Below are 144,179 nucleotides of genomic sequence, written 5' to 3'. Positions count from 1 at the left end.
CAAGCCAGAATCATTCAAGACCCTATCCATCGTGTTTCAATGTCTACATGACCAAGCGCCTCAGTACCTCTCTGAACTCATCTCTGTGTACACACCACCACCACAATTACGGTCACACCAAAGAACAAAGAACACAAACTGTACATCTCAAGAACTATGGCCGCAGAGCATTCAGCTTCCCAGCTCCTTCACTTTGGAACAGTCTTCCCACAGCCATAAAACAGCAACCTCCCTTCACGATTTCAAATCCCTTTTGAAGACCCATCTTTTCATTAAATACTATGAATGCGTTGTACAGCTACCAGCTACTGCAGTTCTGTCTCGAGCTTATACACTGGGTACCATGAGCATACACTAGTGTATGGACACGGCGCCATACAAATGGACATTGTTGTTATTATGTTTTACAGATTAAGATAGATATGCAACAGAGAGGGTTCGGGTGATCCTGGCACAGTCAGGCCGATAAGGCTTATCATCAGCTCATGGCCCTGGCCCCCTCTACACACACCCCAGACAGCGAATGGGACTCCCAGGAAACTATGCCTAGTCGAACCCACCAAGAACTTTCCGGAGAATATGGAGGCTCCCCAACACTAACACTTAAGCCCCATTAATGCCTTCTGCATTACCCAGATTGTCAGAAGGGCTGTGCTCATTGTGGCAAATCCAGGCACTTCCTGATCTGTACCAAGAGATCAGGAGGTACCAAACCAAGGGCACCGAGAACAATGGGGAGCCTGACGACACTGTACTTGGGATACAAGCGAGACATTTCAAAAGCATATTTATCATGCTTTTCCTGAATCTTGCCAATCACATGACATAAATAATTTCATTGGTTTTATCAAAAAGGACAAGATCAGGTTTGTTGGCTGGAATTCGTCTCAGACTGTATATTGGCCTACTCCAGAGAAGTTTGAAAGCATCATTTTCCAGGACGCCCTGGACATGTTCAGGCTCGTACCATGGATAGACCTCGGGGTCAAAGCCACAGGCATGGCGGAGACGATAATAAAAGCAGCGAGCCATGCCATCATGTCTTTCAAGATATGCTGTTTGTGCCAAGGAAGGGCATCCACTGAGAAGGTGTTGGACAGTCTCTGTGAATTCATTGCACAGTTGACTTTTCATGTTAACATTTTGGTTAAGAATCACATTCTGGCGATTGCGAGTGGGAAGTGGGTGATTCTGAGTCGGTTAGATTGCTGTTCTGTTCCGCATACTGTATGTACACACGATGCAATGGCTTCACAGACAGCTTCTCCGCAAAGGACTGACTCTGTGGACTCTGACTTGGTAAAGGACTTCACCTGGTTTACTCCCACCGCTGTACCGTCCAGCAGTACATTGCCATCAACAAAATCAACTTCAGATTTCAGATTGTGTCCGACACCCTTGGCACGCTTAAAATAGTTGTGAAATTCCTTGCTTTCATCGAGAGTCTTGACGTGCATCACCAGAGGATCATCCGATAAAAATCTGCAAATGTACACAATAAAATTCTATCATGAAGAGCCTCCACATCAATCAAACCCCGACCTCCTGAATTGATTGGCATATATACACGATGAAGAAAGGAAGGAGGGTGGTGGGCTACGTCAGCAGACATGGTCCTTCTGGTCAGGCGGTCAAGACTCTGGTTGTCTTGTTTTATCCAGTCAGCCGCTCCAAAGGATCAGGAAGTATTAGTGGCTTTGACTTTGTTTCGAGCATTTCGCTCTGAACTCCAGATTTTCTTCAAATATGATTCATACTCAGCGCGAAGTTTATCTTGAATTGGGCATTCTGGACCATAGTCTCGAATTTGCATTCAAAGATAAATGTATGGCTGATCTTCCACAAGATGCTCAATAACTCTTCCTCCTTGTAACTTAACTGATCCACCATTGGTTACCTTGGTGGATCAGTTTCCACGTTATCCAATGTAGAGGAGAGATGTTTCGGTTCTGTGTTGAGAAGGTCCGGGATGGTAACCCTCATCCCTGTTGAGCATAAAACTCAAAGGATTTAAAGACAGATGAAAAAAAGCAAAGGACTCAAGGCGTCCCCCTTAAATATTCCCCAGCACTGGAGTGGATAAGCAAATCATATGCCTTTTTGTAGTCAGTCCACTGGAGAGGTTGTGCTGAAACGTTTTAGCCTCTTCCAAAATCATTTGGTGAGATGTATCTAATAATTATGTCATGCATTGCATGGTCGTAGTCACTGATATATGGTGCCTATTGGTTACAGTCGCTTGGTATTGAACCGTTCATTGGTAACCATAGGATGCCGTTTGTCCTGCTCACCATCACCACATGTTTACACAATTGTAAATTTCGTCATCAAGAAGGCTCCTCAATGCCACTTTCGACATAAATCTGCATTTAGATCACTATGGGTATACCACTAGATGTTTGGCGAGCAAGGATCGGGTGTTTCATCTCTCCCCGTGGACACAGAAACATTGACAGAGTTGATTGCTACACAGGTGAGACAAGATGGACACCAGGTATGAGCTTCGCATACCGTATGTTCGCTTTGGCTATTGTATGCAGTCTAATCATGGGCCTGGGAACAATATGTGTGAAATACCACAGGATATTTGCAACCTACCTTGCGGACTTAGCTTTTGATCAGCATATTATTATTATTGACGATTTGAACGAAGTATCTCACACCTTTGGTGACGTCATGTCAATCACACACTGCATGATGTTGACCCATATACGAAATGTATGTGATCCAGGTGAGACGCACGCGTTGCCCAGGGAGGTTATGACCCTTATACTAATGTGTGCAAGCGACGTCGAGACAAACCCCGGGTCTGTAACCTTACAAGATCTCAACAACATTAAAGAAGCAATCCCCGCAGAGCTACGAAATGTCACATCTGCGCTAGGCAATGATATTCACAACCTAAGGACGGAAGTGAAAAACATCGGAACTAAATGTGAAGCCCTATAAAAATCAGTGTCGGAACTGAAATCAGACCTCAACAAAATTGAAGCTGAGAATCATATAATACACTCCGACGTCGATGCGGTTGATGTGAAATTGGATTACATCAATGACAGACTCTCACAAATTGACGCAGAACTCAATAAACTCGAATCGTTTAGCCGACGAGATAATATTATTATCTACGGTATCGATGAAGATGAAGGGAGAAAATCTATTTCTTGTAAAGAAAAAATTATCAATATACTTAATGATAACGCAACATTCAAAACGTGGCAACCGTCTGATGTTGTGCGTGCCCACCGTCTCGGTATGAAGAAGCCTGGTAGTGATAGACCACACCCAATAATTGCTAAACTGGTACTCTCCGACGACAAGGTACGTACACTGATAGTCAGAGAAACATTCAAATCAAATGGACTTGGGATTGGAAGTGATCCAACTACGCGTCAACGCCAACAACTGCAAGCCCTGAAAGGAACGGGAAAATTTGGTTTCTTCCAGAATGGCAAGCTTGTTACGATGCCGCGTAGGTCGGCTGATCAACATGGAACTACACCAAATACAGGAGACCGAGTGCCGGACAGAAATGAAACTAAGTCGCGCCCTGTGAAATAGGACAATGGCCATGGCCCGGATCCTTTCCCACAAGAAACTTCTGATGTGAGCACCGGTGAAAATCACGCCCACAGTGTTATTGACAGAGGCACGGTGTCCTTCTTAAGTTGGAATGTTGGCGGTCTCCTTCGCAAAATAAACGATGTTGACTTTTTATTTTATATTAGTAAATTTGACATTATGTGCCTCGTTGAGACATTTGTCGTAGACATTGCAGGGAACAATTGGCTACATGGAAATGATGTTTTCTACTGTCCTGCAGTTAAGTTATCGAACTACGGACGTTTATCAGGTGGCATTTGTCTGTGTGTACGTCAAACACTGAGTAGTTTCTACGATGTTATACGATCAGATGGAGAAAATATAATTGGTCTCTCCATATGTAAAGACTTATTTAAAACTTGACAAAAATCTAAATTTGTTATGTACCTATATCCCTCCACCGGGTTCACCATACTATAACCATGCAACCACCAAGTGTAATATTGTAAAAGTAGAAGAAGTTTTGGTAGATATTAATGATGTGTTTTCAAACTCATATAATTTAATCTGTGGTGATATGAACGCGAGAACAGATGAGAGAAATAACCCTGATATAACCAATCATGACGATACCCTCATGACGATACTATCCCTTTTCCTGACGAGGAGGATGACCCTGTTGAGGATCGCACATCACAGGATAGAGTTGTTAATACTTTTGGTAAAATTCTGTTGGATTTTTGCTATGCTCTTAAACTTTACATCGTAAATGGACGTGTCTATGGTGACACAAATGGGGAATTTACTTATTGCAGCCAGCATTGCTCCAGTGTGAATGATTATTTTTTAAGCTCACCTGATTTCTTTCAGTTCATCGATATGTTCAGTATCGGCGATCGATCTGATTCTGATCACTTTCCACTAGAATTGATGTGTCAATTTCCAAATATGGGTAATAGGTGTAATAATGAGTCAATCAAGGATCCAACGGCATCAGAGAAAATAATATGGAACCATTCGTACTCTAATATGTTTTTTGAAAATCTGAGATATAGGATTGCGGAAAACAAAGAAATACTCCTAAACGAAATTGATAATGATATTGAAAATGCAATTAGTCACTTTGTGGTCGTCGTATTAGACTCTGCTAGCTGCATGAAAAAGCGAAGCCCACAATGTTTACAAACCGTTAGTCAAAAACCATTAAATCTAGAATGTAGACAAGCAAAACGGGAAACACTTAGGACACTTAGATCACAAAATACTTTGGCAAACAGAAAAGCGTATTGTAAACAAAGAAATCATTATAAACTTTGTTGTAGAAAATATAAATCTATCTCTTGTAGGAAATTAGTAGACAGGTTGCATAGAAGCATTAAGTCATTCTAGTTTTTGGAAACAGATAAGATTTTTACAAAACAAACCCAAACAGAAGAATTTTATCACGAAAACAGAATGGCTTTACCACTTTAAAAATGTTTTTGCAAATAAGAATGTTTTTTTCTCCTCACTTAGATGATGAAAATGAAATCTTTTCAGATCAGTTCACAGATATTGATGGATTTATTCTAAATTCTAAAATAACTGAACATGAAATTACATCATCTATAAACAAGTTAAAAAGCGGAAAATCTGCCGGCCCCGATCAATTGCTGATAGAGATGCTTAAATGTTCCCAATTTGATATAATGCCATTTCTCTATAAATGTTTCAACAAACTCTTTGATAATCAAATATTTCCAAGGAGTTGGTCATGTTCAGAAATAGTCCCTTTACATAAAAAAGGCGATCCGAGAGACCCTGACGACTATAGGGGGATCTCATTAATGAGTGCCCTTGGGAAAGTTTTTACTGCTGTTCTAAATAATAGACTTACTAACTGGGCCAATATGAGAGATAAGATGCCGGAAATTCAAGCAGGTTTTAGAAATAAATATTCAACCGTAGATCACATTTTTACGTTATATGCAGTAGTCCAAAAATGTTTATCACGTCGTAAACACAAATTATATGTTGCTTTTATTGATTTTAAAAAAAAGCCTTTGATACAGTCGATCGTCATAAATTATGGTATTGTTTGAAAAGGGCTGGGCTACAAGGGAAAATGTTTAATGTATTAAAATCAATGTATTCAAATATTAAATCATGTGTACGTTGTGACTTTGGCATTACTGACTTTTTCGATTGCCCGTCCGGCTTACGTCAGGGATGCATATTGAGTCCTCTTCTATTCTCGTTGTTCATTAGTGAATTATATCATGAAATTTCAAGCAACGGTAAGCATGGTGTACAGATGTATCCTGACATCCTAGAAATCCTTATGCTCCTTTTTGTTGATGATGTTATTTTACTTTCTGATACAGTTATTGGCCTACAAAATCAGTTGAATGTTTTGGATAAATACACTAAAGAATGGAATTTATCTGTAAATTTAGATAAGACGGAAATTATTGTTTTCAAAAGGGAGGCCCTTTGACTTTTAAAGAGAGATGGTACTAAAATGGAGAACGAATTAAGGTAGTTAATGGCTATAGATATCTTGGCATAATGTTTACTTCAACACTAAATATGGACAAATGCGTTTCTTACTTGGCACTGCGAGGGAAACGATCTTTACATAATATTTGGTCGATTTCGCATAAACTTGGAGTTGTTACACCTGATATATTTTTCAAATTATTTGACACCCAAATACAGCCAATTTTATTGTATGGATCCGAAGTGTGGGGTTACCAAAGGATTTGAATGCATAGAAAGAATCCACCTACTGGCATGTAAAAAGTTTCTTTGTGTTGGATTAGCAACTCCAAATAACATGATATATGGAGAATGTGGAAGATACCCACTTTATATAAATTCGCAAATAAAATGTCTAAGATACTGTTTTAGTATCATCCATATGCCAGAACATCGGCTTCCGAAAATACCCTATAACATGCTTATTCATCTAGATAGCATCGGTAAGGTTACATGGGTTTTGCATCTAAGGACACTACTATTTTCGCATGGTTATGGGTTTGTTTGGCTTAATCAATCTGTTGGCGATCTATACCTATTTCTAAATGATTTTCGTAAAGTAAAATAAATATGTCCTACCAAGGACGGCAATCTAACTTAGAAAACAGTTCACGTTATGATCTGTACAAAACGTTTAAAACTTTATTAGAGCCAGAAAAAAATTCTATCTGTTTTAACAAATAGTAACCTAAGAAATATATATATCAAATATAGACTTGGCTTGTCAAAACTAATGAGTAATTATGGACGGAACATATCACTTGAAAGAAAACAAAGAATTTGTCCATTATGTAACTCTGCTATAGATGACGAAACACATTTTACTTTTGAATGTCCTTATTATGCTGAATTACGAACTAAATATATACCAGAGCGCTTCCTATCTAAGACGAGTAAAATAGTGTTTGTTTCTATTTTATCCTCAAATGATGTCGGTGTAATATTTAGATTATCTCTCTTTGTAAAACATGGAATGGACCTAAGAAATAACTTGTTAAATGGATTGTCACATTTACCTCACTAAGTTCTCCGGATTACCACCAGTTGTTAAACGAACGTTATATGTTTTTGTGATTTCCACTGAGGCTACAAACTTCGAACATTGTACTTGTGTAAACATGTATATGTGCCGATGGCCTTTGATACAATAAAACTCACTTGACTTGACCCTGTCGTCGAACTGTATCTAATTTCCTCAATTGGTGTGATAATAACTATCTTGACCTGAATACCAAGAAGACAAAGGAAATGGTTATCGACTTTCTGACAAAGAAGCAAGATCTGCTCCAAGTGACTGTTAACAACTGTGATATTGAATTTGTGTCAGATTACAAATATTTGGGAACTGTTAAAGATAGTGACCTGAACTGGGACAAAAATACGGACAGAATCTACGCCAAATGTCAGCAACGCCTGTAGTTCCTGAGAAAACTCCGATCTTGTAATGTTAGCACTTATACACTTGTTCTGTTTTACAAAACTTTTATCCAAACTGTCCTTTGATTTTCAATTGAGGCTTGGTCTGATGCTCTCACTTGAAAAAAGAAAACCAAACTCTCTAAAGTCATAAAGCAAGCAAGCAAAATTTCAGGAACATATTATGATGGCATCACAAGTGTAGGCCAGCGGCAAGTGGAAAACCTCGCTTTTAAAATCTGCACAGATCCTGACTACTTTCTTCACTCAGAGTACAAACTTCAGGTCGCCGCTATCAAATTCCAAGTTTCAGAACTAAGAGACCCGCCACCTCGTTTGTATCCCACAGCACTGTTATTTTAAACAAATAAAAGTAGTCTCAGTGCCCGTTTTGGTATTTTAGTGATTAGTGATTTTAAGTTCTTATTCTCTGTTTAGTGTTTCATCATATACTCTTAACCTGTTGCCACATTGTTACAACTGGTATTCAAAAAAAATATTTTTATCGCCGCCCTTATGATATACATCTATTTAAAATATATCTAAAATTATGTTAATTATTGAAGAATGCTCATTTTGATATGTGAATTAATGTAGTGTTGTGAGAGTGGTGATGTTTTGTATCTGTATGCTTGTATTTGGTGTATTGTTTTAATGTGTGTTATTTGTGACTGTATATTTTACTATGTATATGATGTACAATCTGTATACGCAAAGCAAATTCCCTCCTTGGGCAATAAAGTATTATTATTATACATTATAATTCTTATTTCATCATAAACAGAATGAGACAAATATACACCAAGAGAGGAGGAGTGAGGGTACAAAATTTCGAGGCCAATTGCCTCTTCAGCGGAAGAGTTTGTTTCGGAAAGAGGAAAGAGGTTGACGCGGAGATCCATCAAAAGTTTAGGATCTGCTGCCACTTGAGCACCTTGCTCACACAAAGGTTTCTGACGGGCACCAGTTGTGGGTTGAAGTGTCTCATGGGGCACGAGATTTTTAAACCGCCGAAGATTTTGCTCCGTCAAGTAAGCATACATGGACATGACAGTTTTAGTGACTTGCCCTTTATTCGAGGATTATCATGCCATTCTGTCGCCTAGTAGTGTGGACTTTAGATGTTTTGACCAAGATATTCTCGCTAGGGTTCTGTGCCTTTCCCTAGGGCAAGTCCCATCTCCAGTGTGGTTGGTGTCACTACCGGAGGAAGGCTGACTGGGCTGCGGAGTTGAAAGATGGTTTGCTTCTTGTGTGCCTGTAACCCAGTCACACCCATCTTCGGGGGATCAGCCCTAACTGGGTGATGTACGTTCAGTTCAGGGAATAAAATTTCCCGATCTAGGCCCACCATGGAGAGGCGAAATATTATGCCGTTCTCAGCAGTGTTACACAATATGACGGCGGTGTCTGCAAATAATCAAGTCTGATCAGACAATCCAGTGACTAACACCACAAACATCGTGAGTGATTTGAACGGATTTGGTGCGATGAAGTTCCTGACAGGCAAATATACATGATTAGATCATCAGAAACTACATACAACAGTATTTGAACACTAAATTTCATTACACCATTACGTTCGTCATAAGCCATGAGGGGGTGGAGAAAAGCTCACTGTGAAAAAGTTGCCAAAGTCCCTTTTTAACAGGATTGCGACTTAAAAGCCGCTTTGGTTTTATATATCAGCTCTTGCTTAGATATACGGACTACACATTGAAATTGTGTCAGCAGTGAAATTAGAGTTTGATAAATCTCATTGTCGATCTTCATGGGATCAATAATGACGACGATTGATCAAGACACACAATTTCATGTCAGTGGTCTGAGTGCAAAATAGATAAAAGAAAGAAGATTGATGCCATAATGAATTGGATAAAGATACTGTCATACGATCATGTGTGCCATCCTGAGTGGACAACACTAACAGCACGGGTGTGAAAATCTTGTGTTTCCCGAGCGAGAACTTGAGTTATACTGGATTCGTCAAACGACAGACATGCGAACGTTGGAACATTCAGATTATCCATTTTATGTGATCCTGTCGGTCACTCCTTCAAAACAAAATGTTATTATCGTGACTGCAGCGTTAGAAAACCGCTTATGTCGAATGACAACAGTCTGTACTATGGCATCAATTCTTGTTTGATTTCATTCCTTACGCCACAATAAGATTTTAAGTGACGCCAACAATTATTTCCACACACTTGTAGCAAGAAAAAATGTCCTTGTGCGCATACAGTGCTAGTAACATTAATACACATCATATTATTCTCCTAACCATTTTGATGAAAAGCAATGACTGATTACTATATGTATCCGCATAATTAGAAGTGCGCAGAAGGGAGATGTAATCTTGAAGGTAATGCCAATCAGATGTAGAGAAATAGTTGATTTTGCCCCCAAAGAACCAGTAACATATATATGATATATCTATACATGTATAATATATTCTTTGGGGGCAAAATCAACTATTTCTCCACATCTGATTGACATTACCTTCACGTTTATATCTCTCATCTGCACACTTCTAATTATGATTCAGTATTCTTCACTAGTGTGTCAAAGAAGTGCTGGCACTCCAGACGTGTGAAGAGAGTTTACGTGTATACTTTTACACGGAAACTCGTGTCGATTACACACCAAATAAAGTGGTCATTACCAGCCGGGATGTTTAAAGAAATGTAATGTCAGAACCGTATAAACGACGTAAAATTGTGCTAACATTTGAGATTATTTGGTCATGAGGTACACTCTAACTTAATTGTGATTTATGGATAACTGGACATGTGTCGTTTCGCTGGTTCGCTTTAACAACACAACGTTTATAGAAAGGTTCATGCAAGTCACAACAAAACCGGTGAAACATGTCATATATGTCTCGTAGTTGTCAAATACATTCTTGAACATACGCATCTGGAAGCGTTGATGTATCACACTTATTGTAGACTCAGAAAAGAAAAATATAAGTGAAAATGACGCATTTTTTAATTTCCATATGTATGTATTACAGGAAACCAAAGAACAGTTGCTGTGATGCACAATTTTGAAACGGAAAATTGAAACTGAATGAACGATATTGCCGAGTTCTAGCTTTTTGACATATGAATGTGAGATGACTCATCATGTTTCTTTTACCAACATGTTTATTATCCTGCTACAAATAATCTATTATAAATAAGATGTTTCATAAGAGAAAATGTAAACGTGTCTTCAGATTGCTGAACTGCTCAAATGCCAAGTCATAAAAACGTAGACGAAGGAATACAAATGCTTTAGGGAACACAGGAAAATAGACTTTGGTATCTGAAAACAAAGGATATTATTATAGATTTAAGTCGTTATAGTTCTACGGGATGTGCATATTTTTCTGTAGACATGCTATTTACGCAGGGAATATTGGAACCACATCCACGACACTGAAATGAAACAGAGATGTTGAGACACTCACGACAGAGACACTTGAAGCTTGAGTTTTTACACAAGAATGTATTTGCACAGGACGGTGCCAAAACAAATTGCTGCTGATACAGTCGTTAAAAAAGTCATAAACAAACCTCATAAATACATAACCTGGTTCACTCTATCAGAACCTCAATAGTGTACAACCAATACAGGCATATGCTTTCATATTAGAAAGCATATGACATCGACACAAAAAGTCAGTATGTACAAGTAGTGTAAATATTGATGGAATTAACTTCTGGGGATCAAATGCTAAATACTGTAGAAGCCGTGGGAAGTGATTGGGAGCTTCTGTCAGTAAGGGAAGCCCGGTAGTATAGACATTCACAGCTACAACAATATTTAAAACAGTTTGAGACAGTATGCCTATCATACAGGTGTGTATGTGTGGGTCTGTGTGTGTGTTTTCTATATAGTAATCGACACAGAATACATTCTTTCTTTTTTACAGCTGTTTTTTGTCTTTACACCAAAGGGCTTTGTTACTAAGGATAGCTAAGGCTGGATATTCCTTTGCACTAACTTCCTATATTTGTATATGAAGGTGTGTGCATATACGTGGGTCACACGGAATGTGTGAACTCAGGATGTGAATCACAGCAGTTTGAATTCTTAAACTGGATGTAGCAAAACGGTGCACGTTGTCGCACTCATCACCTTTTTCATTCTCTCATCACAAAGAGGACATAAGATGAAGTACTGTGGTACGTTTCAAAAAAAGATTTGATATTCTGATGTTTCCTGTGCATTATTACAGGTGTTGCTGAATCAGACGTTTTTGTTTTCTGCTAATCCCTAGGACAGAAGGAAATTAATGTAACTTCTTTAAGGGCCATGTAGAAGCTTCATGATGGAGAGGGGTACTTTTTATGGATATACAAATTCTTTATTGAAATGGATGAGGCGCTTCGGTGTAGATGCTTGCTGACGGACGGCGTTAGTATATACTCCTAAAATTGCTACTATTGCAATAAGGAAGTTGTCTGTACATAAAAAGGTTTCTTTTAATCAATTAAACAGCGTTACGAAGTGATTTCTGGTTCTAGAGGGCATTTTTGCCAGGATAATCTTTGTCGCCTCCTACTCCTACTTGTATCCCATAATAAACGCTCACTATACATCACTATTTTGTTAAGGCCTCTATCTGCTGAATTGCCCAACCTTTCTGAGCAGCTAAGAGGACATAAAATGTGTAATTATCTAACAAATTGGAGTCGTCGATTAACAGTCAAACTGATCTGAAGGCAAAAGGTAACAAAACAACACCATTAACAGCTATCGAAAATTGTAAACCTGTTCATTTTGACTGAGGTCACAAATGTGACGGTCTTCATAAGGGACTGATAGCCAAAGTGAAACAAATCGGATTTTTAATTAAAAACATTACTGTATCTCAAAACGCAGGTTATATATCAAACTAACTGATTTTATAATCTAGTGAGTCACATTATCGAAGCGACTGATTAATGTGAATGTACAATCAAATAATTACACTGCCCATTGTGCAACAAGCTATCTTTTAAACAATCAAGGTTTATATCGACAGTAACCCAGTAAAGTAATAAGTTACTCAAAATGAATTCGTGGGAAAACGTTTCTACATTTCTCCCGCTGCGCATATGTATATGTTGACATTACAAGTAGGATCTATTACACACATTAGCAAGTTTAGATTAGGGTCATCAGGGTGTATTGATTTCAAAAAGGCAAACGGGAGAACAACATTAACAGCTCTAAAAGATGTTGGTTCTTGTAAATTGCGACGGTATTTCAAGATTTTATGTTCAACAAAAAAATCTAACCCTTCCCTTAAACCAAGAAGAAGGGTCTCAATACCAATCAGGATATTGTTGTGTTCCATAGTCATCAGGCGTATTAATGACAAATAGATGTAAGTGTAGATGTATGGTTTGGTGGTTAGCAGCAATGTCACTGCACGATCGCGACCCACTTGTATGGGTTTCGAACACAGGCCCTCGGCGTACTGAGCATACGCGTAAAGCACTGGACAACCTCATCACCCTCATAAATTCATATATTTTCAAATTATTTCAAACACGGTTTTCGTGCCATCTCCTCACTGAAAGCAAATATATTGTCAAATCACAAAGGTTATCAAACTGGCATGATTTATGGATCGTTTTGTTCATTGATGATAATTTAACGTGAAGCATTACCAAAATGTTAAGATTAAAGTATTTTAAAGATGTTCTACTTCCATCTACGAAGTAATGAAGATATTACCTGCTAAAACAAGCGAGTTACCCTACTTGACATACGAGTTACGCTGTGTTTATTGGCCCCTAGGGGTTTCCGGTGCGAACTCTTCTTTAGCAGCTCATGTGCCCTGGAAGAGCCGAATATTCAGGGCGTAAGAGGCCACTGTTGGAATGTGATGGTCAGGTTCACTGACTTGGGTGATGCAGACCATCGTATCCCAGTTGGGTTTATCGATGCCATCGGTCACTGGTGGTCTGGTCCCCACAATACATCATCAAACCTGTAAAAATCGCCTGTCAAGAGAAGAATGAAATGGACCTGCCTTTTCCTCTGATAAACCTTCAAACATTGCTGAGCTCGGCAAACAGAAATATACTGAGTAAATATCTTTCTGGATGCAAGCATTCTCTTTTGCATGTAAGAGATTGCAGAGACCGGGACTGCGACAAGTAACTATTTACCTCTTATTAATTTTGGCTAAATATTTCTATCAAATCATCTTGCAACCGTAGAAAGAAAGATTAAACACTTTCAAACGTCAAGAAAATACCCAGCCATGTATTGGGATATCAGAAAATATATTATATATATATAACAATTTGGAGAGACAACGACCTTCCACAAATAATGTTATTATTAAAGTAACGTTTACATTTCGTTGCTTGAAGAAGATTGCAGAGGCCATTATGAGGAAGATTGAACATATTGCTTATGTATCAATATGAGACCAATTGGAGCAGCTGTGATCGACGAAATCATATCATAACAAACGAAAGGATTCAGAAATTGGTAGCTGATGTCGGAATATTTTAGATCCGTTTCTCAACGTAAAATGATAGTATAACTAATTTGTTCTTACAGCAATGGTGGGTGTTTGCGCTGGTTGTTTATAGCAAGATTCCTGTTTATGAGATAACGAAGAGCGCTGATCAGAAATGCTCTCAGAACCTATCCGAAACCATACATTCCTAATAGTTCCACATCCTGAACTTGTGGTACAGTGCTGGGCAAAAACGTTTTAGCAAACAAACGTAAAAGGTAAAGAGAGTCTCCTGATGGGAAGAGGAAACCTGAGACATCTTGCAGCGAGGACAAATTAATGACTCCCACAATCAGACATCACAACGATTCCTCAGATGGACTGTGTAGGAATAGGAAGGTCGGGCTGATACATGGGTGGATCCAGGGGTGTGGGTGTGCGTTCTCGAATAATATTTCCCTTGACCTTTTGACTTCAGGATTTATGTGCACGCACGCTCGCACACTCCAATAATATCATGGATACGCCTATATGATGGTCTCTCTACCTTGATATTGTATCATCTGGAAAATGGCATTTTACGTAAGCAGTTTTTTCAACATGAACATGACATTTAGAAGAACGTCACAATCCTGTGATCGTTAATCCTCCAGCTGACCCGACCATATCTGACAGGAAGGAGCAGTATTTGTTGTGACCCTGATCAAACAACTTCTGAGCAAGGATGACATGACACTTTTGGAAATCGGGATAAAAAGGGTAAGTTCGATTGTACCTCTAAAGTTGTGAAACGTAAACACCAAAGGCTGGGGCTGTTGGACTATTGCTCGACATGAAAGTGAAGTTGACTACTGGAAAGTTGAAATCACCCCTATTGTCATGCAGCCTTGTGGAGTATCATACAGCCTTTTGGAGTGTTTTTGTCACTCTGAATCTTTATGCATAGAGCTAAATATGAAACAGTTGAGGCGGTCTCAAATGCAACTTGATTGTACAAAATGCTACCAGCCTTCGGGGATCTGTTAAACTTTCTTTTTTTTCAAAAAGGAGGCTGCATGAAACAGAGGGTAGGGGTGAATATCATACTACTGATTAAGATAATGCGATCTGCTGTTGTGAGAGTGTGTTTTTTGTCATCGATGTCACCGTGTCTAACCTGTCTACATTTTCGGTAAAAAAAGTCACACGAATTATGACCTAGTAATCACAGACATTTAGTTAATATTTTAGATGTGTGACTCAATATTTGAGGAAATAAAGTTCTCTCTACCCCAATGTGCTTTGTGAAAAAGTATAGTTTTGCCCTGAGCTATTAGAATTAAAGAACGAGGACGGTAGTCCGGACATTCATTTTCATTTTCTGTTTTGACGTACCTTAACTGTAATCTATGGATATCGGAACCCATTTCAGATTAAAAATACAGCTCTGATTTCGAGTTAATGACCATTAGTAGACAGATATGTAAACATGTGACTTATGATTTACTGTATGGACATGTACATTTGCATTTGTAAGCTGTCAGTGCTATTAAGAGGCACACAGAGATTCAGAATTGTTCGACACAGAATATCATGCTTGTCATAAATGTGTACTCGGGTATGTGCATGACAGACAGATGAAACTAATGTACGGCAAAACGTTCTAAATGAAACATATTCTGACTAATGTTTCTGACTAGTGTAGAGAGACAAATTAATGATTCTTATGGTTCTAACATTGATTATACTTTACAAATGGGTTGTTTGATGGCGGAAATATAAATTTGTCTGAATGCAAGTTAGAACGGTCCAGGTGCCAGTGTTGAGATGGTAAAAGAATACAAGTACTTTCGAAAATGTGTTTGTAGGTTTTTGAAATATTAACTATTTCTATGAATAGGTCATTGAAGGCTTGTTAACATTTGCCATTCGGAAGCGAACAACATGTCTATTCCGTTCAAGTGAAAGTGATAGTGTGACAGAGAATGGATTTACGTCGCTTTTAGCAGTTTTCAAAGAACATCTCCGACGGGGAACACCTGAACTTGGCATCACACACTGCAAAAATGTGAGGAATTAAACCCGGAGCTTCGGTGTGATGAAGAACGCTTAAACCTTTAGGGTACTCCAACATCCCTTTGGGAAGCTACACATTTGGTAGTTGACAACAGAGTTTTTGTCAGACCAACAAGAGATGTCGTGAGTCTTTTTAAACAAGAAGTTGTTTATACTGGAAAAAGTGAGAGAATGAGTTTCTTTTACGATGCACTCAGCAATATTCCAGCTATACGGCGGCGGTCTGCAAATAATCGAATCTTGACCAGACAATCCAGTGATCAACAGCATGAGCATCTATCTGCTCAACTGGGAAATATAACATGTGTCAACCAAACCGACAAGCATAGTCGCGTTTCATAGAAATATTCTACCGTGGATCTTCATCGGTCTAAATGGGAATAGACACAAGTTAGAGGATTCAGAAATGCAAAATCAGTCTAATAAATATACTGTAAATTGTGTAAATGAGAATCGAAACATCAGTTTTACTAAACAGATGGAGAATTTCCTGGAAGTGTTATAAATAATGTTGAAATGTCAGAAAATGTAAAATATATTTCAAGATGTTATGTACACCTCGGTCATCATCGTAGGTTCTGAGTGTTAAAAAGGCATGCAATAAGACGTCGGAATACATTTTGTTTTCTGTGATGAAATAAAATATCAATGTCCTTTCAACATTCACTTTAACAAACAAACATTAATAAAATGCAGGAGAAACGTAATTGAAAACGCAAGCAGCGCTTTCCGATGACGGTAATATCGATTCTCATCCATGTCAGCGTTCATGAACTCTCAGCCGTATATGTGTTCTCGAATCTCTGTGACGAGCTCCTTTATTACTAAACATGCAATGCAATGAATTGACGTTTACGTTTTGAGATTGTCTTTCTCTGGGATTCTTTTCGACTTCTGATTCATCACAAATGATCCACAAATCACACTCTCTGAACATCAATATATTTTGAAGTCTCGGCTCATGTTGTACAAATGTGGAGACTCGATCCCGGGTCTTCGGTGTGACGAGCGAACGCTTTAACCACTAGGCTACCCCACCGACCCATAGCGATGTGAGTCGTGTATGAAAGGACGTGGTTTTCTATATATGATCTAAAAAAAAGCTTTTCTCACAAGAAGGTTGACATCAAATTAGAAATTACATTTAAATCCAATACTCATTCTCAAAGAAGATAATTTATGTACACTTCAGTTGTTGGCAATCCATAGCCTGGTTTTATATTGTATTGTCCGAATAGTGATAATAGTTTTAACTTTCCACGCTAGTTTTAATTCTAATTGTGATATTCTAGTTGTTTTACTGTCCTTCGTCGACGGGTCTTACAATATATTAATATATTATAGTCTTTTTCATTGTTAAATGTTCTCGTCACGATATGGTTGAAATATTGCCGATGTGACATTAAATATTTACTCACTCACTCACTAATTTATGTACATGTTATCCTCGTTATAGCTGCGTGTCCACTTTTCAAACATTTCAATTTCATTCCCGCCTACTGCCTCGGATACAGTATGTAACACTGCAATCTCTTCAGCTGCATTGTATGTATCACGTAAGCATGTCCTACCTTGTTACAATCCCTGACAAACACGAATCGTTAATTACTAAACCTCCTCTGATACATGATTGCTGATATTATTAAATTATATCATATATACCCCCATGTCATCATCCAGCTCTGTTTTAGATTATTCGGTTTGACTAAAACATTAAATGGTCATAATTTGATATAAAATGTAACATAGTAAATAGACAGTAGTGACAGGAACAGATGCATCATTATGACTGTACTCAAAAGAGTCTTCCACACAGGTATGTCAATGTGACTCATAAAGGCTAGACGTCTTTCAGCATGTAAATTATGATTGCCACAAAAGGCGACTGTGCTTGTAGGAAGCGACAAAAGGGATGGGATGGTCAGGATCGCTGACTTGGTTGACACATGCCATTGGTTCCCAATTGCGCAGATCGATGATCATACTGTTGATCATTATTTTGCCTGATCCAGATTCCATTACTTACAGACCGCCGCCATATTGCTGGAATATTCCTGAGTATGGCGTCAAACTAAATTCACCAACACGTAAATTATGAGTGGGTTGTGTTTGACGCCGTTTTATCAGTATCGCCAATCCATTTCAGTCTGAGTGAGTTTAATGCAGTTCGTAGCAATATTCCAGCAATATTCCAGCAATATCACCGCGGACACCAGAAATGGATCACACACAATGTACCCACGTAGGGAATCGAACCCGGGCGTTCAGCATGACGAACAAACTCTTTATCCACTAATTCACCGGCTTTGTCAATATCCGTGTATTGATTACGAAAAGTTCTGAAAAAACGCCCAGGGCTCCCTTAAGCTACCTTTTCACTCAAATGCATAACGGCAGTATGGGTGTTCGTCCATGTAACCTTAACCTCCTGTCTGTCAAATATATTTCTTTGAAGATAATTTCCTGTACCGCCTCACTGTCTGGCGAAAACTGCAACATGAAGTCCATTTTGCTTTGAGACAGCAACGTTCAGCAATAAAGGTCTTTTTTCCTGCTGTGTGAAGTTGAGGAGTATTTTGAGAATAATCGTAGGCGCCGTCATGAAAAACAATCGAATACAACGCTCGTCACCGAGTCATGTGTTCAGGTCGAATCAATAGGATGTCAACTTCAAGGGCAAACAGAACACGTCCTTGTATTATATTAACTTGCGAAAAAAGGCACTAAAACAGATTAATGCTCTGTGATGTTTCTCTTAAAAGTCATCAATACTTGCGTTATCAACTGTTGTCTCCCTTGATGTTTAGAATTAAGGGGATATGCCATACAGATACATTTCTACTCAAACAACGTCAGCCCACTAATGATGTGAGGGATTATTGGGGATGGGATTATGTCCATGGATTATGTCCAAACGCCGTGCATCGCTGTTGTACTGTTAAACTACCTCTTGTGCATTTTCATAAATTTGAAACAACTCCGGGAATGTCATTTTCTACCACAGGGGTTCGAATCTCTGTTTGGACAATCATTAAAATAGTCTGGCTGTTCGGTGTTTGATCAGGTGTCTAGGCTCGCGAGTGTCACCCCTTGTGTAATTTATGCAATGAGTATAGCGGTAGAATTTTCTTTAAAAAAAACATGTCTTCACCGATTTCGTTCAAATGTTAAATATGTGCTAATCATAACATATACAAACAATATTCAGTTGTTAAAGTCTAGTCTTTTATTTTGAAAAAATATTGTCTAAACAGAGATACGAACACTTCTATTTTCTACAAGGCTCTCTTCACTAACTAATTTTAGGATAATATCAACATGTGGGTACTACCACTTTGATGAAATTTCCTATAATTGATGTGAATTGCTGATACGTGATATAGAATAAGTATTCTATGGACAAATGGACGGGAGATGAAAAAACATAAACTCCCATACCAAAGGATCATGAAACTGCAACTGAGCTCGGTAAGAATCTTAAAATCTTCCACGCCTAAATACCTAAGATCAATACATCATTGCGAGTGATCAAAACTCACTCAGTTACATATAGTGTGCATTATCGTTGCCTTTAAAAGCAGCACATAGTACTCGTCGTCCAAGGACAAGCGTCACAGATAAGTAAAGTTTAAGAAAGAGAACAGTTCCATATGAGAACGTCCATCACGACCTTTAGACTATTTAAACCTGAAGAAGCCTTTACATTTTTCTGAATCTGTCATCTAATTGTTCTCAGTCGTTAGGTAACGTGACAAAGCGAACGCCGAATCCTTACAATAGCATCTCTACTGCGAGATTAAAGTTGCTAAATTACCTGAGCCATCTTCAACAAATCTATTGACGAGTAAGAGACACGTTATGTATTGCAAAGTTGTTGACCTTCCATTTCCCTCTACGGTTGTAAGGTATGTTGTTCAATACATCAAACAGACAAAAGGAACTCGTGAAGCTGAAAGCTGAAAAAGTAGAAGAATAAAATACCAGCTATTTCATTGCAGTTTGGCAACTACGCGAGTTTCAAAGGAATTAGAATATGATCAAACCAGGTCCGTCTCCGCTTTCCCCTGACGACTCTTGCGTAAAGCATGGGATGCTTAAGAGGAACTTTAATCTGGATCTCCAAGAAGTAAAAAGCTAGTCATTTGTCAATTTGGAAATCTCGTTTGATTTGGCAAATAGTATTTAATGTTTCGAGGGGTGAAAGATTGTGCTTTTGTTGTTTATTAATAGATATCAAAATATGTATGTTTCATATTGACTAATAAATATTGGACATACGTCACCAAAACAGATTGAGTGTGTATGCTTGTCAGTTTGATCGTTCACGTGCGCTGCTGAAGGAAACAACACTATGAAGCAAAAGTGAAATTTGCAAAAATCCATGGATTCCTGGGGTGTGAATGACTGACCAGGGTGTTTGTTCGTTACACCCTGGGCGAGCTCGTTTACCCTTAACGCCCAGTCGTGTTTGTACACAGAAAGATGAAAATGTTATAGATCTTCACAGATGACCTGAATTCATTCCATTTCTAAAACAGTCCGTGTCATTCTTCATTGCTTCAATCAATAACTTCATAGAAACTGGAGTACTATAGAAGGATACGATATATGGATGAACAACTTCAGCATTTACAATGATGAGTAGTGTTGGACGGTATAGTGCAGGGGTGAATATATATAGATTTGAAGTAGTGGAGTTACAGTGGAGCAATTAAGCCTCTCAGGAGTAGACTGCAGAAGATCTAATTTAAAAGAGTCATTGATAATGAAGCTACTCGTGCACAGAAGGATTATGTCTGATTAGAGTTTATGGTACGGTAGGAGTAATGGCCTGGCCAAGGCTGATGGCTATGGGCTTCTAATGTGTATGGTTTCTGGAGCTTTCTGATTTTGAAGTCTTGAGGATGTTGAACAATGCTTAGTATTGTCCCTACTCGAAATTCAAATCATAACATACCCAGACACCAGTCATGGGCTTTACATATTGTACCCATGTGGGGAATCGAACCCCGGGTCCTCATCGTGACAAGCGAATGCTTAAACCACTAAACTACAACACCGCTCCTACAATGTCGTAAGAGAAGGTAGGAGGTACAACACGTTATGACCAATATATAATGATGAACCTCTGCGAAACGACTACATGAATCCGACTTCCAAAATGAATTGTACCGCAATGCACATATGGTGGGGTTTCAACATCGTGGACTTTCAAACTAAACAATCTGTGTCATAATTCCGGTTACATATAATAATGATACAACACGCCTTCACAGCCTCTCGAAACAATAAACCCTTCAAGTGGACAGACACAAACACATCTCCCCAAATGGTGCTACTGCATACACTTATAGTAAAGGGTCCAACAGACTTACACTTTCTATTAGGAGCAATGGAAATGTAAATGGAATACAAATGGGGAAAAAAGTATCTCTTCTCGCCCAAATTGTAGATGATACTACACTAACTTTAGATGGATCAGAAAAAGGCCTCTACGCAACAGTTTATAAGTTATCTTCCTTTATGGGATTTTCTAGACTAAAGGTTAATGCTGAAAAACTAATTTGGATTGCGTCAAAAAAGAGTATATGGTATAGGCTCAGTAAAGAATGGAAACTAGACTGGTCGGAGACTCTGTTTCGATTACCTGGTATAGAATCTGATGTTGACTTAGATAAAATGCCAGAATTGAACTATAGCAAAACTTTGAGAAAAATGAAAAAGAAGTGACCATGTTGACGAAAAGAACCTGAACACCATTGGGAAGAAATGTTATATTGAAACCACTTCTTCTTCCAAAACTTCACCGTTTGTTTAGTAGTATGCTATGCCCAGTCCCTCTCTCGAAACAGTGGACGATTTTCAAAAGAAGTGCGACCACTTTATTTGGAAAGGTAAACTTGATACAAATATAGAAATATTATGCAACTGCATACTAAACATTGTGGTATCAGTGTTTCTGATGTAAAAACTGTTACTGCAGCACAAAACCTTGAGTTAGATTAGGGGATTGATCTATACCACTGCCATCTTGACAAATCTGGTCTCAGAATATTATTTAATTGTACTTTATTACTTTATTGTACAGATTCCATTTATATTACGAAGAACATTAATTATTTCCCACATTCATAATAGGTTCTGGAAGGAGGTACTCTCCTCATGGTCAACATACTTGTATAGCTGTGACAATGTTGAAAACTGAAGTGGTGAAGAGGTAATGTCACAATCCATTTGGTATTACAATGCTTGTAGTATTGGGAGTGAATCTATTTATCTCCAGCAATGACATAAAGGGTGTAAGATATTTTAGAGATATGATTGATGATGGTATGAAAATATATGACTATAAAAACTTTGTAAAAAGATATAATATCACAACAGACTTTCTAACTTCAGGAAAGTCAGGGAGTCGGGAAATCAGTTGCATTCCTCTTATACAACACCAATCCATGTGCTGAACTCAGTTCTAGACCCATTCTGCCTTACAACATGTCAGTAATAACCACTAAACAAGGCTGCTCAGCGTTATATATGAGTTTATTAGCTCCAACATTTACAGAAAGAGTATACTGACATAGAGTGGAAGAATATTTATCTTATGGGAAAACGATGCCCACAATGTAGTGAAATAAGATGGTTTCAGTTTCAAATCTTTGCTTGGCTTGCAAAATACACGGAAGGAAATATCGAATTCAATGAAGAGTACGTATTGTTTGGGTTTGAGGGGATGCATACTATTCCTTTGAATGCAGTTATTCCTATAACAAACTCTATGCTTGGCTGGTGTACAATTAGGAAAACCAAACCAAATTTCAACGTTTTACAACAAGAAATATATAGATATTACCAGGCAACAAAATCTACAGCATTCTCAAACTGTAAACATGCAAGTTTTCACGTCTTTTGGTCGTCTTTTCATATACTTTCCAGAGCCCTGTGCAATGATCAATATGACAAAATGTTCACAATCCTGTAAACAACTATGACCTCCTTGGGCGTCTCTCCATGTATGTTTTTTTTTTCTCTACATACCCTTGTAGTAACCCTGTGTAAAGTCTGTGACATGAATGACAGTCCTGTCTACATCTATGGCGCTGTCCCTACATATGCTTTTTAGTAATGCATATATGATATTTACATCAGTCATAACCTTCTGTACATTTATGATGTCCTTGTATATACCCTTTTCAGTATATCTAAACGAGACACAATGTTCTGTACATCTGTATGCATATATATAATACGTTTATGTATTGCTATAAAATGGATGGAAATGTAACCAAAAAATGGAAAGCAAACAAGAAACAGTTTTCACACAGTTTTCAAGGTAATCTTCACAACTGTATTTAAATGACGTCAGCAAAGGGATTCGGGTGACACCAAGCGATTGTAGTGCACCTAAAACACCAAAGACACTTTTTGTTGATTTAGTTATGTCTTAGACTACTCTAGTGTGTTGTCTTATTTTACAGAGGGTTTGGGTGGTATCTTTTTCTGATGTTTATACTCCGAGCTGTATACATAGGGTGCAAAATACTCGGCACGCAGTCAAACCAGAAAAGGTTTGGACACTGTCATTAAAACTGTTGCTGATGTATAATTCTATAGCCAACCAAGTGGGAAATATGTCTTTGCCTGAAGCCTATGTATACTTCTAGGGTATGTAATATATTAACAACTCTGTAATACATTTAGAAACGTATATGCTGTGACATAGTGTTAACATTATGGTCTATTTGTGGTATGTACACATCTGATAGCTCAGCTGTATAATGTACCATCATATATAAACTTACAACCGGCCACTTTATCTCCATCCAGTGTCCTCAGATATGTGACATGTCTAACAACCTTGTGCTATATCTGTACTAAGTGTTTTCTCCGAAATACTGTTAGTGAAATTTGCCTCTTTCACCCATACTGTATACATATCGGGTAACGCATCTGTACTGTGTACTATTTTGTACTGTAGGTCGAATGGCCTTATATACAAATAAACTATACAAATAAACTATAACTATACACATGTAGATTATATGAATATTTTTCTTTGACAAAGTGCCCCGTGAAGATCCTAGTGAGAATTGATCTTCAGTCGTCAGAGGCGACTAACGGGATCCGGTGGTCAGGCTCATTGGCTTGGCCGGCATTTGTAATCGCTTCAGACTCAATCATGTACAGGCCGACGCTATACAGCTATGATATTGCTGTGTGTGGCGTAGAACTCACTATTCATTGTCATTAGGCTGGTCATATACCGTAGCTTTTTTGCGTATTATGTCATATTTCCTAATTCCTTAAACGTAAAACGAGGGGGCAGAAGAAAAGTCTTTTTTCACATCTGATTTGAAAGTTCATCGTCTTTACCAACTTTTCTCATATCGCTTTGTCATTCTACAATGTGGCAGTGACAGGAATAAAGAATTCATGAAAATCTTTTGATCTGTTGTAGGGAAGTTTAATATCATTAATCGTATGTGTTTGAATTGTATAAGGTCCAAAGTATTTTTAATATGAGGGCGCACGATCGTGTTGTATTTTGTTGAAACGAGAAGGTTTACACTTCCTTGAAGCTCTCTCGGTGATTTACGTCGGGTAAATCTGACAATGCTTGCTGTTTCGAGCTGAAGTTAGTTTTCAACTTGTTCTAATGTATCGACACCTCATAATTCACAGGCAAAAACAATGCTAACATACATTTTTTGCAATAAATTGTTCAACTTCCTCATTGAGCCTACGACTTTAGAACATGCGTTTGATATATTATCTATTGTGGTAAAAACGTTTGCCACTGAAGACGCATTCAAAGCTGAAATGTTTATGAGTGTCCAGTCTTTTAATTTGTTTCTAGATATCGTATAGATTTTGAACTACACAGCGTGGTGACAGGTAGATAGCCCGGTTACATAAATGTAAGTACCGAACCATGTTTTCGATGTATGGAATTATTGTTTTTGTGGCTTACCTTAATTGTAACTTATAGATATCGCAACATGTTACGGTTAATGAGTGTCAGTTCTGATTTCCAGCTAATGACCATTAGTAGATTTCGAGGATATATCAACACATAATACATGATTCACAGTACATGCATGCACATTTGGTCTTGAGCGCTTTCATACTCAGCATCATTAACTGTCCACATCTACGGCATAGAGTGAGACATCTACTGAGACATTCAGCATTGTATGTCACATAGAGCTAAATTTGTTCAGGTGTATGTTGTGGTTTAAAGAGCATACGAGAACACATATTTTGATAGACGACAGAAGCCACAAATTGTTGCTCTTACAAATATTCCTGTTTTACTGATACTAATTGTGCACAATAAATGGTTGTTGGATACGCGAAATTGTTACTTTATCTGAAGGTGGCTGAACTGTGCATAAACCATGCCATAAACACACTAACGAAGGAATACAAAGGGTTTTCTAACAAAACATATTGCTATAGGCCAAAGTCATTGAAAGCCAATGAAAATATAACGACAAGCTTGACGACCACAACGGTAATATCATGGACAAGATGTACAGTATTCACATTCTGGGCAAAACGGAGTTCCAAAATCACAACTGTAAACTTATTTCATTAAAGCCTGAGTCAGATGGCATCATATAAGCTGTTCATAAAGCAAGGTCTGGTGATCAAAAAGAAACTGGACATCACGTGCCGGCTATCCTTGATACAACTTCGTATCTCTTGTCATTCCTCCAGCTAAGCAAACACATTCTCGAAATGAAAATGTCACAAAACAGGCGTCAGCCTTCTGTCAAACAAAGAGATCATCTTTCAACCCACGTCAGCCTCAGGTACATTATATCTTGTGACGGTGTCTTCAACTATATTTTCTATATTAGTGAGGGAGGGAGTTTAGTTTTACGCCGCACTCAGCAATATTACAGCTATATGGTGGCGGTCTGTAAATAATCGAGTCTGAACCAGACAATCCAGTGATCAACAACATGAGCATCGATCTGCACAGTTGGGAACCGATGACATGTGTCAACCAAGTCAGCGAACCTGACCACCCGATCCCGTTAGTCGCCTCTTACGACAAGCATAGTCGCCTTTATGGCAAGCATGGGTTGCTGAAGGCCTATTCTACCCCGGTAGCTTCACAGTTTGTTTCTATATTAAACATACGCATGTTTTAGTTGGTTAGTGTTTATTACAACATCAGTCGATTATTAAGCTGACACGTGACACATACTAGCTTTATGACCAAGATATATACCTGGCCTACCTGGCCTACCTGGCCTACCTGGCCTACCTGGCCTACAATCTGAACAGAACAAGTACAACAGTTACAAGATGGCGTGTCAACCAAGTTCAATGACAGAAACATGTTTCTCTTTTCTATCTGGAGAAGGAATGAATGAGTGAAAATTGTGTTTAAGGCCACTTGGAGCAATGTTCCATTTATGTCATCGTACGTGATGCACGTTTCAAGTCTTTACCGATTTAACGAAAGTGCAAACCAAGTGTATATTTCTGAGAAACTAAGACACCAGGAAGATCAGGGATTCTGACTCAGGAAGACAGAAGACAGGTTTTCGGCATGCCCACAGGACGCAACCTGGGTGGGCGAGTTTCGGCACCTGAGTCATCTGGACCATTGTGCACTTCATTCCGTGTTATCATCCCTTGCCATGCTACTGGACAGTTGTAGATGCTACTTGCAGCTTGGACGGTAAATATTCCAGTAACTGACGCCCACACATATATCGCCTCCTAGTGTATGTCAAATGTGTTGCAAAAACCTGCATAGTATCTGTGAACCAAACTGAACATCAAGAACATTACTTGACTCAATATGTCTCTCAGTATGTTTACAACTCTGTGGCAATGTATCCTTTCTAATTTAATAACATGTTGTCGCCACTGAGAATTTACACTTCGGATCCATTTGATTGCCCTTTTGTAATTAGAAACATGATCTTCAGGATGAAATATTCTGAAAATATTCACGATCAGGTTTCACGATATATATCAAATAGGACATGACCCTATTTGATATCATTCTAACTCATTAGCAAGTAGGCGCCCATCAACGCAACCTCATGTGTGTTTCTATGAGTCCCACAGGGGTGTGATTCTATGAGTCCCCTGACGATACGAGTTAAAATTGAAGCTTGTCATTAATACCATCGCAATACCATCGCAATACCATCGCAATACCATTGTATCCCCATATGTGCACGAATGGTGTCAATTTGTGGAATGTTTTGTCCAGACTCGGTAATTTACAGACCGCTGTCATAAAGCTGAAATATTGTTAACTGCAGCGTTAAACAAGGAAGAAATAGTCTATCAGGCTTAAGGGCAAGCGATCCAACAGCGTTATGTGATTTTATATGTGTGCGTCTTAAACGGTGTTTTCGCTACTCGAGGGCTCCTAGTCGTCTCTTCAGCTTTATTCAGTCTTCTGCAAATTACAGTCTCAGCACAATGCGTGTCATTAAAGCACTTCAATAGTAGAATTCACTCCAATTCTAGGCAGTTGTCGAGAACATGTTTCTTATATGTATTATTTCGCTGCAAAAGTGTGATCACTACTAAGGTTTGATCGTGTGCAACTGCAATTTATGAGGAATCTAAGTAGCTGATATCAAGTATACCACTTAATCGATGACAGCTTCTCGTTTATTGCGTTTGGATTCTTACCCCGATTTCAAGCTAAAAGCAATGGATAACAACTTCTGGTTTATTGCATAGCTGTGTGCTTCATTAGTCAGTGAAGTGAAGTCATTGTGAGTGAGATAATTTTTTGTGGCATTTTTCTCAAGCCTGAGTTTTTCAGAAACTTTCTAAAATCGTATGTTTGTTGGGCTAAACAAACATTTGGCATAAGCAGATTTTCCCCATCGCCTCACGAATTAATGCGTTTTCTTCTGATTGTAATGAACTGAAATGGTTAGAATTGTTCTTCATAGCTGCATACTGGGACAATGTGTCTGTGAGATGACTGTGTTTGTGATAAAAGACGACATGGGGAATGTGCGGGCGATCCAACAGCGCAGTATGTTTTAACCGTCATCAAGTAACTGAAACGTTGCTGAGCTCGAGCAAAGGGCAAGCACAAATATTCGGACTAAAAGGCTTGGTGTAACCATTCTGTTATGTACTGGAGAGAGACCAAGGAAGGACTGCGGCAAGGAATTATTTACGCTATATGTAGATTCTCAGTTTATTAGTTACCGATAGCTGTTTTGATCAAAACATCTTACAACTGTAGAAGGAAATGGAAGGTCAACAACTTTGTAATACATAACATGTCTCTTTTTTGTAAACAGATATGTTGAAGATGGCTCAGGTAATTTAGCAACTTTAATCTCGCAGTAGAGATGCTATCGTAAGGATTCGGAGTTCGCTTTGTCACGTTACCTAACGACTGAAATCAATTAGATGACAGATTCAGAAATATGTAAAGGCTTCTTCAGGTTTAAATAGTCTAGAGGTCGTGATGGACATCCTCACATGGTGTAGTTTGACGTCTTTGTATTTCATTGTATTCAGCTGCGAATTGTGTCCCCAGACGACGAGTATGCTGTCGATGCTGCTTTGAAAGACGACAGTGATATACCTAATATATAGGGAGTGAGAATGGATCACACTGAATACTGTATTGATCTTAGTTGCTTAGGCTTTGTAGATATGTTTGTCCCTGGACATCCAGTATGCTCTTGATGATGCTTTAAAAGACGACAGTGATATTTATAATGTATGGGAATGAGAACGGATCACACTGAATAATGTATTGATTTTAGGAACTTTCGCAGAGTTCACGTTAATGCAAAAATTGATAAAATCATGCAAACAAATATTTTGAGTGCAATTTGGACGCATAGTTTCTTGTGTGCTTAATCTTAAAAATTTCTCTAAAATAGCAACATATAAAAACCAGGTCTCCTTAAATGGTTCGGAATTGTCATGAACATTTCACGCGCAAAAGATTTGAACTACATATTCATAATTTCATTTCTGCGCGCACTCGTACAAAGCCTACTGCAAACAACGTTTTGCAGTTTCAGTGCGTGATGAACAGTGAGCCAGTTTGTTGAGGTTCAATAACATGAAAACGGATGAGCACTTTAAACACACTATCTCTGAACACACTAGCTAGTAACTAGTAACTTTTGATGCAATGGATCTAATCTCAAATCCTCATAAAATCATTTATATCATGAGTGCGCTGAATTTTGTTTGACATCGTGGGACGACCTCAATTGATAACACGACAATTATCACATTTAGGATAACAAGGTAAAAAAGGAATTCAAAAGTGTTTTCAAATGTATACTTAACGTACAGTAGCAACAGATCATGGCCATATTTTTCACGTTTCATTCAAGGCATTGCCATTGACGGAGGTTCATCATGGTAGACACGAAACAATCGAACGTGATGGTGATGGTCGTCTGTTTTTATATGGTCCCCATGAGAGTGCAGTTGTGCCAGGCACCGTCGCCCCATGGAACCATTACGACATGTAGCAAAGTTAACAGTTGGAGGTTCTGTGTCTGTTTCTGACGTTGTTTAATAAAGAGCACCATGTAAATTTTCAATGGGGTTTAGGTCTGAATACTCTGAGCGCCATGGTACTTGTGGTTCCTCAAAAAGGCTGTCGAGTGAGGTCGTGTTGTGGAATTTCACGTGTCTCTTGCATAATGGGAAAGGAGAGTGAGCGAAGGATTTCGGCCGTGTAACATTGTGTCGTTAAATAGCCCCGAATATGTACATACTTTGTGTTATCGTCATGGGAGAAGGCAGCCCACATCATTACACCATCACACCAATAGACTCTATTTTCTGTGTGCAGTTTTGATTACACCACGTTAAACATGGCGTCTTCCGTCTGTACGGAGAAAAGTGACTCGTCACTGAACAAAACAAATCTCCATCGCTTTTGTGGCAATACTCCATGTCCTTGACACCCATATAGCGGCGGTCTGTGAATAATCGAGTCTGGACCTGACAATCCAGGGATCAACAGCATCAGCATCAATCTACACAACTGGTATACGATGACATGTGTCAACAACATGTGCCTCTTACGAAAGGATGGGTTTACTGAAGACCAAATCTAACCCGGATTATAACGGGTAACTTGGGTTTCTTGTTCATGCGAGGTCTACACATTATTAATACGACATAAGCATATGATTCCATAAAGAGCATACCACGTAATTGATTTATGTTATTTGATGTCTGATACTGCTCTCAAACGATAATCTATGTTGTCAATATTGTCTCAATCCCACATAACAAATAGTCGTAATCTTATAGTTATTGATGCACATTAAGACGGCACGTGAAGATATCCTCATAGGAAATGTAGTTCTCTCGAGATGTGGTTCACGTGTACAAGAATGAACGTCATTACTGGTAGGATTTTAACAGCAATGATCGACCATTAAACAAGTCATTTACAGCAAGATTCCTGTTACCTGAGATAATGACGAACATTGATGAGAAACTCTCTCACAACCTTTCCCAAACCATAAAACCCTCAAATGGACATCCTCAAACACATCTTGCTAATGGTTCCACTTCCTACACGTGTAGTAAAGGGTCCGAGTAAGAATTTCAAGTAAACTTACAAAACATGAACATGCGACACTAATGGGAGATCGTTGAAAATAAAAGACGCCTTTAGGCAGAAAGAATCAATCTGAAGATGCGACCAGACTCCAACTTTCCCTGGTGAACTGTGTTGGAAGGTTCAGGTGGAGCTGATGGTATCGCTAATTCTTGTGTCATCAGGTTGGTAAGGGAAAATTGAGTACACGTAATGTGCATACATAGAAACCTGTCTGTTTTATTGTTGTTACTGTTTAATGGCAAGGGTGCCTACTGAGGAGGAAACAACTACTGAGATAGCGATAATCTACTCCAACATACTACTGTGATCACCCATTGAAGTAGTCTTTTTTCTTCTTGGATTGTTTCTTTTGAGGTCATTTCCCAAATGAATGTACGCTTGCATAGTTTATATGAAATAAAACAAGTTCTTTCGGTTTTTCATAGTGGGAGAACAATAACTTAAAACCCAGATCACGTAAACAGTTAAAACAGGAACTCAGTGAAGCTTCAAGTCTGCATCCAAATATCCTGTATTTTGCGCTGTGCATTCTTGAACGCAAGTCAATTATTAAACTATCGATTGTCACAGATACAGATGCATCGATAGTTCTACCATGGATTAATTGCTATCGGAGACACAACAATTGCACTACATTGATAGTTTGGTGTATCGTTACAGCCATATTTGATATATATTGAATCCCTGTACATGGGAAGGCGTGAAGCGTATTCATGGTAAGGTAAGATGACATACGCGACCAAACAACATTACCCTTCACTCATGAAACCAGAGTTATCTTTTTGGAAATAGATGTACATGTACTTGGTATGGCTATTAAATAAATGATGATCCTATGGGAAACACAAAGGTACCTGGTCAAGAATCGATATTATTTAAAGAATTTGGTTGGAATATTCTGAGTGCGCCGCTTAGCAAACAAACACACATAAACACTCGAAGATCAAACTTTACGATAATGCTCAGTTAACAATGTGTGTAGACCCAGTACAATAAGGTTTATCGTTTAAGATGAAGATGAGCACTCTTGTGCAATACATTTCTCAAAGTTGATTTAGTTATTCAATTGAACTGAACTTCTAATGAAGTTAAAGTGATGTGTAATTATGTATGAAGACTGTTCCATGCTAATTACATCACTGGTATTTACAGTCCTCGAAATCCATTTAAATGAATCCGCTTATTGTATGATGTGATTATCTAGAACATCTCTAAAAACACATGGAATAAATGACTGATGGTGATGTATAGCCCACACCACCCACCAGGTTTGGACCATAGAAATGTAATTATGTATATGGTTTCAACACGATGTAAAGACAAACGATGAAGAGTTTTCCAAAGAAAATTCATTAAGCCAAATGCATAGGGAGGGGGAATCAGGTGTCACTGAATGTGTTAGTCATTGTGACACTTCGTGATGTTTTAATAAAGGTGTAAACAGGTACAGAGAGACTACGATGATATTACGATTCCTTATGAAGGAGTTGACTCAATGTCATGACAAACAAACCATAACACACAATCCCACTCCCAACCGGGACGTAGTAGGAATACGATGAAGCTATTGCAATCAATTTGCATTACAAATTTGTAAAGAAGCACTATGTCAACAGAATGAACATGGAACATGGAATGAACATGGAATGAACATTGAAAGCGTATCTCTTGCTGCCATAAAACGCTGTTTTATGACCTGCACATGACGTCGTGGCCATGTACGACGCCATGCGCAATCTGTTACATTTACCTTTAGCTCTTTCAGAAAGCTTGCAGTGATTAAGAATCTAAATGGTCGAAACCCGGTTTTATTTATCGTAGTTAAATATTTGTGGCGATCAATGGACATTTAGGGGAGGGGTGATTCAAACATCAAACCCAGACCACTGAGTGTCAGTTTTATATAATTCCGTACCGCCGACGTTACCTTCCTAGCAAGAATAGTGTACCGGTTGCCAGCACCGTCGGGTTGGCTTTTGGTACGTCCTCCGGGGCTGCTGCTATGTGCTTTGATCTTTGCAGGCTTCCTGTTCGGGAAATAGTCATTACTAAAATAGGAATTCGTGTAACACTTGTTTTACATCGCGAACGCCATCAGAGAGTAGAAATAGGCGGTACCTCTGATGGGAGCTCCTTGTCAAATATAGTCATGTCTCGTGGAAGCTGGAGAAAGGGTAAGCATCATCAGTGTTGCAAAGCAGTTTTCATCAGTGTCATTCGATGCCAATACTACGACGCAAATATGATGTCTGTGTTACATCTGATACTATTTCGACTGCTTGGGAAATGATTTTAATATTTGTTGGGTGTTTAGCGCCGAATGTTGCAAAGTTGCAGCTCTATTGCGGCGGCAATACCTGGGCCATACGATCCAGAGATCAACATTATGACCATCAGTCTACGTAACTGTGTCAACCAAATTGTCTGAGAATGTTTATGACAGGCTATACGTAACTTTATATTTACCCATGTGAGAAAAATGAACTGCTTCTCCACTTTTCAGCATCCACCGACCTGGAAATCGGAATGCCTGTTTACGGTTCAGTGGTCCGTTTTCTCAGTTTATGAAAAGGCTTCAACACTCTATAAGTCAAGAAGAGCAGTCCGCTACCCAAACTTCATTTACCTACGCTATGGCACTTTACTGCCACGGAAAGACTGTCCACAGTAAAATAGGCCTTCAGCAACCCATGCATGCTAGGCCAGGTATATATCTTGGTCATAAAGCTAGTATGTGTCACGTGTCAGCTTAATAATCGATTGATGTTGTAATAAACACTAACCAACTAAAACATGCGTATGTTTAATATAGAAACAAACCCGTGAAGGTCCCGGGGTAGAATAGGCCTTCAGCAACCCATGCTTGCCATAAAAACGACTATGCTTGTCGTAAGAGGCGACTAACGGGATCGGGTGGTCAGGCTCGCTGACTTGGTTGACACTTGTCATGGATTGTCTGGTCCAGACACGATTATTAACAGAACACCGCCATATACCTGGAATACTTCTGAGGGCAGCGTAAAATTAAACTCACTCACTGTCCACAAAGACCCGAACAACCACACCAGAAGGATCTGCTATCACATATTTAGCTGCCGGTTAGGTAGATTGGTTGTTAAAAATTCGCTCTTCACGCCAAAGACCTGGGGCGATTCTCCACATGGGTATAATGTGTAAAGTCCATTTCCACTGTCCACCTCCGTGATATTGCTAGACGTTTGCTGAAAGCGGTTTAGAATTAAACTCACTCACAAACTCAAGAAGTCAGGCGTGTCCCATTGTTTCGAGGCTACAACGTCTCCTACATCCCGGCATTCCTTCACAGATGTATTTGACCTTTTGAATTTGCAGCGCCAGGCAAACTTCATGCCACATTTAGGCATTCTGTATCTCGAATGTCTTTGGGTGCTTCAGTAAAATTGTTTCAACAAGTATAAGGTAAATTACAGCACTGTATCCCTCATTCAAAGGCAGCATCAAAGACGCCATCGATGGTGGAACCAATGTAAATTATTCTACAAAATGATGACTGAAGCAGGAATAAGCAGGGACAGTCCGTGTTTTTCTGTAATAGGTTTTAATATTTATTGCTACTGTCTGACTATTTCCTGATTTATGTCCACGTTTATGGAGTAATACGTAACAGAAATGTACGTCTCCGTCTATCGCAACCGATTCTCATTTTCCTTCCAGGCATGGTCGTCTTCGACTACAAACTACAGGACCTATTTGATGTACAAGGTCTCAAGTGCATTACATAAGCATTGGGACAACTTGCTTGCTTTCGGTGTTTCGAGCTACAAGTGAAAACAGTCACATACATAAGTCGTGAAGAATATATCACTTGGAACAGGGAAATGCAATCTGACTTCTTCGTTAATGTAGGCGTTTCTACAGACATACAGTATTTTCTGCTAAATTCCCACTGGCAATGTTCCACGAAAAGTAGCATTGGTAGTAACTTGATCATTGAAAAACTTTGTCCGTGGCTGCTCATGTTGACAAAGACAGTCAAGGGACAGTCAAGGGAAATCTTTGTGCACTGCTGAAAAAACGTAGTGGATTTTCGCTGCATTCTTATTATTGTTTATCTTTACAGGTTGGTTTACTGGTTGGTTGGCTGTTTAACGCCGGACGCGCAGTGCGGACATGACATGATGTGTTGGGATTAGCAGAGTGGTAGGAATTGTTTGGTTGTTGCTTTTTAACATCAGTCATAATTACCCAACTGAAATTAGTAACTGTCTTTGGAACATTTATTCCTTAGGATTGCAAGAATGCCATCTTACCAACGGAAATGTTTTCCTAAAAGTTACATATATGTGAGAACATTTCTTCACAGAGGAAGACAATGTGTGTCATGATCTGCGTCATTACGTGTTCCCCATACAATTGAAACATTCGTTCATGCGGTGTGGTAGCCTTGTGTTTAAAGCGTTCACTTGTCACACCAAAGATCCTGGTTCGATTCGTCATACGGTCACATTATAGAATCTAATTCATAGAATCTAATTTTTCGACCACCTCTCTAAGTAGTGTGATCTAAACTTAAGACAAACAAAAGGTTAAGCTAAGTAAACTAGTCAGACAACTCCATACGTGATATTTAAGATGGAAAATTTGGGCACTCCAGGTATTGCTGTTGCAAGCATAAACGCAATTGTTCGTCATAAAGCCCAGCTATTCTTCTTTCGGTGTCTTTTTAAAGTTCTTTTGATGAAAAGATTAGAAACTCGGGAAGATCATTTGGTGGATGTATTTAAAGTTTTTTACCCAGACGTGAATTTCCTTTCTGTATCTCTTTATACTGAAAAAGCTGTTCGTGTTTCTCTGTAAGGCAGATATAATGGTTTCCAGTTTTTTAATGTCTTCTTAAGGTTGAGTTTTCTGTAAACAACGGTACAATTTTTTTTACATCAAGAAAATGCCGAATAGTTTTTTAATAGAAGCGACAAAACCTTTTCCACATCCCTTCAAAATATCTGGATATATCTGTTTTCGCAGTATTACAGCTGTACGATGCTGACTGTAAGCAAACTGAGTCTGAGCCAGATAATCCAGTCATTGCCACCAATCGTTAAGATGACAGTGCATGTGTTGATGAATCACAATGAATTAGTGATGATACCAGGAGTTCACGGAAAGGTGACTGTATCCATCCCCGCCGGTTGGCACCCGTCATAAACATATGCAGAGTGCAGTAAGTTATTCAGCTGAAAATATTCTGGAAGATATGATAGACCTCAAAATAGGGAACTACTTCGGACCAAATTTTGGTCTCTGATGCGTCAAATTTTTAAATGTCCTTCACATTTCTACATTAAGCTCTTTGAAAGATTTACAGAGACCTTGAACTTTGTAATCACGACCAAACAACATCTAAATGTTATCCGTTACTGCATTGACTTTTCTAAATCCAGCGTGTTTCGTCGGTGAAGTACGTCGTGAGACGATTAACCTTCCAACTAGTGCGTGACAGGAAGCTTGGATTATCCGGTGTAATAATGATCGGAGTATACACCTTGACCATCACATCTAGCCTGAAAAAGGTGCGTTATAAATATTCCCATTATTATGTTTTACAGACTAAAGATAGTATGCAGCAGAGAGGGTTCGGGTGATCCTGGCACACTCAGCATCAGCCCAGGGCCTTGCCCTGTGCACACAGACCAGACAACGAATGGGACTTATCCGAGGAAACAACGCCTAGTCAAACCCACTAAGACCTTTCCGGGGAATATGAACGCTCCTAATACTGGAGAACCCGGGCACACTCCTGGTCTACGCTAGGAGGTACCAAACAAAAGTCAACGAGAATGATGGGGCGTCTCACGATACTGTACTTGGAATGAATGCGAGACATTTCAAAAGCGAAGTCCGCATACTTAACATGCTTTTCCTGAATCTTGCCAATCACGTTGCAAGCCTTCTGGGGTGTGAGTGGTGACTTGCAGCCACAATTTATTAGAACAATCTGTTGGTTTCGATTTCCACCCAAATATATGGTACACAGGTGATGGTGTGGAGCCTACCGTAAAAGATCCTCACAGCATGTCTCATCTGAAACACAGAGAAGTTGTCGCTAGACAATAATGGGAGAAGAAATTACCCGTCCGCCAAAATAAGAAATGCCATGCAAAGTGCTTCTCATACGGCTGTATATGGTAGACTGGGTAAAATGTGCTGCTGGAAGTAAAATGGAAACATACAACTTTAAACTAACCAATTGGAGATCAAAGAATGGCTTGCCCTATGTGAATGGTGAACAATAGGACACAATAAAGCCATTTTCCAGCTTGGAGCAATCAAGCTACAGACAAATATCATATATACTACTAAAAATATCCGCTCCAATAAAACCACAACCAAACAGTTTAAAGATTGTACCGTATTTACATAAATAAATCAAATATATAAATACCACATAAATTCAATGGCTTTATCAAAAGGACAAGATCAGGTTTGTTGACAGGAATTCTTCTGCTGTACTGATCATAGGCATGTGTACTTTCTAAACGGGTATAGCGTAACAGGTTTCAGGGAAGGATGATATTTTCAATGTATTGGCATACATTGGTGTGATTGTTAGTACTTACCATTTTTCGGATATCAAAGATCGTGTTAGAATTGATCTTCAGTAACCCATGTCTGTTGTAAGAAGCTACTAATGGGACCGGGTGGTCAAGCTCGCTGAGTTGGTTCACACGTTATCGTATCCCAGGTGTGTTGATAGATAATCTTGCTGACGATCACTGGATTGCCTGGTCCAGACTCGGTTGGCTGCTGACCGCAGCCATATAACGGGAATACTGGTGAGTGCGACGATAAACAACCAATCAACCAACCTGTAAACATAAACCATAGTAAGGATGCAGCATTATCACCACATTGTTTCAGCAGTATAAATTGTTAAATTCCCATGATTGTCCCTTGAAGCAGCATTTTGTCAGGTCGAACAGCCATGGACAATGTTTTTCAATTATTTACCGACCGCCGCAGGTTAGCTCAGATATTGCTGAGCGTGGCGTTAAACAACAAAACAACATGGTATCGAACACTTTGTTAAATACGTGAATATTCATTTCCAGCACCTTGTCAGCAGTGTTTTTCATGTATTCATTGACACAAGCTTTTAAAAGGTCGTTTTTACAGCTTGCAGCACTTCAGCAGCTGATTTCGTTTGTCGTTATCTTAGTTTTGCTTTTAAAGTCGCTTAAATCGTTTCGGATTTATTGATTTAATTACCAGTGGCACTATCCACCTTGCTGGCTTCCATGTCGACACCTGGACACCATCCACGAGGATTCCCATTGCCCATTACCAGTCAGTGCCTAATTACCTATCAATATTTTTTGCATGGATATACGTTCGGCTTCTATTTGTCCATTGATATTACAGGTCAGGGACAATAAACCTGTAGCTTCATTTTTAAGTGTCCACCTTTGTTATCTTTTGGGGTTTCACATGGACGTATACACCTTTCTTTTCATTTTCCCCTTTATAACATTGTTTTCATTTTCCCCTTTATAGCATTGTTCTCATTTTCAGTATAAAATTTATCATCATTAAATTATTATAGTTACCAGAGTTAAATCCTGTAATATGGCCTTTCTTCTGATCGCGGGGTAATATAAATGCACCATGGGTGGTGACCTTCTGTCAGTTTGAGCTTTCTAAAAATCTTCTCAGAAGATTGACTTGTTTTGATTTGTGTTTTGTAGGAAGCGGGTGAGTATGTGGGGTATTTTCTTTGGTTGGAGGTGGGGTGGTGGGAGTATTAGGATGGTATTTGCTTTTTCTCTTTTTTTCTTTTGAATATGAAAGTTTACAGATGCCAACCTCAAGTGCACGATTGTTTCTATTTACCGTCAGTAAGCTGAAAATCATTTGCTATTGATCTGTATTTATATGATGCCTAGCATGTATACCCCCTTGAATCCGTGCCAGTTACATATGCCATAGATGTACATAGTACGTCATCTATACTACAAATTGTCGGATTTCCATTTTCTATAAGCTGCTGTGGCTGAATGGGATGGATTGCTGACTTGGGTAGGGATTAGATGCCTTATCTCAAATACAAGATATGTTACATTTAACCACTTCATGAATGATGTGTGTTCAGATAAGGCAATGTCATCAATCATTCTAATATTAAGGTCTTCGATCAACACTGTTATCCACGTTAGGTGCTTCAGAAAAGTAAAAACTCTTAGGGTATTAGTAAGGTGATCAGTTGGAATGTACCATATACGTATAAATTGTGTCTGTCATACAGACCCTGAAACACATATACAACCCAGTGTGGTCAGGAATGTGTGGCATGTCTCGATTCTGGGCTCCGTTAAACTGACGTAATTTGGAAACTGTATAAATTCAGAGACCAAATGTTAGTCCAGAATGGAGTTTCCATAATCATATTCTTAAAACACGCGTTACGTAATTAGCTGGTACGGTGGGGTCGCCTAGTGGTTAAAGATTTGGCTTGTCACGCCGAAAACCCAAGATCGATTCCACGTCGGGAAATTACTGGAATATATCACTTAAATAACGTTTGGGTTCAATCACAACAGATTCCCATACATACATTACAGTGGCTACGAAGACCCGCACTGAACGTTTAAGTGATTTTCAGATTCTTACCTCGAATGAATATTTGATGCCAACAATGTCGATACTGAGTTTTGTCACAACAAGGTAAACCTGATTACACAAATTACGATCTCAGTCTCAAACATCGATGAAACACTTTCAGAAGTTTGACACGCAGCATCACGCAGGGACATACGGGAATTGGGTTCCACGCATTGTCTCTATCTCTACCCATTGTGACGAGAATAAACCAGACACAACTTCCTAGTCCAACATGAAGTTGATCTTTCAACACGAATGAGCCGTAAGACTTACATAAATAGCACGTGACGGTAATCACCATATCCCATACATTTATTTGCCGACGGCAGCAAAATACCCGAACGTCGTATAATCCCATATCACCGGCTTCCGATATTGAAACTGAACCCTGAACCAAAGTAGACCCCTGGTACATACATCACAATTAGGGACGTCACGCCATGCCATTTTCCTCTGCGTAAGTTCATATGTATAGAAGACCATATTTTCTTATTTTCGATTCGATAAGTACATTTTGGACAAGGACATCGATCAAAACTCAGACATTGGGTCTGACATGTCAGAATTCGGGGTCGGGGTGGGTTTCCTGTCGGTCGTGGAGGGGTCTGTGCTAACAAGGTGACTGAACGAGTATTTATTCGACAGATACACGGTAAGGCATCGGCGGTGTGGAGTGAGTGAGTTAATATTTAGCTTCACATCAGCAATACTGCAGCCAAATTATGACGAGAACAATGTATATATTCCTGTATTGTCTATCTGTAATCCAGTTTTGTCTAGTACTAATATCTGGAGCACTCGTCGAGTCTAAAACTAAACAAAACTTATCTTAAGTTATCATTAAAGCTATTTCTTTCTTCCGGTGTTCTTTGGCTGCATGTTTCAGATTTCGGAGTGGATAGGTGATGGTACTGAAGAGTGTTAGATTGGTGCGAGTCTCACATAAAGCCTTGAGACAAAGGTTACTTGGTGCAGTCGTCAGTTTTAGCTTTCACAGTTTCCAAATGACACGTCGTGTTTGTTGAAATGCCGCTGTATTGATATTTAGTATGTGATGTATACTGACTGGTCTGATATTTCATTATGATGTTTAATCGCGTTAAACTATACACGTGCCCGGTGTATTTTCGTCAGCGTAATTTGATCTTCATTACCCTATTTTCAAAATATTCTCCGCTGGCGCATGTTGCTATTTTAGTATCATCATCATGTCGGATGATATCGCGTATCCTGTAGGTGGACAAAGCGTTTCAGTAATGTCACGCAATATGTTCGTGATGTACTAACAAGAATATTCTTGTCCACACTCATTTACTTACAAACTGCCACACAGCTTGAATATTGCTCCGTGCGGCTTTAAACAACAAGCAAACAAACAAACCACTGTTGAGACGTATATTTCTAACTGACCATACTGCAGCTATATAAGAATGTGGTTTTGTAGTTTCGTCAAATCTGAGCGAGGATTATTTGTACAACATCATGTTAGACTGGTTGTTAAACGGACACTTCCTCTTCAGCTGTTTCCTCCACCTTTCCTCAATGGACTCGACACTAATCATATTGCGTTGCCGGGGAGTTTAGTGAAGGTTACACAATCATTGATCTCTTGTTTTTATGAAGATCAAGCAAGCTTAATCCCCTGTGGAAAAGGGTGAAAGGAAATATTTATTCAAGAAATGTCACGAAATAGATTTCTCAGTCCAAGATGTTTCGAATATCAGCAGTGTGGTAATTTTCTGCTTGGAAGCAGATTCTAGCACTGTCGTCATAATTCAAGCTGACATCATACATTCAACATGGCTACAATGTGTGAAGACCATTTTTGGTGTCTCCCATCGAAATATTGCACGAATATTGCTGAAAGCGGTACACTCCCTTCTCGTTGATAATATAGGGAGACGCCATGGTAATACTCCGTTGCTTTTAGACATACGTGGGAAAACAGAATTCGCAATTGTTCCAAAGGCATTTGCCAACAATCAAGGTAAATACTTATGGCTTTTCCCAATCACACACCCAACCACCCGTGGAAAACATAATGACACCGTTCAAACAGACACATTAGTTTATGACGAGTAATATGGCGTAAGTTCCAACGGCAATATGAACGGTGGTCAGTAGCTTAGTGCTTAAACCGTTTGCTCGTAACACCGAAGATCTGAGTTCGATTCCCCACATGGGTAAAATGTGTGAAGTCCATTTCCGGTGTACCCTGTTGCCGTATTGCTGACATATTGCTAAAAACAATACTCTTTCACTCACTAAACACGGCAGTGGTTACCTAAGACAATATATGTTTTAATGATCTTGGCAAGCAATGTACACGAATTCAAACGGTCAAGTCGAAAAATAGACCACGTATCCAGACGTTGTTTATAATATCCAACAATTAACTTTGGTTCTTGAGTGAATATCCCTTCACCTTAATACAGTTAAAAATCTTTATCTAGGAATCAGAACTACAAACATTATAATTTAACAGTTTGGGCAATGTTTTCTCCACAGAAAAGCATGGACCAAGCCTGCTTGGTATGTTTATATCAAGCAATAATCTGGATTAGAGAGTTTTGCAAATATACTGACAGCAAAAGAAACGCAATTTTCGAAAAACTCAAATCCCATAAAAGTAAGAGTTCATGTTTATGTCTTCTATTCAAAAACATGACAATAAAGCCAGTGCCGCGTTTCTTTTGCTGGTCAGTATACGTTAACTCCTGTTTCATGTTGCTGGTTAAATAATTACATCATAGTTACTGAGTTTCCATTTAGAATGTGATCATGTTGTGATCATGTCACAATGATCATGTATGAAGTGGATCAATAATAGATATCGCATCACAGACATATTTTGAGTGGAACTGGATGTTTAGGTGGAACCATTCTGACAATACAATTACGTAAATACATTTAAAAAGATAATGATTGGAATGCAAAGGTGAGTACATGGACTGATGTTAACGTTGTAGAGTTGTTCGAGGTTTAGGGTAGGTAAGAGTAGGGTACGACTGAGAGTCCACCGTCAAATACTCACCATCTATGTAAAGTGGCAGAAAAAGGTACAGTGTGGTCCAGAACAGCCTCGGTAGAGAACTTATTTTTGTTTGTTTTGGTTTGGTTTTTATTTCTATTTTTGTTGTTTGTTTGTTGTTGTTGTTTTGTTTGTTTGTTGTTTTTGTGGTTGTTGTGGTCCCTTTTTTTTGGTTGTTGGATGTTTTTGATTGATCGTGTTTTGGGTTGTTTATGTCTTTTTCGGTGTGTTTGGGGGTTTTGTTGTGTGTAGGTGGAATAAAATATTATTTGCAGCATATTCAAAGCAGATTCACTGTTCCCGTGAAATATTCATTTGTCGGCCCTTATTGCTAGAAGATATGCGTCTTATCGTAAAGATCTTTTACATTCTAATCGATGCTGATCTGATTCTGAAATATTCACTCCAAGGATATTCTTTAAGACTTCATAGATCAGAAAATCGTGGTGATATTGTGTCTTTGACAATTATGGATGTAATTTTACTTTGTAACAATTATAACCGGGTATTTTCTAGAATGTTTTCCTGACTAATGTATCAGGCCATTCACTCAAAATTCTTGCAAACTGTGGGACAACACATAGTGTTGCAGAGTGTTGTCATTTTCTCTGGACTCCCCGACATCTGTCTCCAGGCTAAATGTGCAATACCGCCTCTGGCCATGTTCTCGTTCCTAGACATTTACTTAGATCTAAACAAACACCCGTCTTAACACGATGTTTAATTATGAGATTAGCCTTTTCTCTGGACTCCCCGACATCTGTCTCCAGGCTAAATGTACAATACCGCCTCTGGTCATGTTCTCGTTCCTAGACATTTACTTAGATCTAAACAAACACCCGTCTTAACACGATGTTTAATTATGATATTAGCCTTTTCTCTGGACTCACCGACATCTGTCTCCAGGCTAAATGTGCAATACCGCCTCTGGCCATGTTCTCGTTCCTAGACATTTACTTAGATCTAAACAAACACCCGTCTTAACACGATGTTTAATTATGATATTAGCCTTTTCTCTGGACTCACCGACATCTGTCTCCAGGCTAAATGTACAATACCGCCTCTGGCCATGTTCTCGTTCCTAGACATTTACTTAGATCTAAACAAACACCCGTCTTAACACGATGTTTAATTATGATATTAGCCTTTTCTCTGGACTCACCGACATCTGTCTCCAGGCTAAATGTACAATACCGCCTCTGGCCATGTTCTCGTTCCTAGACATTTACTTAGATCTAAACAAACACCCGTCTTAACACGATGTTTAATTATGATATTAGCCTTTTCTCTGGACTCACCGACATCTGTCTCCAGGCTAAATGTACAATACCGCCTCTGGCCATGTTCTCGTTCCTAGACATTTACTTAGATCTAAACAAACACCCGTCTTAACACGATGTTTAATTATGATATTAGCCTTTTCTCTGGACTCACCGACATCTGTCTCCAGGCTAAATGTACAATACCGCCTCTGGCCATGTTCTCGTTCCTAGACATTTACTTAGGTCTAAACAAACACCCGTCTTAACACGATGTTTAATTATGATATTAGCCTTTTCTCTGGACTCACCGACATCTGTCTCCAGGCTAAATGTGCAATACCGCCTCTGGCCATGTTCTCGTTCCTAGACATTTACTTAGATCTAAACAAACACCCGTCTTAACACGATGTTTAATTATGATATTAGCCTTTTCTCTGGACTCACCGACATCTGTCTCCAGGCTAAATGTACAATACCGCCTCTGGCCATGTTCTCGTTCCTAGACATTTACTTAGATCTAAACAAACACCCGTCTTAACACGATGTTTAACTATGATATTAGCCTTTTCTCTGGACTCACCGACATCTGTCTCCAGGCTAAATGTACAATACCGCCTCTGGCCATGTTCTCGTTCCTAGACATTTACTTAGATCTAAACAAACACCCGTCTTAACACGATGTTTAATTATGATATTAGCCTTTTCTCTGGACTCCCCGACATCTGTCTCCAGGCTAAATGTACAATACCGCCTCTGGCCATGTTCTCGTTCCTAGACATTTACTTAGATCTAAACAAACACCCGTCTTAACACGATGTTTAATTATGATATTAGCCTTTTCTCTGGACTCACCGACATCTGTCTCCAGGCTAAATGTACAATACCGCCTCTGGCCATGTTCTCGTTCCTAGACATTTACTTAGATCTAAACAAACACCCGTCTTAACACGATGTTTAACTATGATATTAGCCTTTTCTCTGGACTCACCGACATCTGTCTCCAGGCTAAATGTACAATACCGCCTCTGGCCATGTTCTCGTTCCTAGACATTTACGTAGATCTAAACAAACACCCGTCTTAACACGATGTTTAATTATGATATTAGCCTTTTCTCTGGACTCCCCGACATCTGTCTCCAGGCTAAATGTACAATACCGCCTCTGGCCATGTTCTCGTTCCTAGACATTTACTTAGATCTAAACAAACACCCGTCTTAACACGATGTTTAATTATGATATTAGCCTTTTCTCTGGACTCACCGACATCTGTCTCCAGGCTAAATGTACAATACCGCCTCTGGCCATGTTCTCGTTCCTAGACATTTACTTAGATCTAAACAAACACCCGTCTTAACACGATGTTTAACTATGATATTAGCCTTTTCTCTGGACTCACCGACATCTGTCTCCAGGCTAAATGTACAATACCGCCTCTGGCCATGTTCTCGTTCCTAGACATTTACGTAGATCTAAACAAACACCCGTCTTAACACGATGTTTAATTATGATATTAGCCCTTTCCGTGGTGTTATTGCTCTCCGCGTGGTACCCGCTACCTGATTTTCAATCAGCGTTGTACACAAAAGGGTAGGCAATCAGATCCAAAAGCGAATGCAGTTAATTGATTTTAGGAGCACGTATCACAATGCTATCAAATTGGAACACATGTCCTGGAACTAGCGTGTTATATGTACCCGTAACTGTAGTCTCAGTTATTTGTTTCTTGCATATATTGCAAAATAAGAATAGAGTTTGCTCAGAGCGTCTAATTTCCTTCGTCCAGCTAATTTGGTTGGATAAGTAATGATACCACACTACCAAGCGAAATGTTAAGCTTTTTAGTAAGACATCCTGTTTGGGAAGACGAGTCATAACTTCCAGAACACATTCGCAGAATAGACTTGTTTATGTATACTACCATCAAAATTTAGACTCAATTAAAACGGTCACTATATAAGTAAACATTATGCTGATGATTTGCACCAGGGTCATGCATCAAAGTGCTAAAAAAGCATGTGCAAATGTCATGCATGTTTTAGTGAAGAAATTTACTTCTAAAGGCATCATAAGAGACAGATGCCGTTTGTTAGCTGACATGTCGGAGCTTTCTACAGTTCTACAGTCTGAAGAAAAAAGATTGTTACAATCTACAGAACAGACTCCTTCTGAAACAAATTCAAAGTCTAAAAGTACTGTCAAACCGAGAACAGATAATGGGAAAAGGACTGGTAGAACACCCAAGGGTTCAGAGAATCTCATAAAATTATTCAGTGAATATAGTTCACTCAAGGACATGGACGTGTCAGAAAACATCCACCACAGGGCACAGAGCTTGTCGCCCTCCAAGAAAGCGAGGGGTAGATCTCCAATCAATCCACCAAAAAGATAATGTCTTCCAAGCATATAGTACAATGGAACTGTAGAGGACTGAAGACTAATTATAATGAGTTACATCTATTAGTCCAAGATCTGGTACCATCATCATTCTGTCTGCAGGAAACTCATCTGAAACAGACAGATAGTTTTAATTTACGTCAGTACGATGCATATCATTATTTCTCACCTTCGGGTGATAGGGTCACTGGTGGATCCTCAATCCTTGCTAAGCAGAATGTTATCCACAGCCATGTACCACTTAGAACTAATCTCCAAGCAGTTGCAGTGAGACTCACACTTGTTGTCCTTACATTATGCTCACTCTCTATTCCGCCTTCTTCAACACTTCACCTGACTGAACTACAAGCTCTCTATGATCAACTTCCGAAACCTTGCATTATAATGGATGATCTTAATGGTCACAATCCACTCTGGGGTGGTACAAATACTAACACTAAAGGTAAAATACTGGAAGATTTCATCTCAAATAATGACCTGTGCATTTTTAATGGTGATTCAAGCACTTATCTACATCCTGCAACCGGCTACTACTCTTCTCTAGATGTGTCTCTTGCAGACTCTAATCTACTTAATGAATTTGATTGGTCCGTTCACAACGACCTCTGTGGAAGTGATCATTTTCCAACGATACTATCTGAATCTCCTCCGACTGATTCTTCATCTTATACAAGATGGAATTTTTCCAAGGCGGATTGGTCCTAATTCAAACTCAATGCACATCAGACCCAAATGTTTCCGTGATATTGCTGATCCTATTCAGGTATTTTCTGACGTTTTAAATGTAATTGCTGATGAGTGCATACCAAGTTCCTCTACAACTCCACATGTACGAAAGCAATGGTTTACGGCAGACTGTAAAAATGCTAGAAAAGCAAGGAAAAAGGCAGATAAATATTTCCTCCATCACCAAACTGTCCATAACTTAAACAGATATAAAATACTGAATGCAAAGGCGCGTCGTACCTTTAAACAAAGCAAGCGACAATCGTGGAGGAACTATATCTCTAAAATTAATTCACGCACGCAAATGTCCAAAGTATGGAACATGGTTCAAAGAATTAAAGGCAAAGGTTCAAAATCTGCCGTTCAGAAACAACAAGAGAAGACAAAACTTAAATTTGAATCAGATAACGGTGAAGACTATAATGAAGTGTTTTCAGTACATGAGCTCAAGCTCATGACACAGCAGCGGGTGATGACAATATTCATTATCAGCTGCTGGAACACTTGCCTGAACCATGTCTGGTTACACTTTTGGATATATTTGACAAAATATGGACATCTGGAAACTTTCCTCCTTCATGGCGTAATGCCATTGTGGTCCCTATACCCAAACCTGGTAAGGATCATAATGATCCTTCCAATTACAGACCGATATCTTTAACCAGCTGTGTCTGTAAAACCATGGAGCGAATGGTAAATAACAGATTAATTTGGTATCTGAAAACCAATAACCTCATTACAAATATTCAATGTGGTTTTCGGAAGAATAGTAGTACTATTGATCATCTGGTACGTTTAGAATCCTTCGTTACAAATGCTATAGTAAATAAACAAGATGCTGTGTCAATTTTCTTTGATCTCGAGAAAGCTTATGACACGACATGGAAGCATGGTATTTTGAAGGATTTTATGACAAACGGGTTGAGAGCCCGTTTCCCTCTATTTATATCACAGTTTTTAAAAGACAGACAAGTTCAACCCTGTCTGACCATTATAATCAGGATCAGGGTGTTCCACAAAGCAGTATTTTGTCTGTCACACTATTTAGCATTAAGATCAACAGTTTGTCCGAGGTATTAAACGATTCCATTGACGGGTCACTTTTTGTGGATGATTTTAATATTTCTTGTCGTGGTAAAAATATGCATACTACTGAACGGCAACTACAGTTGTGTTTAAACAAAATAAATAAAAGGTGTCTTGGAAACGGCTTTAAATTTTCAAAATCCAAAACTAATTGCATACACTTTTGTAGAAAATATAAGCCGCATAAGGACCCTGAACTCTCTTTAAATGGCACTCCCGTCAAAGTTGTAAAGGAGGCCAAGTTCTTGGGTTTAATTTTCGATTCTCATTTAACCTTCTTCCCGCACATCAAATCCCTTAAAACTAAATGCCTGAAGGCACTAGACCACAAAGTGGGGAGGGGATCAAGCGACCCTCTTACACCTATATCGATCATTAGTGAGTTCGAAACTCGTATATGGTGGTGCCTGCAAAAGCAACCTTAAAATCCTTGATTTTGTCCACCACCAAGGCTTAAGACTTTGTTTTGGGTCTTCCAGAACTTCACCTATTGATAGTCTCTACGTTGAGGCCGATGAACCATCTCTTACTCAACGTCGTGTCGTGTTCCGCCTCTAGGGCACAGAATTAAACCATTTATTTCTTCTGCCGGTATTGAGCTGGAAAGTATATCACCTTCCCAGTCTTCTTTCTCCTCCTCCTCTGCAACTGGTTAGGCCTCAAGACCTAACATTAACATCATTTAGAAAATCAGAAACAAATGACTTACAATATAAACAAGAATATCATCAATTAAAAAACAAATATAACAATTACAAATCCCTATTCATAGACGGCTCCAAGGACGGTGGCGCAGTTGCTTGTGCCACGGTCATTTGGTCCAGAACAATATCTTCTAGACTACCGGATAGCAGCTCTATTTTCAGCGGAAGCTAACGCCATATTAACGGCTCTTAAATATATTCAAAGACACCCTAAACATTAACAATACATAATCTATTCAGACTCTCTTTCTTGCCTTCAGGCAATTAAAAATTTATCATGTAAACATCCACTTTTAATAGAAATTATTGAACTGTATAATGATCTTGCTACTGGCCAGTTACCCAGCCACGTAGGCATTTCTGGTAACGTGATGGCCGATCTTGCTGCCAAGGCAGCACTCAACAAATCTGTGACACCACTTCTTATTCCATACTCTGATTCCAAAGCTAGCATTAGAACTTACATCCGTGATCTGATGCAGAAGAAGTGGGACACCCAAGTGGGTGTAAATAATTTACATGAAATAAAACCGTACATTGGTTACACCTACTTGGGTTGTCAGTCTAGATTTGAAGGGGTTATTTTACGACGATGTCGTATTGGCCACACAAGATATACACATAAATATTTGCTTAAAGGTGAGGATCCTCCTTTTTGCATCCCTTGTGATGAAACAATCACAGTCAAGCATGTTTTGCTTGACTGTGTTGAATATTCCATCACAAAGGATAATTATTTTAATTCACAAACTATGAAGGGTCTTTTTAATAACACAAGTTCTCATTTAATCATTGCTTTTTCAAAAGAATTAGATTTCTTAACTGAATTGTAAATAGATAAATATTTTATTATTGGAAGTTTAAATTGTTAGTGGTTGTATCCTCAAAGGGGGTTGAAGTACTGTAAAACTATTGTCCTCTTGAGAGGGTACGTAAGTCCACAAACATTCAAAGTAAATTCAAACTCTCCGCTATTTTAATATTGTATTGTCCTCTATAGATAAACTGTTTTAGGTATAATTACCATTTTTACTTTCTTTTCTGTGATATTCTAGTTGTTTTACTGTCCTTTATCGACAGGTGTTTATAATGCAAATATATTCCATTTCAGTGTTAGGTTCCCGTCACGATATGGCTGAAATATTGCCGATGTGACGTTAAATATTAACTCACTCACTCACTCACCCAAATCAACCTGGTATTATTCTGGTACGGCAATCTTGAGCACAAGAGTGAGTGAGTGAGTGAGTGAGTGAGTGAGACATTGAATTACACATTATAACGTTCATAATAAATATTGCGGCATTTTGTAAAATTATTAAAATACGCATTGACATAGTGCAATAATGGCAAAGCATCACTTTTTACTTTCTTATAAACCACCGACCTTCCAGGCTTCGGGTACACTTTGTAGCTCTATCAAGGCGATCGTACAAACAGATATATGTGCATTTATGTATATCTTGTGTCTCTGGGATATGTGGGTTTGTTTTTTTATTTCAAAAGAAATGTAAAAAGGGAAATCAACTCGCACATTAACTCTAGACAATGCGGACTGAAAGGACTCAAGTCTCGAGGAAGGTGATTAAGTTACCACCCTGATGACGGTAAATACGCTTAAATCATTTCTGTTTGTGTCCTGTATGTTCTCCATGTCTCACTTCCCCCAATAAGTATACACTTCACAACCTTATCCAACGTTTAGTCTATTGTGTTGTGGTGGTAATGGATTCGCCGCCTCTAGGATTCAGGACATAGATCAATAATTTGTCTCGTACAGTAAGTGCGACGAAAAACACTCTCCCTCTCAAGCAAGCATTCCCCTTTTTAGTTTTCTGAAAACAAAAAAAGGGGGAAAAACCCAATCATTTTCGATTTTCAGATTTACCCTCTAGGGACCAAGGATTAAGGTTATTGGTTTAATTTTAGAAGGAAAAGGTTTGAAAAATATGTGAAGATTGTCTTAGATAGAGTGTTACTATATTATTGTTAAAAATTCAGTCTCTATAACATATCAATGGTCATGTTAAAAGAACTTACGAAGAGCACCTTCTTGTCGTCAGAGGCGATTAAAGGCATCGGATAGCAAGGCTCGATAGCGAGTGCAGAATTAACATGGTCAGAAAGATGGAACATTGCTGCGTGCACCATTAACACCGCCACACAGATAGAATACTGCACAGATAGAGTGCAGCATTAAGACCGCAACGCAAATGGAATATTGCTGAGTGCAGCATTAATACCGCCACAGATGGAATATTGTTGAGTGCACCATTAATACCGCCACAGATGGAATATTGCTGAATGCAGCATTAATACCGCCACAGATGGAATATTGCTGAGTGCACCATTAATACCGCCACAGATGGAGTATTGCTGAATGCAGCATTAATACCGCCATAGATGGAATATTGCTGAGTGCACCATTAACACCGCCACACAGATAGAATATTGCTGAGTGCACCATTAATACCGCCACAGGTGGAATATTGCTCAGTGCACTATTAATACCGCCACAGATGGAATATTGCTGAGTGCACCATTAATACCGCCACAGATGGAATATTGTTGAGCATTAAACCCGTCTCACAGATAGAGAATTGCTGTGTGCAGCGTCATACAGATGGAATGATGTTAGTCACGTAAATAGATCATCAGGTTTAAATAGTCTCTAAGATGGAGAAGCCCTCCTTAGCCGGCGATTACTTGACACACCTTTCTTCACCGTGACCGGAACTACGATTACGGAAACATAAATACGTGTTTCCTGACAACAGCTTGGACAAAGAACTGTAACTGTGTGCCCCCGTCCACACAGCTGTGAATTGGACCTCGATAGGATGAGGCAGCTACAAATAACTAGAGGCAGAAAGGATTGTATACTCCCCAAGGAGTTGAGACTGATAATACGATGGCCCGTTGATATTGACATCCAGAGAGGGAAATATATGTCAGCGCCTTGTGCAAGCACTAGCTGCCTGGATATATGCGCTATATAAATATCCTGTAACGTAACTCGCAGCGTACGCTGTTGCATTAACATGATTTGCATCATTTCAGATTTAATCGTTTTTTTAATAAATAATATCAAAATGAACAATATAAATTAATCGGCAATTTGTTCCCATCTCCAATCATTTCATTTTGAAGAAATAAACAATAACACATCCTGCCTCCTGTATACAGTGTTCGTATTGGTTTACAAATGCACCTGCAGCGGATTCTGTAAAATCCGACATCCGAATTATCCGACAATCAATGAATTCAGACATATTTTCGGATCCTGACAGCGTTCCTCTGTATTATCATCATTTCAACATTGAATTATTCGACATTAGTACATTCCGAAATTACACACCATTTTCTGGATATTAGTACATGTATGTATTGTACTGAAGGTGATAAATCCAATGATATACATGTCCATGCAAATACAGACAAAAAATCCTTTCATTTACCAAGAAAATAGCTGTGAGGTATTAATTTCACCATATAGGCTAGTTACAATGTATGATACTCTCGAAATATTTTCAAGCAAAATTATCCGACACAGTATAATCCGTATTTTTGTCCCGGTCCCAGTCAGTGTCGGATTATACAGTTTTGCATTAGCTGCACGGAACCTCTCAGAGTCAGGGACACTGAGTTTAGCGGAATAGACTAAACAAGCTTCAACAACAAAAGGTATTTTTCCAAGGAAAAACATGGTGAAAATAACACGGGAATAGACTCCAAGGGCAAGTTCCGTCGCCTACTTCCTTTCAGCACCGACTAAGGGCAAGTTCCGTCGCCTACTTCCTTTCAGCACCGACTTGGATAACAAGAAGAAGCATCAATGTCACCTGCCGTTGCGGAGAAACAGATTAGTAACTATCGTATGGGATTCACCTATTTTCGAATGCACATCAAAACGTCCTCGTGCCTTCCTATCGTCGTCTTCAAGACTATGGTGAAAACAAGACAACATGGCGCCAACAGTTTTGACAGTATCCGGAGTATTCTGAAAGGCTTTGAATCTGACGAATTGTTAATATTTCAGATCTTTCATTAAGGAGCCATCTGAGATATCTTCATTTAGCCGTGAAGTAATTGTCAGGTGTCTTTGTGGGGTTAGGCATATCTTACCCTTTTGTTTCTCCAGGAAGATTGAATAAGTGTTTGATACTGTTTTATTATTGTGGGTCGATTTAATGTGTAGAAAGGTATATGAGAAAGTTGGTGGTAGTACCTTGACTCTCTGACTTTGTCTTGGGAAAACTCTTGGAATGAGTGAGTGAGTTACGTTTTACGCCGCTTTCAGCAATATTCAAGCAATATTACGACAAGGGACATCAGAAATCGGCTTGACATATTGTACCTATGTGGGGAACCGAACTTTGATCTTCGTTGTGACGAGCGAACGACTATCCCATCGCCCCTTCTTGGAATGAACTTATGTTCTGAGCTACAGAAACCAGCCTTCTCAAGTAGTTTGTGGTCCTGTGCGAAGAGCTCATGTCACAAGTCAGTTAAGTTGAGCAACGTTGACAATCCTAGGATGGTTGACCGTGTTTGACAGCTTGTCGCCTGAAAAATCTCTTTGATTTCAGGCTTACCACACAACGAAAAACATGTGGTAAATGTGATCTCACCTTTAGCAAGTGACTTCAAAATTTCACCCAAGAGAAAATGGGTACCAGGTGGGATAAGTCATGTTATTATAACAGGTAGACATGATTCCGTCATTGCAAAATGGCAAACGCCCAAGTTAACATTGAATTCATTCCGAATTCAAGAGGAGGTAGACACTTAATCTATCTTGGTCACAAGTTTAGGGTTAAGAGCACAAAAGGGGACCGAATTCATTGGAAATGTTGTAAGGCAGGTTGCCCTGCAACTGCCAACAGTGATGTACTCAGCAGTTCCAAGAACATACACAATCATCATCAAGATCAAGTTCAGCTGCACATTGACACTTTCCTTGCTGCGTTGAAGACCGGAGTGATTCGAGACCAGTTCAGGCTATATACTACGAAGAGACTGAAAGTAAGTTTAACATCATGGACATGACCTATCATATCAAATCAAATTGAGATACTGAAATGCGCAATGGATTTTGTAAATGGAATATCAAGTCAATAAGATATCAATGTTATATTCTATTGTATTTCTATTTTTATATATCTTATTACATTTTCTTTTCAGAACTCAGGAGAGATGTTCCCGAAGCAGTGCCTTCAGTGCCTACTTTCTACGGCATTCATTCCAGCTTAGTGTGAGCTTAAGGGCTGTATGTTTCACTACAGACAGGCCCTTGTGAAACATGCAAGAAAATGTGGACTGCAGGGAGCTTACAAGAATGATGACAACGTACGTACATTTGTCAGGCGTGCATTAGCACTTCCTTTGGTTAGGGTGTGTGATGTGGAGAACTTTTGGGTTCGTGCACTAGACAGTGTTGATCTGAATGACCAGGGTGTGCAACGGTTTGCCGACTACGTCACCGAGCAGTGGGTTGAGGGTGGCGAGCTGCTGCTCTGGAACCACTTTGATACAGATGGGCCCAGAACGACTAATCATGTAGAAGGTTGGCACGCTCATTTAAATACCTTGTCAGCCTGTCATCCAAACTTGTTCAAGTTTGTGGACCTTCTTAAACAACAGCAGTCCAGAGTGGAAATAACAATTTCTCAGCTGCAGAACGGGTCCAGACGTCTTGTTTAAACATATTTTATTCAGTGAAGAAAGGGATTAGGAACAAGTTATCCAACTTAGGTAACCCTCTCCCGAGTATTTACAACATGATAGATATAATATACAACAACCAAGGAAGGAAAATGGAAGGAAATATGGTACAGAAGTAGTAGAGGTCTATGTACAAAGATAGTTATTTACTTATATGAAAATATTTACAGCATTCAAGAAAAACGCTTGCTATTTGATATATACTGCTGAACTGCTTTAAATATTGCATGATTTTGATCATATGATAAGTCCCTGCTGCCATTTAGTAATAAATCTACATTTAAATCATCATCATGTACATGTAATTTTACAAGGTTTAACATCTTCGTTCTGTGTACATTATGTAGGAAACACTCAAGGAGGAAGTGATAAACATTTTCACAGAAATAGCCACACATACATTTTGAGTCCATCTTAATGCCAACATGAAATAGATCATAATTCAAGTCACTTACATGATATCTTAAACGAGTATGAATAATATTTTCTTTGCGGATACCTGTAAAAAAATATGATGGTGCCATGTCAATAGGTTTTTTCAAATATGACTTAAAGTTCTCTGTTGATGGTAACATTCGTTTTTCTAATGGAATATTATTCCATAACATTGCAGTTGATGGGATAAAAGACTGACATGAGTGTTTAAGCCTATATGATGGTTTTACAAAATCTTCAGAGTTTCTGAGATCATACGTTGTAGAGTCGCTAACAGTTTGAGGAAGCAAATCTGTCAGATATGAAGGTGCATTACCACATCTCATTTTGTAATATAATGTTAACTTTCTTCTTTCTCTTCGTATCGATAATTTTGCCCACCCAGTTTCAAAATAGAGATCTTTATGCGGTGTATATTTTGGTAGTCCAGTAACAATACGGGCTGCTTCTAGTTGTAGTTGTTCTAGCCTCAGTGACTGTACACCCATCCCAGACCTCGCAGGCATATTCAAAGTGTGGTCTGATAAACATAGTATAAATCTTATTCAAAATTTGCCTACTGAGCAGAAATTTCAATTTACGCATGGAATTTATCATCTTTGAACTTGATTTTACTATTTTATCAATATGTTTATTCCAATTCCCATCTGCCGAGAACATTACACCTAAGTGTTTATGTTCATTTACATTACTAATTTCACAACCGTCAAAGTATAAAGTTATATTGTCACTTTGTTTCTTGAGAGTAAAAATTATAGCCTCTGTTTTATTTGGGTTATATTTAACAAGCCAATGTTTTCCCCAAGTGCTCAGTTTCTGTAGGTTGGAATTTAAAGTAGACTGAAGCAATCTATGATCGGTTGATGAAAACCCAAGTGATGTATCATCAGCAAAGAGTCTTGTCAAACAGTTTAATTCATCAGCTATGTCATTTATGTAAACAATAAAAAGAAATGGACCCAATACTGATCCTTGGGGAACGCCAGCTGTCAAATATACCGGCTTGGAAAGTGTACCATTCACAAAGACAGATTGACTACGATTGGTTACATAACTTGATAACCACTGTAGTATGTTTCCTTTTAAACCATAATTCTCCAATTTACACAAAAGCCCCTTGTGCCAGACACGATCGAAGGCTCTGGAGACATCACAAAACACCATACAAAATGTTTCCTTGTTATCCAAGGATACACAGATTTGATTATACAATTCAAGTAATTGGTGAACTATTACAATGAAAATAATTATACAGATGTTTATAGACTACCCTTTCAAATACTTTTCCCACACAACTTATGAGAGATATCGGTCTATAATTTGAAACAATGGAACGATCACCTTTTTTAAATAGTGGCATAACATGTGCTGCTTTCCAATAAGTGGGATAAGTAGACGTTTGCAATGAGTAATTGAACAAGAGACATAAAACTTTACTTATTGTATTAACTGTTTTCTTAAGTAACTTGTGGCTTATTGTATCTGGTCCACACGCCTTTTTCTCAGGTAGACATATTCATTTAGCCTGGTAGCTATTTCAAAATCAGTGAATAAGGATGGGCCTTCATCATCGTCCTTGTTTTTGAAAGGTGATATATGTGACGTTTCAGAATTTCCAACTACATGACGTAGAATTTTCCAATACGATGATTTGTTAATGATGTATAACTCAGTGAGTAGTTCATCCAAATTACCATAAAAAGTTTACTTGGCATGATACTTCATTTTGTTTACTCGGTTTCTCTGTTTCTTGTATGCTAGGATATCCTTTTCCTTTCCTGTTCTTTTTGTTTGCTTTCTTAATCTATCCCTGCGTCTACATTCACGTCTAAGTTCTGAATTAAACCATGGTTTGTCATTTGGTCTTATGGTAACTACTTTTGTGGGAATGCACTTTCTAATAATCTCATCTAATCGTTCATAGAAAACAGTACACATGTCATTTACATTATCACAACAGGTAAATAATTCATCCCAATCTAAACCATCGATAAGACTGTTCAACTTGGCGAAATCTGCCTGATTGTAACACCATACCTCTCTTTTGTAAGACTGTTTTGTATTTAACCTTTCACTGATTGATATATAGGTTCCCTTGTGGTCAGATATGTTTCTACCAAAGTCAATCACACCACTATCACTGACAATTACATCATCACTTACTATAACTGGGTCCAACAGAGTGCTAGTTGTTGCGGTTACTCTAGTAGGATCTTTAATTACATTTCTTAATTGTTTCCGTTCAAATATATTCTGCAAATGACAACTCTTTCCTGATAATAAGTTTTCATTCAAGTCACCAACTATTATAATTTTGTGGGAAATGTCTAATGCTCTCTCAATACTTACATCTAGTCGATTGCAAAATTGAACAGGGTTGTGTTCTGGTCTATAAACTGTACACAGTATAAGTGTTTTTTGCGGAAGGAATATCTTTAACCAAATCGATTCATCGTATATATTTTCCAGATGAATAATTCTTTTGAAAGTTAATTTCTTGGTCACATAAACCATTACCCCACCTCCAAAACAATTTCTGTCTTCACGAATTGGCAAATGATAGTTGCTCCACTCAAGATTAACATCATTAACTTTGTGATCCAAATGTGTTTCAGTAAAGCATATGATGTCAAAGTCTGACAAATACTCTTTTAAAAACTGCTGCTTACCTCTGACACTTCTACTATTTAAATGAAAAATGGAAATACTGGAGTCACAACTAATATTTTTTTCTTCGTGATTTGGCCCTGGATTTGTTTCAACATCACCCGCAAGTTGAAGTAACAATAAGATAGCAAGCATGGCGCTGTGATTACCTAAGTAAGCTTGAAGAAAACAAAGCAACACGCTTACATTACACGCAGTCAGGTTAACTGACAATATATCAGACATAAGCTTTCCTTCGTTCAGCAGCAAGTCTATTACATAACAAGAAGTAAATGAAAGTGTTGTAGTAGATTTTCTCATGAATCCTTTTATGTAAAATTTACAATGAAAAACCCCAATCGTGACACGATACTGGCTAAGGTCGTTACCCATGTGGAAGTTTTACAATGCGAATAATTAAGCAACGCGCGAAGAGTGTCGGGGTAGATTTAACATGATGTGATTTGTTGGATATTTCGCACAAAATCTGGATAACAGCGAGTGGCTGTAAGTTGCCTGTGTTACATGAACGCTGTGATTGGTGCTGTCTTAACAATACACACAATGTAAAGGATAGTAATTGAGAAGGGATAGTTGTTAAATATACAAGAACATGTACAAACAATATATACATTATGATACAAGCATGAGGATGACACATGTGCACAATCCTATTGTTGTATGTTGTGGTATAGCTGGTATTGTCTACAGATTATACATGTATTTACATTTGTACTTACACATTCCTTGGTTTGTCCTTGTGAAAAACACAAATATGTCAGTATACTAAATAATCACTAGAGTTCGCTTAAGTCACTCTCTATACCTGTCCAGATCAAAGTCATATTTGATGATTCGAGTGAGTCCTTCTGGCTGCTCACAGACATAGATCTTACCATCCTTCGTCCATGTCGAGTGAATCTTCCTGTGGTATCTCAGATTTCTGGCATTCTTGTAGATGAGACTCCTCCTCTGTGTGAGATCCTCGTTGATGTATACGTTTTTAGTCTCCTGGTTGTCGTGCAATGATCGTCTATTCCTGATAACCTTGTTCCTGTCGTAGTAACTGAGGAATTTCACTAAGATGGGTCGACTCTTTCCTGGCTTCTTTTTTCCAACTCTGTGACATCTGTCAATATTATCGTTACAAATAGTCGGATGCACTTTCCTGAGATTGGAAGAGACTGCAATTTCTGGGTCTTCATCTGGAGTTTCCTCGATACCACTGATCCTGAGGGAGTTCCGTCGACTATACTGCTCCAGTTCGTCCGTCTTTTCCTCTAGTTCCTGCCTCAGATCCTGGATCTCCTGGTTGAGCGGGGTCACAACATCAGCTACGATGCCTTTGATAATATCCTTCGTAATGACTGTGAACATTTCCTTGAACTTGTCCTGTAGTGCCGGCATCATCATAACCTTCGCCAACTTGGTGGTGAGTACATCTACTGATACTTCGTTGATGTAGTTGAAGATCGTAGAGGGATAGGAGATGTTATGTCCTGACCCGTCTTGCCTTGTGTCCGCCATCTTGTCCTGTGATGTTGACTTGTTTGTTGATATCGGAGAGCTGCAGTTTCCAAATGTGAATACATGAGCTCCTTGTGGCAGTTGCAACGTCGTCTGAACGAAGTTTTTCGGAGTTTTAGGCGGCATGGCATCAACTGGAGAAGATGATGGCTTTCTCTTCTCGCTGCTACTGCGTTCAGGTCTCTGCTTGCTCGAGTTAGTGCTCCTGTTCTGTCTTCCTCTGTGCAAAGGCATAGTTTCGAATATAATTCTCAAAATCTAGCTGGAAATCATGCACAGGTCTGTTCTGTTCACACAAGGAAGCAAACAAGTTGCAGGGCTGTATTTGCTTTTAAATAAATCACACCACAACACGGAGCTCTCTCACATGCGTCTTACTCCTGCCGCCATGTTCCAGACGTCCCAGGAAGAAGCTGTATCGAGCCCTGGATGATCGCCTTGCAGTGCTGAAGATGCGTCTAGTGAATGGGACCTACACCCTAGAGGCATATGGGGATCTTGTCTCAGACCTGGTTGGTGTCCCCTGTGTTGGAATGATTATGTATATTTCTGTAATATTTGTATAATTGTTTCATGTTTCTGCTTGGTGTCTCTGTGTTGGAGTGATTGTGTATATTTCTGTATATTTGTATATTTTTTTATGTTTCTGCTTGGTGTCCCTGTGTTTGAATGATTATGTATATGTCTGTATATTTTATTTATGAAAGCAAATTAATTTTTGAAATTGTACCAAATTTATATATACCAAACTGAATTGCTGAAATAAAAAAAATCAAAATGTAGTGTGTTAAATCGTTTGTTAGATCGAAACTGACTATAAGTTAATCCCCTATTGTTATAGCGATTATCGCGCATCAGTGATTTTTTATTCCGAACAAAAGCGTCCGGCAAAGTGGGAAACCCCCCCCCCCCCCCCCCCCCCACCCCCCCCCACCCCCCACACCCACCCCACCCCGCAGGATCACTGGACACTACAAATGGGCTTCGAACTTTGTGTTATTTGACGTGAAGAGAGAATACTTTAACAGGTTGGCTACTCTACAAACGTGTGCAGTAGGGCTGGGAAGATTGCAAATTTCCATTTCACCTCAGAAGTTTCTATCATTCAAAAGACAATTAGAACAATATATTTCAGTTTTATTTTTCCTGTTTGTTTCAGTTTCAAACATCATATTGATAATCAAGAAGAGGAAATGACACCTGGTTCGGTTCCAGAAATGTTGTGTCAGTAGAAGATGATGTCAGTTTCTGGTAAAATATGTACAGCGCAGATGGCTATAATTAGCTGGTGCGGGACAAGCAAACGCCAGTTTTCTCCAGGTCAGCTGATCAGAATGACAGTAATTAGATAACAGGTATGACTTTTCCTACTTTTGTTTCAAACCTAATTTTACATTTTCCAAGTTTGGAACATTTTGTAAAAGTAGTTACCTTAAACTGTATGTAAAGTAACACAAACATGTTAGTTAATTAATTATAATTAGTCTATTTATATTGTGCTAAATCACCACCGACAGCATGTTCGTTGCACATACAAGTATTACCCCAGATGAGCCCCCAGCTACCTGTGGTTGCCATACTATTAACGTGAAGACATCAACAATGGATTCCTTGTTAGTGTGTAAATCAAAGACCATCAGGTTTAAAACAATAGATACTGGTTAATGCGTTACGTATGGTTTGGTTTTCTTTGGTTGGGTTATTTGGGTAGGGGTTGGGGGCTATTATTATCATTTTTATGTGTTTGTTTGTTGTTTGTTGTGGGTTTGTTTTGTTTTTTGTTGTTCTTGTTTTGTTTGCGACAATGGTTCTATATTTCTTTCTTCGTGAAGGTGCTGTCCAGTGGCCAGAATGTCCCAGGACAGCAACATCTGTGAGACACTGTTGTGAGAGATTGCTCATCCTGAGTTGTGATCCGTGATCAGCAACAATACAAGACCAATATTTTCTTTCACTGCGACTGCTCTTACACTAAAACTTGTGAGTAGGAATGATTATTAGTCATATTTAAAATATGGCTTTCCCGGCCTGTCACCAAGGATATCATGTTTGTTTCGGAGTTCATCACCCGACGTCCAGCATTAAAAAGATGGATATCATTGTTTTGCAATTCATCAACTAACATCCATCACTAAATGGACGGATATCATGTTTATTTTTGGAATTCATCGTCTGACATTAAACAACGGATATCATGTTTGTTTTGCTATTCATCACCTGAAATGCAATATTAAAGAGACGGATATCATGCTTGCATCCAGCAAAGGGCCGATATTATGAGATGACAGTGTTAATTTCATAACACATACAGGTTATAACTAGTGTTTAAGTTATCACTTCGTACAGAAAGTTAAAGTTATATTATAAAATGAAATGTGGCAAAGCACCTTCTTATCTGACAGATTTACTTCCTCAACGTGTTCGTAACTCTATCACTTATTGTTTGAGTGTTTCCTATAAAATGACCATAGAAAGAACATGTTTAACTACCTAAAAATACAAGTACATGATCACACTTTCAATTAGATTTATTATTAAGTTGCCACAAGAGATCATGCACAAAATCATGCAATATTTAAAGCAGTTCGGCATTACATATCAAAGAGCATGTGTGTTTCTAGAATGCAGTGAATACTTTCATATGTGTAGGTAACTGTCTCTGGACATAGGCCTCAACCATTTCTGTACTAAATTTCTGTCGATATCGAGAAACACGATATTGCCAACGAGCACAGAGCGGAAGTGGAACGGTCCGTTTAGTCCCATGGCTCTGGGCTGAATTTGGACGGCGTATTTACAGAAGCCGCAATGTGCCATTCACAAAGACCATGACGCAAAGGTTTGAACGCCACGCCCGAGGCAACCCAAGAAGACCTCGTGAGGGTGCAGCATCAAGGACTAGATTCACACAAGGAACATGGGTTCCTAATAACGTCCAGGGTGCAACTGACACGTGCATGTTTATTACCTGATGCTACATATCATTTTTCTCAGTCCTACATAATACAAGTGTTCCGTCGTCCGTTGTGTTGAGTGTTTAGTTTTACGCCGCCTTTTAAGAATATTCCAACAATGTCGCGGTGGGGGACACTATTGATGGGCTTCACAGGAAACTCCAACCCGGTTCTTAGGCGTAACGAGCGAACGCTACCCTGGCTACCCAGCCGCGACCTAAAACTCAGAAGAACCATACAATCAAGCTTTGACCATTGGAACAAATCTGCGTATTTTGTAATTATAAATGAAATATATGTTCTATCAATATTCCAGACCTCGATTGAAGTTGACTTCCATTTTTAGGTAGATGCATGATAAGGACACAACGCCACGTCAAAACGCCAAGACAGAACAAATGGGGACCACTGCTCAGATCATTCTATGAACCAGCCAGGAACCGTCGCCACGCTATGTGCCCCATATCTTGATGCAACGTCAACGACAGAACCGTCAAAGGTCAACAGATCTCTCCCTTGTAGAACATGTGAGGGATGAAATGGAGGGCCGTATACCAAATCCGTCAGATTACGTTCGTGTTTTGGCAACACAGTTGAAGAGTGAGTGGGTTTAGTTTTACGCTGCACTCAGCAATATTACAGTTACATGGCGGCGGTCTCTAAATAATCGAGTCTGGACCAGACAATCCAGTGATCACCAACATGAGCATCGATCTGCGCAAATGGGAACCGATGACATATGCCAACCAAGTCAGCACGTCTGACCACCCGATCCCGCAGTTGAAGAGAATATGACATGCCTTTCATCATATATAGATGATTTTTCGTCATCCGATACGCTCAAGAAGCAACAAACACAAATTAAAAGTGCCTCCGTGTACAAATAGAGTTCCTAGTGTCCAAATAGGGTTCCTAAAAGTACACTGAAAACAGATTTGTTGCGAGTCATGACATTGTGTTGCAATACTCTCAGAAACGTGGGAGTATTCCACTAGTTTGGGGCTGCATATGAAAAAATCCACTTTCCAAACGTTTTATGCTTGAAGTTTGGCATATACAGTTGCTCTTGATAAAATGATCGAAGGCGGGCTTTGTTTGACTAAAGAGTTAACAAGTCAGAGATATATGCCTGGCCATGTAGGTCAAGCAAATGATTTTGTACTCACTTGGTGCCATGATGGGGAGCCAGTTCCACCATTCCACCATTGGGAATCGTAACGTCAATTCCACTGACATTAAACTTGCCGTTCAGCCGCCGTCTAATGACGTCAATATTCACCTATTAAAGTTGACATGGAAACTTTTTCGTTGTTATATCCACAAAACTAGAAAGAATTTTATCACTTCACAGTTTTTATGGTTAGCATATTACTTTTCAAAAAACAAACACCGAGATGTCTGCTCGCGTTATTTGAAACGGCGGTATATCAGATGGCGATTAATTGTAATACATAGCACTAGGCTCAATGACATCTAATCAATGGCGTTAAACATCCAATATATCATAAGTTGAGAGACGACTACTGCCGTCTGATACTATTTTGTCATGTCATCAATTTTGTCTGACAGCTGGTCTCGTTAATGTCATTGAAACCACACGCTATGGCAGCTCCATAACATATAACAGCATCACCAACACAATAATGATGTTGGAAGATATGTTTTAGCGTGGACAGGAGATCGATGAGAAACAAACAAAAAACTGGTTACGGCTATTAGAACAGAATATCATCGTACGGGAAATGAGAATGGGAGATCGTTTCCGATTCGTTAATGGCATTAATGTCAGTGTACTCTGACGGGACCTCCGACACATCCCGGGGTGACAAGATCGGAAGATAATTTCATGGAATCATATGTCGACGTTGTTTGAGGCCGAAAATGGAACGAGTATTTACAGCTCTTCTTATACCAAGCCCCCTAACTTTGTTGCATATTTTAACATAAATGTTTTGCACCTTGAAGATGAGACATATGGTTGCCAATATTCATTCAACAATTAGGAATTTACGATTGGAACAAGACTATTATCTGGGCAAAGATTAGTCAATGAATGTCGGAATGTGTTTATATGTTTATATATATGCTATGAATCTAAAGCAACGGGAGGATGGTAGGGTAGACCTATTTCTATATCCACCTCCCACTCAGGTAAGGTCAAAATGCCCCTCTTTAATACTCCAGACACAAGCTTCAGAGGATATCTACAGACAGTGGAAGTTGTCAAAACCGGCATCTGTTCAATCCGGCATGTTGTCAACACTGGCATAAAATTTCAGTCCCGTCTGTGGCTTGTACATTTATCATCATCTCTACAATCTGGCACATTGACCAAACTGTATTATTTCTTCAGTCCCAGTGACTGCCGGTTTAGACAGCTTCCACTGTATATGACTTTTAACCGTGACATTTTAAATTTGATATTCCCTTGGTAAGCATGGTTTAAAATAGGCGTGTTCGAGCTGGGCCAAGGCTGACCCCTGTCTGTGGAAAGTGCGTAAGATTTTACTCGGCTTTTAGCAACATGCCAGCAACATCAGGAAGAACACAAGAAACGAGTTTCACATGCACGGGATGCCAGAACCTCTAGGCTACCAAACCTACCCGGTTGAGGATTGGTGCCAAGTGACGTTGACGTGACGTGTAATTGGGTTAAAAGTTGCATGCGAGCTTCACATTGACCTTCACGTGTGAATGTGAACGCCCTACTCAGACACAGTGTGCAGACTCCTCGCTACATTGTCATTGTTTAATTCCGAAAATCCTTAGCTCCGGGTCAACAGGTAACATGTTTTAGGAGGTTTGTTGTTTTTTTTGTTTTGTTTTGTTTTGTTGTTTTTGTTTTGTTTTGTTTTTTTGTTTTTTGTTTTTGTTTTTGTTTTGTTTTTTGTTTGGTTTTGTTTTTGTTGTTGTTGTTGTTGATGATGACAACAAACATGCTGATTTCAGATACTTGGTACCGAATCCGTATGCAGAAATATACTGGACAAAAACGTTAGGGATATTGGTATTTTTATGGCTGATATTTTATCAGTATGTCAATGAATACATACATCATGATTCATAATTTTCATATATCCCTAACTATTTTTGTCCAGTATACATATGCACTTACGCAAACCTCTCAGCTTCACCTGAGGCTCTCTGTGCATAGGTGCTGTCAAAGATAAAATGCAGGCATCATACGAGGGGATATCAATACGTTTTGAGCCTTGCATATTTATACTTGACAAATAGTAATGGGCAGGGCACCTAACTTATATTAGTGTCCTAGCTACATATTCCCGGTAGGATCACATAGCTGGATGCATTTCTTCAATGGCAGTGCCTCGTAGAAGAGATATACCCTCTAGTGAATGTTAAAAATGGACAAGGTCGAATATAGAGCAGTAATAAAGTTTCTTGTCCTGGAGGGCAACACGGCCAAGCAGGTTGAAGAGCGACTCACTGCTGTTTACAAGGAGTCTACCCCTTCTGCTGCAACCATCAAACGTTGGTTGAAAGAGTTTCAGCGAGGAAGAGAGAGCTTAGATGATGACCCCCGTCCAGGACGACCCTCAACCACTACCACCGAAGCAAACATTGACACTGTGCATCAACTAGTGACGGGAAATCGTCGTATCACACTGCATGGGTTATGAGATGCAACCGGACTCTCATATGGATCCATTCACAGCATACTCCATGACAATCTCCACATGTCCAAGGTGTATGCAAGATGGCTCCCAAGAATGCTTTCTGATGACATGCAGCTTTCTCGGGTCAACATCAGTGGCGCGATGCTGACTCGTTACCATGCCAACCCAGAAGATTTACACTTTAGAATTGTAACCTGTGATGAAACCTGGCTGCATCATTATGACCCTGAGAGCAAGCAGGAGTCAATGGAATGGAAACATGTCACCTCTCCAAGGACAAAGAAGTTCAAATCGACCCGATCCTCAAAGAAGGTTGTGGCAACTATTTTGGGGGACAGTAAAGGTGTTATCCACATCCAATACTTGCCGCATGGTACGACAATGAATGGAGAGTACTATGCTAGCCTGCTGAAGCAGGTACGCCATTCCATTAAAGAGAGGCGGCGAAGAAAGATCCGGTGAGGGATTCTTCTTCACCATGACAATGCGCCCATCCACACCAGTCGAGCTGTGGGTACGATATGTTTTACCTTACGCTCCCTATTCACCATCCTCGATATCTCCAGGGTATACGTTCCGATAAGTCTCCACTATACCCTGGACGCATCTACGGCTCTGCCAGATAAATTTATCACCTCCCTTTGCTGGCTCCGCCTTCTCACAGTAGCCAATCAGCTAGACCGCCGTTATAACTGAGCTTGCCAGTGTCAACAAAGGTAGCGGTCGCAACTGCGAAGGTTTGCTCGCAGTGCGACTCAGATTTTAGGGAAATCATACAAACAAACTGACAGGTCCGAAACTTTAAAACAACATATGCAAGAACGCCTTCTACCTCTGCCAGAGAACCTCTGCATGGTTTCTGTTGCCAAGTATAATCGGTTAGATAATTCAAAAAACGAAAGTCAGTTGTGATTGGTTCGTTCAACTTCCCAGCGTAGACACCTGATTGGATCAAAAGACAGTCAAGGGAGGTAATAAATGAATCTGGCAGAGCCGTAGATGCGTCCAGGGTATAGTGGAGACTTATCGGAACGTATACCCTGGAGATATCGAGGATGCCTATTCACCAGACATAGACCCTAGCGACTTCCACCTCTTTCCTCGACTTAAAAAAACACATCCGGGGCCAAAAATTTCATCACTGCTGTGGAGGGTTTTTTAGGGGGACCGAGAGTTCTTCAGATCATGAATCAGCAATTGGCAAACCAGATGGGAGAAACGTGTGAAGTTGGAAGGGGACTATGTTGAAAAATAAAGCAGTATGAATTCCAAAATCTTGCTTTTTCAGGGCGAGGCTCAAAACTTTTTGATATCCCCTCGTATATCACGTTTTGAGCTGAAGAATAATATGAAAAATTTGTACCATTTAAGCCATACTGTAATTCTTCTGCATATCATAACTGTATTATAGCAAAGACAAACAAACGAAAAACTATGCCACTTTCACAGTCATAGAGAGAGTGAGTATAGTTTTACATTGCTGGAAGATTGTTCAAAGCGGAGTAAAACCATACACACTCACTCGTATCCATATGCAGAATCGAACGAGATCTTCAACACAGGAGTGGAGCAAATATTAGCATGAAGTGTGAGGTGGGGTTAAGTGACAGTATACTACTCAAAGACTGGTTGTTTGGTTTGTTTAACACCACACTCAGCAATATTCCAGATATATGGTGGTCTGTGAATAACAGAGTCTGGACCAGAAGATCAGCATCACGAGCATCAACCTATATTCTGATATGACATGTCAACCAAGTCAGTGAGCCTGACCATCGATCCTGTTAGTCACCTCTCACAACAACTGAAGATCAATTCTAACCCAGATCTTCACAGGTCTGGAGACAACAACAGAACACTTTCATAATATGTACAAAATGTTTAATAAAATGAGCATAAATAAGACAATAATTGAAATAACTTACAATGTTTCATCAACAAGTTGATTTTAGATCTATGACCATAGATCTGACCTTGTCAAACTTTAGTCAAGTAATTTCACAGTTATTTAAAGAACAGTATGTCACATCTATGATGCATGATAATCCCCCCATCCCATCCCTCTAGTTTATGATAAAACTATTAAAACAAAAGATATCTTTAAAGCAGTGGTTGAAAAACTGGTGGCAAATATCATCCAACTTTAGACGGGTACTTCAATGGTTACTACCATTTGTGTAGCAGTGAGACCCAGTGAAATACTGAATTCTTGATTTATTGTACTAACATTCCCCTTCATGTTTCATGAATTATTATTTGAAAGAAAGGCTTAGTCCAGATGGTACTGTTTTCAATCAAATTCATAATGTACTGGCACATCAGTTTAACAATGAACATTTAGGCTAAATTTCTGTTTAACAGATTTAATACAGTGCCTAGACCTAAAGCTTTAATGTCTCCAGACGGTTAAATAGCAGGGTCGATTTAAGAGATGTTCACCTACTTGCATCAGGTGCAACCGGAGATGAAAACTTAGTTATACAGCCCAAATTACAATTGTACTGGTTTTACTGCAATACGTCATGAAAGAAGAATGCTAATGAATTAATATGATTTTTTTCAGAGTACTACTAACTCAAAAACTGACTTACATCTGGTGCTAGTTAGACTAAGAACTATGTTGCACTTTGCAATATTGGGTTGCACCAATGCAAGTAACAAAGCACTAAATTGAGCCCTGAATACTCGCAATTCAAGCTGGAGACTCAAGCACTCTAGCCTGTAAGATTATTCCAAAGAAACATGCTTTTGGATCAGTTCATTTTCTGGGACTTTGCCCTAAAAAAGAGCTGAAGATTTTTTTGTTCATATATAGTCACAAAACAAGAAAGAGGTGACTGATCCACACAAATTATCCCCCACAATGTCTCAAGTAGCAGAATCAATAAACAATAGCAGTTGATTAGTACTACTATCAAAGCATTTCACGCACTGCCTTGATCCATTCATAACTAAATATTTACAAACTAACAGCCACATATCTTCATAAACCAATTATCAGTGATGTTTTGTTTTAGTACTATGCACAGTGTACACATTTTCCATGTATGAGAGATACAGATGTCTCTCCTCCATTGGTACATCTGGTGCAATCTTCTTCAGCTGAAAGTAGTGAATGGGGTTGGGGGTGGGGGGGGTGGGGGAAAGAAGAGAAAGGGGAGTGAAGGGGCATGCACATCAATGACATGCTCCACTGATTACCCAAACAGCGGTATAAAATACCACAGTAAACAGAAATAATTATAATCATTACATGGTCATGTAAAAAACATGGGACCTGTATGGAAATCATCTGACATCCACCATAAGTACTGATGAAAAATAACTCATATTTGTTCATCTTAGAACCTTAAACAAATCTGATTGGGCAAATGCACTTGAGTTGCCTAAGTTTGTACATTTAATGGATACTTGAGCCAAAATCTGTTTTATCATAACTCAGTTTACCTGTTATATACTTCACACAGATAACCGTTTAACATTGCAAATGGTTCTGCAAATGGGCCTTAAGGATTAACAGACTGCAAGTGTAAAGCACCTAGTGACAGAGATCGGTCCTGCCATATGCAATGGCCGAGACACAGCTATGCTGTGTGACATACCTAACCACATTGACAATATTCTGGACAAGTTTGTACAAGCTCACTGTCATATTTACAAAGTGACAATCAGTAACAAGTGTAGTTCGCTGGCTCCTATTTAGCTGACTGGGGAATCTGTGGTAAACCAAACTCATCAACAGGTACGTCTCCCTGAAATTCAGAAAACAACATTGTTCACTCCACATACAAGTTGAAGGGACTTATGTAGATACTTCCAAATCTGCATATCCAAGCCAATGCAGAATCAAAACTAAGGGAAGATTACTCAGATACCAAAGGTTTACTTGAAGACAGACGCATATTCTACACATCCAAGTTTGAGACAACAGTGTTTAATTATATATTCACACAAATCTTTGCTTAGGTAAAGTAATACAAGAGTCATCAGAAGATGACACATATTTGAAAGGACAAATCATCCGACAGTTACTTATTGTGTTTTTAGACCAAGTCTGAATTGTTTCCATGGAATTCATAAAATATATAAATGCCATATATCTGTAATCAGAAAAAGTCACCATTTCAAGATCTGTCTCATATATCTGCCAAGGTCTTTTGAAAGATATGAAATGATTTTCGAGTTGTGCTCCAGAAACGAAGTCAGCAACGTGTTCATGGAACCGAGAAAATAATACATCACAAAAACCTGGAAATAGCAAAAGGCACCACTTTGGGGGCTGCCACACATATCTACAAAGTTTTACCAACAGATATTTAGAAGTTTTTGAGTTCTGCTCCGGAAACAAAACACACCTCTCACTTTTGAAACTAAATCCAAAACGTTTCCCTGGAGACCAAGAAAATAATAAATCACAAAAACCTGTAAGTAGCAAAAGGCAGCCCTTTAGGTTCTAACTGATATATCAACCAAGTTTCACAGAAAAATATTGAACGGTTTTTGAGTTCTGCTCCAGAAACGAAGCACATCCTTTCATTTTGAGACTAAGTCCGAAACATTTTCATGGAAACCCGAGAAAATAATAAATCACAAAAAAACTGTAAATACCAAAAGGCACCACTTTGGGGCCTGCCACACATATCTACCAAGTTTTGGAGAAAAATATTGAACAGTTTAAGAGTTCTGCTCCGGAAACAAAGCCCACCCCATCATTAGACTAACAGCAAAAAGTTCCATGGAAAAACAAAAAAAATAAAAATGCAAAAACTCTGTAAATAGCAAAAGGCACAACTATAGGTTGAGATCATTATTTCTATCAAGTTTGATCTAAAATATTAAACGGTTTCTGAGTTATGCTCCGGAAACAAAATGACTACGGACAGACAGACGAGGCATCGACTAATAAGGGAGGTAACTCTAAAACAGAACTAAGTCCAGTTCAAGAAGGGAAACTGCAGAATGACTGTGCATCTGGCAGGCCTAACAGTGCAATAATGAACTGTAAACTGTGGTGCCTCAAAATTGGTCAATAATACCCACTGTCCTTGATAAACATTATTTGGGCGAATTGGAGATACATGTCACATTCAAGATTAGTTTGTTATAAGCACGCAAATATGGGTACTTGTTTGAATAAGCCAAAGGGTACTGATGGAAATAGAGTGAGTGAGTTGGTTTTATGCCACACACAGCAAATATTCCAGCTATATCGTGGAGGTTTGTAACTAATTGAGTCTGGACATGAGAGTCCAGTCATCAACAGCATGAGCACTGATCAACACATATGGGATATGATGGCATGGGTCAACCACATCAGTGAGCCTGACCACCTGATCTTGTTAGAAGTTTCTTACAAAAAGCATGAACTACTGAAGATCAATTCTAAGCTGGATCTTCACACCAGTCCAAAAGAGAAGGAAGACATACCACACTGCATAACTGAGGATGGTCTGTGGCACAGTACAACAAACACTAAGTTCAGTAACAGTGATACCTACCCTCATACTCTCTGCTCCAGGCTCTCCTGTAGGTGCTGATGGTGCACTGACTGCATCATCCAGATAGGAAGCATCCTCATCCAAGCCAATCTCATCACCAAGGGCATCAAGTTCTGCCTCCAGCTCGTCATCATCCACCTCTGGCATGCCATAACTCCTTCCCATGATTTCCTGAACCTCATTGGACTGTTCCATCAAGTCTTCCATCTCATCTTGCAAGTCCTGAAACAATTTTTTCCCATGGATAAAGGTACATGTCTGCAAAACTACCACCAAGGCTCGGTCACTTACCAAGTGGTTTCAAGTTCAGGCTTACAAAAGTTACATTCAGTGAAAAGTGACAGAACAACCAAGCAATGTAGTCTGTTATTGTTAGTTTGAGGGGAAATGAAGTCTGCTATGACAGAACACTGTTATCTAATCATTCTATCATCTAACTGTCCTTACCAACCATCCTTATAATCCTGTCAGGTAAAGAACTACTCTCCTGACGTTAAACATGTTTCAACCAAGTTCTTAACAATTAATAGACCTTTTTCACTGAGGTTAACCCGACAAGTACACATAACATAAAATACTGGATCTAGTAAAAGTAATCAAAAGCTCAACAATGGTAAAATAAACTTTGCATTCTTCTTTTAATGGAAACATTTTCTTACCTCAATCTTTCCAATATCCATTGTCTTGTATTCTTTTTTAAACTGTTTCACTCCAACTTTCATGGCATCAACCTGTTGAAAAAACATAAGCATTAAACCTACCATTTAACATAACATACTGTCAACATTGTGACAACCATACTGAAGCCATATAACCTGACTGTTCTAACACATAAACAAACAACATTCTTTTATACATCATACAAGGGTAAGGGAGACTGTCAGTTATGTTTTAACTCACAGCAGGTTATCTGAGTTAATGAGTTTATATCAATTCATTCTGCTCCTGTGTGCACTACCATCAACACAACAGAGCTTTACATGCAAATATCCAGACAGAAATTCAGTTGCAACCTTACAAACCACATGATTTCAGTTCTACACTACTGCAAACTCTCTTTATTCTTCCAGATTATTTTATTGCCCATCTCCAGAAGGTGCACAATTCTGTAACCAGGACTATCAGTATCAAATGAACAGATACATTCAAATAACTCCAGTGGTGAGGGCACTGCACTGGCTGACAATGAAAGAGCATATCCATTTCAAGGTTTTCAATCAGAATGGACTGACCCCAGCGTACCTTGTTGACCTCGTGGAAGATAGCAGTGATCACTACAATCAGAATCTTCTACAAACATTCAAAACCTGAACAAAAATATGGAGGTAACACCTTCTGGACAAGTGGGCCACATCGTTGGACTAATTTACCACAAGAACTCTAATTGAGAAATGAACTAAGCACTTATAAATCATTGCTGAAAACATATTTGTTCACTAATCAATGCCTTGACTCATAGAACGTATCAGCAGCAAATTATTGCTGAATACAAATTCTGTTGAAATACAAGCGACCAACCAACTGACCTACCGACTAATATCATATGGCTGATTCAGAAATCATTCAAACGATCAGGGCAATAAAACTAATTGGAGAAGAACACACATATACAGAGGCTTCATCTTAACCGGCTTGTAGTGCAGCAACCAGTATTAAGTGGACAATGACACACGTTTTCAACAATATTCTGGCCCATATCATACACATTGGGACATATGCACTCACTTTAGCTTCCTAAAGATGCAATAGAAAACTTAATATCCATTACGACTTGCCTGAACTCGATAACAGAAACTTTGAGGTGAACAGCTTCCAAACTGTACATCGAAATGGGTCGTACACAGTGTTGTCTGTTTTAGCCAAACTGGTTTCAATCACAAGTTGTTTGTAGACAGTTCATAACGATCAATCCAAGGGACATAACTCTATGGGGGTCGCTTGAAACAATGTTTGCTCAGTAGAAGGAACAAGTGTCAATTGCATACAATGTTGCATTGATTCATTCAAACCTTTTTTATTTAATATTGCTATATGTCATTTGTAATGGAACAATTATATGGTATTTTGTAAAATAATGTGGTATGATATACTGTCTTTATGGATCCAAATTTCACAAACCCCTTTCTGAACCAAGCATACGCGGGACTACAACACCACCCATGCAAAGAAGCAAGGGGTACTGCAGACCTGTACAAGATTACTCCAATAAAACATCCTGCCTGAGATTGAGTTTTGCGCACTGTTGTTTTGAGGTTGTGTTGCTTTGGGACTGGCTACAACTTGCTGTTATTTTGAGACTGACTACAACATACTACTGTTTTGAGTCCATCATCTACTTATTGTTGTATTGCAGTTGTCTTGTTCTGAAACTGACCACAACCTATTGTTGTTTTGAGACAGACTTCAATGTCCTGTTGTTTAGCAGATGTTTCGTTCTGAAACTGACTACAACAGACTTTCTGAGGCTGTCTTCTACTTACTGTTGTTTTGGTATCCTTCATCGTCTGGATAGCAAAGTTCTGTTGTTCCAGGTTGAAGGACTGCTGCATCAGCTGGTCACGCTGACTTTCATACCTAGCAAGAAAACATGGTATCGGTAATAAGTATTCATCCTCATGGTGGAGTCTTTCCATCCTTGGGTTTCATTCATTCAGATATTGAATGTATGTGAGGCATATACACATTTTGGCCATAAATTCTTTAGTATTTGTTATTCAGTAACCCCGTTTTGACACTGAGTTGTGACCCACGAAGATCCAGGTTAGAATTGGTCTTCAGCAATAAATATTTGTCATATGAGGCGACTGATCCAGCAGGGTGGTCATGTTCATTGACTTAGCTGACACACATCATCGTATTCAAGTTGCACAGAATGATGCTCATGATGTTGATCACTGGATTGTCTGGTCCAAGCTTAATTATCTACACACCACCACCATTTAACTGGAATATTGCTGAATGCGGTGTTAAACAGCAACCAAACCAAACCCATGTTAGTACATTCAGCTGATAGTGTTGTCATGATTACTTCCTATTTTTGGATGTTGCCCCAAAATGTGTCTTAAATTAAAGTAGCTCACGCTGCAAATGACAGAGCAGGCCGTTAACTTTGGTCACTGAGTGCATAAGTTAGACCAGAAGTCTCATGAACTAAAATGTGTTATCATCATGAACTAAAATGTGTTATCATCATCTCTAAATAGACTTACATCTTTTTCTGTTTCAACACCCTCATTGCCTTCTGTTTAACCATATTCTGCAAAGAAAAATAACAATCAAACATAAACAACATTAATTTATGAAAAGGTATTTCTGTTCATTGTGTAATGCTATACATTATTTAACCAACTCAGCAAACCTGACAACCCAATCCTATTAGTGGCCACTTTCTCATAAACAGATACAACCACAACTATGCACAATTATACCAATGTTCACCAGCTGTTGTTTTACTTTGTAAAGTACTGGAAAGCAGTTATGCATTTAAGTCAACCATCTTCCACCAAATAAAGATAATATGGATTGTATGCATCAACTTGAAACAATTACAGGAAACAAGATATGAACTTGGAGGTAGGTTTAAACTAACCGAGAGCCATGGTCATGTTTTGATTGCATATGACTGCAGAACTGCTCTCAGCTAGGTTTAACTCAGCTTTGAACAATATTCCTTTAATCATATTTATGGATGTGTTTGCAAGGCAGTTGAATGTGGAAGGAAAGCTGAAAGTGATGAAAGGTCTCAGCTGGTGACCACTCTGGTGAAACCTACAACCTTCAAGTGATGTCAATCCTAGAAATATGACAAACTAACCACTATCATCATGATCATAAACTGAAGGTCTCTAGCATAGTCTAACTGATTCTTCTCAGCACAGTGAATAATGGTGCTTTTGACAACTTGGTCATCCAAGTCCACACAAGTACTGTTTTATGTTGTATTATGTATGTTCTATTTTAAATAATAAGGCATACTCTTATCTGTATCAGGCATGTCAATACTAGCCTACATTCCAATAACGATGTTAGTATTCTTCATATCAGATATTCTTACCTTTGATGGACCATCTCTCATCTTCTTCATCTGATTCCTGTATTTGTTCAATTCTTGGTCTAGCCGTCCTATTTTCTTATCTATCGATTCTCCTCGACTGTCAATCTAATAAAGGAAATTACAAATGTTTGTCAATATCAGGATATAAGGCACGGGATTTCGTAATCGGTGGTATTTTGATGCTATTACAATTAAGTCTTTACCTTGTAAATTCCCCTTGCTTGAACGCCACAATCTGCTTATATAGTGACAATAATCGCGAGAATACGATGACTTTATTGGAATGTCCATTTTTGTTGGCCCATAACGTATTTGATATTTACAACCAAGTCAGTTGTCATAGGTACATAATAATATCTAACACTCTTGTTGTTATACTTACATTTGATATGCAGTCGTTGAGATTCGGCGCAGGTTCCTTCGGTTTTCCCTTTCCAAATAAGCGATTCATGTTGAAATGAATGGGAAGAGAGGATTGACACTGCCTTCTGCGAAGATGTCAACACCAACAATGGCGTCTACAGGTACTTCCTGTTCAGGGAGCAGTTATTATAGTTCTGGTATATTAAACTGATTTTTCATAAACTATTCACAAACTGACCTGTTTTTGACACACGCTACCTTTTAAATACTTTTTAATGTTGTAGCTGTACAACCAGGACTGGTGTTATGTGATTTCACGCATATAATCTATGGCCTGCATAATTTTATTGTTGCAATTGCAAAGATCACTCCATGTCGGTGCTCATGTGATTCTGGGTCATTTTGATCAGGCTTTGTGAGGTCATGACGTGTGTAAACAACATCACCTAAATAGTATCACGTTGCGTCGTAGAAACAGTACAGGTAGTTTCTCATGACCGTGACTCAAACATCAGTATCTATTTGATGTTGGAGATGGTATCACTAGTCATAAGATCAGTTGTTTTTGCAAGTGCAATTTTTTGCTTCTTTTCCCATTCACTGAGTAGGAGGTAGAAGTTATTAGTTCAGTTTAATGCCATGGGAATTGAATATGACATTTTTATGATGACAAATTGAAAGTCCTTCAAGTGACAAAGCACTACACAGTAACCCCTAGGAAACATGTCACATATAGATGCATCACCTTTTTCATACTGTACGTGACATTGGAGGCCTTTCTTTGTATAATGTCACATACTGATAGGTTATAACATTATAATTTGAACTGTTTCTAAGATAAATTTGGATGAAGACACCAGGTAACAGAACACATAAACCTACCACCTTTCTGCTACATGGGTAAAGGCATTGGGCATACCATATACTGGTATATATGTTCTATCATAAAGGTATCTTGATTACTACAGTCAAGAGGGCATATTGTTTAAGTGTTACTGGGAAGGATCTTCACGATTTCCGGAAGAACAATGGAATATAATGGAGAAGAGGTACCAGCTTCATTCCTGAAGAGAGTTCATGTTTCTCATAGTGAGACATCTTCCACTGGAGGTCCTGTACAGAAACAAATAAAGGACTATTTCAAATGTAGAAAAGTAATGGGAAATGATGTACAAGAAGATTCGCCAAAGAATGGTCATCTGTATCAAGTACCTAAATGGAATATGTTACCATGTAATATTGAGCCAGCATATGATGTGACGCCATTGACCCATGTAGGTGTTCATGGACAGTTTATGAATGAACAAAATCAATCTCGTCCCAGTAGTAGTATTCAATCTTTCAAGGACAGACACCATGGTGAACTAAACCAAGGAATGTTGCCACATTTACATCAGAATGTTTCAGTTTCAAATATGCATGTTTGTACTGATTTCAGGAACCAAGACAATTTTATCTTAGACACCTTTCCACATCCAGGTCCAAACATTGCTGACCACACAGCAACAAAAGCTGATATTCATGGGCATTTTGTTCCTTCTGATGTGCTAAATCACAAAAATGAAACAGACTTTTTATGTTTGAGTGAATCAAAACAAGTGTCTTCAAATTCCATGTCCAAATCAAATGTTGTGAAGGCTGGTGATGAAACTTGTAATGATGTGTCAAAGAGATGTGTTGATGTCAATAGAGGAAATTCTGAAAGAGGGATTTACGTGTTTGTTCCAAAAACTCCAGCACCATCAGTGTCAGAGAACTATATCTCTATTGAGAAGACCCAGTGTGAGGAACTAAGGGAGATAACTCTACCTTCAAAGGTGGCATTTGTATACAACCCATTAGAATATGCTTTTGAACCTCATTACAACTTTGTTGAGAAGTTCTGCAACTCAAGGAAGAAGATCCTGTTCCTTGGCATGAATCCTGGACCATGGGGAATGTCACAGAATGGGGTGAGTATTAACAGGATTAGAATAATTTGAAACCCAGTCAATCACGATCCTGTCGTGCCATTATTTTCAGATGTTTTACTACAACTATAATAGTGCAAAGAAGTGATGACTCATGGATTTCAAAATTTGGTAACACTTTGATCTAGGTTAGAACTGGTCTTGAGCAGTCCATGCTTGTAGTACAAGGCAACTAGCAGGATCAAGTGGTCAGACTTGTTGACTTTGTTGACACACGTCATTGTACCCCAATGGCTTAGATCAGTGCTCATGATGTTGATCACTGGATTGTCCAGTCCAGACTCAATTATTCACAGGCCAGTGTCATGTAGGTTAGATATTGCTTAGTGCGGGACTACAACAACACCAAGCAAAGATATTTGTAACTGGCATGCCTTCCTAGATATCTGTAATACTTAATGATGGCTGCTTCAAAATGTTTGATTTTTGTTGTTTTTGATTGGTGTGATGTTATTAGGAATGTGCTTGGCTAAATACATTATCAGACTGTTCTAATGACTGAGCGTATTTCTTTGCCACTAAAGTGTTTGATTTAAATGTTTTATATCTTTTGAAGGTACCATTTGGCGAAGGCAGTATGGTGAGAGACTGGCTGAAGATATGTGGTGCTGTTCTCAAACCATGTCCCGAACACCCTAAACGTCTGGTGACTGGACTAAACTGTACACGGTCAGAGGTAAGAATCTGTGCAAATGAACTGAAGACACACTTATAATATCAGTAGTGTAATGAAAATATGCAATGTCAACAGCAATGTCTATCAAGAGCAGGCATAAAATGCATTTCAAAAGTTAAGTCCTGGCTATCAAGTATCATCTTAGATCATACAGATCATCAGTAATTATGAAATGGCTATTGACTGATAGCCAGGTAGTGATGCTGTTAGTTAATTCATTTCATTTGTCATCCATGACATTGTCGACGTTATTTCCAGGTTTCTGGGCGAAGGTTTTGGAGTTTCTTCCGAGACCTGTGTGGCGACCCCAAGACTTTCTTCACCAATTGTTTTGTGTACAACATGTGCCCATTTGCTTTTATGAGTGAAACCGGAAAAAACATCACACCACCCCAGATTGAGGCCAGGACATTGCAGAGGATCAATACTGCATGTGACAAAGCTCTGTTAGAAGTATTGAAGCTTCTCGGCATCACCACCATAGTTGGGGTAGGGAAATTTGCATATGATCGTGCAAGGAAAGTTATTGGGATGAACAGGATTGACGGTATTCGTACCGAGTGTATCATGCATCCAAGCCCTATCAACCCAGCGGCCAATAAAGGATGGAGTGACATTGTCAGGAAACAGCTTCAGGACCTGGATTTAATAGACACTATTGTAAATAAAGAATAACTTAGTCTTGTTGTTTGGGTTTTTGAGAAACGTGTGATGGATGAATGTGTGAGAGAATTATGTTTAATGCCTCTTTGAAAAGTACTGTAAACTGTCTTATTTCCGCGCCTTTAAATTTTCGTTCATGATGGTCACTAAACCTTTTTGCAATGTGCTAGTTGACATGTATTTAAAATTATCTCAGATGTTAGCAAAGAAACAAAAGCGAGATCACAGCAGCTGTGAGGGGTTGGCGAAAATCTAATCTGTTGTAAAAACTATCATGAAGAGGATCTGTAAGTGACACATGATTGAGCTGTTCATCCAGATTAGCCCAGCAGTGACACATGATTGAGCAGTGACACCTGCATTGTTTTTATGTTGTTGACATCTGAATAAAGTGAATGATATATCTATATTGTTTATATTCTCGCATCATGAAGTCTGATGCGAAGTTTGGGAAAATGAAACGGTCGCATAAATTTGGCTGTTTACAGTAATTCAGTTAGTACATCTGAGAGTGAGTTTAAGTTTTACAGCGCTTTTAGCAATATTCCAGCAATATCATGGCAGGAGACACCAGAAATGGGTTTCACACATTGTACCCATGTGGGTACACACTGCTTTAACACCAACTTGATATTAAACGGAAGCCAAAAGTAATGTATTACTACTGGTATGGTGCAGGCAAACATAGGAACACAATTAGCCTTATGTGGGGTTTGACAAATGACAACTTCACTTGGTTTTTCTTGCTTCCTAGCCCACGGTACTGAATATAATATACAATTTCGAGGAGTGTGAATTGCAGCTTTAACTAGAACAGTATTTAAATGCCAGAGTGGCTAAACTGGTAGTTGTTTTAGACATACATTTCAGGACATTTACACTTTGTGAGGACATACACTGGAGGATTTTTCTCAGGTTGTTTGAATGTAATGTTTTCCAATAGAGTTTGTGGGAAACTGAATCAAAAGGACAAACAAGGAGGAAGGAATATTCATCTTGCAGGGTTACAAACTGAACCAACAAAATATAAGTGCCCTAATGTGGGGTTTTAATCCACAAACGTAAATCTGTGGTGGTTTAGTAAAGATCACTGACTTTTCTGCAACTGGGCTTGCAGAAATCAGGAAACCTACAGTTGATAGCTTGACTAGATTTGTTGCGACACTTTTTTAACCCTGTTTGCAATACTGTACTTTGCCAGCTGGCCATCAGGGCCTGCAGCCACCTGCAGGCTTCAAAATGAACTGGCCCTGAATGAAATCTGCAGGTCATTGTGTGAAAGTTGAAACAATAAAACCAAAAGAAATTATACTGTACCTAGTTTTACACTGTTTCGACAAGATCAGTTAGCAAACCCTATCGCATAGAGAGATGGCTTTTTATTTGTTTAAGACTGATGTAGACATTCCTGTGCGCTAAAAAGGCTGGAAGTGAAACTGTAGGTTATGGTAATATGATGGATCTTGAATGGTTCCCGACCATGAGTAAAGTGGAAAAAAAAACAAGGGAAAAATTCCAGTTGATAAAAAAGGTATACATTACTGAAGGCCAGAAGGACCAGCCGATATTTGAAACTGTCAGCCCAATACAACCTACGCTGGGCGTTCTCTCATTTCAAAAGCTGCTTTTACATCAGTCTGTGCTTAAGACATTTTCTTGAGTTGGCTGCCAGGCCACAGTTGGACATGCATTCCACCCACAGTTTACCAATATTACACCAACCGTTCCCTTTAAACCACTTCCTGGCAGCACTAAAACATACCACATTTTAACATATTTGGAATATGACAGGAAATCAAACAACCAATTTTTTGTCAGGCAGACGTTGTGTCCACAGGACCAAGAGACAGTAAAACTGATCAGATGTCTTCAAACATCAGACTAAGTTCAGTCTACAAATCAGATCATCCATTACAGTTCAGTCAGTCCTAGTTGTAAATAAAAACTTTGTATCACCAGAGTTCCTTTCGACTAAAACATACAGCAAGAGGGATTAACAAAAGAGTGTGTTTTAACTGTCAGTTTGTTATAAATCTAGTTTACTGTGGTCCAACCAATTTCATACCAAGTTTAACATATTTTATTATCTACAGGACAAAGGGATTGGTCACAAGTGCAGCACTAACTCTCTCTAAATACACTTAAACATAATCAACGTTCAAAATACCTGCCTGCTCAACCGCTCAGAATCTCAAATTTACTATCCAAAGGTGAATTGAAAATTTAGATTTTAGATGTATGTAGGGCAGATCAGTTTTGGAAATGTGTGTGTGTGTGTGAGAGAGAGAGAGAGAGAGCGAGAAAGAGAGCCAATTTCAACATCACTTATTGTCACTAACTGTTAGAACTATTGTGGCAGCCATTATTGCACTTCAGCTTGGCTGCTGCAGCAAAAGCACCACATGGGACACCAAATATAGGTTTCTCACTAAACAGCTTGGATAAGATCAACAAACTCATAAACTGAACAAACTGTATCTTTATTAACAATAATTTCACAAACACATATAACAACAAATTGGAAAAATTACACAGACATTAAGTCTAACACCACCAAAGCCCAATATCAGCATCGAATTGTTACATCTTGTATTGGTGTTGTCCCCGTACTTCGAGAGGGATTACTCATCCACTTAGATGTGTCACACATAATCACACACACCAAGTGTGTAACACTTAACTCTCAGCAAATCAATTAGTACAAAATTAACAAACACAAATTGCTGGAAATTCCTCACACATGAGTACCCAGCCACAAACCAGACCCCTCCTTTCTAAAAGGCTGATTCCTGATTGTCCCAAAGCTTCAAATTTAAACTTAAATATACATTTATCTCTTATTAAAAACAATGAAATTCTACATTTTCTGCAATAATGAACGGACAAGGTTATCAACAATCTCGCAGTATTTCAAATTATAGTAATATGCAGTGACCAACATTGTCATGTGTGACTTTTTTTGTATGACTCAGAATGACTGAACTTTTGGGCTCAATATTGGATTCCTTGGAGACTTCACATCTTGCCAACTGCTCAAAAGGTCAGGGTGGCACTTTGTTAAACACGTTATTTCCTAAAGTAACATGATAAGCAAGCAAAATACCTGTATCAATAAACATTAGAAATACTTACCAAAACATGTTTCAAGACTTTAAGTAATAGAAATGGTAAGTAAAGTAAGACTAGATTTGCAGACTGGAATTGATAAAAGTGTGTTTATTTTGCGCCACTTTTAGCAATATTCCAGCAATATCATGAAGGGGATACCACAAAGAAGCTTCACATCAGGGGTAAGAAAAAGTATAAGTACGCTCACTGGAATCTTCTGCTTTTTATCATAAACTTAAGCACAGATGTGAGACTATCCATGTTGGTTGAGGGTCACATGTTGTTTGAGGGTCACATGTTGGCTGAGAGGTCACGTGTTGGTGAAGTCACTCAGTATGCTGATTATGGTATATCGTGTCACGTACCATTCTCTCATAAAGAAACAAAACATAAAAACAAATTGTCACTGCAACTCAAAATCTATCATAAGCAGACATCAAACCAGTGTCCATTATATATGTTTATATATAACAAACTGATTGCACTGAAATATCTTGTATCCCAGTCCACATCCTGTAACGTTAGTGGTTTTACAACCACAATGGCCTTGACAAAGATTTTGGGAGCAATTCTTTAAGTTGGATCCACAAATGATTCACAGTATCTGGAATTATACAAGCATATGCTGATTTTGCTGTTCAAATTTATCACAAATGTATCCCTTCGGGGAAAAAGAGGGGAAATAAACATAAACAAGTCTGCTAAGATTATTAATCTTTTAACAAATATTAATTATTTTAGTTAATTTCCCATAAAAATCCTGAAAATATATCTGATATCTGACAGTACTTGTGTGTCGCCATTTCTTCATGACAAGTCTCATATCAAGTCCAACTGTGACCATACAGCACACAAGACGTCATCCATTGTGATGTTCTCATCTATAATTGAGACAAAATACAGCTGGCCTTCTAATATCATCTTCAATGCCTGATTTTGATTATCTTCTGTCAAACTTTCATATGAATTCATTAAACACTGCTGGAATGGAAACAAATCAGTATTACCAATTCTTACAATCTGGATAACTGAAAACCTTCAATTCAAGAAAGGATTTCTGAGTGCATCAGTCTGTGCATCAATAAGAGCTATATACATACATACGTCTGTTCTGAAAAATTCAAAAAGTCAAATTGGTCCAAAAGTACACTGTGCATATATTAAAATACGTTATAGAAGTTATTTGAAATAATTCATTGATCCAATTTGTCTTTGGCATGCTAGTCTCAAATAACTGACCAAATTTGTGACATCTCTTTAATCAGAACCAATGACATGACACAAAACACTAATACATGATTTATTTCAGAACCGTTACTAGACAAAACAACATCCAATCTAAGAGAAATACAGGAATCTTTTTAGACAATAATAATTTTTTGAAAAATACAAAAATATCCATCCATATCAATAGTATGAATATGTTAATACTTCCATGTAAAGAAGAAAGCGTTAGTTTATGTAAGCTCATACAAAGGAAACCAATATATGTTCCAGTGATTGTTAAAGAGAACTGAGAAGTAGGGTTTATCACTGACTGACGATCTGTGAAGACTGTCACGTCTACATGAAAGTATATCAAAAACAGACATACTAAAAAATGGCAATTCATTCTGGCAAACAGTCAGGTAAGGCATCCTCAGAAATTGATGATTAATAAAACTGTGACATGTGAGGATTGTTCAGATGATGGATACAAACTTTTACACTTGTCCTTATGTATTACCTTCAAAACGAAACCTTTTTAAATTCATAACCTGACCTTTTATCACATTTCTTTGAAAAAAATTCAAATTCAATTCCAAGGCTAATGAATGCAACTCATAAGCGATGTTTATAAGATCACTGATATCAAACAGGATTTATGAGTGAGTCTTAGTATGTTTTTAAGCAAGATTCCAGCAATATCACGGCCTGATACACCTGCAATGGTCTTCACACAGTGCACACGTGGGGAATCGATCCAAGGTCTTCGGCATGATGAGCTAATGCTTTACCCGGTAGATTAGCCCACAACCTGGTATCCTATACATTATCAGTAAAGCAACCCTGACATTGTCTGCTAGTGCAGCTAACCAGCATTTAAAGAGTGTAAGGGAAAAACACTTTGAATTACTAATTACATGTTTTCCTAAAAAACATATACAACCATCTGAATGTCATGTTAGGATTGAGCAAAGTCAGAAGAATCTTGTAGAAAAAGTTTCTTACACTGACAACCAAACAACTACTAATGATTAAATTTGTTGAATGTAACAGGTGCAATAACAGCTCAGTAGTAATATAATATCATATTTGTGTGATGACAAGAAGTCTTCTACTGTCACACTAAACCAAAGTTACATGTGATGAAGAAACTGCTTCTATTGTCACAATAAGGCAAAGTCATGAAGTTTCATGTGATGAAGAAAATCCTTCTACTGTCATATTAAGACAAATTCATGAAGTTTCATGTGATGAAGAAAATCCTTTCACTGACACTGTTCCTTTCCTTCTGTCACTATAACATTGAATCATTAACTGAACATAGATAACGAGGGAGCTACGTTTTTGTCACATGCAGTTTTCAGTGAAGACTTTCAGAAAACAATACATAAATTATTGTCCATAAAATGGTTCAGAAAAGACAGTCAAATACAGCACCTCAACTCAAACCACAATCATTCAACTCTCTTATAACTTTCTGCAATGGAATTTAATACTGAGCAATGCAAAGGCTCAAATCTTGTTCACACTGTGATATAAAAGTCGGAGCCATCGACAAGCCTGTCTCCGATGTACGTACATCAAGCCTGGAATGACTTGTGCTGTTCTACCATGGACAACCATGGCTATGTCATCAACTCTACATCAGAGCATTTCCAGATTCGGATTATCTTCTTTTTCAATTTTCCCTGCTAATGAGAAAATGTATGCCATATTTAAAAACATGACATACTGTTCCTTTGCACACCCATCAAAATTAAGACCAGGTTCATATTTCTTATCTAAAATTCATTTAAAACGTCTAAGCATGGATCTTCATCATTAACTATTTAAAGACTGTAACTAATTGATGAAAAGTTCATGCAATAAAATCAGAAAAGAATTAAGAAAAAAACAACTTTTCCACTGTTATATTTTTCATCAGCCACCCTATTACAGGTTAGAAAATCAGAAACATTTACAAAATATGGATGGCGAAAGCAAAGCAGCAATTTACTTGCACAATATTAATTTCCAATGATATTGGCCCTTTTTAACGAAAGTAGAGTCTATCCTAAAACCTTAACAAATCTAAAACTCATTCCACTGTTGTTCATGTAACACGCTCAGCATCTTTAGCCAACAGGCTGCAGATATAAATGAGGATCTAATCTGAGCCACATCCACCAACAGGTACCCGTAAGTACTGAGTCCTTGATATGCACAGTAAATAAACACAGACACATTTTTTCAGTTTTGGTGTGGGGTGGGAAACACAGAGTGTTTCTCTTAAGTAAATTTTGGAGGGAATGATTTTATTCAACAAACTTCAAATAGTCCATTTTTTCTTTTCTTTCATTGCTACCAACAAATCTGTGTGGCTTCTCCATACTGAGAGGGTGTGTGAGCGGACATCATACAAAGAGACCAGACATAATTTGAAAAATTATACTACAGTTCTTAATCACAGTATATATGTCGGTTTTAGATAATGGCAAACTTTGCATACAGTCGCCAACACCTTAAGGGATGGTGTAAATCAAACTGGACACCATGCAGATTGAAAAGCACTATAAGCCCCCATGGTATCTAGTATGGTGACCTACCTTCAGTTGTTGGCAGTCTGTTTTTACATTTTATCATTGTTCAGAGTCATATATGTTTTTCACTATGAACTAGTTTTATGAGAAATACTGTGATGCTGAATGACTTTACTTTCTTTTGGTGACAAGTATTTGTTGCATGAAGTTGGTCTTTATTCATAGCTAACTTGTGTAGTCACAATGTGGTTGAGATAATTCTGAAGTGATCTATCTATATCGGCATGGATATGAGCTGTGCAATCAAGGACCCATACTCCAATACACTAATTAATCCTCTTAGAACGCTAGATAATTCAACAGGAAGTTGTGATGAATACTCAGATAAAGAAATTGACACATGTAAATGGTCTGTTACTGGGGAGTAGACATTTGTGATGTTTGTAACAACAAATAAGCCTGCATTCGAGGATTTTCAAGTTGACAGCATTTGTAAAACAATGGACGTAATCTGTGTTGATAAGCATACGGGTAACAACAAATTCGCAAATGGAAAATGAAAGAAATCTTTCAACAAAGTAATATACATGAAATATTACAGACTTTACTTCATTCATGATACAATTTCAAACATAATGTAATTTCCACACTAAAATCCACTGAATGGACATTAAAGTACAAATTTTTTTTCACTTTTTTCTGTACTCATTATTTCATAAAACAAAGGACACATCCAGTTTTATTAAATGAAAAACTGCATCTGTGTACGCAATTACCTACAGACATGTCTATTCTGCATTTATGTGGCAACCCCTGCCAGGCAGTTTTTATCTGACCTCAGAAAGGACAGCATTTCAAACACGTTTGGGTGAGCCTTAGATACTAACTTCTTGCGACGTCCATGCCATCCATCCAAATGGTTGTTCGTTGCTTTGAAAGTATGGCCAACGTTGAGTTAGTGTTCACTTTTATTGATCAGAGTCATTCAATGTCAGTCAATGCTTGTCAAAATAATCTAAATGAGTTCATATCCACTTAATTGATTTTAATCACGTAAGAAAGTACGAGGTAAGTTTATATCACCATTTCGTTGGGTAGTTCAGAATATAGCATGACCCAAAGAGTTCATCCCTTTAAACAACATGCACTGTAAGCCTGCCAACATCTAAGGATTTTTACAGTAAAAACAAATGTCTACTTCCCGTTAAGACAACAGTGTAAATGGCAGTCATGTTGTAAAATGATCGTCATGGTCAAATTCAGCACACTGTCTAAACCAGCATTTTATTTTGGTCCAGTAGGGTGTTGGTTTAGACAGGTTTCACAGTATAACAGATTGGCCACTTCTAAATGGCATTGTGTATTCATGATACAAAATAAGTAATCAGGACTGTGTTGCATCTTGCTGGAGAAGCTGCCTGAGAAATATTGCCAGTGATGATTTTGCATCCATGGCTCACCTAACATCAGTAGCTGGCTAGCTTCATCCAGAAAGGATGAGTTATGTACAATTGGTGTAATTATTCATGTGTTACCATACATGCCACAAGAGAATTTTTAACAATGGTCATTTAAAATTATAACATTTAACACCATCTGCCACTTCAATGTAGTTTCACAACTGACCACAAATCAAGCATTTTGGTAGCAACATTGTTTGATTATTTTCAAATTCCACCTGAATGTCAGAACCAATCCAACAACTGTATCCGTTGTACCAGATACTAAATAATAACTTGTCGGTACATCAAGTGGCATGTCTTTCTAGTAAGAATCAGATGTCCTAGTTGCTCTTGCCAAAGAGGGAGAGGAGGATGAGGAAGAGGTAGACGACATCCATATACAGTTGCAGAGCGCCGTAGATGTACTCCTCTGGGGAGAGTTCATGCTTCCTGCCACCAACTATCATCTGGGTGTCGTAGATCAAGAACTGCAACATTCGTCAGCACATAAGCAGCGAGTGAGTGAGAGTGATAGTGTGTGAAAGTGAGTGATTGAGCGGGGAAACAAACCCTAACTTAGATGTTACCAAAGCTGGTTCAATATTTGTTGAGTTTGACTGACATGATAAATTGACAAGCAAACACTTTCCCTACAAGTCTACTCCACTAAGAAAGGAAGAAAGTAAGTAAAAGATTTCGATATTAACTGAAACTGAAAAACCTTTGACATGGGGGAATGATCAGATTTTTCAGCATGTACCTAATCAAAATAAACTTTCACGCAACATATCCATGTGAGCATCCTGTACTTGACAAGCTGTATGCATCTTAACAGCATCCTGTCCCTGATGATTTACTGAATTATTGATCTGGCATCCAATTAATACTTAGTTTATTGTTGTTAATGGTCAATATTATTCAGCAGTTGTCTACATCTGATACGACCTGTGAAGATTCAGGTTAGGAATGGTCTTCTGCAACTCGTGCTTGTTGTAAGAGGCAACTAAGCGGGATTAGGTCAGACTTGCCAACGTAACTGACACGTCATCACATCCCAACTGCATAGGTCGAGGTCATGCTGTTGATCACTAGATTGTCTGATCCAGAGTATATTTTTCACAGACTACCACCATACAGCTGGAATATTACTGAGTGTGGTGTTAACAACCATTCAACTAAATCTAACACTAGTTCGAGTCAAGGCAGTTGTCTATTTCTGATAGATATGTGTCATTGTCAACCAAAAAGCCCTGCTGTCACGTGATATGACTTTGCATAAAATTCATGCATATTTCCTTTAAAGGCTTCTTTCAGAACTGAAACATTCTGCCAGTACTCACCAGGCCAAACACAAGGGCTGCAAGACCTCCATAAACACAGTCCAAAATCTGAAACATCAAATCACTGTGTAAACCAATTCACGTTAATCAATCACTGATACAGATTAAACATTAAATAATCCTTAATATAACAAATTCATGACTCACTTTTTATTAAAATGATAAAGTTTACTTCTGTAATTTGGTCCATTGAAAACATTACCTGCATATATTTACAAACACAAAAGTATGGGAACAACCTCAAATTCGATAGTCATGTATCAACTTAAACATGGTAGTCGTTTACACCACAAGGAAAATGCTTAATAGACACTTACATCTTGCTGTGAAGCAGCTGATTCAATATTTGTTAAGTTTGAATGAAATGATACACTGACATAAACAGCAAAAGCAAAGGTGCTAAACACACCATGTTTAATTCAGATGTCGCAAACACAAGAAGACAGACTTTCCAAAAAAAAGAGCACTCTAAAAAAATTCTAGTTTTCAAAAAATCCTAAGTAAATCCTTGTCTGAGACAGGAAAGTATAGGGTAGGTGGCATCATTTCAGCGATGTGAGTTTTGCATTATAGCTTCTTGTGCATCTTTAAGAATGGCATAATAGCTGTGACATATAGTGAAGATGTTCCATATACCCTGTTGTAGCCGACTGTGTAGAAGGTGATGAGGCACGCCCAGCCAAAGAAAAACAACACCATCACCAGAACAAACAGCAGGCCGCTGCACATGGTGAAGTCAATCTGGACAACAGAATCATACAATAAGCCATTAAACAAATACAAAATAATCACTAATGGTTATTGAAAGAAAAGAATCAGAAGACTCAAAATGGGGAAACCATTCATGACCAATTTCTAATGCACAGAGGTATGCACTTTTAAAAAATATAGGTTACTTTCAGCAATACAAATTAGCACAAAAGGAAAAACTACAATAACTTTTGCAGTATTGTATTACTGCAATAGCTAGTCCTTGAGTACATATGTACTGAGATGTACAATATATGACAGACCCATAAAGATATAGGTTAGAATTGGCCATCAGTAACCCATGCTTGTCTAAGAGGTGACTAACAGAATCAGGTGGTCAGACTCGCTGACTTGGCTGACACAAGTCATCATTTCTCATTTGCTCATATCAGTGCTCATGCTGTTGATCACTGGACTGTCTGTTCCAGACTCCACTCCCATTATTTACAGACCGCTGCCATATAACTGGAATACTGCTGAGCACAATGTTAAATAACAAACAGACAAAACCAAGAATGACAGTCATGTTAGATAGTGGTTATGTTCAAGTGGACTCACCTTTGTTTGTATGGCAAACAGCGAGATGGACAGGCAGACAAGGGCTGTGATACCGATCGTGATCAGGACAATGTTCGTGCTATAGTAACTGAAACAAGGAAACGAAAACCACTGATATTTCTCAAAACAGAAAAACGAGTACCAAGAACATATCAGTACGGGTACTAAGAGGACAGGAAGTGTGTGAAAATCATATCAACTGATTTCAATAACTACGTTTCAGAAAAGATGCAGAGAGGATTACTGACTTTACGTTCCACTCTGCTTTGCACCAACCCTGAGTATTTTAGTCAAAATCATAACACAATCCCTCGATTCTCTGGCTTCCAGTATTTTAGTAAACCCAACTGTAAGGGAATACTGGATCAAAATCGATCAGGCTGAAACTGGATTTGGTGCCAATGATCAGCAGATCCTTGTATAAGCAAAGAATGCAACAACTCTGCACAGAGAATGAAACTGTTCCAACTCTGAACTATTGAATATTCTAAGCCAAAAGGAGATAACAGTTCTCCTCACCTCGATATTGTTCCCACCATGTAGGAGAAGGCCAATGTCTAAAACAGAAAACATTGACATGAAAACATTTTTATGGATGTATTTTTAAAATTCACTTTTAATTTAACATACATATTTTTAATTGTAAGTATACACTTATCTTTTTAAAATGTTTAAACAATTCAATTTAATTTAATTTAATTTAATTTAATTTAATTTAATTTAATTTAATTTAATTTAATTTAATTTATGGCCAGTTCAATTCATAAATCAATCTAGTTTACAACATAGAAGTATATAATCTGTGCAATCTGACATAATTCATGATAAAAAGCTCAGTAAGAAAACACAAAAATACACGGAAAGCTACTCACAAACACACCAAGACAGATGTAGTTTCCAGGAGTAGCACGCCTATTAACAAAAAGGCATTGTCATGTTTCACATCAAACCAGCACAGATAGGTACAGAAGCTCACCCTTTTCAGGAAAATAATATTGCAACAGAAACAAATCTTGTAAATTGCAAGCACTCACAAAATCTTGTTCAAATAACATCATTCTTTTGTTGACGTGCTGACATCTATGCTTCCAATCAAATTCATGTCAGAGATTAGTTTTACACTGCTTTTAGCAATACTCCACCAATATCATGCTGGGGGGCACGTTAAATGGGTTTCACATATTGTGTACACGTGGTATCAAACCCGGGTCTCCAGTATGATGAGGAGATGCTTTAACCACTACGCTACCCCACAGCCCCTCATGTCAGTGACTCTCAGATCAATGTATTTTCTAACTGATGGTGAGGCCTCATACAGTTACTGGGCAAACTGCAGTTATCTTTAATATATGTACTTATGAATTTCTTAACTTCACAACCTGACTGTGGCTCAACAGCACAGTCATCGCCGACCATTACTATGAAATTGTCCAAAACATCCCATTTGGTTTGGATGAAAAACAATCAGACTGATCTGGTCAGAAAATTATTGTAGTGTACCCACTAAAGAAATTTTGCCAGAGCACCTGCTAAAGGGTACTCTTAAAACAATTCTCGTAAGTTTTACAAGTAAGGCCCCTGATATGTATCAATACATGAACTTACCTGACAGATGGAATGCAGATCAGCACAATGTATGTCACCAGAAATGTTCCGCTGTAATGTGGGAAACAGTATTGATAGAATTATGAACCATTAACATGCAATCATCATCATCATCATCATCATCATCATCTTGAAGCGATCTTGTTGAACATAGAAGAAACACAGACAGTTTGGTTTTGGTTTTACTGGTGTTTACAATGATTCTTACTCAGAAATTAGTCATCATTATCTATATGAAAATTCTGTAATCCATTATGTCCTTCAATAAGTTTTATGATACAAAAAGTTGTAATTTACTCACATAATATAAAAAGTAAGGCCTTTGTTTATTCATCCTCCTAAATCATGTTCAGGACATAATTTTGTTAGTAACCCATTTATCAGTCACGGCTTATAAATGATGTAAAACACATTAATTTCTTTCAAACTTTTGGGGAATTTTTGCTGAAAGTTACTTCTCCAATATTCATCAATGATCTATTGATATTTAGAAACCGTTATCAAAATGTATGATCAATATCAACAGCAAGCCCTAGTTTATAGTTTATTTTACGCCATACGTAAATAATCATGTCTGGCCCGGACAATCCAGAGATAAACAGCATGAGCATCGATCTATGCAACTGGGATACAATGACATGCATCAACCAAGTCAACCCAATCACCTGATTCCGTCAGTCGCCTCTTACGACATTGGTTACTGAATTCTAACCTGAGTCTTCACATTCAAGACAAATGGACTTACTAGGACACATAGTAAAACCAGAAGCCATCAGTCCTCACCCAGTTTCTGATCGGATTCCTGAAAGAGGGAACACAGAAATTGTCAAGTTTCAACAAAAGCCAGTACATTATTCATTACAACATGTCAAACAATCCTTATCTTTAATTGTTCTAGCAACCAACAACACCAACTTCTATACACAATAGACCCTAACATATTACCATAGCCAACAGATCTCTCCACTCGATATCCACTGTCATTGTAGGAATACTGACTGTGAATCACTAGAAAGTTAACTATCACCATTTTGTCCCACCTGGTACCCATTCACAGCTGGGTGAACAGCTATTACCATTGAGCCTGGTAATTCTGCATGTCCGATAATTCTGTGCTGCTGCAAAGGCATACTATTGTATCAAAGGTAAACATTGTCTGCTACTACATTTACGCTTGAAATTAGGACATTTCTACAATGGACTAGCTTTTAATCACTAAAGGTAAGTAAATAAATGCAAATAGTTACTGTTTGACAGTTCATGAAAATTTGTTTTCTTCAATCCTTTTTCTTCATTATTCATAATTGGATTTAATATGAAATACACTTCCTTACATTGATGCAGTGATTTTTTAAAATAATCTTGCCCTAATACATCTCTATACTTGGCTGGATGTTATGCACACCAGTTGCTACACAGAATTACCGAATAACAAGCGATGTTGTTAGAATGCTGGTAAGGTCAACCGTATGACATAATGCACGTTAGGATCTGATAGCCATCAATAAAACTTATATTTCCAGGTAAATATGATGCATGCCAGCATGTTCAGTCACAAAAAATAAGAGATGTTAGTTGCCATGGTGCAACTGATGTGCTTAGGAGCATGGAATTACCGGACAGCACTTGAGGCAACACCACATGTGCTACACATGCTTCATCATCTTAGCAACTGTTTAATCCTTTTAATCAAAGTTCAATCCACTTGATAAAAGAAGTGAAAGTGAGTTGTGATAGAAGCCTTGTGATTCATATTTTCAACCTTCCAGTGAAGACATTTGACAGGATAAAAAGGGAGGTAATGAAATTATCAGGCTTTCAACCTTCCAGTGAAGACATTTGATTGGATAAAAAGGGAGGTAATGAAATTATCAGGCTGAGCTGCAGATGCATCCAGGGTACCAGCGGAGACCTATCAGAATGTATACCCTGGAGATTATCAAGGATGCAACACAGCATACTCACACATATATAAAGAGGCAAATGAATCCCACGGTGACTAGCAACTGTGCCATCAGGATAAGATACACCTGAAATGCAATCAGGTAAGATACACATGCAATCATATGTGTCAAGACATTCTGAGGATGATGCTGTCCATAAACTTGTGGTCACATGACATAACTGTGCATCAATGGATCACAATTTTCTACTTCCAAATACAACTGTCAAACACACAGTGACACTGAGTAAATAATATTATTTTCTTCCACCCAACAAGTGAATGAGTGAGTGAGTTCAGTTTTATGCTGTTTTTAGCAACATTCACAGTAGGGGAAATGGGCTTCACACTGGACCCATGGGGGGGAATCAAACTCTGACTTCAGCATAACGAGTGAACACTTTAATCACTAGGCTACCCCATCACTCCTCCACCTGACAAAGACTAATCAGAAGTAATAGCTGAAATATTTCCATTTATTCAGACATTCAGTTCACACTGACACGCACTGGAGCGCATAATCAAAATATGTCAACAAATAATAGTACAGAGTTACCTCCCTTCTAGTTCTTCAGCTGGACAAACAAACAACAAACAATTTCATTGTGTCAGTCAGTAAATGATTAGGCAGTAATAAATCACGATGCGTTTTAGTTGGTCACCTGCTGGTATGGAAGCAAGGTGGTTGTTCATTTGAAGCCCATTTCTGGTGTGCTCTACAATGATATTTGTTGGATAAAACCAGCGTAACACCAAACTCACTCACTTAGCACACTTGCCCATGGAAGCCATGCCAACTTCTTACACTGGTCAGCAAGTTCACAAAGTACATGATCTAGACTACCTGTTGTTGGTCTTAACTTTTTTAGGAAGCAAATTGTGGCTGAGTGGGTCAAGTTGCTGCCTTTGTGTGCTGGCTATTTGGTGCCACTGTCAATGTGTGGTTCAAATAATAGACAGGACTCAAAAAAGTTAGTAGAATTTGTACTAAGAAAGTGTGACCTGAAACACAACATAATCTAACCACTTTCTCAATCATACCTTCCTAATGAAAGATCTTCGGACAGCTTTATCTGAAAAGCCTGCCATAACTGTATCACTAAAAACGTCGTTTTCTTCAGGTTTGGGCTCCATTTGTGGAGGTGGTCTCACAAAGGCAGGCTGCGGTGGGGGTGGATACGCTGCAGAGGCATTTGGTCCCTGACTGTAGGCAGTGTTATACTGTCCTTGACCTGCCTGAATGGGTGCAAATCCAATACCTGCCACATGAAGGTGCAATAAGTTTTTATTTTTAAAAAATATTTTAAAATATTGTAACTAAATTGAGTTAAATCAAATCACTAGATACCATGCTGTGTGTTAGCAAAACCCATGTGTTGTAATCTGATAATACACAGGAATGGTTCACAGAGAAAATTATGAAAAATTACCAAAACACTGACTTACCTTAAAATTAAACATGAAATCATGATTATCTAGTAAATGTAAATGGATAATTCTCTTAACTATTTCTATTTTTTTTTTTTTTTGTGCATACTTTCCCAGTTTAACAGATGTCATGTGAAGAGAGCTAGCCATTAAAACATGTCACAGGCTCCTACGACTAGCATGAACATTTTTTCACAAAGCTGTTACTTGGCTTATCAACCACTGTATTCCATGACATCAGTTCTCCACGGACACTTCAGGACTAGGAATACGTTTGGCAATACTTAACATGCTTAATGTGATAAGGTTGGGGAAATTATGTGTCAGAATGTGAATATTTTCCTACATACTGTAGTAAATGATACTTATTATGGCCAGTGGCAGACATTTTGTTCTCATGGATACAGGGGAGATAACGATGAAATCATTTCTACATTTCTATCATTTTGCATATCAGTGATTGAGTTTCTGAGTAGATATTTGGTTCAAAGACAAATAATAATTAAAGTCTTAGATTTCTTAAATGTTGACAAGTGTATGTCCATATTCTAGTACACAGTGATATCATGCAGTCGTAACGATATCAGCCTAGCTCCTGTGAGTCAGTCAGTCTTGATCATCTGATCCAGTTAGTCGTCACAAGTTATAACAAGTACTGAAGACGGATTCTTACCCCGATCTTCAAATCTAAAATGTTTGCTATATGGGATGAACGAACGCATTTGACCTTTCTAAAAAATGTGAGCCAACAAATAAAAAAATAAATAAGCTAAACTCATCCCCATATATTTATCCATATTTCTTAGGAATCTAATTTTCTAAAGAATATTATGAAACACTGCGATAAATCATAGCTCACCTGTATTTGGATGTTCGCTATAACCATAGTTAGCTTGGTCATAACTAGGTGGTGCTTGTGAAGGATACTTGCTCATCTTTCCTGAAAACATGAAGGTAACCATGAACCACAATATAAGCATCATTTTATAAGGTAAAACACTGCAGGGATTGGGAAAGAGGACTTTGACAATGGGCCATTTTCAGGATTATCAGCCATTTTCAGAATATAAAATGGACCACTTCCTTTATACAATAGTAAACTTCAAAATTTTAATGGGCCATTTTTTATTCTAATCTGAAAAATGGCATATGGTCCCCACCTTTGCCAATCACTGAAACAGTGACTCGAATTTGAAGTTTTTGTCGTCCTTAAAGTTTGGGGTTTTTTTAGTACAAATCGCTTCTGTGGTGTAGTGGATAGAGGAGAGGCAAATTTGATCCTCAGTCATGTCATACCAAAAGACATTAAAACATGGTACTTGTTGGTCCCTACCCGGCACTAGGTTTTAATGGGTAACACAAGGACTGGTCTACTCGGAATCAAATTCTGCGTCTGAGTGGAGTATTCACACTTAACTGTGGCATGGAAATCTCAGTGGGCTTGCACTATAAAACTAGCTAGTAAAAGCAGTCACACGTACACACGTATGCCTATCGTCATATGAACGAATATTCTTAAGAACCACGTAAAACCCCACCTTGCCTCTTTTGGTACAAGGAAATTCACAACCCACAAATCTTATGGCTGTTCATGCTCTTATCATGACAAGTACGGCAAGCGTATTTCCTCTTTCTAAGAGTCAGCATGCTGAAGATGTAATCCGTTTGAGACAAATTGATACCAATGAAATGCAATCTAACTCAAAAACAAATATAGATAAAATTCAAACCAACACAGGGTGTAATAAAAAAACCCAGACCAAACCCTGGAACAAACTGCATAATCTTTATCACAAAAATATAAAGGTTGTCTGAACAACTGTCATCATTTTAGGGGTTGTTTACATATTACGATATTTTGCGATGCAAAAGCATATATTGCAATATGTGATATGCATTGCAAAAGTGCAATACATTGCAAGAAGGTTTTTTTAATCAAAAATACACTCATTATTAAATTAATGTTTTATTTAGGAAACAAAAACCCTGCAAAATCACAATTGCTTGATTTAGCTAATATAATAAGAAAATTCATAAACAAAAACATTTTCAACTTAAAATGCTGCCATACTGAAGCCTTTGCCATAGTTTTGACGGGTGACTGTTTGTTGTTTGGGTTGCCGTTTTACAACAAACCCCTAAATTCTGGGGTGAAAAATTGAAATATCTGAAGACCTCCAAGTGTTACAAAGTTTCCCAAATGCATGTTAAAACACTGATTTTCAATCATTGTAACACAATACGTATCGTTTTCATGGCTGAACTGATAAATACCAGTAAACCGGTTTTCTTGCAGAGCCCTTGTGCATTTATATGTGCATTTTCCCAGTTTGTTTCAAGGGCACAGTGGCAAGTAGACATGGTAAAGGAACAGCGCAAATGCCTGTTAGGCGCAGCGAGGTATCACCAAACCTCAACCTCACAAGGTGCCTATTTGCAGCTGGGTGAACTGGGAAGCAGTCACAGTACAATTTACATATAGTAATCACACAGTTGTGAAAAAAAGTATTTGGTGACTCACATCTGAAATGCTGAAATTGGAATAGTAGTTTTCTCAACCAGGAAAATAAGCACTGGCCAGGTCTAAAATAAACAACACAATAAAACAAACATCTTGTTTTCAGCATTGACTGTCCAATGAACTTTTTAATTAATAAAAGGCACTGAAACCAATATTTTTTTTTAAAGCAGGCAAAAACACAGTGCAATCTCAGCATTATATTTCAGCAATTCCACAACAAGTGATGATATAGTCTGCCATTACCCTGTGATCTCCAAGCTGATCGATCCTAAGTCATTATCAGTCCTAAGCACACAAAGCTCTAATGTTGACAAAGCGCTACAGGTCCATGATCAAGGACTATGGATTATTGCTGGACATGATCCACAGGACCTCACAACAGGAAACACAAGACAGATATACTGACCGACAGGATGCTGTAATGTCACATCATCCTTACACAAATCTTGCGTAACACGAGTGAGTGTGAATTTAGTTTTAGGTCACTTTAAGCAATACAGTCGTGCCCCATTTATCCCAACACTTGTGTTTTTATTGAAATTGTCCGGATAAGCGAATTTTCAGATATCTGAATCACAGGCCATATGTACAAAGAAACGTACAAAGAAACGAACATAGTAGGCATCAGACATCTTTGTTGATTACACATAAACAAATATCAGTGCATACAATGTCTCGTACCTGTTCATGCAGTTATGCTCGCTTGAAGAAATCAATCATAGCCTTTTGCACTGGCTGTATAGAAAAGCAAGAGGACTTTTGCCGGTCAGTTCATCACTGTTGACATTCACAAGATTGTACAGGATTGTAGTACATCGCAAAGTTCCGACAAGGCCATGTCTTCTAGTGGGTCTTCATTTGATTGGATAATATCCACATGATGAAAGCAGTTCGCAATTGCTCACAGCTGTCCAGGCTTGCTTGATTATCTGGATTGATTAATAATAGTGACCCACAAATTGACACCCCTCAAAATTAACTCAGTGTCACTTTGCTACTCAGAGGTAGTCTGAGGTAATCTTCTCACGCTTCAAAGACTGCTGACTTCTTTATTACGTCATGCCAGGCCCTTGGTAAGCGCATGTGTAAACATACAGGTGCTCAACCATCCGGATATACGAGACAAAAATGCACATAAGTTAGTGTTTTGTATGTGAAAATCACTGTACGGTTACAGAAAACGGATTCCCGGATAAGTGAGTACTTTTACAACGTTGTGAATTTGTTCTAACATATTTTCGTTCGGAAGGCGAGTTTTCCGGATATCTGAGGTTCGGATAAACAGGGCATAACTGTATTCCAGCAATATCACAACGTGAGACACCAGAAATTATGACTCACACACTGTGCCCATGTGAAGAAATGAACCTGTGTATTTGTGTGAGTGAACACTTCCACCACTAGGCTACTCAACCATTCCTGTTTTCCACGAGACAGACCTGTTATCACCCACAGAAATATGTAATGTTAGAGCAGAAAAATGTCATCTTTATACAAATCCTGGTTTAAGGTCACATCCAACGTAAAACACAACTTTGCAGATTTTGATACCTTTTGGTATGCACTTACCTAAATAAATCATCAAAAATACCAATTTAACCTATAAAGTTGAAAAATAAATGCAATCAAAAAATGCCTGTGAAATCGGAGTTCAAATGATTCACTTATTTTCCCCAAGCGCTGGGGGAAAAAGTAGGCTCAACAGCTATGCTGCACTGCGCTCATAACACAGGCGCAGTGAGTAGGTTCACGGAGCATGGAACTGTATGCTTGCCCCTTAGTATGAGGTTGTGAGCAGTAGTCAAATCTTGGTTGTGTACACAAACAAGTAAAATCTACTCATTACATAAAAAAGCATGTTGATATATGATAAGCAGACTCACAGAGAAAACTTAATGTCTGATTTATTGACACCCATATGTCTGCCTGCCTGTCTGCTAATGACAATATGCAATGCACAGTATCGTGGCTGCTTCATTTCGCGAGAGGTAAACCCAAGTAGAAAATATTGCACAATATGAATGGCAATATCTTTTTAGTACCAGTACACTGGTAAGAAAATATATGCAGTTTTGTGATTATCTCTGTGGTTCAAGCTAAAACCTACACAGACTTTCAATCACAACATATTTTCCTCTAACTGACATGGCACACTTCACATCCTAAAATGTATTAAACATAAAAAAACGAGTCTCTAACTATTCAACTTATTTTTGAGATTGCTGCAATCATAATGCTTTCTAGGACCTTAGTGTATAGAAATCAGGATCTGTATGCACAATCAATTTCACATAGTCAAACAATATACCACAATAGGCATTGTAATACGAGTACCTGAAATACAATATATTGCAATACAACCGATTTGCTATTGACCAAACCTATTATACACCAGCAAAGGATAAACAGCTGGACTACAACCCTTCACCTAAGACATTTTTCAAATCTATTCAGTCTTTGAGTTCTAAGGGTAGGGTGTTCATTTTCACAAACCGGTTTTTATTTTACTTCCTGGTAGGATAGACTGTTTACATCTACAGTGTCTGTAAGGCAGACAGAAAATAGTTCAGGAATAACATGTTTTATTTATGTCACGTCACGCTTAAAAATAAATACAGTAAATAATGTATATAATGAAGGCAGACACAACAAACTGTTTCAGGGGCAATAATTTGTATAACAAACTATGAGCACATTTATAATGGACTAAACATAGTTGTCCGTTTCAGTCAAGTATAACCACAGTTAATCCCACAGGAAGTCATGATATAGTTAAAATTCTGTACAATAAAAGTCAGACAATACTAAGGATGTGGTATTATCATGAACTGCTTTATTGAGGTTTATTCTTTCAACGATCACAAAAATATTATTTTGTGCTCTCAACATGGAACGATTTCAAACAGCAGTTTTTATCACATGTTTAATGTTATACACAAGTTTGCCTAACACATTTGAAATAATCCATAATCACAAAAGGCAAGCACAAAAAGATAACAGGTGAATTTTCAGCTAAGTTCCCTACTGTGTAAGCAGATTCCTACACTTCAGTCAATAACATCTGGGTTTCAAAGATGGCGGAATGGTCGGCCATTACCACCGGTATCATATTTTGTTCTATTTGTAAACTCCGACTCATGGCATGACATTTCTGATTGCCTCTGAATTTAAACTTAAGAATGATAAGACTTACTGCAATACAGCCATGTGTATCACAATAAAATGTGACACACACTGAACCTCAAGTACACATTCCTCTCTGATATCCATCTGTGATAGTACTGCAACACATGTACGTGACTCATCAGCCATAACAGCTTTGCTTCAGAGGCATCATCATATTATCAGTCTTTCTTGTCGCTATCTTATAACAAAATTCATGATCCTGTAACGAACAATAAATTTGAGTTCATTTTTTTTAACCATTGTCATACTTTTCAGGCCAATATTCCACCTTTTTATCACAAAATTACAACCAAAAAATCAGAATACTGTTACATTTGAGCTCAAAAACATGCTTTCTTGAGAATCAAAACAGAAAAAGGAACGTTGAGTTCAGATGAGAGAGATATATCATATATAGGTAATATTTTACATGATATTACTGCATGCAGAACTTCAAATGTAAACTTTGCAAAACACCAAAATGTTTTTTCCTGACTGTATGTTCACAATATTTGAAAGTCAATTCTTTTAATTGTTTTGTTTCCAAGTACACTATCATATAGCAGAGATCAAAGATGTGATATTTATAAATAAAAAATCTATCAAAAAAATGTTCACCGCAACAACCACAAAAGGCCTTGGACAGGTGTGCTAAATGACTGTGGCCATCCCTTTGAATTCAGCACTACAAAAACACGAACACTGCAATACCTATATACCATATAAGTTGTTCACTGGTCAAGATGGGACCACAGGTTGATATACCCCCAATGTTTGTTTATTTTCCTAGGGCCAGAACTGTTTGAAGCATGGGTTTTGAATTGTACACTTCAGGGAACCTGTGTGAATAAAACAATTTGAATCTGGCATTTTGCTGTTTTTCCCCCAGGTATTGTCATAGTAAAGTTGCCACAGTGTAATTTCTCTTCTTAGTGTTCACACGGATTAAATTCGAAACGTTTTGTCAAAATTTATTCATTGGAATGTGAGGCAAATCTTTTCGTAGCCATCGCTAGATTTTGCAGATGAAACAAGAAAAAACAGATTTAGAGTTATCTTCCCTTGACTTGAATTCACAAAACATCGGTAATTTCCATACATCAAACCAGTCAATGTTATTCATAACAACATTTATGCGTGAGGTAAGATAAATATATATATATATATACTTGTGATATTTTGCAATAAGTAACAGTGACAAGAGACAGGGTTGCCCTTGACTCACAGGGGTGCGTCTGTTCCTCTCAATGATCAATTCTCTCTACAGTATCAGTAACTACCAGTTTACGCACCTGGGAAGATCCGGGCTAGGATAGGTCTTCAGATTCCCATGTATTCGTAATAGGCTCAGTGATTGACGGACGTTCTCGCAGGACAAATGTGTCACCTTATCACAAATGCTATCGCTATCAATCGCAATATTTTGTCTGGTCCACATTCGATAATTCTGTGACTGCAGTTTAGAGGACATATTGCTGAATGAAAAATTAAACAACAAATATCCAGCTTTGGACTTCAACTTGTTCAAATCGGTTATCGAATATTCATCAGTTTGTTGTCTGCATTCACGTTAACAAAATAAACCAACAAAACTATCCTGATATATTCAAAACCCATGAATAAAAACATTTTGCCCTCATAAACATCTCTCATTAACTTCAACAGTCGAAAAATAAACTCGAAATTCGTTTTGGTTTTCAATTTTTGAACAGATTCTTCATGAAATGACATCTAGAAAGCAGAAAGAAATGTCTCAGTCTTTGAATTTATTGACTTGAGGAAAAATCAGCTCAGAAATAATGACTTAAACACAACCTCACCCTCAGGACATCAGTGACCACAGCAATGAGTTCTCTGAAATTCAACACTTATTACCTGGAGCAACATCAGTCAACACCTTATCATTAGTGGTGTGACAACTCATTGATATACCTTGATACATCGGCCGCTGGTACAGTGAATCGATACATCATACATAGTTTGACATTGTCATATATCCAAATACCACACTTCAAATGTCTCGCCACCACCCATCAATGTTTAACTTTGAACACTGATGATAAGCGATATCTGTCAAGAAAAAAACAACTTACTTTTGTTTGAGGATTAAAATAAATGCCTTCTTATTTTCCCTTCATAAGCAAACATTTTCTCGAAATTTTCTTGAGTCATGAACTGTTTCAGACATAGCAACCTCATGTTATCAACATTCTTAAAGTCTTTGTATTAGTGGTGTTCCGATTAATTGAAATAATTGAAGTTTGGTCAAAGTGACAAAATGACAAAGAGATCAATCACAATTTCTCATAATCAAATACAAACAATTTTGGAACTTCTGTTTTAGAGTTTGAAACACCTGCTAATGGAACATATCCTTAAAGTTGTCATGGCCTAAAAACGTGTTTATTTCTTAGAAATTTCACTTTTTTGACTGAAAAATCATGAATAACTATTTCTTGAAGATTCCATGAAGTTTGTATGTTCAGTATATATTAGTCATCTCTATAAAGTAGCAAGTTGCATCATGGTATACATATCTGCAATAACAGCATGGATAGGAAAATGATGCTAAACAATTATTTCAATGATTGTTCATGGGCAATGAAGCAATCATCAATTATAAGCCATTCCCAACACTACTTTGTATAAACCTAATTATCTCCTATCCAAATGAACATTAAACGATGCTGGTGGAATCTGAAGAAATACTTTAAAATTGGTTTTGTTTTGATTTTAGGGTGTTTAATAGCTGGGTGTTAAAACTAAAGATTTTAGCATCGTGATACGCATCGCATCCCCACCCTTATATCAGAATTTGTACAGTATCACTGCTTCAGTGCACAATACTTTGGCAATATATCATGACTAAATTTTTAAAATCACGAAATACCAGCAGTATTTATCATTCCGATTTTGAACTACAGGAAACAGATTACAGTTGTATGGAAGTGGTCTGCAGTGTAAACAATCTAGTCTCAGGGCTACAGATAATTTTCAGGGTCATTGACAAAACGAATGAGCCATGTACTTGCTTGTGTGTGTCTCTATTGCATGTCCTAACCTTCCTTTGATTATACTGTACCAGTCTCACTTAAACTCAACGTGCATTTTGCCATTTTCCATTAATTGTAAAAAAATAAGGAAGTTTAAATGTTTGTTTACATGTTTGTTGTTTATATTTGATCTGTTACATGTGAAATGACAAGAAAGACTGCAAGTTGCCAAGTTCAAGTGTAGAAATAGATGTTTATTAGAACCTTTCAGAATACCTCAGTTATTTGATCTATTTTTGTTTGTACGCATATAAGTTCAAATTTATTGAGTATGTACAAAACTTCAAGCGTACACATATGCAAAACACTTGCAGGATTTAAGTTTTCACACAGACATTTGGTGTAATTAACACAGATATGCAGCTTATCTGTACCTCTCTAGTCTGAACTAAAAACCCAGTGATCAACAGCATGAACTTTGATCTTCCCAATTGGATACAATGACACAAGTCAATCAAGTCTGTAAGTCTGATCACCCAATCCTGTTAGTTGTGGCTTATGAAAAGCACCTGTTACTGAAGATCAATCTTTATCTTCTTCAAAGGTCTGCAGACTGCAACAATGGTTCACTGACTCTCACAAGTCTGAGTCAAGGTGTGGGAGATTACTTTAGCTCTACAATCACTATCACCAACTGCATGCAGGTCAAGTGATGACAACCCATAGCTTTTTCAAGACTAGTTTGTATTAGTACCACATTTTCCCTTTTCATGCATATTTAACCTTTTACAAATGACAAGATAAATCTGCATTACCTGCACACTTTTGTAAGTAACATAGGATTATAGTCCAATCATCATTAGTTTCAGTCGGCAATATTACGAAATAAGCTAGTTTCCTCTGTACATGCTGAAAGACTGTTTTCTCAATTGACAGTACTCCAATTATTCTCTACATCAGATAACACTGCACAATATGTCTTATAGTATACTATAACTTGCCAACATGTGACTATTTCAACCTGATTTAAAGGATGTGCTGAATCTGATAAACATCCTTGCTCGCGACATATTTCCTGAGTGAGTGAGTCAGCTAGGTTATACGTCAGTCATGGTACAATGTGATCCAGGATTATGAAACTTAGAGTTCCTGGTAATCATTAAGATCATTTGAAGGATGTGCTGGATGTGATAAATATCCATACTTAAGTTGCACTTCCTGAGTGTGAGTTAGTGAGTTTAGTTTTGCGCTGCACGCAGTAATGTAAACATACCAGTGTGGACCAGACAATCCAGTGATCATGTTCCTGACAATTAAGCACCTCTGACCAACCCATTTAAAATCCTGGTGGTTAAACACTTATCGCCAATCAAACATTCCCCCACTATTCTTAGGGTTACGTACAAATTGCCAATTAAACAACCTTTCACAATCATGAGGTTAAGCACTTATTGCCAATCAAACATCCCTTCTCGTTCCACAGGGTTTGACACCTCTAGCCAATCAAAGATCCCAACACTATCCTAAGGGTTAAATTATGGGTGATTCCATTAATTGATAAAATGCAAGATTGGTCACAGGTGACCAAACAACCAAGCAATTGATCACATTTTCTCATAATCAAACATATAATCTCATAATGATTATGGAACTACAGATTTAGTCTTTGGAACACTTGACTATGTAACATATCTTCGAAGTAGTCAAGACCTGGAAACATGTTTTATTCTTAGAAATCTATCTTCACTTATTGAAAAGTCACGACTGAACATTTCATGAAGACTTTTGGAAGTTGATGTTCATGATAGATCAGTCATCATCTTAAAGTAACAGGTTGCATCATGTTATACTTATCTGCAATAACAACCATAATAGGAAAACTTGAAAGATGTTGTTAACCAATTTTATTCCATGATTGTTTGCTGATATTGAAGCAATCATCAGTTGTGAGATTTCAACCAATTCCCAACACTAGGTTTAAACAATCACTTGCCAATCAAATGCCCCTTTCAATCATGGGGGTTAAGCACTACTTGCCAATCAAATGCCCCTTTACAATCACGGGAATTAAGCACCACTTGCCAATCAAACATCCTTTAATGATCACCAGGGTCAAGCACCACATGCCATTCAAACACTACTACACTACCCTGAGGGTTAAGCACCACTTTCTTAATGATCCATGATGCTACGTCCGAAAACTTGCACTACTCCACCTTACAATGATTATAGTTGAAAATATGGCGCTAGACCCAACACAACAATAATTACTGTGCCATACCATGTTTTTGGGGAACCATGTTTTCAGGGTATTTCTTTTCCCCATAATTTCTTGTGTACAGTGAGATGACAGCGCCACTGCCTCGTGGGCAGAAGCTTCCGTCGCAATCGGTACACAAAATGTTTTAAATGTTCAGCTTTTATGGAAGTTATGGCCTAATTTCTGTCAAAGTACTAAAATTCTACCATAGAACGTAATGCACTTTGAGACCCTTTGTGAATGTGATCATAACTTTTGAAATAACGCTTGCAATTTGTCAAGCGGGCCATCGTCTGGTCGAGTGAAAAGCCAAACATAAATATCACATGACTCGAATGGAATGTTGCTAACATAATAAAAAAACATTGAACACCAAATTACCACTTTGCTTGGATTTCAATTAAAACGATTTGTTGGTTTCTGTGGAGAAGAATGTATCACATGCGCTTCCATACAAGGGAGTTAGATCTATCCCGTGCAATAACGAGTAACCCGAAAACATTGTACGTCACTTCTAGCGCTCGTGCTTGCGGACGAGACACGAAATGTATGTTGCATTGGAAACCAGCGGAAAACAGAACATTCTAACCATAAATTTATAAAAGGTGAGGTGATACTTATTTACGGAATTACAGTTTTGATAATCTAATGATACGCAATAATGTTCATGGTCACTGTTTGCGCTATTACCTCGAAAACACGTTACACCACGGTGCTTCGGGATTCACAAAAATTACTGTGAAAAATTAGACAGGACGGATTCCCTCCCCCAACAAAATCTTAGTTTTACATAAAACAACTCAAAAGATCTCTAGACCAACCAGATATGTCCAAACCTCTATACAAGTTTTAAACGATTAGTTAAAACAGGTTGCATTCATGACTGCAGCACCGAATCTGAGACTGACATTAGTGACAATTGATGGCGGACGTCGGGGTCAAGACTGAATACCACAGAATACCACACGATCGACAGGTCCTAAATATTATCAGCCATTGTAACAGTTCTCTCTTACCTTAACTGTGTTTTGTCACAGTATCCGAAATATGCTCGTAAAGGCAATCTTTCGACTGAAACCAAAGCAACGCCCGTTGCCTATTACGCAAAGTAGTAAATACGGAAGTGCGTAGTGTTGAGAATTGACCAATGAAAACCTTCCTTACTTTCGCAATAATGCCTTCGCCTCACAGCAAGAAGAGGACGGCGCAGACTTGCGCTCAGTCTCTGATGATATATAATTTTGATAGTATCAAATAAACCCACTTATATTGGAAAGAACACCTGATGAAATGAGAGAATGAGAACGGGATGAAATGACCCACTGCCTCATTTATGACTTTAGCATTGCAGGAAGGGACAGTAGGAACAATATTTAATGTGGTTCAGGCACTATGAGACGAGCTAAGTACAGCAGGTTTCACCAGGGATAATCTACAACTCTCTATATGGCTCCCTGGCTTCACGAAGGTTCCCAGCCGGAAAGTGTTTTCTGTCCACTAACAGTTCTAGTTTTACATGTATTATATTTCCGTTATTTCCGTGTACTAAATCGAAACCGAAATAGTGCTAACGTTATTAATACTAAGGATTATGTTAACGATGACTGTTCTTCGAAACAGTGAGGAGTGAGTGAGTTAATTTACCTTTAGATCATCTTTGCAATATTTAAGCCTCATGGTGATGAGAAAGGTTTTGCATACATGATAAATACCAGTACAAATCCAGTCATAAAAGGATTGTGAAGTAACTAGAGTATGACAGATAGTGTTTAAAACCAGCATATTGATTCAAAACTAGTTCAGTTATGAAGACAAAATAATATAAATACGTTACTTTGTCGCTTAGTACGCACTGTGAGCTCAGCTCGTATTTCTAATCCAATGCTATATATATTGAAATGCATTGAAATGACACCGTTTATGCTAAGGAAAAAATGCCATAGTTATATTTTTTCCGAGCAAAACATTTATTACTTAGATGTTTATTCAGGGACTGTTTATTCATTAGGACGGGAAGATACCGTTATAGGGGGAGGTATCATAAAGACAATGCTACATAAAAAGGATTGAACGGACAACCCAAACGGTTTCGAGATTTATGTAGATGTGATTTATGTGATGTTCGCGATATAGCCCTTTATTACATAACGAGGGAAACATAACGGGGTTCATGTTTTTCATACGAAAATATCACTTTGTCATGGTAACGTGACGTCATGAACAATGCCATAACGTCACGGTTCTTCCGTGACGTTGCGTTCAACATGCGGCGACGGTACCGGTGGGTAGTCAGTCCATGTTTGAAAGTAGATTTGGGTCTGTTTTCCTTAGTTTGACGACTTTGGCGATAAACAGAATATTATGTTCGTGTCACCACGCTATGTTTACGACACTCGCTCTCGCTCGGGAAATACCGACATTTAGGCACTCGTGTCATAAACATACATAGTATGAAAGCAAAATACTTTGATTTCATTGGTCAATGACGATTCAATAAGTTTCCGTACTCCCAGTGGGGTGACAACCACAGGCGCTCGTGTCATTGCGAGGATTAAAGATTTTTCGTTTTTAAAATATGAAATTTTTGGATGACCCGGGACTTGAAATTATAGGGGGCATGGTGGACGAGCTGGTTAAAGCGCCAGACTAGTGATCCAGCGAGACTGAGATCGAGCCCACCTGTGACCGGGTGTAAACAAATAAAACCTTGAAGTCAGCCTTGCGTGCAGACTCTTCCAGTGTTGTCTGAACCTATAGTGTACAATATGTAATCCTGTGAACTTAAAAGAACCAACGAATCCGTTGGTAGATGACCAGATGATGGCCATACGAATGCGTACAAACACCTAGTTGCGGGTATAGCAACGTGCAGTAAACTTGGATAAAGTACTGTAACTATGTGTCACAGTCCACCCAGCTGTTAATGGGTACCTCGTTAGGATGAGAGAGCCTCAATAAACTCGCTGCGCCAAGTGGCAGCAAGAGTTGTATACTTCCCAGGAAGTTGACATTGAAATAATATGTGCTGTTGAGATTGACATGCAGTGACCGAGGGGAAAATACCAGCGCCTTGAGCATGGATATGTGCGCTATATAAATACCCTATAAACCCTTCACAGTATAATATATCTAGACATATTGTACTGTGGAGCGTTTCAAGTCGGGGATCATCTCAAACTTTTGATATTTAAAAAAAAAAATTAATCCTCGCAATGACATGAGTTCCCTATGTAGACATTTATATCACCGACTTTCAGAGCTTTACATTTATTTAAACCATTTTATCCATTGAATCGTTTGCACACTCAGAATAGGTTTCACCGATTTTGAAAATCCAGTCGAGAGTTGGACGCCATTTTGTTAACAGGTCGTATTGGGTAGTGATCTCCCAAAATGGCATTTTGTACTTTTAACATAGTGGTAAGATAAATAGGAAAAGATTGGATAACTGAAGATGAATTCTAACCCGGATCCTCACGGCTGGACAAGGCACTAATATCATATGTATGTCTAATGCACTGTAAAAAGTGTTAGCATGTCAGGCCGAACACCCGGGTTTGATTCTTTGATTCCCCCCCACTCACTCATTACGTCCGTGCCGTCAGTTTTACACGATGAAAATACTTCTTTCATGAGTGAATCAAAATGCAATAGTTTGAGCGGTTAATATTAACAACTGAAAATATACATGTACTCATTTTTTTCACATGTGCAGAGATGTTATGTCATTACGAGGCCTTTTGAGCCGAAAAAAGAAGCATTGTAACTCAACATCGAAGCAGCAGGGCCGCGTTCGTTTTCACATCCGATATATTTCGCTTGATTTCATGGAGACACTTGGTACTGGTGACAAACAAAGACATCGACCAATTGTAATTGTATTTTGAACTGTATGAGAAATCAAGAGATTTGCATATGAGGACGTAGATGTTGAATCATAGTTGTGACGTCATAGACGTCACACAACCGCAACCGTTTGCAATAATGCGAAAAGTTCACGTCTCGTGCGCATTTTCCCAAACACTCTCAGTGATTCCAGGGTCATCGACGGCGTTGCAAAATCTCTGTGGATTTGATTTAACCAACAACAACAACAATAACAACAACAACTACAGAAACAAATGATGACTAAACCACGTTGGATTTTTTTATTTATTATTTAGAATAAAACGTACACTAAATTACTCAAAACACGAATAGCAATTTAGTGATAAATGATGTATGCGCATTTCAGTAATATTCTACAATGAGTGGATTACATCATACTTGTTGGTCCGTTTATTGTTTTATGCCGCACTCAATAATATTCCAGCTACGTTGCGGCAGTCTGCATGTAATGAAGTCTGGACCACACAATCCAGTGATCAACAGCATTAGCATCGATCTACACAACTGGGATGCGATGGCATAAGATGACTGCCAACCATTCTAACCACCTTGGTTGACACATGCCATCGTGTCCCATTTGAGACCGACGTACATGATTTTGATCGCCATCCAGAATGTCTGGGTCAGACAAGATTATTTACAGACCACCCCGGCCTATAATGCTTGAATGTTGCCGGGTACTACGTTGAGCAAGAAACAAACAAATCTATCATAAGCACAGTCTACAATTTCACTCCCTTTTCCAGTGTACATAAAAATAGTTATTTTTGTTTTTCTGTACTTAGCCATTTTCCTTCTGTATCAGGGAGGACAAGAAACCATGGAGTCAGACAGACAATATTCTCTTTTACACGGAATCTCCCATGAATATACTTATCTCCGCTGATGATCACTGCTGTCGTGAAACCCAGTTTCATTTGAAGGGATAAAATAAAACGTACAGAAATGACACTCAAAAGTGAATTCGAATATGTGCGGTGTATATCTCTTACTACAGATAATTCAAATAGGACATAACTGTGGGGTAGCTCCGTTGTTAAAGCGTTCACAGAAGAATCGGTTTCGATTCCTCATTCAGGTACAATCTGTGAAAGTCATTTCTGGTAATCCCCCTCTTGATATTGCTGGAATATTGCCCCCAAACGGCAGAAACTTATGTTCATTTAAATTAGAGATACTAGAGGCACTATGAGACAGAAGAATGTAATCAAACATATTGAGGTTCAGTGTTTGTCCGAAACACTTAGAAAGCTTATCAAGAACGAGCTGGCCCTCACTGCACATATTATCTACAACATGTAAAGAGATATCCAAAATATATCCCTACAACATTTTGGGCATAACATTTTTTGTATATATGTATAGATCACTTTGATCATATGATCAAACCCAGATCGAAGAAAAAGAATACATCACCTAACGATCAATATCAACAATATCAACAATATCAACATTATCAACAATATCTAACTCACTCCCCGCCGACTTCCATACTGTAACTAAAGCCTTTGTAACTGTGAACAAACCACTCACTCTCAGAAAGACACACAGTACTTAATTATTCTTAAGAACATTTTGTAGATTCTGATTGGTCAATAGCCAGAGCATACAAAACCATGAAGGCGGATTTACGAGGATGAACGAACCATACACACCGTCAAATGTGTCGCATGGAAGAATGCACTGGTTGTACTTTGAGTGCTTTGACATTTTAGAGTTGTCGTACACAATTATGAGTATCAAAAGTGTAATAAAACCGTTGCCTTAATTTCTTACTTGTTTGTGTCAATAAAATACTTTAAATACATCGCATTTGTATCTACCTTGTGTTTTCAAATTCACTTCTTTAATGAAGAATACAACAGTTTTTGAAAAGTTTATTGTCTTTTTTTTATTTTCTACTGAATGATGGTTTTAAAGAGAACTTAAGGGTAATTAATTCATCTCTGCGCCTCAGAACATACGAAATTTACGAGTTTGTTAATCTTTTTAAACGTCGTGTAACTAACAATTTTCTTGTTCTTGCCTTTGTTGTTACAAGGACTTCAGAGTGTATGCATGTGTTTTTCTTTGCTCGTGTTCAAATTTGAACGTCACCGAAGTTGGACCCAGTAAACTACGCTGCATGTCCCTTCTGCGCGGATCATCGATCACACTTTCTATGACGATATTACCTGGTGCAGACAATAATCACGTGATCAATCTGACCTTTTGAATATATTGTTTAATTGGTCTTAAGTAACCCAAGCTGATCGTCAAAGAGACAACTGAATCGGGTGGTCAAGTCTTCTTTGGTTTTAGCACGACGCCGTACGTGTCCCTTTTCTCTAGATCTAATCATTACGTCAGTCACTGGATTTGTAGTGTCCAGTCTCACAATATGGCTAAAATATTACAGAGTGCGGCGTCTACCTGCAAAACTTGATCAGCATGAACGCAGTGCATCACAACCAACTACCTCACATTAATGATTATATTTGGAAAATAAATCTGTCTTGTCATTGGTTGAGGAGTTTAAGGGTCACATAACCTGCCTTAATACTGAGAACCACCATGCAGCTTTCAAGCGGTATCTCTCTAGCAGGTAAGCCAATGGACCCAAAGGCCCATAGAATTGTCATATAGACCAACAAACAGCATTCTTTGATTTTCTTTCAGGTTAATCCTATTTTTAAGACAGTGTCATGTTTTATGGGTGAGTGAGTTTAGTTTTTCGCCGCACTCAGCAATTTTCCAGCGATATGGCGGAGGTTTGTAAATAATCGAGTCTGGACCAGACAATCCAGTGATCAACAACATGAGCATCGATCTGTTCAACTGGGAACCCCAGATAAGCGAGCCTGACCACCCGGTCAAGTTAGTCGCCTCTTACGACAAGCATATACATATAGTCGCCTTTTGTGGCAACCATGGGTTGCTGAAGATCTCCACGGGTCTCGTGTTTTATGACCGCAGGTAAGAGATATTACTACAATGAAATTGTTATACAATGCTTTGCAACGCTTTGTGACATCAGTGATTAATCAATGGCGTCACAATCAATACTGTCACTGTACTCTTTGCCACTGAAGCTAGGAGGGGTGAGTGAGTGAGTTTAGTTTTACGCCACACTCAGCAATATTCTAGCTAATATGACGGCGGTCTGTAAATAATCGAGTCTGGACCAGACCATCCAGTGATCAACAGCATGAGCATCGACCTGCACAATTGGGAACCGATGACATGTGTCAACCAAGTCAGCGAGCCTGACCACCCGATCCCGTTAGTGGCCTCCTACGACAAGCATAGTCACCTTTTATGTAAAGCATGGGTTGCTGAAGGCCTATTCTACCCCGGGACCTTCATGGGTCTCGAAGCTAGGAGGGAATAATCATCGTTTATTGCTCGCCCGTGGAAGATATTGCAGTGCAATATTTTTACGGCTAAATATTAGTAAATAATACCAGTGTAATACCGCTAAACATATGACGTCATAATGCTAATGCCTCGGTCATAACGTTATTAGTCCATGCTTGGCTCGCGGAACGCTGGGAGACATCACACTCCAAGCATTTACGTAAATTTATGTTGGAGTGTAATAGACAGAATACTAAAATCGCTTCTGTGAAATACCATTTTTCTTAAACCCGTAAAAGATTTATTATCAAACACGCTTTTGCATTTGATACCAAATCATTAACTCGATCAAAAACTATGGTATTACATGGAAGGTCGTTTAGTATCCTTCCAAATGAGTAGAAAGATGCTCTTGATATCAGTCCCTGAATTCTCTGGCCCTATACTCGATTATTTACAGTCAGTCGTCATACAGATTGTATATTGTGCGGCGTTAAACAATACACAAACAACTGGTTAAAGAATGATTTTGGACGAATATGAGAAGGACAACTTTGTGTCTTCCAAACACCCAATAGTACTATGCAGGACGTCTAAGACATATTCGACAAGGGACGAAGCTCGAATAGGATTTTCTATTCATTTACCATCACAAACTGATCAACTAATGTAACACTTTATTATTTCACGAGGTCTGTAAATTATTAACTGTTTCATTTTAATTATATACTTTATTTCTGAATAGAGACCACACATCCATATGGTCATTGTTCGAAAATTGTTCGAAATCACCGTGCAATATAGATCAATAATCACAGGTCAAATCGAGTTCTCTCCCCTTAAGCAATGTGACATGTTTGCTCGACAGATGGCAGTGTGAAGAAGAAAGGGGCATGGGCAGGTCATGACAGCAGTAAGTATAACAATAATAGCGTATTTTTTTCCGGGACTGTTGTTGTCAGAATTTGATGTTAATTTAGAACCACGTAAATGTCATATTCACACCTCGAAGGAGTGCAAAAGCCTGTCTGATACAAGAGCTCTTTCAGGGAGCGTTCGAAACTCTGTTAGGGAAATCAAGGTGTGAACCAGGTTCCTTCGTAATACAGCTGTGTTGTGTGAGCAAGCTGGTGCAAGGCAGCGTCTCGTCTCCGTGCGTGCACTGTCTCACGTACACAATCGCGACTGTCTTTTTTCAGTCATTATCTGTTCGTTTAATTGCTGTGTAATCCGCCATCAAAGACTACCACGACCACTGAAAGTAACATTTTGCCATTTATCGTCTAGAAACTGAAAAAAATGCATAAAAGAACTTTGTTGTCAATGAAAAGAATTTTCAACGTTTGGACACTCAGTGTTGTAAATGGACACTGTACAGTTGTAAATATAGAGGTTATTTGTTTTCTTTCATAAATGAACTGAATTGAAAGTTACATTTTCTTTCATTTTCCAGTAAACCGCAAGAAATATTCAGCATATGAATGTATAGTAATCAGACAATATCAATGCAAGTGCTCTTATATCAATTCCAATGCAATGCACCAATATCAATGCAAGTCTTGTGCATTTCTCACTTATTGTGGGGAACAAAATGCTATATAACTTACATATGCTTACTAAGAATTAAAATAAAACCTCTGCAGAGATTTCACAAGGTCCGTTCTAGGGTCATTGCTCTCCAAGTCTGCAATAACTGTCATTACAAATTCCAACACTGGAATTCCAAATTTCCCATTCAGTGTGAGTATGGTTTGTGGCATTGTACAGATAACCTGCTTTTTACTGTTAACCACACCAAAAATAAGAAGACATTTAATGCTCGGTTTAATAATCTGTAATTGCATTGAATATGCACTGAAAGTACACAGTTTAAATTCAACTTAGACTGAAATTTTATTGATACCAGTACATTCATGTGTCAAAACTAAGTTTGAATAGAGTTACATCTACAATGGAAAATTACAAAATCACTTCCAACTTGTGTTGCAGGGAACTTTCCCTCGAAAATCAGAACTACCTCAATGGTGCGATTATAGATAATTATGATTATGAATCAGCAGTTTAGTTTCTGCAAACAGGTATGTGCCAGCCCTCTGTTACACATATGTATGATCAACACAGGCTGTACAACTCAGAAACAAGCTTCATATGGTGTCTAGGACCAAATAAGCCCTCGGTGTGTAATACATGGATGTCTGGGTAACAATAGGCACTCAGTGTATTATACTTGGATGCTTGGGTAAGAAAAGGCCCCCTTTGTATAATGTGTGGACGTCTGGGTAAGAATAGTCCTCATCGTAATCCTTTGATGTCTTGGTAAGAATAGACCCTCAGTGTGTAATACTTGGATGTCTGGGTAAGAATAGGACCTCAGTGTGTAATACTTGGATGTCTGGGTAAGAATAGACCCTCAGTGTGTAATACTTGGATGTCTGGGTAAGAATAGGACCTCAGTGTGTAATACTTGGGTGTCTGGGTAAGAATAGGACCTCAGTGTTTAATACTTGGATGTCTGGGTAAGAATAGACCCTGTTTGTGTAATACTTGGATGTCTGGGTAAGAATAGACCCTCAGTGTGTAATACTTGGATGTCCGGGTAAGAATAGGACCTCAGTGTGTAATACTTGAGTGTCTGGGTAAGAATAGACCCTCTGTGTGTAATACTTGGATGTCTGGGTAAGTATAGACCCTGTGTGTGTAATACTTGAGTGTCTGGGTAAGAATAGGACCTCAGTGTGTAATACTTGGGTGTCTGGGTAAGTATAGACCCTCAGTGTGTAATACTTGGATGTCTGGATAAGAATAGACCCTGTTTGTGTAATACTTGGATGTCTGGGTAAGAATAGGCCCTCAGTGTGTAATACTTGGATGTCTGGGTAAGAATAGGACCTCAGTGTGTAATACTTGGATGTCTGGGTAAGAATAGACCCTCAGTGTGTAATACTTGGGTGTCTGGGTAAGAATAGGACCTCAGTGTGTAATACTTGGATGTCTGGGTAAGAATAGACCCTCTGTGTGTAATACTTGGATGTCTGGGTAAGAATAGGCCCTCTGTGTGTAATACTTGGATGTCTGGGTCAGAGTAGGACCTCAATGTGTAATACTTGGATGTCTGGGTAAGAATAGACCCTCAGTGTGTAATACTTGGATGTCTGGGTAGGAATGTCCTGAGTGCCCCAATTATCGATGTTTGGGTAAGATTAAACCCTCAGTGCTAATGCTACGGTATCTGGGTAAGAATACGCCCTCACTGTATAATACTTGGATGTTCGGACTAAGAATATTCCCTCAGTTTATAGTACTTGGATGTCCAGGTAGAAGTATGTCCTCAGTGCCCCTTTTATGGACGTCTGGTTAACAATGGGCCCTCAGTGTATAATACTTGGATACCTGTGTAAAAAAAGGCCTTCATTGTATAATACTTGGATGTCTGGGTAAGAACAGGAAATTGTGGGCCCTCACTGTATAATACTTTGATTTCTGGGTAGGAATATGTCCTCACTGCCTTATTCATGGATGTGTGGCTAAAAAAGGCCCTTAGTGCATAATACTTGGATGTCTGAGTAAGAATACTTCATTGAGGTATAGTACTTGGAATGACAGGCTACTGAAAGAAAGGCTTTGTGTGGTGATTCTCTGTTACCAATTGGTGACTTGGCTGATTACAAACAGAACGTTGATGTTGGTGGCTGATGCAGCATTGTTGGTTTGTCTGGTTGAGATTATTATGCTGGAACTTTTTTCATTGTGATTTTGCACAGCATTCACATACTGGTAATATCACACTGCAATACAACAGAAGTTCAGATAAGTTGCATATCTGCGTAAATTACGCAAATATTTATGTAAAAATATATAGGTGCAAAAATATGTATTCATGTACTTAGTTACGGATTCATCAGTTATTTACAGACTGCTGTCATATAGCTGAAACATTGCTGAATGTGCCATAAATGAACAAACCAGCTAATTTTCCGTGGTTGCAGTGCTCCACCAGTAATAACAAGTAAACCCATTCAAACTGAAAAGGAGCTCTGATGAGATGGGAGATTCCTGGCAGAATCTAGACTTGCTTCATTTAGATGTTTAGCATTGCAGGGAGGACTAGGTAGTAGGGATGATAATGTGTCTCATGGAGTGTGAGACAGACAAATATGTGTCTACAGCTGGCTATTGGAACAAGCTCTTAATATTTCGCGACTAGATGTTTCCACACAATTTGGCATGAATATGTGTATTGTGTCCTATGTGTCATGATACATGTTGTAGGAGTATAGTATTACTCATTATTGAAAGAATATCATCCAATTAAATCACTCTTATTTTTTGGTGTCATCTTGCAGTCTCCGGTGAATTGTTAGTTAAAAGCAACCATGTCGTCGGAATCTGCTCCCAGCAGTCGTACTTTGCGCAGTAGAGACCCCTGGGGAGACAAGAAGAGGCCACAGAGAACACAACCACTCCGTAAAAGCAGTTAATATATTTTGTAACATTCATGAATATTTCCTGAGTTGATCTCAAACTGTTTCCATGTTGCCCTTGGGAATATATACCACCCCACTTTTGATAGGGATAATTACTTTTTTTCATACTCTTTTAACATACAGTTTTGTAGTGATTGGAAATGTAATATCCCTATCAAAAGTTGAACTGTATTATATAGTGTATAGATTGGCAACTGACCACAGGCAATAGCAGGTTCTATAATACCCCCAGAGCATATGATGGTGATCTGTTAATATTCAGGCTAAAATTGATCTTCAGCAACCCATGCTTGTCTTAAGAGACGACTAAAGGGATCACTTCCTCAGACTGACGGACTTGGTTAATGCATGTCCTCATCCTTATGAATGGGTCATGCCCCCAGTATTAATCACAGGACTGTTTGGTCTGAACGCGATTATTTACAGGTCATGACCATTGCTGGAAAATTCCTAAGTGTGGTGTTAAAAATGAACTTAAAACACCACAACAGTATTTGTCAGAGCTCTCCAAGATGAAGATCCAAGGGTTACAAAGCATGCACTTTGTCTGGGACCTGGCTGAGTGCATTCAACCCATGAAGATCCATGATAGAATTGACCAGCAGGATTGGGTGGTCAGACTCGCTAATTTGGTTGACACTGTATCCAATTGCATACATTGATGCTCAAACCATTGATCACTGGATTGTCTGGTCCAGATTCGATTATTTACAGTCCGTTCGTCATATAGCTGGAGTATTGCTACAACAATACTTGTGTTGACCTTGCTGTTCCAGACAGTGAATCTGCCTGACTATGCAATACCATTTGTGGCAAACGATGGACAAATGAAAGGATTTGCATAGGTCCCTTTAACTTCAGTACAACTAAGTCAGACTGAAGTTACAGCCAATAGGTAACAGTCAAGCATTGCAAATGGTTTGGGCGTTAGTAAGAAGGATCAGAAGTCAGAATTTGTTCCCTCTTTTAGGGTGAGAAGTCAGAATAATCTGAATGTCATTCATGTTGACTTTTGACACAGGTTGATGAGGTAGCCTAGTGGTTAAAGTGTTTGTTCATCATGCTGAAGACTGGGGTTCAGTTCCAAACCTAGGTACAATATTCTGGTGCCACTGTTGTGATACTGCTGGAATATTGCTAAAACTAGCTCACTCATTCACTCACTCACACCACTCTGCAGTGACAGTAGGTTTATGTTTTCAAACATTTCTGTTTCAGCAAGAACTGTGACCTCCAAAGATGGTATGAGCTCAATGATGACTTCAGGGGAAAATCGTGGTAGATTCCGATCCAAGTTGACAGACACACTGAAACTGAAACTAATAGCACAACATCCACGCAATGCAAACCATAAGAAAACAACACCAGCTAAGCCTGTTGTTCCAAAGCCAACTGTGAAGAAGAAAACTCCCCCTAAACCCCCTGTTTTGGTGACTCAGGTGAAAACTGATGTGACAATTCCAAGCGTGGCCCCAGTGAATCCTGTCAATGGATTGTCGGTTGTGAACAATCACCATTTACCCAAGTCTCACACACTTTACATTAGTAACCTACCTGTGGATATTACCAAGGAGCAACTTGAGGAACATTTCAGAAAAACTGGTAAGTGTGTTACCATGGTAACATGGCACTAAAGCCATCAGATACTGAAGATTAACAATAAAACACCAGTTTTAGACGGGTTTAATGCAGTTTTGAACACTACACCTGTTGTTTGTCTGCATGTCAGCTAAATTGTTCTAGGTGAGTCCATTAAGTCTTTCAGACCTTTGTGAAACCAGAGTGTGTGGACATGTTACTGACAAGCATGATAGTCAAAATCTCGAATTCAACCATATGAATACAGGTTTCTGATTCATCCAAGGAACACAACTCTGCACAGTGTCTCTCACATCTTGAACAACTGTATCAAAGCATTTGCAAGTAATTATAAGCAGCACTATTTACTGTTCTGGTAACACCCGAAAATACTTTTCATGTGATGTAAATGTTTTTTTTCAGCTTTAGCATTGAAGAGTCTTGAACAAAACAGAAATGGAAAAACTCTTCTTCCCCAGATCAGTTTATTTAATGTTATAATATCCTTGGCCCAAATACCAAGGTTTGTTGAGACTAATAGTAATAGACACTCTTGATTTATTCCCATCGCTTGAAATTACTGTGACAACGTTTTTTATTATTGTCCCATGCCCCAAGTTCCCCATGACCACTTTTAGTTGTGTTTGTATGTGAACAAATAATCTTCTCTATACATAATAATGAAAATATTATTAATGATGGGACCCGTGAAGGTCCCGGGGTAGAATAGGCCTTCAGCAACCCATGCTTGCCATAACAGGCGACTATGCTTGTCGTAAGAGGCGACTCACGGGATCGAGTGGTCAGGCTTGCTGACTTGGTTGACACATGTCATCGGTTCCCAATTGCACAGATCGATGCTCATGTTGTTGATCACTGGATTGTCTGGTCCAGACTCGATTATTTTACAGACCGCTGCCATATAGCTGGAATATTGCTGAGTGTGGCGTAAAACTAAACTCACTCACTCACTCACTAATAATGATGTATTTATAGAGCCCCTAATATCCACCACAGAGATGCTCATTGGTGCAGTGAATAGTATTGGGGAAGGAAATAGGTCATACAGCTTTTACATTATGGCAGCAGTGAACAGATGAGTCAGAGATTTAAAACTATAACAGTTTCTTTTGAGGATGTGTTCCTGATTTCCTTTGGAAGAGAGTTCCACAGTGCAGGGCTGGCAAAACAGAAAGCTTGATCATACAGTTAGTTTGGAGATATGATTTTGTGGAGGAGAGAGAAGGGGGATTTTTTCTTTTAGCATGGTACAAATACATAAGCTCAGTAAGGTGGGGCTGTTTGCTGGGGAAATGGGCTCTGGGTGCAGCAGTTCAAGGGGAATAGGCCTGATCAAACCTAGATGAAAACTCAGGACAGAATACTCCTGTTTTAGCCCATGAGGATCCAGGTTGGCACTGATCTTCAGTAACCCATGCTTGTCGTAAGAGGCGAATCTAATCAGATTTGGTGGTGAGGCTTGCTGACTTTGTTTACACATGTCAGCGTAACCCAACTGCATAGATTGATGCTCTTGGCAGAGGTCTGTAAATAATCATGTCTGGACCAGACAATCCAGTGATCAACAGCATTAGCATCAATCTGCGCAACTGGGAACCAATGACGCGTCAAGCAAGTCAGCGAGTCTGACCACCCGTTCCCTTTAGTCACCTCTTACGACACCTCTTACGAAGGCCTATTCTAACCCAGACCTTCACAGGTCTCCCAGCAAGCATGGGTTGCTAAAGGCTAACCCGGGACCTTCACAGGTCTCCTGGCAAGCATGGGTTGCTGAAGGCCTATTCTAACCCGGGACCTTCACGGGTCTCCCGGCAAGCATGGGTTGCTGAAGGCCTATTCTAACCCGGGACCTTCACGGGTCTCCCAGCAAGCATGGGTTGCTGAAGGCCTATTCTACCCCGGGACCTTCCAGGGTCTCTTATTGGAAGAGACCTAACAGCCTTGTATTAACATGTATAGTGAAAAGCATGTCAAATGTGGATAGTATTGGAAAACTACTACTTAAACACAGTTTGATGGCATGGGGCTTTTCCTATTCATTTCTTCAAAATACATGAAGATGTCTGTTAGGGTCTGATGAAACTTTCATCGGTCTCACTATTAGTGAATCCTAAGGGACCTGATGGTTATATGGACATTTAACGTACAATTTCGAACATAATTAGTATTTTGCACATGTCTCAGGGAACTCTCACAGAACAGTTTAAATGAAGGATACATGGGTTCTACCAATATGATGTTGGCTTTTTTTTTTGTCTCTTTTTTGCAAATTATACTGGCACAGAACCAAAATATACCCTCAGTAGTATACATGAGCATAGATGCTATGCCTGTCCAAAAGGCATGATGTGTGACACACCACTGAAAAATATCTTTTAGGAACTCTTCCATTTGTTGTGATACAGGAATCTCTGTGTGAATGTTTCACTGAACAGCGCAACTGGCTTACTGGCTGACTAGACGAAGATGGCAATATCACATTGACGTTGATACCTAGAAACATATGGATAATACTGGCATTGCATTTTTACATTTGCTGCTTAGGCCAGACCAATTTTGTTTCCTGTTTTATGGATCCGCATGCCATATTTTTTTGAAAATATGACAATAAATGAAAGGGAATTTTCCCCACTCAAAAAAAAATCCTATGGTTTTATTGGCCCAAAAATGTAAACTAAAAGGAAATATTTTTTAGATTGTTTTCTGCCCTATATACACTTCATAAATTGTCAAAAGTAAACTTAGCTTTCAGTAATTAAATGGAATACTACTTTGATTAGTGGTTTTATTTTTATTCTTTTCCCCTCCTGCCTTTGGGTTTGTTGAGGACAAAAAGTCTGTAAAACAAGACATAACATTGGTCTGACCTAAAAGTAAAAGTGTCTTTATGACAAAATTAAAATGTAATTACGAAGTGCAGAAGGCAGCGACTTGATTGCTGTGATTGTTGAAGCATTCACTTCTTACACTAAACACCTGGGTTAGTTCCCCATGGGTAAGTGTGTAAAGCTCATCTCTGTTGTCCCTTGCTGTGATATTCCTGGAATTTTGCTAAAAGGGGCGTTAAACCACTCCCTCCAACATGTCGTCGTGTAATTTTTAGTTCATGTTCATAGGAAATTACTGATGAAAGAAGAAATCTGATGCATTCTCTAGTGACACCAAACACCTGGTTTTGACTCCCAGCATGGGAATGTGTTAATCTCATTTCTGGTGTCCCCAGTCGTGATATTTTGGAATATTGCCAAAAGTGTTGCAAAACCATACTCTCAGATATTAATAGGTGTCACAGTACATGATACATGACTCATCATTACAAGATATTGCAATGGTCCAATCACACCAATGTCCATGAGTTCTGACTAGAAAGTTTGCAGACAAAACATGCTTTGGATGTATGCTGGGGTTTTCTCATGGGCAGTGGGGTAGCCTAGTGGTTTATTTATTAGCTGTTCATGCTGAGGACCTTGGTTATATGACCCCACATGGGTATAATGGGTGAAGCCCATTTCTTGTGTCCACTCATGAAGATCAGGGTCTTCTATCACGGAGCAACCTTTTCTAAGGTTAGCCTTCGCATTTCTTACAAAATTACTAAGGTTACCTTAGTGACTTACAATTACCTTAGTGCTTCGTGAAAGGAGGCCTAGGGTTAAAACTGGTTTTCAGCAACCCATGCTTGTAGTAAGAGGTTTTTAACACTGGATTAACAGGATTGTGTGGTCATATTCGCTGACGTGTTGACACATCAGGTATGTTCATACAGTTGATCACTGGTTTGTCTTGATGACTGTGGTGTTAAACCAACAAAATCATCTGATTTTATTGAGATCGATTTTTGTCCCGCCTCACTTTGTTCCTGCACAAAAACTAAGACCAAACACTTTGTTTATTCATGCCAGTAATAATGGAGTGACTTCAGGTCTGAAAGCATGGGGGTGAAACCTCGCCGAGTTTTGTATAGAGTCATATTGAACTGTGTTTTAGGTGTGAATTAACAATAACATGAAATACACAGATCAAAATACATCAACGCAAAGGAGAAGGTGCGTGCTATATCAGTGTATGGTCAGTACTGCTGTAATCAGATGGTTATCAACAGAAGACCAACTCTTTTTCAGGAGGTGTAAAGAGTACACGAATTCCAAAGGAGAAGGGAACGGAGAAGGGACGTGGCTATGCTTACATGGAGTTTAAGGACAGAATAAGCCATGGGGTAATGTATGAATTAACACTATGATTCAGGGATTAACATTACTAAATAACTTTGATAATCATATTTATTTGATTACCTAATCCCAAAGAAAATTGTGATTTAAACGTAAATTTTTCCAAGCCCGCCGAAGTAATCTGGTTTCTTCATTATGGATCACAAGGCTTTACTGTTAAAAGACTACAAATTATGAACCTTTGTAAAATATTTTAAAAATGATGTTCCAACCCAAGCTAAAGGTCCAGGAAAGAGATGCATGTCCTGACTGTTGACCCCTATTGCAGCTGTCAGCTACCCTGGTTGTAGATCTAGTGTCTGAGCTTCAGCATTACATCCTGTTCATTCATGTCATATATAGGCAAGAAACGCCAAGAATGTTGTGTATGGTATATAGAAAGTGTTTTACAGATGCAATAATCTTGCAAGAGGATGGTAAACACCATTTTGACTTTCCTCTCCTTCCTTCACCTATTGTCTCCCCTCCCCCTTCTTGCCTTCTCTACTAAAACAATGCCTTTCCTCTCCAATCTACTCCTCACTTCGTCTCTCCTCTCCTACCTTTGCCTCTCTTCTCTTCACTCCAATGCTCTCAACTCCTACTTTCACTTCTGTCCTCATTTCACTTCACTTCTCTTCTCTTCTGCTCTACTTCACCTCATCTCTCGCCACCTCATCTCTCCTCCCATCACCTCACCTCAAATACTCTCATCACCTCCATGTCACCTCTTCACCTCACCTCCTGTCTTCACCTTGCATCATATCTCATCACCTCACCTCACCTACTGTCATCACTTTATCTCTCATTAGCTCACCTCACCTCTCATTACCTATTTTACCTCACCTCACCTCCTTGCATCACATCTACTCACCTATCCTCAATTCTCAAAGCCTCACCTTACCTCATAATGTTACATCCTCTCATCACCTCACAACTCCTCACCTCAGCTCAGCTCTCATCTTATCACCTCATCTCCTCTCAAGTCACCTTACATCTCCTCACATCACCTCACCTCACCTCACCTCACCTCACCTCACCGCCTCACAGCCTCACAGAGTGCCACTGATGTGACTGTTTCGAAGAAACAATATTAAGTCATGTTAGACGTCTTTTCCAAAGACTGTATTTATATTTCAGATTGCTCTTCGTCTACATCAGACCAAGTTAGCAGGTCAGAGAATCAATGTGGAGTTTACACCATTAGCAGGGAAGAAGAAAGATAAACTGAAGCGAAGACTGCAAGCTCTGGCTCGACCTAAATCATCACCTGAGAAAACATGATCATCAACATTGCTCATCATTTACATCATCGCTGTTTGCTCTATGAAATCATCATCTCAACCAGATGCCTTCAGTGAATAATCTGGGTAGCTGTCTGTCAGTGTTATGTTATGTACTTCACTCGTTACAAACACTCAACAGGTGAGTTGAATTATTTTACTGTTGATGTTTGTGCTACAGATCAGTAAATGGATCCATTCAGGAGAATCCATCTTCATCTGAAAAGATATCGACCACTAGTCTCCTGCATTTGTTTTGATCTAGTATTGTCAATATCAAGGGAGATAACTGAGTTGGAATTACCTCCCTTTAGTCGCACTGATGAGACCAAATGACAGACAGCTACACTGATGGGTTTCATGCAGTCATGTTGGGTAATTCATATGTCCCAAAAAATATAAAATGATATTTTGTAAATATCAGCTTTAATGTAAATATCATTTAGTGTCTTTATTAAAAAAAAATGATGTTTATGGTTGACACGCCTCGGTAGGAAATATCCATATGTTGCAACAGTCATTGTTATTGTCAGTTTCTACTACAGTAGATCTAAACGTTAGAACAATCTCGCTGAAATCAGATCCTCTGTTCTCTGTTTGAAGATCAAATGACCTCTCATTACTTCTGGAATGTTGCACCTGAGCAAATGCAGGTATTTACAACATATCTATGAAAAGTTAATATGTGTCTTTGAGACAATCAGATTTCAACCGCTTTTCAAAAGTTTTTAAACAAAGAAACCAACAAAAATCGCAAGTTCCTTTCAAAATGCAGAACTTGTATACGTTTGTATTAAGAGTTGATTAAGCGCTAAACAATGCCTAGTGTCTGATTAGAAATATCTCCAGAAGCGTCAGAGATCCCCGAGGTTCATAGTGGGACCCCCAGAGGTTCATGCAGATATCCTCACAGGTTCATGCAGAGATCCTCACAGGTGCATGTAGAGATCCTCGGAGATATTCACAGGTTGATGAAAGTCATCAGAGGTTCATTCAGAGATCCTCAAAAGTTTATGCAGAGATCCTCAGAGGTTCATGCAGAGATCCTCATAGATTCTTGCAGAGAAGTGAATAGAAAAACGAGAGATCTGATTTTAAGAGGATTAACACCATGTGTGCATTTCAGTCTTGCTTTTGTTTCAGTGCTTTCACAAAGCTTAGACCAAATACTGTTTTATATGAACGGGATATTTTTTTCAAATTACGTTTATGTTTAGTTGAATACTAGAAACTTTGATTTCAAAATATGTTATGTGTGTTATTGATTTATATCCTGTTGTTTGTTGCAAAGATATTAAAGAACTAAGACTAGTTTTGATTGTGTTTAAACTATCAATACAAATCTGACATGTTAAGATTTATGAAAAACTCCCTATTTATGCCTGCTTTACATCATACTGTAAATTACCATTTCTGTGTAAATAATAAAACAGACTATTTATGAAATTGTCCATCGTAGATCATCTATTTTGATGTTATTTTCGTGTTTTGGGGTGTTTGACAGTGTAGTTCTTTCTTAATCCCGTTTGACAAGCTTTCATGATTCATTTATGAGGTAACACATGTTGTGGGTAGAATTTATTGAAGAAAATTTCTTATGTTCTAAGCCGAATGTTTTATGGAAATCGTATCAAAGCTAACTTTAGCTGTGTTAATACTGAATAGGAAAGTATTGAAGTCACTCATCAAAGCACATGTGCAATTCCTTAAACAGACATTTCACAAAGATTATATTCATATAAATGTCAGTCAGGATCTTTGTCTAATGTAGTGACATTTATTGTCTTAAGGACATGCCTACTTAAGCAAGGTATTAACTTGGTATGCTGTATGCAGGATTTGGTCCATCTCTTATGTTCAAAGGAGTCATCTGGAGTGGGTTGTTGTCCATGAACAGTGTCAGACTGTTATGCCATGCCTTACCAAATCACACAGCTCTTGACGAGGGACTCCTTTCGTGAAGCAACCTCTACGAAGGTTAACCTTAATTCCCATACTTTAACACTGCTCCAAGGTTAACTTAGTGACTTATGATCTCCTTAGTGCTTTGTGAAAGGAGGCCCAGGGGCTTCTTTCATAAAGCAACCTTTACTAAGGTTAACCTTAACTCCCATTCTTTAATATTGCACTGTGGTTACCTAAGTGGCTTTACCGGTTACCTTTATGCTTTGTGAAAGTAGGCCCTGAACACTAAGAAATCCTTTGGATTGAAAATGTGATGAGAATATAGTGCTGATGTTTCAAGATGCAATCATGACTGGAAACTGTTATGAAGATTTCCTTGCCTTAGGTGTCCATGGATCCAATGCATGTAGGTTCAGAGTTGCAGTTTACCATGTTTTTGATTGTTGGATTTACACGAGCTTGTAGGTTTCCACAAAGTGTTTGAGGTATGAGACTACATTCAGGTCTCAATGAGGCTGACAAAGTTGATATAGAGAAATGTGGGAAGTAGTTATTGGGTATTTATTAACACATCAGAGCAAGGAACCACATCCATCTGTCATGAATTCATGTCTGAAATTCAGATCAGACTGAATTCAACCCTAATGTTAAATAATTCTAGAGAAACTGAATGACTGACTACAAACCATTAGCATGTGGCATCTGCACAGATGTAGCCATGCAATATAAGGAACTACACAAATGACCCAGTCCTGGGCCCAGATTTGCTCTAAGAGAGCTTAAAAAATCTGGGCCCAGATCGCAGTTGTCTATGGTACTTGATCCCAATCTACAAGAGGATTTGGACCGTGGAATTCATTGTAAATTGTCACATCCCTTTGACGTCCCAGAGCGTATGTTCATGGGTTTGAATCCCAGATTCTCCTTGATTGTTTCCTGGGTTGTCATCACCAACCCCATGCTCCTGGGTAACATGAAACTGGTTGCATCATGCTTTACTTCATGTTTGATGACAAGCCTCTGTATACCTTGAAGACTGTTGAAATCATAGTTAAACACTTGTGTGGTTTGACCATACTGGTTTATTTGAAATTTTGTGTGTATGTGCTGGCACATGTATCTCTGCACTGATAATGCAGGACAGTGATTTGTTCATTCAAGATATGCTTTTCCTTGAGAGCATCTTGTTACAATCCTTGTGAAGATACTTACTTTGATGTTGTCTTGCTTCCCACAAGTAGAGTTCAGTGCCAGGCTGATAGCATTAACATTTAAACTATGTCACACTCAGGCATATGGGTATTGGCAGTTGGGAGAACTACATCAATCATTATATTAATGTTAAATCTGTCATGTTGCCTGAATAAAATTGTGAAATAACTAAGCTTCATTTGTTCTTAAATGTAATCAGAGGTGGCACAGATGCAGAGGTACTTGATGGAGAAAGGGAATTACAATCATTGTAGCGCTCGCTTTGTGCAAGTTGACCCAGGGCGCTGTTGTAAAATGCAACCTTAGCGCTAAGACTACCTTATGTCTACGTTACAATATAGGATTTACAGTCCCCTTAGCGCTAAGACTACCTTATGTCTATGTTATAGTATGGGAGTTACTGTCATCTTAGCGCAAAGATCGCCTCGTACAACGGCAGCCTGGGTTCGAACTCCCCTCTCAATGTGTGTAAGAGACACATTCACCTGGAATGTTGATGACAATGGATTTAAACAACAGCAAAACAAAACACTGGACTACAGCATCGGTAAATTTTCCAAATAAGTCACCAAATGGGCCAAGGCTACTTCATCCTGTGTTGGTGCCCAGCAACCTGTCCGTAAACTGCGATGTGACGGACTTGATTACCATCGCCAAGATAAGTGCGTGCAACACACTCGCTTTTTTGTTGCAGATTCCAGTATTTACAGTCGGCTGTCATACATCTGGGATAATGCTGTTAACGGCAGTCAACAAACAAAAAGAACATCCACACACTCAGACACTGAAGACCAAATACAACACTTTGTAAAGTATTTCAAAATTTATTACATAATCCAGTATTTACAAAATAAATACAAAATATACATTCACTCGACAGACAAATACGTTTAAGTACATCATTTTCACGACCTGAATTATAAAAAGGGACAGTCATTATTTGTACAAAAGTAACAAAGCAATACTCAAATCGGGATTTTCCTCCGTAACATAACCCCTGTGACTTATCACTGGAGTGTCCTTGAAACAGTACAGGGAATGAAAAATGAAACCTCGCAATTAAGTACACACACTTGATATTTAAAAGTAGTTAAATTGTGATTACATGGTTGCTTGACTCTTGGCTTAGTCAATGGGGTCGATTTTACGCCAATTTAGCCATATTCAAGCAATATCACGACCTCGACGGAGGTCACCAGACATGGACTTCACACATTGTTTCCATGTATGTGCTGAGTTTAAAGGGATACCAAAGCAAGTCAGATGGAATTGGGATGGGACCCGTGAAGATGCAGGTTAGAATTGGTCTTCAGCACCCCGTGCTTATCGTAAGAAGCCTCCAAAAGAGTCGGGTGGTCAGGATCGATGACATAGCTGGCACATGTCATCGTATCCCAACTGCGTAGATTGATGTTCATGCTATTGATCACTGGATTGTCTTGTCCAAACCTCATTTTTTTACAGACCTCCGCCGTATAGCTAGAATATTGCTGAGTGCAGCGTAAACCAACCAACTGATGTGGGAACCAATAAACAGAATCGGGGTCACCCGGATTTGAACAAAGTGTCATAGGGTTTCTGGTGCCAAATGAACGCGAATCCAAAAAGCTAATTGTGACGCCTTCGACGAATTTGTCATCGGCCAAATAAGATTGAAGAAGGTAACAGGTTAGCTTTTCTGATTTCCCGACATACAACGATAGGCATAACGTTGAAGTCGGTACCTTTCAAGATAAAACGAGACCTCATAATACTGATTTTCCTAAAGACTAGACATCATATTTGGCAGTCTCTCTTCCTGGGATTAATCTTATGTATTTCTGTAAACTTGAATATATACTTTTCCACGGCCTAGTAACTTTTTAAAACTTTATATATGTTTATTCAATCGGTTAACATGTATATACTGATTTTACTGGCATTTGCTTTAAAAATTTACAAGGTCCTTTCAACTGCTGGTGTTCAAATGTTAAAAACACTTATATACAACGACAATCACCATTAAATGACAAACAACATATACCTTTTATACAAGTAGGTGCACATCAGTACCATTTTCTTTAAATGTACATCGACGTCAAACTGTACGGAAACCTCCGATAAATAGCTGCCAGAAAGTCCCGCGCCAGGATTTTGTTCAATGCAGTGGTTACAGAATACAACCACATTATTCAGTCCATCTAACAGAAGATTCAGTTTAAAGATTCATAATATATAGTTCATCATAATAATTCGTACAACCGTCAGGGGTGAAATAGTGAGTGAGTCAGTGTGGGTTTTACGCCGCTCTTAGCATCACAATGGAGGACACCAGGAATGGACTTCACACATTGTACCTATGTGGAGAATCAACCCGGATCTTCGGCGTGACGAGCGACCGTTTTAACCACAAGGCTACCCTACCGCCCCCAGGCGTGAAATAATGATAACATGAATGTATCAGGTGGTGTATCATTCGTGACGTCATGGTTGGAGTGAGTGAGTAAGTAAGGCTACTATGAAACATATTTGACGCCGAGTCAGATTGATGTGAGAGGAAGGTTCAGCGTGATTGAGGTCTATGTTGACAACCACAAATACGGGTATAGAGAAACCCTGAAACGTACGATGAACCAATGATAAACGTTTTTCGGCTCGTCTAAGGGACGCAACTCTGTACAGCGAAATGTGACACTTTCGACAAATCGCACATTTAGCATTTCAGTTTTTACAGTGCCCTTGGTTTATTCAAAGTACTATGAAACACACAAGCAGGATTAATGCTTGTAACAAGAAGCTGACCCTTGCCGTCATCCCTGCATCACTTCCGGTTAGTTCGGCTTCCGTTTTTTCCACAAGGTCCTCCTGGAACCCTTTCAAATTCTCCGTGAGAGATTCATCCAGGAATATGTCTTCCTTCGAGTGACCATTTGTACCCCAATGGACCATAGTGGTCTGGTTAGATGATGTCAGTGTCTTGTTGACAGCCATCGACGTGTTGGGTAACATGGAGCTGGCCTCAAGCTGAAGGAAGTCCGTGAGTTGTACGTTCCTGTGGTGTTTGGTGCTCTTGGCAATTGGTGCACTGGTGCTTCTGTGACCGTTTTCGGGAGCATCTGTCTCATTCCGGTTGAAGTCGTTACTCTCGGAGCTCTTCTCGCGCCAGATGTACGGGAGGGTGGTTTGCCGAGTTCCAGAGCTGGTAAGGGGAATTGTAATATTCCGTTTCCCCGCAGTCGTTGTTTCTTTATAGTCAGGTTTTGACAATTTTGTTGACGTGGTGGTCGTTGCGTTTGTGACAAGTGCGGATTTAGTTGTTTCCGTTTTTGTTCCTGTGGTTTTTATCTCCTTAATCTGTTGTACGATATTGTCAAGAGCCATAGAAACCTCCTTCTGGGTACTCTTCTTGTTGTGATCTACATCAGAGCTAGTAACGCGAGGAGCCTCCGTTTTGCCTTCCTTCTTTCTTTGAGTATCTTCTTCCAAAGTAACATTATCAGTTTTTGTAGTACTATTAACTTTAGGCTTTGGCTCATGAACCTTAGCTTCTGCTTTAGCAATTTTATCAGCATCTTGGGTGGTCTTGGTGGTGTTGGCCCTGAAGGTTTGGATGAGGCCTTCTTCTCTGTCTTCCTCTACGATCATATTGGACATTGGCACTTCGTCTTCTCTCAATTCCTCGCGCTCTAGTTCTTCTTCAAGAGCACTTCTGGGCCAAATCACCACTCCATCAGATCCGCGTCCGATTTCGCCAAAGGGATCTACCTCAAACTCCTCTTCATACAGCGGTTCAGTGTCATCTTCGCCAAGGAAACGGGCATCGTTCTTTTCCTTCTTTTCAATCTCATCATCTTTGGTTTTATCGTGGTTCAAGCTCAGACCGTGGTTTCTTCCGATATTTTCTTTAGTCAGCATCTCTTCATGTTCAATTTCTCCATAAGAAAGGTCAATACTTGCAACATAATCCTTGGCTTCCTGACTGGGCTCGCTCTGTTCCTCTGTCTCACTGACACTGTAATCGATGACCTTCTTCTCATCCTTCTTTGCCTCCGACACATCTTCTTGAGAGTAATCCGCAACGAATACCTTTTCTGCAGCAGCCATCTCAGTCAGAGAAATACTTGGAACGTCAAAATCGCTCCTTTTCCGGGCAGAGACAGTTGTCCTCATTTGGTCTGCCACAGAAACGAATTTATTGCCAGGGTTTGATGTTATGTGGTTGACGGACAACTCGGGTCCGGTGCTGGCTTGGATCGTATTCAAGTCTTTACTCAAAATCATTTTTTTGTTTTCACCCACTGCTTCCAGACTTGACCCAGGAGCTGTTTTCTGCATGCCAAGTTTCAGCTTCTTGGTTTTGGAACTTCCCCTTTCTACATCTTCAGCCTTTGGAGGAGTTGGGGTAACGATAAAGGGGAAATTTCTTGCCTGGGTGCTGAAGAATCCTTGGCGTTTCGTTGCAAGCCACATCTCTCGCCTCGGCCCGGACCTGATATTGCTGGCTCCTTTAAATGTGTGACTCTTGTATGGTCTTCCGAGTCTGTCGTAGTTTTGAATTGGGGCGTATCCGCCCTTGTAGCTGAGTGGGGGGATTTCTTCCCCGGCGTAGCTGACGGTAGGGAGATGGATGGGGCTGGGGTTGCCGCTGTTGCAGAGGTCACTTGTGCATGACTCGTAGCACGTGATGAGTTTGGTGTCCTGGATGCAGAGGTTGCCTCGAGGAACGTTGTCACAAAGCCTGGCGAACGACTTCACTTGACCAGTTTCTGTAGGAACAGATTGAAGATATTGTGAAGTATGACAGATGGATCGTAGTAAATTGTGTTGTATCTGTTCATTATGATGTATACCACCCATCAAAAGTGTAGGCTCACTAGTGTACATGTACACATTTACTTCAGTCAGTTGTTTTAAACTAGTGTTTTCAAAACGTCCCATACTGTTTAAGAGTACTGTTTAGGCATGAACTAATGTATTGTTAAATACATTCTTAATGTTGAAAAGATTATTGCCGTGATTCCAAATAATGATGAATCGCAGTGAAAATTGGCGAATTCTTAACAAGCCTGTACACCAAAAAGGAACTGGTCGCATGCACAATATTTGCACATGGCTTTCAGCAATTTGATGCATGATCCTCATGCAATTCATCTGCATTAGGTTTGCAGTTGGTACCCCCAGGTTAGTGGAGAAATTCATATTCGATGACACCACATTTGTACACATATCATACAGTGAGAGCATTACGTGAGTCTACGTGTGTGTGTGTGTGTGTGTGTGTGTGTGTGTGTGTGTGTGTGTGTGTGTGTGTGTGTGTGTGTGTGTGTGTGTGTGTGTGTGTGTGTGTGTGTGTGTGTGTGTGTGTGTGTGTGTGTGTGTGTGTGTGTGTGTACGTATGTGTGTATGTATGTGTGTGCTGTTCATAAATTATGGCTAGGAGGGATGATCATGATTTCAGGGTGGGGTCAGCAATTTTGTGCATAAAAATATTATACAATTATGCTTACAAATATGGGATGGAGGGTCACTGATTATGTACATGACAAACAGAGGGGTGACGTACTTTACACATACATTTTAAGGGTGAGGAGTCATTCACATAGTACAAACTGTTCCGTAGAAATCACCATTTAGAACTGTCCCTCAAAGTGGTCTATCTATAATCGAGTCTGGGTCAGACAACCCAGTGATTAAACTATACAAGCTTCATATTAAGTAAGTTCGAAACGGTGATATGCATAAACTTAAAGGTATGTCTGACCAAGGCAAATCCCGTTACTATCCTAGACAAGCATGTCCTGCTCAACCACCACATTAGAAGTATAGAAGATATTAGTGTATATGTAGATGGAACTGCACTTCGTTTACTACTATACATACCTGCATCGATGACCTTGGCAGACAGACAAAAGTTGGCCCTGCAGTTGAGGTAGACTGGTCCGGTACGGACTGCATAGGGGCGAATCTCACACTCCCTGTCGTCTCCCACTCCGCTGCACCAGTAGCACATCACAGCCACACAGCCTGGAGAAAGAGTGAGTGATATGGTTTTACACCGCATTTATCAACATGCTACCAATATCATGGCGGAGTACCTCAGAAATGTTCTACACACAGCGAACAGCCACTACGCTAGCCCAAGGCCTCCCGGAGAGATGACGCAATATTGCGCTAATAAAGCACCACAGGTGTGTAAAATCAAAGACAGTCGTTCATTTTTGTCTGAAAGTCGTCCACGTATAAGGAACGAAATAGCAGAATAAAACAGTGGATCTACATTATTGCAAACATACTAGAAAAGTGTCTTAGTCGATCACTTGAGAAAAACTGTTATTAAACTGATTTGAACACTGATTTAATGACATCTTGACCAGGCTTAACCGCCAAAACATCAGATAACCCGGGACAATGGCTACAATTACCACGGATGTCTCCAATCATTTAAGTGGCAAACATGTGCTGTGTTCTTTATCAATACCAAATTATGGTCAAGGTTCTTGGGTGAATGTTCACATATCTGACCTAAAGAGCATTTGAAGGTACACTACTAAATTTCCACTCTTCAACTTCACGCATGAGTTATATCCAGAGATGAAAAGCTAGTAAAAGGCTTTTCCGATTATTGTTCAAACAGTCGCAACCACAGGATTTACATGCAGCTTGAATTCGGAGTCAAATGCTGAATTAAAAGTATTTAAGCCTTAAAACGGATTAACCTCATGGTCAATAGGACAACCCATCCACAGTGTCAGCCCATCCATTGATGTTCATCCACATAGCTCCCCATCCCTTCACAAATATCGCCACACTGTGATATCAGGTGTAAATTGACAACACGCCTCTCACATCCTGAGATTTCTACACATCCTTCTTTAGGTACGTCACTGCCAAAAAGGTCTGACTAGAATTTCTGTATATCCACCAAAGAACAAGTTCCAGGCATTAACTCGAGTTACACCTTACACCTGCGCAAAGAGACAATGCCTTCTTGACCTGGCTTAACTGCTAAAGCATCAGATTACCCGAGACAGTGGTTAGCACTACCATGGATCAGCCGTCACGTATTGGATCACGTGCATGTGTCGGACACATCGTGACAGAGACTGTTCCAAAAAAAGGCTTTAGATGTGATTAGTTTCCATCGGTTTTATCTTTCTTAGCCAAACTCTTAGAACAAAATAAGACGTTTGATGTTTAACGATTTCAGCGTACCAAAGTGGCAGACACAACGATTCATATTGTGACATTTACTCGTATAACCGCAATGACAGATTCTATACGTTTGTAAAGTGCTTAGTTACATAAAATCTTGCCTATTTCACAAGCTATTACCCATATGTAATAGCCAATACCACTGTTTAACACAACGATTCACATACGACATTTACTCGTATAATCACAATTAATTTTAGAAGAACATATACCGGACCCTGTCAACCATCTCCGTTTTTTGTATATTAATTACTCTACCTACTTCGGGTCAGGTCTGTCACCTCCCCAAAAAGTCCACCGTCCACGGCAACGTTAGTGTCATCACTCCGGTTCAGGTCTGTAATCACACCAAAACACCCCACGTCTATGGCAACGCTTGTGTCCATTCGCGTGTCCATTCGTGTGTTACGTCTTCCCCTATTCATGGTTATCAACTAATATACCTACATTTCCACCTATATATCGAGGCAATTGCTGGAATAACCGATCCCCTTTCTCTTGTAACTGCATTTGTATATTGTCTAACCTGTTAAAGATGTCATTGTTTTTCATTCAGATCCCATATGGACGTGAACGCATCGACGATATATTTATAATAATTATGCAAAATAAATATCAATATAATACAGAAATGAAACCATTAGTAATTATTTAATGCAAGTCATTCAAGAAATTTCTTAAACATTGCTATCAGGCACATTCACTCTTGTCATTCACAAAGAAGCATGCATCCTTCACTCCTAGATCGTTGAAAGGCCATTCCACATTCCTGGTTTACTGTGGTCAGTTGCCTGGATATTTATTTGCAATTGGTCAAGCATCATTGATGACGCACGTTTTTGCAAAGGTCAAGGTCGGATAAACAACAATACCTCGTGTGTATGAACAAATGAACAATATGAGTCTAGCCATAGTTATCTTGGATCTTTATTGTCTAAGTTTGAATGTCGGCACCAGAGTTATGATTTGCCGTAATATTTTCCCGCATTCAATGTTGACCAACTGACAACTGTGTGTGGAATGGCGAGAAGCGGACACTTCGCCGGTCTTACAGAAGAATGGAGCTCTCTCAAGGCCAATTTGTTATGAGCTGTTTGCAGATTGACACACATTAAATGTTGGGTTCAACAACTCAGAATATTCATCATGGATTATTTCAGAAACGTTGACACGATAACCAAGAGAAACAAACAACTTGGTGATCTAAAATATAATGTATTCGGCTTGACATTGGCGCGCATGCGTGTCATCACCAATAACTTTCGAGCTTTGCTCTTAATCTGTATTTCTCAACCAGCATAGTTTAAGTCAGTTTACATATATCCCATTTTATGTAAAACAGTTAAAACCCCATTTACAGTTTACAGCCTAAACAAGTTGTGGATCTAGACAGTTTAACCTGTTAATGTTGTACATGTGTTAAAGAGACGTATACGGTCCCGTATTCATTATTGGTTATTTATAGAAGCGGGCGTTTTCTGTATGTATACGTGTATGTAAATGTCTATGTAAATGAGGATATAGATGTAACAGTTGAAGACGTAAGAAAACCGTCAAACTTTCCGAACGACTTTTAATACACCTATACATAGATGTGATGCCACAAGTCAAGACATTGATATCAGAACAATATCGTTTCATGCTTACTGTATTCCGTCCTATTGCGCAACTTAGTGCGATAACCAGTCCACGTTTTTTAGACTAATTCATTTAACTGGATGCATAAAAAATTATCAGTATTGTTTGATACGTCTAGGTACCTGTATACTGCAACACTACGCTCCTTTTAATCCTTGCAAACACGTCGTGCAGCGTGCTCTGTCGTACAGCGAGCTTGACATACGGAAACCTGGAAATCGTGTACATCTCAAAACGAGGCTCTGCAGCTAAAAAACTTTGGCGGTCTGGTATTTTTAACGCATTATGCGTTAAAAATAAGCTAAGAAAATATAGCAGGTGTAACCAGTGAGCCATATGTATTGTGAATCATCAAACAGGGGCAGTCTATGAGTTCATAATTAAGATATGCTGCCTAAACTTCGACACAAAATATAGAAATGCTGTGTTATTAAAGTTTGAAATTAAAATTAAAATGTAAAGACCATTTTCTAACGAAACAAGCAGTTGGAATTCAATGTAACCAGAGTTGTTTGTGGTGTCTACTTTCACTTTCACACGAGAAAATTCGGGTCAGCTGAAAAATAACTCATTGTCTGAACAGGTTAATGACACTCATGTTTCGGTATGTATCCTCTGCTTCACTGCCATTTTCCAGCTCTATGGCGGCGATCTGTAAATAATTGAGTGTAGACTAGACAATCCAGTGATCAAAGTTCATCTATCTACAAAAGTAGGATACGATGACATGTGTCAACCAAGTCAGCGAACCTGGCTACCAGTCGCCTCTTATGACAAGCATGGGTTACTGGAGACCAGTATTCTAACCCTGATCTTACGTTCTCCCGACTGTTGATAAGTAAATGCGTCTACAACAAATTCCACCGTCAAAACACATTTTTGCCAGCTCTCTCCATGTGGCAACGATGAATGCTCTCATATCCTAATACGCTGTGTTAAGAAAAAGTGAGTCCGAATATTGCTTAAAGTTTCCTGTTGCTTTTAATGGTCTTACATTATCATCACAGTCGGAGAAAACACGGATGGACTTCACACAGCCCTCACACCCAAGTCTTCTCCCGCGCATGCATGTTCATTAAATCAGTCACCGGATAGTCTGATCCGGATTGTTTTCAGAAAGCTGTCATATTGTAAGAATTGTATACTGTGAAATGCTGTGTTCAGCAGCATAACAAAATCAACATCTTCAACGTGACGAGCGGTCTCATTTCTCACAATTCTACCCAAATGAAGCTCTTCTTCGCACGACACAACGATACATGATTTCATGTCGGAAGCCAGATAAGCCCATCAACAAATTAGCAATACCAATTAGCAAACACAATGTCTTTTCAGCAAGCCAATGACAACAAGAACTTGTTCTATTCTCGGTGACTTAATCAAGCCAAGGCTGAATTGTCAACCTCATAACACTGATCTCTCGACGTATGACATAAATGGAGGCAGTATGCTGCCAAAACAAAGAGGCCAGACCAGGTGACCAGATTTACTGTTAGGAGGGATGGGTGAACAGACCTTGAGAAACTGTGTCATTAATCTTGCAGGATCAAGCAAACTTTGGACAGCTTTAGTTAAACCTGCTTCAAACAAAGAACCAAACAACATTACTGTCGTTTTAACATAGTGTAAAGCTGGCCAATCCTCGCTGACAGGACGAATACACCTGGGGAACAACGGCTCCCTGGTACCTCACCACAAAGTGACCATGTGTCTTAAATGAAGGTCAGTTGGCATTTTCTGACATCACTGGTGGTCATGTCATGTCAGTTTGACCACCTTCGTCAAGCAGGGAAGTGTTGATGATTGTCTTGGGATTAAACTGAAATTACAATAAAAATCCTTGTGGACTTTCCACGACAGAGTATATCCAGAATATATCCAGAATATATCCAGAATATATCCACTGTAGCCAGTTTGTTTGTCTGTTTGGTGTTTAACCACGTACTTCAACTGTATTACGGCGGTACTTGCAGCGGCTAAGTACCGAGGTAGCATAGGCCTTCAGCAAACCCATGCTTGCCACAAACAGAGGCGATTAACGGGATGGTTCGACTCGCTGATTTGGTTTACACATGTCTTCGGTTCCCAATAGCGCAGATCGATGCACATGTTGTTGATCACTGGACTGTCTGGTCCAGACTCGATTATTTACAGACCCCCGCTATATAGCTTAAATATTGCGGTGTAAAACGCAACTCACTCACTTACTTGTAGCGACTAAACTGTGAATCTGGTGGCTTTAAGTTGTGCGACGTTGACACATGCATCATGGTAACCCCTTGAAGGACGGATCACGCTGTAACACTTTCTGACTGGTCCAGACACCAGCTTCAGTGATATGCTAGAGTGATATGATATGCGAACTGTGCCGTAAAACAACACTCAGCTATCCATTTACACACACGTTACGATACGGGTTAGAGTTGACCCTCAGCAACCCAAGAGGCGGCCAACAGGATCACGTGGCCAGGCCCGCTGACTTGGTTAACACATTGATCGATTCTCAATCAATGGATTGTCTGGTCCAGACTCGATTCTTACCAGACCGACGTCAAATAGCTGGAATATAGCTACGTGCGGCAAACAAAACCCATTTGCCCCTTGTTCAAGGATGTTTCGTATGAATGCAGTGTTAGACTAGCGAAATAGCGAAGTAGCGAAATACCAAATGTTTCAAGAGGGAAACAGTTAAAAACAGAGACGAAGACTATTCTGTTGCATTATTTCTACTTTATCATGAGGATATGATCATCAATCACTCAGAAATATGCATATGTTATCATTTGTCGCGTACTGCTTTTAATTGATCTATACGTAAAAGTGATGCCAACATGCTCAAACATTTTGCATAACATTCCAAAATTTAGTCTAGCCAGAGCGTGAGTGCTCATGTAAACCAGATTTGTTACAAGACATTTGGCACAATAATTAACGGAGCGATTCACCGACCTTTGTAATCACACTTTAGGTTCGCATAAACACTTCTGAATACCTAAACACCTTCAGCACTTACACTTGGGTACAGAATCTCAGACACAATTAGGCTTTTATGGATGAACAAGCTGAATTCTTAACACTAAGACCCTAAGACGTGACAGCAATTCCGACTGTAACCCTCAACTAATACTCTCGTCACGTGGCCTGTCCTTTGCTACATAGATACGATATGGACATGTAAACAATGCCAGGTTCGTGGACACTAAGATAAACATAACATTTTGTTTCTATTCATGTACTCCAACAGTACATATGGTATAAACCTTACACTAAGTATATCCGTAGATTGGCATATCCCAACATGGTTGTCCTCTGTTCTCTGAGCCCAAGAACAATCGACGTCCCTGTGCCAAACGCCATGTCAACAACAGCACTATTTCCATGGACAGAGAAAATAGCGTCAAGCCTTAGCTAGAATTGGGATAATTCGAAGACAACAGAAAGAGAAAGTGTTAAATCCGTACAATGTGTCTACATGAGTTCGGATGTTTGTTTAGAAATATGCCTGTTTTTGTTCCACCCAGATAAATAGGGGCACACGGGAGGGGAACAAACGGGGGAGGCATACTCGTGCGTTGTCGAATAGTAGCGACTAAACCTACCCAAACAATATAATTTAGGGGAGTGCTTGTTTTGTTATTTCCACACTTATAAAGCTCTGTTTTTCTTTGCCAATGTCTATTTTATGCATTTTACAAAAGTACTTTTAAAGCTTGTTCCTTATATGCTCTTTGTGTGTGAAGAAATGAATATCGATCAAAGTATCGTAGATTCCTTAATACTCAAAGTGTCAGAGTATTACAGATGGATAACACACAATATAGATGTCTTTCCTCATACATGTATGATGCAGAGCGACAGTGAGTGAAAGTGTTCTTTCAGCCGCTTTTAGCAATATTCCTGCAATACCACTGCGGGGGCACACCAGAAATGGGCTTCACACAGTGTACCCATGGGTGGAATCGAACCCAGGGCTTCGGCGTGACGAGTGAACGTTTTAATCACTAGACAGTGAGCGGTAGAGGTATGCTACCTACAAATCGGTTTTGAATGTCGAACAATAAAAAAACTCTTATCCAAACAAGAGTATGCCGAAAAGTTCTATCAAGATTTAGATGCAGATGCCATAGCTTAAAGTTTGGACGAAGACACGGAATAGATTAAGAAAGCAGATTATGAACATATACAATGTTGCAGCATTTGGTAATCTTATCAATTCCACATGTCCTCGAACATTGCTAAATTTAAGTAAGTATACATTTCTAGCATTTTAACTGTGCCCATCGTTACATCATTGATGTTGTTGTCATGCAATGTGTATTACTGTATTTATCGTTTATATATTTATGTATAACAAAATGTCTGTATGCGATTAATCTAAGTCCAGTGGTCCTGTGGATTTGACCTGATGAATAAAGTCAACTGAAGGTTGTCAGGCTCTACACAACAAGCGTTGCCATCCATAATGTTACACGTGTCCTTGTCGATATCAAAGGGTTAATGATACAGCGTAGTTTAAGTTCGAACATGGGAGATTTAGCAGTGATTAATACACTGCGCATACGATGAACAACCGATCTGCATTATCTGTACACCCGTACACAGTGTCTCAATTCCATATTTCTGTACATTTTTGTAATAATAACGCACCTTCGTGTTGTCAATTTCATCGTCATTTTAATATAAACGATAATTCCTTAAAGTAAGTTTATACATCAGAACAGAACCATTTTTGTCAGCTTATAATTGCAGTTATATCAAATTGAATGTATTTCCTGTATTTAATAAATAAAGAATTTGGTATTCTATTTCTAAACTATTGCTTGCTTATTACTTTAATCCCCACCCTATCACTATAAACCCAGCTTGTATCGCGGTTTGGCGATAATGAGCAAGTTGTCACTGGATTGTCTTGTCCGTCAGGTAACTGTCTGGTTAAGACAGATGGTTTACGGGCCATTATATCTGTGTGAGAGATGCAACATATACATACAATATTATGCCAACTATGTGAATGGTATGGAATCCGAGAAGGGACATTGTCGCGTTGTCGCGTTGTCGCGTTGTCGCCCTCTCAAAAACAAGGAAAATGAGGTGAAAATTAACCAAAGCTCGACAATGCGACAACGCGACAACGCGACAACGCGACAATGTCCCTTCTCGGATTCCATAGAATGGCGGGTTTTGTTGGTAGGGCTGGACACGTTAACATGTACTGGTATCTGGAATACCCTGTGTCATCACTGATTTCATTGGTCCATTCGTGTACTGTAACCACCTTTTTAACCTTTTACTTTAAAAGAAATCTATTTCGGGGGATAGCTGAAACCAATTTTTCCCTCCTGGCGTTACATTTTCATATCTCAACTCATAAATGAGAAAATTAGGAGACTTAGATCTATCCTACGTTGGAGATACGAAATAGAAGCTGGACTTTGAAATACCTGTACAGACAAAAAATCTAAATACATTTTACATACAAGGGTAGGTTCGGAATTCAGTGGCAACGCCTTTAGTTGAGCGAGTAGTTGAATTGTGTTGAATTTTCAAAAATATAATCGTTATAAAATATTTTAAAAGTAAAACGCATCATTTTGAAGGATCCACCCATCGGAGATAGGACGAGACGGCACATGACAACACACAGAATTGTACAAATATTGTTTATCTTTATTGAAAGTGTAAAGAAGTCATCACGTGATGAACACTACGAAATTCCTAATCTCCAAACTATGTGTCAACATAACTTCAAACCGATACTTAACTCAGAAAATGAAAGTGTAATCTTTTTAATCCCTCTGCTAGCTAAGGTGTTTTGACTGCGTCCCTGGACTCTGCGCTTCTCTCCCTTAATGCTTGGCTTTCTATAAAACCTAGTTAGCACTCATACTCAAATTTGTACATAATATTTGCTACAGTTTTGAGAAGCTTATGGCTACTGGAACAGATTGGTGCAAAGAGCAATGCAATATCGCAGTAGTTGACAAGGCGAGCTCTTTACCCCTAGGATTAAAACATCGAGGCACCCTAGTTCATCTGGAACTGGGGACGAGGGCAAATTAACCCATTAGGATTAAGGCACGGGACGGAAATCGCCAGAGGTATGTCTGCCTCTGTGTTTTAAGTTTACCAAACAACTAAACCTTCTGCTGACTATTTGTAAAGAATCTGAAAAACTGATTCTACAAATTGCAAAAAAACACTCATTAGCGTGTTTGTCCGTATGAGGAAATTCCTTCACTTCTTGTTTTCCTTTGAAAAGAACAGCTACGATCATTTTGGAGGCATGGGTGTCATTTGGTTCATTCACCGAAAATCCTCAAGATGCACTCATTCGTCTCCATAGCAATGATCACGTGACACCAAGCCGATCATATTTGCGTTAATGTGTTGTTGACAAACATGCGCCTTCTCTGAATTCGAATTTTAACACTTTTCTATTGTTAATTGTATAATCCTCCGTTCGCTATGGAGGGTCTTGGCCATAAAACACGTAAAACTTTCCAACAGAAGCCACAAATACCATTAGATTATTCTTTTAAACAATATCTCTGTAATTTGCAAAAATATTGTGTTTATTTCTTTAGGAATGCAGCATGTCATAGCAGTTTGTATGAGATAAGAGAACAAGATTGTTTACCGACAACCTGCTTTTACATTTGCTAACCAATGGGAAAATATGGGAATGAAACCGTGTCAATGTTTGCAAGATCACTTCTAAACAAAAGCCGTCTACGCACTAATTAAAAAACTGTTTTGTTTGTTAGTGAAGATGAAAATACATTTGAAGGAACTCTTGCGGGAAAAACTGAGTTGAGTTCATCACAAAAATGTTTGAAAATGTTTTTTTCATTGAATTCAATGCTATTTGCGAAACAATCGTTTGTATACACTGGATCAGAATTATCCTTTTTTATCAAAACCAGAAAAATAGTAAATATTAAAGGCAAAATCAAACGTACACTAAGAGCATTGAACTGAAACATGCGGCTGAATTATTTACATGACATTTGATATTAAAACGCGTGTTTGCAAAATCGGATGTGAATAGTCAACATTAGGCAAGGGGATGATTTAGATTCATGTTCGTTTTCACATGTACCAACACATTTTAATCACTTCTTTGAATGAACAGTTTGCGTTTGGGCGCGCGTGAGTGCGCGCGCGTGTGTGTTTATTTTGCTACCAATAGAGCAGAAGACTGTTTTCGTTTTGTTAACACCCAGTAATCACTGATTCTCTGTGACCCTTTATTAATATTGTACCTTTAAGATTCCATGAAGTATATGTCAGTAGATAACATGCTTCAACTAGTTGTAACATAGCGGACAGCTCGCACTGTAGACAATCCAACTGTTCAAGACTGTAGGATAAGTGATAACGAACAGGCATTGTTAAAAATGACAACAAAACCAATACCTGTGTTTTACATATACTTCCAAAAATAGTAAAAATAGTTACCTAAGTGTCATAGTTTTAGCCAATCTGTCATGTCAGGGCAATTGCATGACAGGCTACAAGATTTACTGATACGTTTTGAATCTATTTCCTCCTCCATGTGACATGTGACAAGTGGACGTGACACATGTAGCATTGTAATAAAACGTCCAAACAATTAATATCCCTGACTTTCATGCCACGAAACACAGAGATCTAATATTGGCTCAAACCCTCGGGCTGGTCATTGTTGGGCCTTACAAACATACCGCAGTATGCCAATCAGCTGCCCGTAATGAGATTGAAATCAACAAATATTTGATGCAAATTGACTAATTAAATGTGAGATACAAACTCAGATGGTCTAAAAGATTATATTTAAACATGAACGCCGTAGAATAATCATGATCGATGGTCTTCCAAAACATATTCTAAAAGATGTAAAAAAATGCAACATGATTATGACAATTATATGAACTGGATAACCTAACATCAGTGAGATAATGGTACCATGTTTACCTTGGTCTCCTAAACGACATCGCTAACAAACGCATTTTGAGTATGAATAAACAAATCAATATCAGATCCTTATCAAATA

General features: G+C 38.7%; 5 protein-coding genes across 8 annotated transcripts; 2 read left to right on the top strand and 3 right to left on the bottom strand.

Moving 5' to 3' along the window:
* Window positions 1-67,206: 67,206 nt before the first annotated feature.
* On the bottom strand, window positions 67,207-75,494 carry LOC137297716 (charged multivesicular body protein 5-like). Its single transcript, XM_067829648.1, has 7 exons — window positions 75,277-75,494; window positions 74,895-74,999; window positions 74,050-74,096; window positions 73,321-73,414; window positions 71,500-71,571; window positions 70,841-71,062; window positions 67,207-69,094 (listed from the first exon to the last, which is right to left on the bottom strand). The coding sequence occupies exons 1-7, from the start codon at window positions 75,343-75,345 to the stop codon at window positions 69,038-69,040; spliced, it is 666 nt and encodes a 221-aa protein (XP_067685749.1). The 5' UTR covers window positions 75,346-75,494; the 3' UTR covers window positions 67,207-69,037.
* Window positions 75,495-75,611: 117 nt separating this feature from the next.
* LOC137297965 (single-strand selective monofunctional uracil DNA glycosylase-like) lies at window positions 75,612-78,971 on the top strand. The gene is made up of 4 exons (XM_067829970.1): window positions 75,612-75,740; window positions 76,248-77,209; window positions 77,784-77,903; window positions 78,162-78,971. Exons 2-4 carry the CDS (start codon window positions 76,286-76,288, stop codon window positions 78,576-78,578), a joined length of 1,461 nt encoding a protein of 486 aa, XP_067686071.1. The 5' UTR covers window positions 75,612-75,740; window positions 76,248-76,285; the 3' UTR covers window positions 78,579-78,971.
* A 3,989-nt stretch (window positions 78,972-82,960) lies between these two features.
* LOC137298050 (protein lifeguard 2-like) lies at window positions 82,961-106,549 on the bottom strand. Its single transcript, XM_067830096.1, has 12 exons — window positions 106,420-106,549; window positions 95,324-95,404; window positions 94,078-94,295; window positions 93,060-93,124; window positions 91,840-91,896; window positions 91,095-91,145; window positions 90,362-90,401; window positions 90,009-90,046; window positions 89,490-89,577; window positions 88,818-88,922; window positions 88,182-88,229; window positions 82,961-87,329 (listed from the first exon to the last, which is right to left on the bottom strand). The coding sequence occupies exons 2-12, from the start codon at window positions 95,397-95,399 to the stop codon at window positions 87,183-87,185; spliced, it is 933 nt and encodes a 310-aa protein (XP_067686197.1). The 5' UTR covers window positions 95,400-95,404; window positions 106,420-106,549; the 3' UTR covers window positions 82,961-87,182.
* A 6,926-nt stretch (window positions 106,550-113,475) lies between these two features.
* On the top strand, window positions 113,476-127,490 carry LOC137298174 (uncharacterized). Of its 4 annotated transcripts, none has more exons than XR_010957723.1 (6): window positions 113,478-113,540; window positions 116,971-117,100; window positions 118,330-118,713; window positions 122,832-122,926; window positions 124,059-125,136; window positions 125,255-127,490. XR_010957723.1 is itself a non-coding variant. In XM_067830322.1 (5 exons), the coding sequence occupies exons 2-5, from the start codon at window positions 117,001-117,003 to the stop codon at window positions 124,200-124,202; spliced, it is 723 nt and encodes a 240-aa protein (XP_067686423.1). In that variant the 5' UTR covers window positions 113,476-113,540; window positions 116,971-117,000; the 3' UTR covers window positions 124,203-127,490. The 4 variants fall into 4 exon arrangements, 2 of the variants coding, with proteins under 2 accessions (XP_067686423.1, XP_067686424.1); XR_010957724.1 differs by having other exon boundaries at window positions 113,480-113,540; window positions 116,971-117,091; XM_067830322.1 differs by having other exon boundaries at window positions 113,476-113,540; window positions 124,059-127,490.
* Window positions 127,491-130,045: 2,555 nt separating this feature from the next.
* On the bottom strand, window positions 130,046-139,504 carry LOC137298717 (uncharacterized). The gene is made up of 4 exons (XM_067830996.1): window positions 139,413-139,504; window positions 138,576-138,622; window positions 133,178-133,321; window positions 130,046-132,063 (listed from the first exon to the last, which is right to left on the bottom strand). Exons 1-4 carry the CDS (start codon window positions 139,502-139,504, stop codon window positions 130,046-130,048), a joined length of 2,301 nt encoding a protein of 766 aa, XP_067687097.1.
* Window positions 139,505-144,179: the final 4,675 nt, after the last annotated feature.

The sequence above is a fragment of the Haliotis asinina genome, chromosome 10 (genome assembly GCF_037392515.1).
Source record: "Haliotis asinina isolate JCU_RB_2024 chromosome 10, JCU_Hal_asi_v2, whole genome shotgun sequence".
Taxonomy (NCBI): domain Eukaryota; kingdom Metazoa; phylum Mollusca; class Gastropoda; order Lepetellida; family Haliotidae; genus Haliotis; species Haliotis asinina.
The sequence above is the reverse complement of the archived record's forward strand: the minus strand, read 5'-3'. Positions and strand labels throughout refer to the sequence as shown.

Excerpts from the sequence above, each read along its gene's own strand:
- LOC137298174 (XM_067830322.1), top strand. The coding sequence starts at position 117,001 with ATGTCGTCGGAATCTGCTCCCAGCAGTCGTACTTTGCGCAGTAGAGAC. Across the intron at positions 117,101-118,329 it reads ACAACCACTCCGTAAAAGCA|CAAGAACTGTGACCTCCAAA; the intron begins GTTAATATATTT and ends TTTCTGTTTCAG. Across the intron at positions 118,714-122,831 it reads GGAACATTTCAGAAAAACTG|GAGGTGTAAAGAGTACACGA; the intron begins GTAAGTGTGTTA and ends ACTCTTTTTCAG.
- LOC137297716 (XM_067829648.1), bottom strand. The coding sequence starts at position 75,345 with ATGAATCGCTTATTTGGAAAGGGAAAACCGAAGGAACCTGCGCCGAAT. Across the intron at positions 74,097-74,894 it reads TGAGAGATGGTCCATCAAAG|AATATGGTTAAACAGAAGGC; the intron begins GTAAGAATATCT and ends TTTTCTTTGCAG. Across the intron at positions 71,063-71,499 it reads TGGATATTGGAAAGATTGAG|GACTTGCAAGATGAGATGGA; the intron begins GTAAGAAAATGT and ends AAATTGTTTCAG.
- LOC137297965 (XM_067829970.1), top strand. The coding sequence starts at position 76,286 with ATGGAATATAATGGAGAAGAGGTACCAGCTTCATTCCTGAAGAGAGTT. Across the intron at positions 77,210-77,783 it reads GGGGAATGTCACAGAATGGG|GTACCATTTGGCGAAGGCAG; the intron begins GTGAGTATTAAC and ends TATCTTTTGAAG. Across the intron at positions 77,904-78,161 it reads TAAACTGTACACGGTCAGAG|GTTTCTGGGCGAAGGTTTTG; the intron begins GTAAGAATCTGT and ends CGTTATTTCCAG.
- LOC137298050 (XM_067830096.1), bottom strand. The coding sequence starts at position 95,399 with ATGAGCAAGTATCCTTCACAAGCACCACCTAGTTATGACCAAGCTAAC. Across the intron at positions 93,125-94,077 it reads GAAGATCTTTCATTAGGAAG|GTGTATCTTATCCTGATGGC; the intron begins GTATGATTGAGA and ends ATTGCATTTCAG. Across the intron at positions 91,897-93,059 it reads ATTTGCCTCTTTATATATGT|GAATCCGATCAGAAACTGGG; the intron begins GTGAGTATGCTG and ends TCCCTCTTTCAG.
- LOC137298717 (XM_067830996.1), bottom strand. The coding sequence starts at position 139,504 with ATGGCGTTTGGCACAGGGACGTCGATTGTTCTTGGGCTCAGAGAACAG. Across the intron at positions 133,322-138,575 it reads CGCCTCTTGGGTTGCTGAGG|GCTGTGTGGCTGTGATGTGC; the intron begins GTCAACTCTAAC and ends CTCTTTCTCCAG. Across the intron at positions 132,064-133,177 it reads TGCCAAGGTCATCGATGCAG|AAACTGGTCAAGTGAAGTCG; the intron begins GTATGTATAGTA and ends CTGTTCCTACAG.